Consider the following 140,380-nt stretch of genomic DNA (forward strand, 5'->3'; position numbering starts at 1 on the left):
TTTTGATATGCAACTAGTCATCATACTCTTACCACATAAAATTTACTTACAACTATAATCCCATAAAATGAGCCTCATTTCTTACTATTTTCTGTATACAAAGTATACTATATATATTTAAAAGATTTTATTTCAGAGTGCATGGGGTAGGGTGAGGGAGGGGCAGAGGAACGAGGAGACTCCCGGATGAGCAAGGAGGCCAACAGGGAGCTCTGGATCCTGAGATCATGACCTGAGCCAAAGTTAGGCTCTTAACCCTTTGAGCCACCCAGGCACCCATTGGATTATTTTTTTAAGTAATCTCTACACCCGATGTGGGGCTCCAACTCAGGACCCCGAGATCAAGAGTAGCAGCTCCACCCAGTTGGCCAGGTGCCCCTGTACACATACTTTTAGAGAGTTTTAGGTATGGGGTTGCCTGGTAGAAAAACGCCACATTTTAACAATGGTGAAATTTGGGAAACCTGAATTGAAATGCTCCTTAACTGGAAAGTTGACATTCAACTACATTCCTTTTTATCTTTCTCATGCCACTAAGATTTAATTGTACAGTCATCTACTGATAGGATGCTTTTAACTAGTCAGAATTTGCTTTCCCGAAAAGACAAGACAAAACAAAACACACACACACACACCCCCAGAATGTGGTAGATTTTGTCATGACCAAGTGCCCAAGTTCTCATTGTTATTCAAAAGCTTCATCAAGAGTCAAAAAGACAACACACACACACACACACACACACCCGCCTCAATCTGTGATTCGTAGTTTCGAGCTGTGTGCTAGAATGGCCAGCAGCTGCTAACTACCGGGGCTGGCGTCTGCGTCCGTCCAGGTATTCGGGTGAATGGCCAGGTACCGTTCTCAGTGCCCGGTGTGCACAGCGGCCGACAAGACCGGGAAAGAAGTGAGCAGCTCAACTGTCAAAACTGGGGTGACGGGGGCAGAAACGGCCTTTAATTTGCTTCCTCGTTCGCTGGCTAACGGCGAGGAACCGGTTCTTTGCGGACGGTGGCTGATGGACCTCAACCGCAGATCAACCTTCCCAGAGCCCGCAGCCCCGACCTGCACGCGCGAGAGCCAGGAGGGCGCACCTCAGGTCTCGCGAGAGCCGGGGTGGCCCCTCGGCGACGCCGTAGGCGGGGCCAGCGGGCGCGTTCCTCTGGGCGGGCGGTTTGGGGGCTTACTCGGACCGGCCGAGGGCGCGGGGCTCCGGGGTTCGGGGCTCGCCCCCCGCTCCGGGCAGGCGCGCCTATGGCGTTTGTAAGGTGACGCTGCGCTCACCGACTTTCTCCGGGGGCGGAGGAAGCACCCATGAACCCTTCGGCGACCTTCCTCGTCGGGCGCCAGGTGAGCGGCCGCCGCCGGCTCAGCGTCTCCGCTGGAGCGTCGGGGTGCGAGTGGACCGCGAGCCTCGCGGGGCGGGGAGCACTCTGGCCGAACCGGGGTGGGTTTTAAGGAACGGTTTCTGCTTAAAATGTAAAGCGATACACAGTACGAAGAGGAGAAACGGAGCGTCGCATCTGGTCCCTTACCTTAGTAAGAACGACATCCGGCCCAGGCGCCGAGACGGGCGGCGAGTAACTAGGTGCTCACTTTTTAACGACGCTTGGGCGTTTGGAGAGCGGCTTTTCTGTGCGCTGCCTCGCTTCCTGCCCTTAATTTCCTTCACGGTAACATGCGAGGGGGACGAGCATTCTCGCAACTCCGTTTTACCAGAAAGTGTTGAAAGCGAGCTTTGCATTTATGAGTGTACGAAGAAAAGTGAGCTTTGCATTCATCAGTACGGTGAAATGAGCTTTTTTTTTTTTTTTTTGGCATGTTTGGCGAATTGCCTGTTTTCCTATCCTACAGTATGTGCTCCTGGCCGGCGCGCTCATTACTGCATCCGCAGGCACTTGGCGCTCCGCAAATAACTTGTTCAGTGAATCAGTGAATTAACGAATGGTTTACCAAAGACTTAGAATTTAAATCTTGTGATTTGGAATCACTTGATCCAAATTTTAGTTTAGTTACTGGTAACTAACTGTAATTCATTCGTCATTATTTATTTACAAACCTTATTTTTCAGAAAGCAGTAATGATACAAATGGGCCTCTCGTGAAGTTTTAACTACGATTTTTAAGATAGAATTCTTTTTTTTTTTTAAAGATTTTATTTATTTATTTGAGAGAGAGAGAATGAGAGAGAGCGAGTACATGAGAGGGGGGAGGGTCAGAGGGAGAAGCAGACTCCCTGCCGAGCAGGGAGCCCGATGCGGGACTCGATCCCGGGACTCCAGGATCATGACCTGAGCCGAAGGCAGTCGCTTAACCAACTGAGCCACCCAGGCGCCCCAAGATAGAATTCTTGAAGTAACACTTTCAGTTCTTTTATTTCACGGGTGGGGGCAGTACCATATTTCAAAATGTGCTTCATAATCAATAATAGCCAATGTTTGGAAAAACTATATCCCTTTCACGTGTTTAAGTTGGTATCTTAAAATTTTTCCTTAAAAGAAAAATAACGATAGCTAATGTTTGTTGAGTGCTTACCCTGTGCCAAGTCATGTGGAATGCTTTACACAGTTTATCTTGCTTAATCCACACAACTAAGAAGTTAAAGTGTTGTTATTACCATGTTACAGGTGAGGAAACCAAGGCTTAGAGAGGTTAAGTAATTTGTGCAATGTTAGAGAGCCACTAAAGTGATTAATTCTGGATTCACATTTAGGCCAGACCAACTTCACGATCTAGTCTTTAAAATGATATACGCATAAAGGGAATTACTGTAGATAATTTTATTAGGTATGAAATGGCATCATGGTGATATAAAAAATGTTCATTTTTAGAGATGCATGCCAAAATATGTAAGAGTTTTTTAAAAACAAAAAGAGAAAGGAAAATTGAAATATGTGGCAGAATCTTGATAATGGTAGAACTTAGGTACTGAACATAAGAGTTTATTGTACAATTCCCTTATCTTCTGTGTATGTTTGAAAATTTTCCTTTATAAACAGGTGTGTTGAGTTTGGACCAATCTGGTAGATTGAGTATATGTGCTAGATGTTATGAGAATTCTTTACATTCAAACAGTAATTACTTCATGTTTTCCTTTACTTGATTGAACCAGAATTGCTGGGGCAAAGTGTGGGGTAATATTGTTGACTGATACAAGGAATGGATTGACAGCAAAGACAAAAATGCCAGAATGAGTTTATTTGTGATTAGCCAATGAAGGTTTTACAAACGGTCCCACTTTTATTTAAGAGTGGCATGTGTGGTATGACAGAAAATTATAGAGGCAGAGTGCACAGTAGGCATGAACTCGTTTTAAATATACATAATTTTGATGCCATGTTATAAGCAGTGAATAAAAAATAATTTAACTGGGGGCGCCTGGGTGGCTCAGTCGGTTAGGCGTCTGCCTTCGGCTCAGGTCATGATCCCAGGGTCCTGGGATCGAGCCCCGCGTCGGGCTCCCTGCTCGGTGGGAAGCTTGCTTCTCCCTCTCCCGCTCCCCCTGCTTGTGTTCCCTCTCTCTCTGTGTCTCTCTCTGTCAAATAAATAAAATCTTTAAAAAAAAAAAATAAATAATTTAACTGTCTTGAATTGGCAGCAAAAGAAGATACAATTATTTGGGGAAAAAATGCTTCAGCTGATTTATGTTATTGATTAGTTCTATTGTGATGTAAAACCACTTTCTCTGTCTAGAACATCGGGTCAGAAGTTGAGATTTCCACTATCGAGAAACAACGGAAAGAGCTGCAGCTGCTTATTGGAGAATTAAAAGATCGCGATAAAGAGCTCAATGATATGGTTGCAGTACATCAGAGACAACTTCTTTCATGGGAAGAGGATCGGCAGAAAGTATTGACTTTGGAAGAACGTTGCAGCAAATTAGAGGGTCAGAAATACATTAGCAGTATCTGTTATATATCTCTATGTGCCAGCATATTCAAAGGGCTCATGGGTTAGACACAAATATATTTATTTTAGAATAAATATTTTTATTTGAGAGAGAGAGCGGGCACGCACATGTGAGCGGGGAGAGGGGCAGAGGGAGAGGGAGAGAATCCCCAAGCAGACTCCCTGCTGAGCATGGAGCGCAATGCAGAGCTCAGTCCCAGGAACCCAGGATCACGACCTGAACTTAAAACAAGAGTCAGATGCTCAACCAACCGCCACCCAGGCACCCGAAACACAAATGTATTTAAATATTAAATATATTAGGGGAAAAAAGCGGGGCGCACGGGAAAGATAAGAGATAAAATATCTCAACACAATCCCTGCTGCCCTGGAGTTTAGTTTAATTGAAGATAGGAGGCCTTTATGAGCACTCAAAATTGAACAAACACAATGTGAGTTGAAGTTGGGCAGACAGTTTAAATGTAGAGAGGGTGCTGGAGAGAACTCCAGTTAACCTGAAGTGTCCCGAGTGAATCTGAATGAAATTAGTTTTGAGCTAGAATATGAATAGAAATGCCATAGGACTAGCCATTTCTGTTGAACTGACTCAAAGATTTTAAATTTTTGGTATTGAACTTGATCTTAAGTATCTAAAACAGTCATCGTTTAAAAATATAGCAGTCTCAAAAATGGCTTGCAAAAATTTTTCTTGTACCATATTTTAATTCTGTCATCCCTTTAGTGCTGCTCTAAGGTCTGAATGTTCTAGTGACACTACATCAATGCCAGACTGTATTAGAAGGGAAAACACTAGATCTGTTTAATAGATAACTCCTTTTTTTATCTTCTGTTACCCAAAGGATTCTTAAACATGACAAACTAAATATGCATAATTTTCCATTTCTTTGATGATCATTTGATTTTACTCTGACCATACCCAGCCACACACATACACGCATCATGTTTGATTTGATTGCACATTAGATGTAATATAATATCTTGCACAAATGTGTTAAAGATGAAGATGACATTGCATATAGTCAACAGTATCTGGTTTTAAAATAAGAAACTTGAGGGGCGCCTGGGTGGCTCAGTCGGTTAAGCATCTAACGATTTCAGCTCAGGCTTGATCTCAGGGTCATGAGTTCAAGCCCTGTGTTGGAGCTCCAAGCCCAGCGTGGAGCCTACTTAGAAAAAAAGATTCTCATTCTCATTAGTAACTAGGGAAATGCAAATTAAAACCGTGATGAGATACCGTTTACACTTATCAGACCAGCAAAAATGATCAGGTATTGGTAAAGATATCAGGTATATATAAAGGTAGCAGGTATTTTGGAGCCAAGGGAAGACTCATTCACTGCTGGTGGGAGTGTCAGTTGGTACAACTACTTGGAAAATCATTTGACAGTATCTAGTAAAGTTAAAGATACACATAGCTCATGGCCCCACATTTCCACTTCTGGGAATATACCCATGGGTCAGAGTACAAGTGAATGACCTAAGGATCTTATTAATATGTAGATTATGATACAATAGGTCTGGGGCCTGAGTCTGCATTTCTAACAAATTACCAGGTGATGTCAATGCTGCTGGCTCAAGGACCCCATTTGAGTAGAAAGGCTCTACAAAAACTCTTGCAAAATTACACCAAGATACACATTTAAGAATATTCAGAGCAACATTGTTCATAATAGCTGTAAAGTGGAAACAACTGAAGTGGCTACCAATAGTAGTAAATACATTTTGGTGTAATCATGTAATGGGATATTATGTAGCAACAACAGTGCACAAACACCAGTCACATACAACAATGTGGATAAATCTCAGGATCATTTTAGGTGGAAAAAAGTGAAGGGAAGAACTCATAGAGTATAATCCCAATTATATACGGTTCAAATCAAACTGTTTTAGGGATGTGGTCATAGGTGGTAACACTATAATTAAAAAGCAGGCAAATGGTTAAGATCAGGACAGTGGTTGGGAAGGTGGGAATTGGGAGACATCGTGTTTAGGAAGTGACATCCGTGGGGCTTCTGGGTTGCTGACTATTCTGTTTCTATACTATTCAGTATCGTGGATTCCATAACACATTCTTTAAAAAGAATTATCCTTTAAAAAATTATTTAGCACACTTAACCTTTTTTTTTTTTTTTAAAGATTTTATTTATTTATTTGACAGAGAGAGAGAGACAGCGAGAGAGGGAACACAAGCAGGGGGAGTGGGAGAGGGAGAAGCAGGCTTCCCGCGGAGCAGGGAGCCCGATGCGGGGCTTGATCCCAGGACCCTGGGATCGTGACCTGAGCCTAAGGCAGACGCTTAACGACTGAGCCACCCAGGCACCCCATAGCACACTTAACCTTTTAATTGTGTGTTTGAAATGCATTTTAAGCTTCAGATCTGATCAAAGGGTGGTTATTGATGAAATTTCCCTCAGGTGAACTACATAAAAGAACTGAAATAATCAGGTCACTCACAAAGAAGGTAAAAACCCTTGAATCTAATCAGATTGAATGCCAAACGGTTCTTCAGAAGACTCAGCTACAGCTTCAGGAAATGGCTCAGAAGGCAACCCATTCCTCCCTTCTCTCTGAAGACCTTGAGGTTGGTTTTATTTTGTGATAAGATTCTCTAGCCCAAATTCTGTTTCAGGTATTGAGAAATTAGATTTAAATGTTTCCATTAAAATGTATGTGTGTGTATGAAAGTCGATCTGTCCATCTGCCACCATAGTTTTGTGTTCATTTTATGGCTTTGGTTGGCTGCACAGTGCTGAGTTGTCTGGGAGATAAACCTCATTACCACCTTTTCTGACTGTCAGCCCATTTGGTCTGGGAGCATCTGTCGCTTTATCAACAATGGGTTATTTTAGAAAGTCTCAAAGTCTGAGATGAATAGCATCAAATTTTGGTAGCTTCACGTGATGCTTTCTAAATGTGCCTTATCTGATATGATAAACAGTATCCACATCATGTTAGTGGCACATGGGGAATAAAATTTGTAGGACTGATTTTTCACTTTTCAGTTCTAACTGGTCATCAGATATTTTTTGAACTCATGTTTTATGAGAGGCACAGAGAGCTATTATTTTTGTTATAGCCTTTGTATTATGCTTGTTTCATAATGATAATGCCTTTTTTATTCTTTCAGGTTATTATTCTAGACAGTTTCTAGCTATAAAATAAGTAAAAACTATTCTATTGATATGTTGAATTAAAAAATGAAAATGTAGGGGGTGCTTGGCTGACTCAGTCAGTGAGGCATGTGACGTTTGTCCTTGGGGTCATGAGTTCAAGCCCCACATAGGGCATAGAGCTTACTTTAAAAAAAAAGAAAAGGAAATGTATGAGAGAGAATGAGCAAGATCTCTGGTGTCTTTTCTTACAAGGATTCTAATCCCATCATGAGGGCCCCACTCATGACCTCTTTTACACCTAATTATCTCTCAAAGGAGCATCTCCCAAGTAATACCATATTGGAGGTTAGGGCTTCAACATATGCGTTTTGGGGGGATGCAATTCAGTTCATAGCAGGAAGTTTTTTTTTTATTAATAAACTTTATTTCTTAGAGCAGTTTTATGTTCACAGCAAAACAGAGTAGAATGCATAAATTTCTCCTATACCCCCTGCCTCCACCAGCAAATGCAGTCTCCCCTACTGTGGACATTCTGTACCCCGGTAGTACATTTGTTATAATCAGTGAATCTGTTAACACATCATTGTCACCCAAAGTCATAGTTTACATTGGGGTTCACGATTGGTGTTATATATTTTGTGGGTTTTGACAGATGTGTAATGACACGTATCCACCATTGTAGTATTGTACAGAATAGTTTCACTGCCCTAAAAATCCTGTGTTCCATCCCTGTCTCTCCTAACCTTTGGAACCACTGACCTTTTTACCATCTCCATAGTTGTGTCTTTTCCAGAATGTCCTATAGGTGGAATCGTATAGTATGTACCTTTTTCAGATTGGCTTCTTTCACTTCGTAGCATGTATTTAAATTTCTTTCATGGAGATACTATTTAAAAAGCCTCATTATTCTTTTTTCCCAACCAATAAATATATCATGTAGTTCTGGGGTTAAAAAAAAAACCCCAAAAACCTGATAAATGGGAATACCCCAATATGAAGTGAAGGTCTTTCAACGTAGAGTAAAAATTATACACACACACACACACACACACACACACATACACACACACATATATATGCGCATAGAAGTTCACTAATGCTACTTTATTTCAGCAAAGGAAGTCTCTTACTAATCCAATTTTCATTCATTTATTTTCTTTTTTGCCAACCTAGAATTATACATAAGAGAGATTGGGAAATAGACATTTATAAGCATAACCAATATGATTCAGGAGGGCAAACATAAGCATTGAGAGGATGCTAGAGGTAATGGAGAGAAAGATTTGTATTTTTTTTTTTTTTTTTTTGATGACTGCTTACTTGGCTCACTTTGTTACTAAATTAAAGTTAAAGAGAAAACAAAACAGAATGAGCACAGACTGCGGCTAATGCTAGTAATGAAAACTTTTAAATGACTCACTTAGTATTTTATGTGTTGTTCCCTTGTAGGCTAGAAATGAAAATCTCAGCAACACATTAGTGGAACTTTCTGCCCAGGTAGGACAATTACAAGCTCGAGAACAGGCTCTCACTACAATGATAAAGCTAAAGGTAATTCAAAATAATAATACCTTCATTGCCAGGGCACTTTGTACTTTACAAAGTATGGTCACATACATTATCTTACTTAAGTCCCATTGCAAATGAGATGGTAGAGCTACCAACGTTGCTGTCTCTTTTAAAATTCTCATTTTAGGGGGGGCCCCTGGGTGGCTCAATCGGTTGGGCATCTACCTTTGGCTCAAGTCATGATCCCAGGGTCTTAGGATCGGGTCCCACATCAGGCTGTCTGCTCAGCGGCAAGCCCGCTTCTCCCTCTGTGATCTTTCTCACTTTCACTCACTCTCAAATAAATAGAATCTTTAAAAAAATAAAATAGGGGCGCCTGGGTGGCTCAGTTAAGTGTCTGCCTTCGGCTCAGGTCATGATCTCAGGGTCCTGGGATTGGGCCCCGCCTCTGTCTCCCTGCTCAGCGGAGAGCCTGCTTCTCCCTCTCCCTCTGCTGCTCCCCCTGCTTGTGCTCTTTCTTTCTCTTTCTTTCTCTCTCTGTCAAATAAGTAAATAAAATCTTTTAAAAAAGTAAAATTCTCATTTTAGGGGCACCTGGCTGGCTTAGTGGAGCATGTGACTCTTGATCTTGGGGTTTGGGTTCCAGCCCCACACTGAGTGTAGAGATTACTTAAAAAGAAAAAAAAAACCTTTTTTTTTTTTTTTGTTTTTGTTAAAGATTTTTATTTATTTAACAGAGAGAGACACAGCAAGAGAGGGAACACAAGCAGGCTCCCTGCCGAGCAAGGAGCTGGATGCAGGGCTCGATCCCAGGACCCTGGGATCATGACCTGAGCCAAAGGCAGACGCTTAACGACTGAGCCACCCAGGCGCCCTCCAAAAAAATTTTTAAAATCTTTAAAAAAAAAAGGGGGGGGGGGCGCCTGGGTGGCTCAGTCAGTTGAGTGTCTGACTCTTGATTTTGGCTCAGGTCATGATTTCATGGGTTGTGGGTTTGAGCCCCACATCAGGCTCCAGGCTAAGTGGGGAGTCTGCTTGAAGAATCTCTCCCTCTGCCCCTTCCCCTACTTGCGCATGCATGCACGCGCTTTCTTTCTCAAATAAATAAAATAAGATTCATTTTAGAAATGTTGGAAACAAGTTTAAAATGATGTCCCCAAGACATTGAGAGAGGAGACAGGACTCCACTTTTGGTCTCTGTCTCTGAGGCTCATTCCATGGTTTAGCATGTCTGGATTAACTTGTTTTCTTCCAAGGTATCCAGTGTTAGTTCTTACAGAGTCGTTGATGATCAGATTGCTTGTTAATGTTCTTTGTTTTTCTTTTTTAATGGAGAGAAAAACTGTTAGCGATCCAGCAGTTGCTAGAGCCGCTACCATGTCATGATAGTGATTGATTGACAGTCTCTTCTGCTATAACATGTGTTTGGCAGCTGGTGAATAGGGAATGATTTAGGCATAATGGGACTCTCATGCTAGTTCATATGTGCTTTCTCCCTGCATTTTAAAGTGGTTACAGGCAAGCTTTCTTAAAATTGAAGAGAAAATATTAAAGTCTACGGAATTGTCTTTAGTCAATAGTGACCAATTTAGTGGCTTTAACAACTACTCTGGTTTCCGTTGTGGCAAACTCCTGGTGAGGCTGTGAGTGCTAATGAAGATGCTGGAAAAGAATGATTGACTGGTGTGTCAGCCCTGGCTTTTGCTGAACTGTTTGCATACTTAAATGGGCCTGTTGTTTTTTGCTACCAGTCTAATCATGAAGTTCCATTGATCTGCCAACCCCATTTTTCCCATAAAATCTTCCTGGTGTGAGATGTGCAGACCATGAGCATCTTCAGGAATGCATATATGGTGCTATAGCAGAAACACTTGTCCTTAAGCAGGAGGAAAACCTGCTACTAATAACTATTATATATTATAGCTATTATAATAATAGTTATTCCATGTGAGTGGGGGAGGGAGGAAATTTTACTTAATATATATATTTTTTTTTAAAGATTTTATTTATGTATTTGACACAGGGAGAGACAGCGAGAGAGGGAACACAAGCAGGGGGAGTGGGAGAGGGAGAAGCAGGCTTCCCGAAGAGCAGGGAGCCTGATGCGGGGCTTGATCCCAGGACTCTGGGATCATGACCTGCGCTGAAGGCAGACACTTAACGACTGAGCCACCCAGGCGCCCCTGATTAGTTGAAACTTAAAAATCTTACAGAACAGTCTTCAAATTTGGTTCTTAGGACAAAGATATTATTGAGGCCGTCAATCACATTGCAGACTGCTCAGGAAAATTTAAACTGTTAGAGCATGCCTTGCGTGACGCGAAGATGGTGGAGACTTGTATTGTGAAAGAAAAGCAAGATTACAAGCAGAAATTGAAGACACTTAAAATTGAAGTCAGTAAACTGAAAGGTAAGGAAGAGACATCAATTCAAGCATTTCACCTTGGGCACATACTTCTTCATTTGGGTTCACTTCATCTTGTGATTAAGCGGTCTGTTGCTGGCCTTAGATCCTACCATGAAATGTTCATTTCATTTGTACAGAATTATGCTACAGTATTCGTGTTATAAGGTAAATAACAGACTTGGAGGAAACTGTATAATGCGTTATATTTTTAAAATAAACTGCCTTTGCTGTAGCGGTTAGTTATTGTTAATTTATGCTTCATAACAACCAGCAACAACATCTTGGTGGTATGCACCCAGAAGCATCTGATAAGCTCAGGTATCAGCCCAACGGGGATTGACTTATCCTGGTTGGGCCCAGCTGAGCTGCTCCTCTGGGTCAATTCTGCTTCCCATATCTCACTTCTCACCAGTAAGCTGGCCTGGGCACTTTTCCCCACGGTGAAGGCAGAAACTTTTTTTTTTTTTTTTTAATTTTTAAAAAAGATTTTGGTTATTTATTTGAGAGAGGGAGCACCCATAAGTAGACAAAGCGGCAGAGGGAGAGGGAGAAGCAGACTCCTCACTGAGCAGGGAGCCCGATGCGGGGCTTGATCCCAGGACTCTGGGATCATGACCTGAGCCGAGGCAGATGCTTAACGACTGAGCCACCCAGGCATCCCCAAAGGCAGAAACGTAAGAGAAGAAGCACGGGCACCTGGCTGGCTCAGTTGGGAGAGCATGCAACTCTTGATCTCAGGGTCGTGAGTTGGAGCCCAAAGTTGTGTGTGGAGCTTACTTAAAATAGATAGATAGAGGGCGCCTGGGTGGCTCAGTTGGTTAAGCGACTGCCTTCGGCTCAGGTCGTGATCCTGGAGTCCCGGGATCGAGTCCCGCATCAGGCTCCCTGCTCAGCGGGGAGTCTGCTTCTCCCTCCGACCCTCCCCCCTCTCATGTACTCGCTCTCTCTCATTCTCTCTCTCTCAAATAAATAAATAAAATCTTTAAAAAAAAAAAAAATAGATAGATAGATGAAAAATAGAAGAAGCAGAAACATGCAAGGACCCGACACACCCTCCCTCTGTTGGCTAAAGCATCATGTGGCTGAGCCCAAAGTCAGGCAGTGGAGAAATATCTGTCCCTCTGGGAGGAATGCAGGAAGGGATGAGGGATTTGCCACTAACAACACAATCTGCCAGGGTAGCTTTCGGTGCATGTTTTATTTTTGAAAATTCCTTTTGCGTTCTCCTTTTCTATTTTTGTTCTCAGAGTAACTCAATGATTCATTTCCTTCTGAGTAATGTTACTTAAAGTTTTATAAAGAAGGGGAGGCGAGGTATACCAAATAGGTTAGTCCTATTTATGTGAATGTGGAGGTAGGTGGTGGAGTAAGAGCTTACATTTGCCTACAGAGGGCATGGAGGTAGGCCCACTTTTCTCTGGCCTTTCCCCTCCCTGGCGCAGAGTCAGTGGTCATCGTGTTAGACACAGACAGACTCCCACTGCGCAGCAAGCAACCTTAGAATGACAAAGCCATGTTTTGGTGGAAGTTACTCTCACCTCTGTCCATAGTGGGGTGCCTCATTGTTAGAAGGTGGAGGAGGGGACAGTAGAGTACCCTCCAGACTGAGAAGGCACTCTGAGACTGAAAAGCAAAGCAAGTCACTTCATACCATTTACATGGAGTTTTATTCAGGGTAACTTACTGATGGGGGGATCAGGTAGACCACGATCTTGGTGCTACATACCTACTCTCCACAAATTCACCCAGACCTTAATCCACAGCTTTATAGAACAGGGGGCTTTCTGGTGAGGTCAAAGGGTGGTCATCTAAAGTGGTGCCATGTGTGCACTAGAGGGAAGATCAGAATAAGCCTTCCCGAATTCCATTCAGGGCACACATTAACCTCCAAAGGCCCTGGAGCACGTAGGCGCGAGGGAGGTCATTGCACGGACATGAACAGGATGGAGTCAGGATTTTCAACACTCCTACACCCTGTGTGAGTGAGTTGCTGTTGAAATTGTGAAAGTTTATTGTGGTCAATTTAAAAGACTCAGCCTTCTAAAATCTTATGATGCCCTGACTTGTGGCAAATCATGCGCTTTGTCTACGTTTATAGCTTCAGCTAAAACCGTAATCACACTGTACACCCCTTGACAGCAGAGACAGACTCTGTCATCTCTTTAAAGGACAACAAGGTGATGGACAGGGGAATCAACTCAGTTTGGGTGGACTGGGAAGGTGACTTTGAGGAGAACATTTGAGCAGAAGCTTGGACGGTGGGAAGAACTAGCCATGTGAAGATCTGGGCCCAGAGCCTTCCAGGCAGAAGGAACAGCAAATGCACAAGCCCTGGGTGGGTTTTGAGGCTGGGACATGTTCAAGGAACAGAACAAAAGAGGGGGGAGAGTGATAGGCCAAACCAGGCCATTCAGGGCTTAGGGTAGTGATTTGGATTTCATCCTAAGGGAGTTAGGAGGGCTTTTAGGAGAAGAGTGACATGAGCAGATCTTTTACTTTTTTTTTTTTTTTTTTAAGATTTTATTTATCTGAGAGAGAGAGCACAAGCAGGGGGAGCAGGCAGAGGGAGAAGCAGACTCCCCACTGAGCAAAGAGCCCGATGCGGGACTCAATCCCAAGACCCTGGGATCCTGACCTGAGCTGAAGGCAGACGCTTAACCGACTGAGCCACCCAGGCACCCCACAGATTTTTTACTTTTTTTTTTTTAAAGATTTTATTTATTTATCTGACAGAGAGAGAGACAGGAGAGAGGGAACACAAGTAGAGGGAGTGGGAGAGGGAGAAGCAGGCTTCCCGCTGAGCAGGGAGCCCGATGCGGGGCTCGATCCCAGGACCCTGGGATCATGACCTGAGCCGAAGGCAGCCACTTAACTGACTGAGCCACCCAGGCGCCCCCAGATTTTTTACTTTTAAAAGATTGCCCTGGTGTGCCTGGCTGGCTGAGTCAGAAGAGCATGTGACTCTTGATCTTGGGGTTGTGAGTTTGAGCCCCACTTCTTCTTCTTCAAAAAAAAAATGCCCTTATTGCTCTCTGGGCAATAGGCTGTAGCAGGAGAGGCATGGTTTGAGTAGAGAGACCAGTCAGGAATAGGGAAGCCTGAGAAGGTCATTGCCAGGGATGCAGCGATTTTAGATATATGTTGGCTGCAGCTCCGACGGGACTTCACATTAATTGGAAAGGGTGCCGAGGGCATGAGAGGTACTCACAGTGTATATTCTTCTAGCAAATAGTATTTATTCAAGGACTTTTGTTTTCTTCTATTTGTGAAGAGGATCTAAATGAAAAGACAACAGAAAATAATGAACAACGAGAAGAGATCATTCGTCTCAAGCAAGAGAAAAGTTGCCTGCATGATGAATTGGTTTTTACTGGTAAAAACAGATAATTAATTTAAGTGATTGAATAGTTCTTTGTAGCCTAAACTTTCTGTGGTACAACTATGACAGATTAAAGGAATTACACCTCTCTCAAAATAGTAACTTTTTAAATACACTTGGACCAGGAGGGACCAGGCAGGGAATATTAAAGTTGTCATCATGCCTCCCAGTTAACCCTGTTTCCTCTTCTATAAAATGAGGAGATACAATTGAAGAAGGAAGGATGTTTATACTTTTGCAAATACTAGGTAAAAATTAGGAATTCAGCAATTTTCCATTTTTGCAAATAGATCACTTGTGATTACAGTTGGAAAAATGCACATGTGTTTTGTTATATCAGCATGAACCTGAAGTGATAATGTTAAGGATGAATTTTTCATAATTAAAAATAGCAAATTTATCAGTAGTTTGCCTTAGGCCCCCCTCCAGATAAACATAAAAAATTCCATCTCCCCAGCCACATTCTCCCACACCGTCCCCTATACACCCCACTAGTTTCCACTAGTTCAGACCTCTCCCTCTCTGTTCCTGGTTGAGAATCACTGATGTATAGATCTTATCTCTGTCCCTGCCAGCCAAATTTTATTAGGCTTTGTATTTAGTATGAGGAAAATCATAGACTTGGAGGTGAAGTTCCAAACAGAATTAAATAAATTGACATTTTTGGGGTCTAGTTATATATACCCTCAATTCCCTTTCTTCTAGGAGGAGAATACATTTCTATAAGCTAAAGGGCAAAATGCATTAATATTTTTTCACATAAAATGGAATTCTTAATTTTCATGTCATATGATAAGGATGGGGAAAATACAGTTTTCTACCATTAGAGGTCACTATTTCTGTTATTTCTAGGATTGCTCTCTCAAAGTTAATCTATTAATAAAAATACATATGTAAATATATATAAAAATATATATGTATATTTGAAGCTTTACAGTTGATTTACAAACAATCTTTGGATCATCTTTTGTGTGCCAGGAACTCTGCTAGTTGCTAAGAAACTCCTAGGCCCACAGAAAATCCATTTATTTTTAGGCTTGGGACGCCTGGGTGGCTCAGTCGGTTAAGCGTCTGCCTTCAACTCAGGTCATGATCCCAGGGTTCTGGGATCGAGCTCTGCATCAGGTTCCCTGCTCTGCAGGGAGCCTGCTTCTCCCTCTCCCTGTCGCTCCTCCTTTTTGTGGTCACGCTCTCTGTCTTTCTCTCAAATAAATCTTAAAAAAAAAAATCCATTCTGTGAAATATTTTTTTTGTCATTTCCTAAGCTGATTTCCTTTTTTTTTTTTTTAAGATTTATTTATTTGAGAGAGAGTGAGCACACGAGTCAGGGGAGGGGCAGAGGGAGAGAATCTTCAAGCACACTCCCTGTTGGGATCGGAGCCCCACGAGGGGCTCAGTCCCACAACCCATGAGATAATGACCCAAGCTGAAACCAAGAGTTGAACACTGAGCCACCCAGGCACCCCCTAAGCTTATTTCTTAAACACCTTTTCTACTCATACCACTGTCTCAAAACAGTTTTTGTATGTTTAAATTATAAAAGTGAATTAAGCCTAAAAATAATTTTAAAAGGCTTAACATGATAATATGCTGCCAGGTGCTCTGGCTAAAAATGTACATATTTTATTTGAAGCTGGAAGATGTCTTAAAATTACACTTTTATGTTAAGTTCAGAACTTTTTCCCTCTCATTGAAGATGAAGTTCTTCACATAAGCTTAGAGACATGTTTCATTTGTTTGTACATACTGCTTATAAGAAGTTTGCAATTAAAGTGAGGATACCAGTTCACATTTCTGGGGTCCTGACGGTCCTGTAAATGAGGCCTCATGGGATTGAGTGATTGCCTCAGTTCTCCCAGGCCGTAAAAGGCAGAGCCTTGGCCAGACTGTGGCAGCTGCAGACTTCCAGGCCCCTTTCCCCTGTGCTGTCTTGTTTAGGCTCCTTGCTCAGGCAGTGATCAGCGGAGTCCAATACCTCTTTGTTTTCTGTGACCACTTTGTGAAAATAGGTGGACCCACTCCACTTGGGTCTCTCAGCTAAACCCAGCCATGTAGAAAAGTATCTCATCTAGGAAAACATATTTCCAGTGGAGTTGCTTCCTATGCAATAATAGATTATTCTAAAGTCAGGGATTAAGGCAAAATTCAGATATATTTAAAATTACCCTTGAGGGGTGCCTGCCTGGCTCTGTGGGTGGAGTGTATGATTCTTGATCTCGGGGTCATGAGTTTGAGCCCCACGTGGGGTGTAGAGATTACTTAAAAATAAAATCTTTAAAAAATAAACAAATTATCCTTGAACTCCAAATAAAGTAGTTGGCTTTTGTTTAGGGGCCATACTGAATTCAAAACAAGTATCTCTACACACTAGGATTTGCACCCAGCATGTCACAGTGCTGTTAATACGAGAAGGGGTTGGAAGTGAGATCAAGAAAGAGTCACAGATGCCTTGTGGGCATTGCTTCTACTGTTAAAGTAGCTGTGATTCCTTTTATTTTTTTTTCTTTGTGCTTATGATCGAATTCATAAGCTAGATGCAATTCTGCATAAATAATGCAAATCCATTACATTTATATGCTTTCATTATGGTATTGACTCATGTAATGCAAAGAAATAAATTCAAAATTGAGGGGGGCGCCTGGGTGGCTCAGTCGGTTAAACGGCTGCCTTCGGCTCAGGTCATGATCCCAGGGTCCTGGGATCGAGCCCCGCATCAGGCTCCTTGCTCAGTGGAGAGCCTGCTTCTCCCTCTCCCTCTGCCTGCCTCTCTGCCTACTTGTGCTCTCTATCTCTCTGTCAAATAAATAAATAAAAAATCTTTAAAAAAAAAAAATTTGAATAGAAAAGACGTAGTAGTTTAAACCTGGCCACTGTGCTTGTCTTCACATTTTCGATTTTGTGCACAAGGATTACCTTTGAAAGCGAGGTGATACTACAGACCCGCATTTGAAGGGCTGAGCATGAACCATGTTGGGGAGGAGAGAGGGTGCTGTGCGTAGACCCCTGTCACTCTTTCCTCTCCTTGGTCCCCTGACCACGGACAAACACTGCAGAACAGCGGTCCAGTGGAGTTGCAGTCTATAGTAAAGTGCATGCCTTTGTCCTTAAGTGTTTTTTTTTTTTTTTAGATTATTTATTTATTTATTTATTTATTTGAGAGAGAGAATGAGATAGAGAGCATGAGAGGAGGGAGGTTCAGAGAGAGAAGCAGACTCCCTGCCGAGCAGGGAGCCCGATGCGGGACTCGATCCTGGAACTCCAGGATCATGACCTGAGCCGAAGGCAGTCGCTTAACCAACTGAGCCACCCAGGCACCCTGTCCTTAAGTGTTTTATGCGATGTCCATATGTGAAGTGATAATAAAAATTTTTATCCTTTTTCATCCATGAGGAAAATGACCTGTAAAAAAAGTGTTTTATGAAAGAACCATAGATACAAATTTTTATTTAGATTGCATCAGATTTACTTAAAATTGATTCATGTAGAGGGTTATTTTATACATTTAGCATGAACTTGTTATAAAGATACTGATGTTTTTCTTTTTCTTTTTTTTTTAAAGACTATTTATCTATTTATTTATTTGGCAGAGACAGAGATAGCGAAAGCAGGAGCACAAGCAGCGGGAGTGGGAGAGGGAGAGCAGGCTTCCCGCCGAGGCGGGAGCCCGATGTGGGACTCGATCCCAGGACCCTGGGATCATGACCTGAGCTGAAGGCAGACGCTTAACGACTGAGCCACCCAGGCTCCTGATACTGATGTTTTTCTTAAGCATTTATTGTTGATTTCTCACTTCTGTGTGAATCACTTTATTTCTCCTAAAGAATAATATTAATGTTTTTTTTCTGATATTAGCCCTTGTACAGCACTTTATTTTATTTATTTTTTTTTTTGAAGATTTTATTCATATATTTGACAGAGAGAGACGCAGCGAGAGGGGGGTGGGGAGTGGGAGAGGGAGAAGCAGGCTTCCTGCCAAGCAGGGAGCACAATGTGGGGCTCAATCCCAGGACCCCAGGACCATGACCTGAGCTGAAGGCAGAAGCTTAACGACTGAGCCACCCAGGCGTCCCTGTACAGCACTTTAGATTCTTTCCCTCCTCTGGGTTCTCATTTACCAAGTTCTTTTTTTTTTTTTTTTAAGATTTTATTTATTTATTTGACAGAGAGAGACACAGCGAGAGCAGGAACACAAGCAGGGGGAGTGGGAGAGGGAGAAGCAGGCTTCCCCCGGAGCAGGGAGCCCGACGCGGGGCTTGATCCCAGGACACTGGGATCATGACCTGAGCCGAAGGCAGACGCTTAACAACTGAGCAACCCTGGTGCCCCTCATTTACCAAGTTCTGAAACTGTTTTTAGAATATGGCTTTCTTGTGCCCTAACTCTAGTTAGTGGCGTGTCCATGTTTCAGCAAAGTGTTGATGGTCTTTGTAAAATAATGAAGATTAAAAAAAAAAAAATTATCTCTTTGCTGTCTTTTTGCACTGAGAAAAATTGAGTATATAACTATGTGTATTCAAGAGAATTCGGAATCTTAATTACCTATCAGGTGAAGAGTTTTCAAGAAGTAGAAGATCTTTTTTTTTTTTTTTAAAGATTTTATGTATTTATTTGAGAGAGCATGAGAGGGGGGAGGGTCGGAGGGAGAAGCAGACTCCCCACTGAGCGGGGAGCCCGATGTGGGACTCGATCCTTGGACTCCAGGATCACGACCTGAGTTGAAGGCAGTTGCTTAACCAGCTGAGCCACCCAGGCACCCAAGAAGTAGAAAATCTTTAAAGGAATGCTGGGCAAGTTTATCTGCTATGCGGGCACTTCATAAACACAAGTATCTTTGGTCTTTGGTCAGTGACAATATATAGGAAGGGCCTGATTGTGAGATTGTATCAGACTCACTTGCATACTGGTAAAAATCATGATTCATTTTTTTATACCTTGTAATGTTAATTTTTTTTTCTGTTGATAGAGGTAATATGTTGTTTGGGTTTTTACAATGCAAATGCATTCATAAGTTACTCATGTAATGTGAAAAAAATTTAAAAAGTAATATGTATTTTGTCATGCCCCCCGCCTTAAAAACAGAGAGGAAAACAATTGTCATTAATCCTCCCATCCAAAAAAGCTTTTTTAAATACTTATGTGTATTTGCTCTCAGACTTTTCCTGTGTGTTTGTGTATACAAACATACAGTGTGATTTGATCATACAGTTGATACAATTCTGAATCCTTTTTTGACTCACCATTAATTATATTGTGAAAATTTTCAGATTTGGTGAACGATCTAGTCCGAATCACAGATTAAAGCTCTTCCCAGCCATGCATTTTGCAAATTTTAAGTTCAGGAACAAGGGGAAAACAAGTTACTGGAACACTAAATTTTTGGAAATGAAAAGGTTTGTGTTGATATGGCTGATGAAAAATATTTTAATAATATTTGTTCTTAAATAGCAGAGAGAGAAAAAAGGAAAGATGAGTTACTTGATATTGCAAAGTCAAAGCAAGAACGTACAAATGCAGAACTGCATAATCTGAGACAGGTATGTCCCCAGTTATACTGTTCTTACTATTTGGGAAGCATTTATAAACAAACATCAAATGTGGAAAAGTGTGTGTCTGTCGATTTTTGTTTATGGTGCTTTTGGAATCCTAACTACATTAAAGGTATGTCATATTTAGCAGAGCTGATAGGATCTTGCTTATGGTAATGAAAGGTTTGGAAACTAGTTATACTAACAAATCTGAGTGCTAACATAGGAAAAATAAAAGCAAACATATTTAGCATATTTCTCTATCACTGATCTGTTTTAGCATTGGAATGTTGGCTCATTATAGTTTTGTTGTCACATCTTATTGATTTATCAATATCTACGGCAGATTTATGTAAAACAACAGAGTGATCTGCAGTTTCTTAATTTTAATGTGGAAAATTCTCAGGAATTAATACAGATATATGACTCAAAGATGGAGGAATCAAAGGTTCTGGAGTCCAGGTAATCTTAGCAAGATGCTATTAGTATGATCTTGTATTTTATTTTATCATTCAGTCTATTTATGAAGTACTTACTATGGGCCGGTATCTACTATCATTTCCTATATGGTAGGGAGTCAATAAATATGAGCTAGTAATTGTTGTTATAATCCTGGGTTGTAATGAGACCTGATCTTAGAATTTTAGGCCTGATCCTGATTTAGCCACTTGGTAAAAGAAATTCATTAGCCTTATTTGTGTGTCTGTTGTGTATAAGACTTTGAGCTCAAGTAGAAACCAGAGGTGAGTCATTTACTCTTTCATGCGGACTCAGAGTTTAGTGTTTAGCACTCACTGGGCTGGGAATGGGGAAATAAAGATACATAGGATATGGTAGTTGCCTAAAAGAAAAAAACACGAACGAATGGTATAAATAACTGTAGTAGTTGTTCAGCTAGCTGAGGGTGATCTCTGCTTTTAGCTGGATTTTCCTTGTTAATAGAAGGAGACACCTTTTCGTACCTATAATCAGTGTGTGAACTAAATTGGTTTTGTAAAGTTAAAATATAAATATATGAGGTGTGGTTTAATTTAATAGGCATATAACTGTCCCACAGTTAAATTTAGTCTACTTTTCCACACAGAAGTGTGACAAGGAGTCATGAATGGGAACAGGAATTAGGGAAGTTCCTGGCCACCAGGTGTGACCGTGCGGCTCCTTGGCCTGGCAGTTAGTAGTTGCAGGAACCGTTGGAAGGAGCAGCTCTTGCTACACACAGAGTGACTGCTGTGCCGGCTTTGCTTTTCTTTCCAGGCCTTCTGCTGGGGGTGTTACACTCTTGCTTTGTGCCCTGGCTGCTGCCACTGCTGGTTCACACCACACCGGCCCGGAGTGCTCTCACAGGCCAAAGCCCCTACCGTATTGGCTATTCCCTTCTCTGTACTTGGTTGCCCCTGGGAGACACTTGGGCTAGATGAGTGAGGCTGTTCTTTAAGAGTGTGGAATGGCCTGTGCTCTTCCAGGAGGTGGGGGTTGAGTTTTCTGAGGGCTCCGAACTCTCCATGTCCAAATACCTGAAGACAGTTTATGAAAAGGTTTATCATGTTTGTATATATTTTCATTTTATGCACACCTGTCATTCTTACTTTAGACCAGCTTTCAGTATGTCGCCATATAAATATCCAGCAGATAACTGGGATGGCCGTGAATGCTGTATCTTCCCACTGTGTCTCTGTTCCTTGAGTCTCTGTCCCCTTTCAGTCCTGGCTTTACCTCTGTTTACTGTGAAACTAACAGAATTAGGAAGAGGAAATAACAGATCAATCAAGTATTTACAGAACACTTAATGTTTGGGAAAGGCTATCCTAAAGTGCCAGGAGGATTAAAAATGCCTCTACATATTAAGAAACTTAGGAGTCTATTGAAAGACAGGATATGTGCATGAGAGTGAGTGAACAATATAGTTATAATAGGAAGTTCGCTGCCTGATTAAGTAGATCATACACACAGTAAAACGAGGACTGCGGTATTGGCAGTAAGCACGGTGGGAGTTGAGGATGGGAAGGGGAAAGTGAGCATGTGGGCTTGCTGGTCAGAGAGACTTCGTTAAAGTTGGGCTGAAATCAGGCTCTGAAGAAAGAATACACATTCTCCCTTATGTTTTCATTTCAGACAGATGGGTCTTAATAGGATTTAGCTCAACGAATAAGCTTTAGGTGAAATATCTAAAGTGACAGTATCAAGTGTATCTTATAACTTCTGTTTTTTGTAATGCCACCACAGCAGAGACATGTGTTTGTCAGACCTTGAGAATCACCGCCCAAAAGTCGATATTAAGAGGGAGAAAAATCAGAAGTCATTGGTTAAAGATCCAAAATTTGAGACCACGTTGATTCAGCAAAATCGGTCAGACAGGAGCCCTTGTGATCTGTGCAAAGAGAAGAAACGACAGGGTAATACTTCATTTGGGGAAAAAGGTGTAATTGCTATCTCATCTCTGTTTACAAAAGACGTACTGGAGAAGCAAAAGTCTTGGTCTCTGGGAGGAAAAATGCAGATCGAATCAGAAAACAAAAGTACATTGTGCAAGATCCATGCAAAGTCACCAAAAGGTAATGGGATCGGGATTCAGAATGAAGAGAAACAACTCTCTGAAACATCCACCTCGTTATCTGATGAGAAACAGTGGCATGATGTCAATGTGTACCTGGGCCTGGCCAGCTGTTCTGGTTCCAGACAACCAGAAAAGCTGGATGTTGAAAGTCAGGATGACATAGAAAGGTCTGGAGTCTCCTGTTGCCATAAAAATGAAACCTGTCTTGGGGAGAGTGACATGTATGAATCCAAGTGCTGCCACCCGAGTAACTTCATCATTGAAGCACCAGGCCACATGTCTGACATGGAGTGGATGAGCATTTTCAAGCCTTCTAAAGTGCAAAGAATTGTTCGCCATAAATCTGTGTGTACTTGTTCAGAAAGTGCCGGTGGAAGGAAATACAACTCCGCCACGAGGTTAGTAACATTTCGTACTGGGCGACACCGATGCTGGGAAATGGAAGGGGCTGCAGTAGCCTCCGCGTGCTTGCTGCTCCGTGGAGAGCAGTGTTTGCGAACACAAGTCGTGTCTGAGGCAGACCCGGTACTCTCTTTATCAGCACGTAGGCTGTTGAGTTTTCGATTGTGCGGAGACCATATTAGATTCCAGTGAAGAGTTTGTACCTAGGACAGCTTCTGAGGCAAAGGTTTTGTTTGAAAACAAAGCCAGTTGTCATGAGTTGGGCAAATAAGTTTTTTTAAAAAAACTAACAGTGGGGTCACTTTACAGAGTAGAATGCTGCTCTGGGGCATTCCTCACCCCTGGATCCAGTGTGAATTGATAAGCTGTCTATGCAGAGATCACACTCCCTAGACCCCTGATAAGAATTTTGCTGGCCACCTCCCCACCCCAATGGCATATTTACATATCCAACTGCTTCTGCCTTTCTGTTCACTTTACATTTCCCAAACTTTCTTTCCTTTTTTTTTTTTTTTTAAGATTTTATTTATTTATCTGACAGCACAAGCAGGGGGAATGGGAGAGGGAGAATCAGGCTCCCCGCTGAGCATGGAGCCGGATGTGGGGCTTGATCCCAGGACCCTGGGACCATGATTTGAGCCGAAGGCAGATGCCTAACTGATTGAGCCACCCAGGCGCCCCCCCCAAACTTTCTTATTTTTTAAAATCATGCAAGAAAAAAAATTTTTTTACGTAACAAGCTGGTAAAAGTTAATAGTTTTTTTAAGAGGAGAAAATGGATTAGTTATTAGCATATGCTGCATTATTCAGTCTCGTCTTATTGTTAGAATTGCTAACTCTTGTGGTTGAGGGGCGCTATAATAATATTTGCTATTTTTAAATAAAAGCTAGCCCTTGGATCTTAAATTACAGAAAGGACAAAGTTGCTATATTGAGAGCCTTATTTTAATCATCACACTGACTTTCCTAGGACTTATGATAAAAATTTCTTTCTGGTATTTTCATTATTTGGATTTTTCTTTGGCCCTTTGAGGAGCCTGAGTCATTTAAAAATCATACAGATAGTTATTCTGTCAGTTCTGAACTTTAAAAAAAATGGTTGTCCCACTAAATGTTATCTATTCATATTAAAGATTTTCTTTAAACAATTGCAAGTATCGGGGCGCCTGGGTGGCTCAGTCGTTAAGCGTCTGCCTTCGGCTCAGGTCACGATCCCAGGGTCCTGGGATCGAGGCCCGTGTCGGGCTCCCTGCTCCGCGGGAAGCCTGCTTCTCCCTCTCCCACTCCCCCTGCTTGTGTTTCCTCTCTCGCTGTCTCTCTCTCTCTCTGTCAATTAAATAAATAAAATCTTAAAAAAAAATAATTGCAAGTATCAATAGGGCACAGCTGCACATTGTTCACTAATGAACAAACAACACACATATATTAAGGGAAAACTTTATGTTAGTTTTAAGAGCATATTGGACCTATCTTAAATTTAACATAGGAGGGCGCCTGGGTGGCTCAGTTGGTTAAGCGACTGCCTTCAGCTCAGGTCATGATCCTGGAGTCCCAGGATCGAGTCCCGCATCGGGCTCCCTGCTCGGCAGGGAGCCTGCTTCTGCCTCTGACCCTCCCCCCTCTCATGTGCTCTCTGTCTCTCTCATTCTCTCTCTCAAATAAATAAAATCTTTAAAAAAAAAAAAAAATTTAACATAGGAAAGAAATTCAAATTTAAATTTGGAGTTTTGGGTGCCTGGGTGGCTCAGATGGTTAAGCGTCTGCCTTCAGCTCAGGTCACGATCCCGGGGTCCTGGGATCAAGTCCCGCATCGGGCTCCCTGCTAGGCGGGGAGCCTGCTTCTCCCTCTGCCTCTGCCTCTGCCTCTCTCTCTCTCTCTGACTCTCATGAATAAATAAATAAAAAAAACATTAAAATAAATAAATAAATAAATAAATAAATAAATTTGGAGTTTTGTTTCAAGACCCTTTTGACCTCCCTGGCTTGAAATAACCCAAACGACCTGTGCTGTGGGCAGAGGTGCATGCCGAGACGGCACATGCCAAACACGTGATTAAACAGAAAAGATAATTATGTTTTCCTAGTTTTCCTTAGATTATAAGAACTTACTGTGTACCTGCTCTATTATCAGACCACCATTCCGTATGGCAAATAGGGCTCTAGCTGTAGAGGGAGAAGCCGCGGCAGCCTGTTCTCCTTCAGGTGCGGGGAACGTGGGAGGAGGAGGCTCCAGTGCCTCTGGTCTGTTCCAGAACAGCTTTTGCAGTTCACTCCGCTCTGAGCCCACACTTTAAGAACATACCAGACGCGTGGCTGCATGTGTCTCTTCTCTAATACTGAGGACTTACAAAAGAATTAATAGCTGACAATGCTGTTCTACTTTCACAAAAGGACTTTTAAAAACCATTAACAAAAATCAACTTCAGAAACCAAAAACCCAAAATTTTCACAAGTTTTTTCCTCCCTTTTGGATGATCCCGTCCCTTGAACCTTCTTTTTTTGTTTTCTTGTTTTTGGAAGGGGGAGGGAAATTCTCTGTTCTGTTGTTAACCCTTGCACTAAGAAATTTTGATTTAATTCTTACTGCAGAGTATATGCATTAATTTATAATATTCCACTCAAGTATTCCATTCAAATCTATAATGTTCTACTCAAACTTGAGCTTCTTCATTAAAAAGAAAAACAACTTTTTTGGGGGGGGGGTCCTGTTGAGATACTTTTAAGTATAAGACTATGGGTGATAATATGTTTGATACTGTTTTAATAAAGTTGTCTGTTTCTGTTTGGTTTTATTATTTATAGTGAGCTAATTGCCATCCAGCATTCCCACTGTTTGGGTTCTTCAAAATCTGCCACAAGAGAGGATGAGAAATTAATAGAGACAGAGCCCTCTTCTGATACAAAGAACTCACCTAAGATTTTGTTATTAAACAAAGAGGCACCATTATCCACTGACAAGGTTTGTGTTTTGCTTAGAAATACCCAGTTTATTCAAGCAAAACTTCTCCCCAACATACTTTTAATTCTTCTGTAGTACTGCTTTTAGTGAGCTTAATTTTGGTCATTCTTCAGTTTTTTTATTTTAATTACGTCATTTAACCGAAGTCAGAATTTCCTTAAAATATTCTCCTATAGGTTAAGTCTAGTTAAAATGTCCCTCAGGCCCTCCAGGTGATTGGTAGATATATATATACATACATGTATATATATATTGAAGGCTATAACTAGCAGTGTGCACCTACATTCAGATTTAACATGTTTACATTTGCCATATTTGCTTTATTTTTCTTGTTGGAGAAATAAAATGTTACAGATAAAGTGTGAGTCCCATGCACCATTCTCCCCATGCCCCAGCCCCCCCACCAGTTAATCACTATCCTGAAGTTGCATTCATGCTTGTTCTTACACTTTTACCTATGTAAAAATATATATTTAAGCACTACATAATGTTGTTTTATGTTTAAAATGTACATAAATGGGGGCGCCTGGGTGGCTCAGTCAGTTAAGCACCCCAGTCTTGATTTTGGCTCACGTCGTGATCTCAGGGTCCTGGGATTGAGCCCCACACTCAGCGGGGGAGTCTGAGATTCTTTCCTTCTGCCCCTCCCCCTGCTCTTGCACACTCACATGTGCTCTCTCTCTTAAATAAATCTAAAAAAAATAATAATAAGGGCGCCTGGGTGGCTCAGTTGGTTAGGCGTCTGCTGTTGGCTCAGGTCATGATCTCGGGGTCCTGGGATCAAGTCCCACATTGTCAGGCTCCCTGCTCAGCGGGGAGCCTGCTTCTCCCTCTCTCTCTGCTGCTCCCCCTACTTGTGCTCTCTTGCTCTCTCTGTCGAATAAATAAAATATTTAAAAATAAAATAAAATGTACATCAGTGGTAAAACACTGTCTTTATCCTTTTGCAATATGATTTTTTCCAACTTTGTGAATATTTTGTGACATTTATCCATGCCCATACTTGAAGACTTAGTCTCTTCATTTTGATTTTTGATTGATGTGTAGTCCATTGATTTGAATACACTCCTCCTGATGGTCAGTGAGGTTGTTACTACATTGTCACTATTATGGATGAGCCAGTCAGTATCTTCACCATAAATGGGATCTTCATTGCAGCTCTTTCACAGAGAAAATAAGTTCAAGTGAACTTAATTACTTTTGGTGTTATTTGGGGGGAAGATAATGGGCTTTGAAATTGATCTGAGTTCAGATCTTTGTTTTGCTTTGTCTTAGCTCAATGACCTGAGTAAAATTATTTACTTTCTTTGAGCCTCAGTTTCTTATGTGCAAAGATGCAATAATAACATTACAGTTGCTTGGTCTAAATGTGATACTACGGGGCCTAGCCCCTAACGGGTATCTGATGAGTGTTAGTTCTCTTTGTTAAAAATCGACTCTACCAAGTGTTGACTAGAATCTGGAGCAACACAGACTTTCACTGGTGGTGGGGAAATTCATTTGGGAAAACACGTCGATAATTTCTTAAAAAGTTAAATATACACCTATCATATGACCCAGCTATTCCACTCCTAGGGAAATGGAAACATGTCCACACAGGGACTTGCATGTGAATATTTAAAGCAGCTTATTCATATTAGCTGGAAAACTGGAAACAACCCAAATACACATCAATAGGTAAAGAGACAAACTGTGGTGTATCCATGCAATGGAGTACTTCTCGAATAAACTCCTTACACATACGTAACATGGGTGAATCTCGAGATAATTACTGCTGAATGAAAGACGCCAGACAGACAAAAGTATGAAAGTGTTTATATAAAATTCCAGAAAATGCAAACTAGTCTCTGGTGAGAGAAAACAGATCAATGTTGCTTGAGAATGAGAGGAGGGACTCAAGAGGAAGGAATTCCAAAGGAGCATAGGTTTTGATGAATAGGATCCCTGTTCATTGTGGGTATGGTTTCAGGTATTAGCTACTATCTTTTTTAGCTTTCATGAGACCTTTTTTTCAATGTTTGTACCTATTTTTCTGAGGCAATATATGACATTGCATGCTTATGTAGTCCATATACACATACATATTTAGGTTTGTGCCTGTGTGTCTGTGTGTATGCACGCGTGCACACGCATATCTTCTAGATCCAGGTCACTAGTGATCATTTTTGTTCCTGGAAAATTAGAATTGACTGGAGCCCAGTGCAGGGCTTGAACTCACAACCCCAAGATCAAGACCTGAGCCTGGATCAAGAATCGGATGCTTAACTGACTGAGTCACCCAGGTGCCCCTAGAATTAACTTTCCCTAAATTTATTTTTTTTAAGATTTTATTTATTTATTAGAGAGAGAGTGAGAGAGAGAAGGAGCTGAGGGAGAGGCAGAGACTCCCTGCTGAGCAGAGAGCCCTGACATGGGGCTCGATCCCAGGACTCCAGGATCATGACCTGAGCCAAAGGCAGACACCTAACCGACTGAGCCACCCAGGCGCCCAGAATTAACTTTCCTTAATGAAAAAATTAGTCTAGGTACTTTTGAGAATTGTTGTCATGCTAAAACTTCAGGTCCCAAAGTTGAAAATTAAACAAGAACAAACTAAGGCACATATCCACGTATTTTAAAAAGCTTACAAGCCTTTAGTGTTAAAGCTACATTTTGCAAGTATTTTGGCTAATACTAATTAGCATGCTAATTATGGCTTTAGAAAGTGGATTTAGGAGAGCTAAACAATGCCTAGGATTCTTTTTTTTTTTTTTTTTAAGATTTTATCTTTAATCTTTACACCAGTGTGGGGCTCGAACTCACAACCCCAAGATCAAGAGTTGCATGCTCTACTTACTGAGGCAGCCAGGCACCCTAGCCTATAATTCTTTTTATCACATAGATGTTACTTAATTCGTTGTAATTTCTGTTGAAATCAAATTATTTAGCCAAGTAGGTACTTTTTAAAATTTTTTTAAGATTTATTTGTTAGCGAGAGATTGTGCACAACTGGGAGAGGAGAGGGAAAGAGAATCTGAAGCGGACTCTGTGCGGAGCGCAGTGCCCGACTTGGGGCTCGATCTCATGACCCTGAGATCAGGACCTGAGCCAAAACCAAGAGTCAGACAGTTAACCAACTGAGCCACCCACGCGCCCCTAGCTAAGTAGGTTCTAAGAAATAAATGGAGTTTGGTTATTCTAGTATTTAATGTCCTGCTTTGATATGTAATATGTAAAGTCAGAGAAATATTAATGGGTAGTTAACATTTGTGTTTATAACATTGTACTTGTAACTATAAACATTTAAAAATGCTTCCTGATTTCTTGAATGCTTACATTGTGTTGTTTTCCCAGGATGACTTTTCGCCCACAAGCAAGCTTCAGCGTTTGCTGGCAGAGTCTCGCCAGATGGTTACAGACCTGGAGCTGAGTACTCTGCTCCCCATCAGCTCTGAGAATCTCAGCAGCAATGCCAGAAACGTATGTGGTTACTTTTCTTTTGACCCCATCTGTGTATCTGAATATTCCACTGAGTACTCATTTGCAAATATCACTGGTCGGGCATCCCTTTCTATTAGAAGGGAAGTTCCTTTATGTCTCTGAGGCAGAGAGGTAGCACACTGGTTTTAAAGATGAGGGAAAAATCACACTCAAATGTCACTGCACCCAAACTTCCTCTTCCTGATTGCCTGGGTTTATGAATATAAATTCTTGGGGATATAAAAAATATACGTTTTACTATAGAAAATTTCAAATACAGAAGTAGAATATTACAGGGCACCTGGGTGGCTCAGTTGGTTGGGCATCTGCTCCCTGTTTGGTGGGGAGCCTGCTTCTCCCTCTCCTCTGCCCCTTCCCCCTGCTTGTGCTCTCTCTCATGCACTCTCTTTCTCTCAAATAAATAAATAAAATCTTAAAAAAATAATAAAGTATCTTTTAAGGGGCACCTGGCTGGCTCAGTCAGAAGAGCATGTAACTCTTTTTTTTTTAATTTTTTTTTTATTTTTTTTTATTCTTATGTTAATCCCCATACATTACATCATTAGTTTTAGATGAAGTGTTCCATGATTCATTGTTTGTGCATAACACCCAGTGCTCCATGCAGAACGTGCCCTCCTCAGTACCCACCACCAGGCTAACCCATCCTCCCACCCCCGTCCCCTGAGCATGTAACTCTTGATCTCGGGTCGAGCCCCACATTGGGTGTAGTAAGATTAGTAAAAAAAAATAATAAACTTGAAAAAATAGTAAAGTCTTAATCACTGACAGGTCCTTCCCCATCTTCCTTCTTACTTCCTCCTTTTTCTTCTCCTTCATTTTTTTTTTTTTAAGATTTTCTATTTATTTGACAGAGAGAGACACAGCGAGAGAGGGAACACAAGCAGGGGGAGTGGGAGAGGGAGAAGAAGCAGGCTTCCCGCTGAGCAGAGAGCTCGATGCGGGGCTCGATCCCAGGGCCTTGGGATCATGACCCGAGCCAAAGGCAGACGCTTAACGACTGAGCCACCCAGGCGCCCCCTCCTTCTTCATTTTTTTAATACCATTAATTTGTGGAAGAAACATTGGGTCATTTGTCCTGTAGCATTTCCCACATTCTGGGTCTTGCTAACTGTCCTCACTGTTACTTAACACATTCCCCTATCCTCCATGATTCCTAGGAACTGGTATTTAGATCTAGTGACTTGATTAGACTTGGGATCAGTTTGGGGTTTTTGTTTGCTTTGGCATCACTCCTTCACTGATGATGCCATCTGCTGCGTATTCCGTCATACCAGGAAGATCCTAATATCTGGTTGTGCTACTTGAGGATGTAAAGCTTGATCGCAAATTCAAGAGTTTGTCAGCCTGAGCTTTTATTATCATAAAGTTCGCTTAATGATTTTAGCATTCTTTGATTATTATTACTCAGATCTATTATTTCTTTATTTAAAAAAATTTTTTTTTTAATTTTTTATTTATTTGAGATAAAGCGAGAACAGGGAGGGGGGCAGAGAGAGAGGGAGAAGCAGGCTCTCCGCTGAGCAGGGAGCCAGATGCAGGGCTCGGTCCCAGGACCCTGAGATCATAACCGGATCTGAAGGCATATGCTTAATTGACTGAGCCACCCAGGTGTCCCTAGATCTATTATTTCATTAGGAATTGCAAAATAGTCATTCTAAATCTGTCATTCCTTCAGGGAGTGTTTTACAAGTTAATTTTAATTCCTTTTTCTGAGCATAGTAACATTTCAATAGCAGTGATGTAAGTTGCTTTGTGGATTTTATAGCCTTAACATAAATAGTGAAAAGAACATTGACCTTGAAATCAGGATACTTGGGCTCCATTTTCCTAATCTGTAAAGTAAGAGCTTGGAACTGATGCTTTAAATTTAAGAGACCAGGTACATTACTTGGGTGTGCTGTGTGCATAAAGATAACTTGAAAGCCATCAAATTAAACTTTTTTGTATCCCTGACTGAAAAACTAAAATAAAAAAGGTCTGTAAGAACACTGAAATACTTCTTTTAAAATCAATTGTTTGTAGCCTTTAATGCATATATACTCATTCTTTAATGAAAACTAGTCCATGGGATACCTGGCTGGCTCAGTTAAGCGTCTGCCTTCAGTTCAGGTCATGATCTCAGGGTCCTGGGATTGAGTCCCGAGTCAGGCTCCCTGCTCAGTGGGGAGTCTGCTTCTCTCTCTGTTCCTCCTCCCAGCTCGAGTTCTCTCTCTCTCAAAGAAAGAAAGAGAGAGAGAAAGAAAGAAAGAAAACTAGTACAGATCACTAGTTCAGTAAGTTTAGATAAACGTATATATGCTCATGTAACCGATATCCCAGTGAAGATATAGAACATTTCCATCACCCCAGAAAGTTTCTCCATGTTCTTTGGACTGGACCACTCCCTTACGCCCACCCCAGGGAACTACCGATCTGATTTTTATCATGAGAGAATACTTTTGCCTGTTCTATAACTTACTGTAAATGCAGTCATACAGTATGTAGTCTTTGTCTGGCTTCTTTCAGTAGAATTATTTTGAGATTCCTCCATGTCGTCGTATATGTTGGTACCTCACTCCTTTTTATTGCTGATTAGTATTCTGTTTTATGAATAGACCACAGTTTGTCTATTCACCTGTTGATGGGACATTTGCGTTGTTTCCAGTTTGGGGCTATTACAAATAAAGTTGCTATGAACATTTTTATATAAGCCTTTTTATTTATTTATTTAAAAGATTTTATTTATTTATTTGAGAGAGAGAATGAGATAGAGCATGAGGGGGGGAGGGTCAGAGGGAGAAGCAGACTCCCCACTGAGCAGGGAGCCCAGTGCGGGACTCGATCCTGGGACTCCAGGATCATGACCTGAGCCGAAGGCAGTCGTTTAACCAACTGAGCCACCCAGGCGCCCTATAAGCCTTTTTTTTTTAAAGATTTTATTTATTTGAGAGAGAGCGAGCAAAAGCGGGGTGGGGGGAGGGGCAGAGGGAGAGGAAGAAGCAGACTCCCCGCAGAGCAGGGAGCTCAGTGTGGGGCTCCATCCCAGGACCCTGAGATCATGACCTGAGCCGAAGGCAGCCGCTTAACTGACTGAGCCACCCTATATAAGCCTTTTTTAAATGGACATGTTTTTATTGCTCTAAGGCAAATACCTAGAAGTAGAATCACTAGTTATAGGACAGTCATATGTTTAACTTTTTAATAAGCCACCATACTGTTTTTCAAGGTGGTTTTACGTCCCTGCCAGCAGTGTGTGCAAGTTCCAGGGTCTCTGCATCCTTGCCAACACTTGGTTTTGTCAGCTTGATTTTAGTTAGCCGTCCTAGTAAATGTGAAGTGGCATCTGGTTCCTGCTTCAGTTGTATTTTCCTGATAACCTGATGATGTGCATCTTTTCACATCCTCATTGGCTCTTCAGGTATCTTCTCTCGTGAGGTGTCTGTTCAAGCCTTCTACCCATTTTAAGTTTGAATTGTTTCCTTTGCTACTGAATTGTAAGAGTTCTTAACATAGTCTGCACACACGGCCTTGTATTTTGTCAGATATATCATGAATATTTTCTCCCAGTTTGTGGTTTACCTTTTTATTTTCTTAAGTGTCTTCTGAAGAGCAGAAAGGTAAAATTTTGATGAAGTCCAGTTTATCAATTTTTTTCAAATGGTGCTCTTTGTATCCTGAGAAATCTGCCCCAAGGGTGTGAATATTTTCTCCTCCTGAAAGTTTTAAATTTCTGTTTAGGTTTATGGTTTATCTCAGTTTAATTTTTTTTTTTTTAAGATTTTATTTATTTATTTGACAGAGAGAGACACAGCGAGAGAGGGAACAAAAGCAGGGGGAGTGGGAGAGGGAGAGGCAGGCTTCCCGCAGAGCAGGGAGCCCCATGCGGGGCTTGATCCCAGGACCCTGGGATCATGACCTGAGCCTAAGGCAGACGCTTAACGACTGAGCCACCCAGGTGCCCCTATCTCAGTTTAATTTTTGCAGGAGGTATGAAGTAAGGCTCAGGTTCATTTTTCTTCACATAGATATCCAGTTCCAGCACCATTTGTTGAAAAGACTGTCCTTTCTCATTGAATTACTTTTGGCAACTTTGTTGAAAATCAGTTGACTGTATGTACAAGGGTCTATTTTTGGACTCTCTGATCAGTTCTATTGATCTGGTTGTTCTCCTTAGACCACATTGTACTGATTATGTAACTCTGTAGAAAGTCTTGAAATCAAGTAGTATACGTGCTCTACTTTGTTCTTTTTTGCAAAATTGCTTTGTCTCTCCTAGATATTTTGCAGGTCCATAGCAGTTTTAGAGCCAACCTGTCAATTTTTATAAAAATACACTCTGATATTCTGATTTCATTGAATTTATAGATAACTTTGGGAAGAATTGACATTTTTTTTTAAGGTTTTATTTATTTATTCAAGAGACAGAGAGCACAAGCAGGGGGAGCGGCAGAGGGAGAGGCAGACTCCCTGCTGAGCAGGGAGCCTGATGCGGGGCTCGATCCCAGGACCCTGGGATCATGACCTGAGCCGAGGATAGACAGTTAACCGACTGAGCCACCCACGCGCTCAAGAATTGACATTTGTGAACAGAGTATATATCTCCATTTATTTAGGTCTTTCTTCATTTCTCTTAACCATATTTTGTAGTTTTCATAGGTGTCTTGTATATCTTTCGTTAATTTTATTCCTATTTTGTTTATTGATGCTATTATACATGATACTTTAAATTTCACTTTCTAATTGTCTGTTGATGGTATGAAGGACTGCAGTTGACTTTTGTAAATTGTTCTTAACTAAATTCACCTATTCTGGTAGGTTTTCTGTAGATTCTTAGGATTTTCTACATAGACAATCATGTCATTTGTAAATAAAGAATTTCTTTTTCTAATCTTTAGGTTATGTCTTTTTCTTACCTTATTGCTCTGACTAAGACCTCCATATCAATGCTGAATAGAAAAGTGAGAGTGGACATTCTTGTCTTGTTGGATGAAATGCTCTCTGGTGGGGGTATTGCTTGCTTGGCTCTCCATCATATTGGTATTTTATTAGATTCAGAGTTCCATGGCACTGTTTCCATGTGACACAGATGATCTGAAACTAGAACATTAACCGTTTTATTTTTTTTTTTTTTGAAGATTTTATTTTTAAGTAATCTCTACACCCAACGTGGGTCTCGAACTTACAACTCCCGAGATCAAGAGTTGCACACTCCACCAACTGAGGCAGCCAGGCGCCCCAAGAACATTAACCATTTTGAATCAACACGCTCATTGCCTTGAGCTTCGATATAGTTTCAAAGATTACCTTTGAATAATGGGCCCCCAAAATAGTGATTTTTGAAAGTATATATACCATGTATGCCATATGAGCTTTTCAAAGTGGAAAAACCCTGATGGACTTTGTGGTGCTTTCTGGGAAGATTTTTTTTTTTCTTGACAAACTCTTTAAAGCATTAGTGAAGCAATTTATTTACTTTGGTGCAGAAAATGTTTTTAAGTATTCATAAGGGTTTTTATTTTAAACAGCTTTATTGAGATATAATGTACATAACATAATGTTCTTCCATGTGAAGTGTACAATCCAGTAGTTTTAGTATATTTACAGAGTTGTGTAACCGTCACCCTAATCCAATTTTAGAACATTTTCATCATCCCAGAAGAAACCCTGTACCTTTTAGCAGTCATTCCCCATTCCCTCTCCCCTAGCCCCTGGCAACTGTTAATCTACTTTTTTTTCCTCTATGGATTTTTTGGGCAGAGATTTTTAATCAGTTTGTTGAATAGAATTTGGGGGATCCATAAACTTTGGGAATAGAAATCACACATAAGCTTATTTTAACTAACCTCTAATTGAAATTTAGCATTTCCTTTAATTATGAATATAGGAAACAAGCCACAGTAGTATGTAAAGCCTGTGACTTTGTCCCTAGTAGAGATCATAGATGGTTTCATATCACATTACAGTTATTGCAGATATCTTGAAATATCCTTTATAACTCAGCACTACCTCAGAATTATGGAATAGTAGACCTGCTGCTAGATCTTATTATTTAATGCTTTAATAAAGAAGAGTACAGAGGCACCTGGGTGGCTCAGTTGGTTAAAGCGTCTGCCTTACGCTTGGGTCATGATCTCAGGGTCCTGGGATCGAGCCCCGTGTCAGGCTCCCTGCTCTGCGGGGAGTCTGCTTCTCCCTCTGCCACTCCCCCAGCTCATGCTCTCTCTCTCTCTGTCTCTCAAATAAATAAATAAAATCTTAAAAAAAAAAAAAAAAGAAGGGTACAGGGGCGTCTGGGTGGCTCAGTCTATTAAGATTCTGTCTGCCTTCGGCTCAGGTCATGATCCCAGGGTCCCGGGATTGAGTCCCACGTCGGCTCCCTGCTCAGCGGGGAGCCTGCTTCTCCCTCTCCTCCTTGCTCATGCTAATCTCTCTCTCAAATAAATAAAATCTTTAAAAAAAAAAAAAAGTGCAAGGGGCACATGGTTAGCTGAGTCGGTGGAGTGCAACTCTTGATCTTGGGGTCATGAGTTCGAGCCCCTCATGGGGTGTAGAGATTACTTAAAACTTAAAAAAGGGTGCATATTATTATATCACAGCCTTGTTTAATATTTTGATAACCACATTACTTCTGTAATACAACTTATGGATTCCTAAATATGTCCACACAGTGCAAAACTGTACAGCTTACAGGAAAAATGGGGTTAGGAGCATAACACTCACTTTGCCAATGATACATTTTTATTAAAAAGGATAGGAATGTAATCAAAATGGTAGGAGTTTTTATACCTGTTGGGTGGTTAAGAAATACATAAATACTGCAATAAATACGGCACTTTATCTGGAAAGAGACCTGAAGTTTGCACGTCGAATTGGGTGTCAGGGAGATGGCAGCTTGTGATTCACTGGGAAGTGGCAGGAAGGTAATCTGCTGGGAAGTTGTAGCAGCAAATGTGGGTGGGTGTGGCTTATAACACACCGGGGAAGCTGGGGGGCCAGCGGATGTTTGAGGGGTGCATGTGGATGTATGTATTCCTGCATGCCGTGGCTCAGTCCAGCTGGGTATAGTTTACCTAGTGTGTCTCGTGGACAAAGTTGCACGTGAATAAATGCAAACTTCACATTATGCCCAAATTGTTCCCTAATATATCGGCTATGTCGGAACATCTTCATATTTTCCAAACAACTGTTATAACAGAACTGACCGTCCTTCAGTATGATCTGCCTGACAGACTCCTACTCATTCTTATGGCCTCAGGCTCTTAACCTCTTCTGTAGGACTTTATGTTAAATTCCTGTCTGAGATAAAATCTAGAGCTCCTTCACTTCTGTCCTCGTGGCCCGGTTATATGTATCTGTGTCTGTGCATGTGTCTCCGTGAACATGCAGGTCATAGTGCATGACAGATTACATGCTTGTCTTCCTCTTCTCTGTGAGCACCTTCAGGAGCCCCTCTTACTCATCTTGGCCTTCCCAGTTGTAGCACACACAGTATCTGCCACGGAGATTGCTCAATAAATACCTAGAATGGACATGATAGGAAAAAAACAGAACAGTAACCTCAGCTGTAGACTGAAAACATGCTAAAACTATTGACGTTGATGAAAAATTGGTTTAAGAGAATTTTTGGGCTAGAAAGACCCAGAAGAGGTACGTAATCTCAACCTTTCATCTTATTGGTAAGGAAAAGTGATTAAATCTCTTACTTAACATCCCATAGCCAGAATCAGATAATCATTTGGAATTCGTTGGAAAAAATATTGGCTTCAGATGTAATAAATTTTCTAGAAGATTATTAACTAATTCTGGAAATGTTGCAAAAACAATTAACAGAAATCTAGAGGTGCCAGGGTGGCTCAGTTGGTTAAGTGTCTGTCTGCCTTCGGCTCAGGTCATGATCCCAGGGTTCTGGGATGGAGCCCTGAGTCAGGCTCCCTGCCCAGTGAGGAGTCTGCTTCTCCCTCTCTCTCTGCCCCTCCCCTGCTCGTGCTTGTACGTTCTCTCTCTCTCTCAAATAAATAAAATCTTTTAAAAAAACAAAGAGGGGAGGCTGGGTGGCTCAGTCGTTAAGCGTCTGTCTTCGGCTCAGGTCATGATCCCAGGGTCCTGGGATCGAGCCCCGCATCGGGCTCCCTGCTCAGCGGGAAGTCTGCTTCTCACTCTCCCACTCCCCCTGCTTGTGTTGCCTCTCTCGCTGTCTCTCTCTCTGTCAAATAAATAAACAAAATCTTTAAAACAACAAAACAAATCTACTTGGCAAAGTACTTTACAACTTGCTTCGTCTGGTCCTGTGAACTGGGTATAGCTAGTTATAGGAGAAAGCAAATAATTGGTTAAAAATCCTTAATTTTTGCAATATGGAAGCAGGATAAGGTTCTGAGCGTCCTGTCTGCTTGACTGTTTTTTGCCATCTGGTGCTGAGAACAAGGGTCTTATTTCAAAGCCTTTTTCTGCAGTGCACTCTTAGACATCGCTGGGGGAGCACAAAGTGATTCAGACCTTCTGCCGGGGAACTTGGTACTGTTGCCTAAAAATTGCGGAACTGACCCTTTGACATACCAGTGTCACTCTGGGAATCTCTCTTACGAGGACACCCAGATGTGTACAAAGGGGCCCGGGTACAAGTTTTTCACTGCAGGACTGCTTTGTAATAGCAAAAGTTCGGAAACCATCCAGGTCTCCAGCAAAAAAGAACTGAGGGAGTCGTGATGGTATGTCTACACGATGGAATATTACAGAGCCATTAACCAGAATAAGGAAGATTTTGGATGTGGAAATACTTCTGGGATGTATTATTAAGTGAATAGAAGCGAGATACTGAAAGGTTTCTGTGGTATTCTTCACATGTACAAAAGGGGATGGGAGTAAGAACATGTTATCTTTATTTTCTGTCAGTGTAGTAACCATTTAAAAAGAGCCCCAGTAATTTAAAAAAAGAGAAAAAAGGAAAGAAAGAGTAAAACACTGCACAGCTGACCACGTCACCTTCCCCCACAGCAGGCTTCCTACTTACTTGAGGGGTGGGAATGGGGAGAGATTCAGCTGGAATCTGAATTTGGACTTTTGACAAGTACATGGGATAGGACATCCTCATTGCTTTTTTGAGACTGTTGGTGTTGTCTTCCAGGGTTCTTAACTTTTTTTTATCGCAGGCTGATAAACCCTGTAGGTCCCTTTTAGAGTAATATTTGTTTGTTTTGATATGTATTCTTTTTTTTAATTCAAGTTAGTTAACATATAATGTAGTGTTGGTTTCAGGACTAGAATTTAGTGATTCATCACTTACATATATCATCCAGTGCTCATCCCAGCAAGTGCCCTCCTTAATGCCCATCACCCATTTAGCCCATCCCCCTACCCTCCTCCCCTCCAGCAACCGTCAGTTCTCTATAGTTAGCAGTCTCTTATGGTTTGTCTCCCTCTCTGTTTTTATCTTATTTTAATTTTCCTGCCCTTACCCTATGTTCATCTGTTTTGTTTCTTAAATTCCACATATGAGTGAAACCGTATGGTATTTGTCTTTCTCTGACTTAGTTCGCTTAGCATAATACACTCTAGTTCCATCTATATTGTTGCAGATGGCAAGATTTCATTCTTTTTGATGGCTGAGTAATATTCCATCGTACATATATACACCACATCTTCTTTATCTGTTCATCAGTCAATGGACATTTGGGCTCTTTCCATAATTTGGCTATTGTTGATAGTGCTGCTATAAACATGGGTTGCATGAACTCTTTCGAATCAGCATTTTTGTATCCTTTGGATAAATACCTACTAATGCAATTGCTGGGTTGTAGGGTAGCTCTATTTTTCACTTTTTGAGGAATCTCCATACTGTTTTCCAGAGCAGCTACATCAGTTTGCATTCCCACCAACAGTGCAAAAGGCTCCGCTTTCTTCACATCCTCACCAACACCTGTTGTTTCCTGACTTGTTAATTTTAGCCATTCTGACAGGGGTGAGGTGCTATCTCATCATGGTTTTGATTTGTATTTCCCTGATGATGAGTGATGCTGAGCATTTTTCCATGTGTCAGCCATTTGTATGTCTTCTTTGGAGAAATGTGTGTTTATGTGTTCTGCCCATTTCTTAACTGGATTATTTATTTTGGGGATGTTGATTTTGTTGAGTTCTTTATAGATTCTGGATACTAGCCCTTTATCCACTAGGTCATTTGCAAATATCTTCTCCCATTAGAATAATGTTTCTAAATGAATAAAATAAAATACATCGGGTTATAAAATACATAAGAAGGCTGTTTGAGCAGAGGGGAAGCAGCATGAGTGAAAGCCCAGAGAATAACCCTAGCCTAGCTCAAATGCAGGCCCCACGGGGAAGAGGAAGAGGCTGAGGAGGTGGGTTTACCCTGCAAGCTGAAGTTCACCACCTGCGTCTACCCGTGTCTTTCCAGGTATCATTCTCCTCTTTCCTTTTTTTTTCTTCTTCTTTTTAAAAAATATCTCCTGAAACAACTAACAATGCTAATCAGCCCTTAGTAGGGACTTTATTAACAGTGGCACTTACAGTTGTTCATTCCTATTGATGACCACTGTCTTCATTAAGGGTTCACGACATAGTCCATATTAAGGCTGACAAAGAGCCAGTTATATTTGGGCATTAGCTGATTGCCGTAGTTGAAGAGATGACATACGTGGTAAAGCAAACAGAGCCTTCCTACTAGGCAGTTAGACCCAAAAGGGCCCCACACACGAATAGGAAATCAGTACCTCTTTGCTGGATGGATGGTAGTTGTATGAAATTACTTCTTTGTATTTCATTAATTCCTTAAGGTGTTTTAAAGGCACTTCTGCTATATTTGTGTATTGTCTTAAGTATTGTCCAGTTTTTCTCTCCTGGGTACTAATTTTGAAGTTGTTTTGTAGAACTTAGAAGTCTCAGAAGAGTCAGCTTAGAAAACTGCCTTTCTTAGTAATTGAAGAAAACAAAAGTCAGCTTCACTGTTCATTGTGGTCATAGGTAAGTCACCTTTGTGTGTATCTCCCCTTCTATCTCCCTTGATATTTAATAAGTAACTTGGGAACATTGATAATGTAGAGTCAAGGCCATGCATTTGTTTGACCTGTAATCCTTTCTCTTATTTGACCTATTTATACATACCTTCTAAATTTAATCAGTAAAATGTCAATTATTTGAGAAATGCAGATCAAAAAGTTCTTGATCTCAATGCCTAGAATTTTAAACACAAGGAAGTAAATACAGATAGCTTGCTTTTTTTTGTTGTTTAATATTTTATTTATTTATTTGACAGAGAGAGAGAGCATGCTGGAGAGATCACAGGCATGGGGAGCAGCAGAGGGAGAGGGAGAAACAGGCTTCCCACCGAGCAGGGAGCCTGATGTGGGGCTTGATTCCAGGACCCTGAGATCATGACCTGAGCCGAAGGCAGACACTTAACTGACTGAGCCACCCAGGCACCCCTACAGACAGCTTTCAAAATCAGAATCTAAATTAACATTTCAGGGGCGCCTGGGTGGCTCAGTTGGTTAAGCGTTGACTCTTGATTTCGGCTCAGGTCATGATCTCAGGGTTGTGAGATCGAGCCCTAGGTCGGGCACTGCGCTGGGCATGGAGCCTAATTAGGATTCTCTCTCTCCCTCTCCCTGCCCCTCCCTCCCACCTCTGTCTCTCTTAAAATTAACATTTCAGCATTTCATTTGGCTGGAAAGAAGTCTTTTCATGGGGTTTTAAGTATATAAAAAGGCTCATTGACTGGGGCACCTGGCTGGCTCAGTCCATGGAGCATGTGACTCTTGGTCTCAGGGTTGTGAGTTCAAGCCCCACGTTGGGTGTAAGCATTACTTAACTATAAAATCTTTAAAAAAAAAAAAAAGGTTCAGAGGCGCCTGGGTGGCTCAGTCGTTAAGCGTCTGCCTTCGGCCCAGGTCATGATCCCGGGGTCCTGGGATCGAGCCCCGCATCGGGCTCCCTGCTCCGCGGGAAGCCTGCTTCTCCCTCTCCCGCTCCCCCCGCTTGTGTTCCCTCTCTCGCTGTGTCTCTCTCTGTCAAATAAATAAAAAATCTTTAAAAAAAAAAAAAAAAAAAAAAAAAAAAGGTTCATTGATGTAGTAAGCACTTTCTTGATTTTTGTTTCCTTCTATCAAACCTGCATTTCAAATGCAAAGTTTCTTCAGAATCCAGTTTGGTAAGTTAAAAAGTATAATCATTTCAGATGCTTTCACTGTAAGCAGAGAGCATCTCAAGAACACTGTGAAAGCAGTAAGTGTAGGTAGCCCTCTTCCTCTCTCCTGTTCTTTCTCTCTCTTTGCTGAGAAGTTTTCATATTTATGGTATTTTGCATGACCTTATGTAGATAAAAATCAGGATGTATAGTTAATTTTTTAGAGGCTGGGAACTTAGAGAGCACACCACCCAATGCTCTCTTTGCCTTGGTTTTATTAATTCTGTGTTTCCTTCCTGCAGAAGCTGATTTCTCATCTTTGGAAGGCAGGAGGCAGACATCAATACCTAATACTTAACCTTGAAAACAAAAAGGGGATTGTAATCCTTTGTAAGCAACATTTAATACCAAAGGGAAGCAGAAACTGAAAGTTAATTTTTCAACATCTATATTTTGTTTGTTTTCAAGCTGACCATTTTCATGTTGAAGAAATTTTTTTTTAATGTGTAAGAAATTAGACCTTACTGTGTATTATCTATATACAAACTCGGAATTATGCTCAGAGAGAAAAGGACTTCTCTGTAAAGATGCAGACTACAGTTAAATACTAGAGAAGCTCTTTAAAAGTGTGGACATCCAATAGAGAATCCCTGCATGTAAAATGCTGTTTTTAACTATCTGATTGTTTAAAAACCTGTGCATACATTTAAATTATAACCAACAGCTTCTCAAGAGTCAGCTGCAGATATATGAGAAGTAGTAGTCTCTTCTTTGTGGCTTTAGCCCTGAACTTTGCTGTGTAAAATAGACATAAAATGATATGATACAAAATATTTTTAACCGGAAAGTATCTCCTCAGTTAACTGACAATTGAGGTCCTTCTGTCCCAAAGCTGAACAGAGCCCCATCTCATCTGGGTCTGTAGTAAGTCCCATCTACTTACACAAACAAAAGCTTGCTGGAAGATCAAGTTTTATATGCATTTTTTTATCATTAAAAACCAGAACACTTCCCTTTTAACTTGTAATTTAATTTTTTAAAGAATATACTATGTGCATATCTGTCCCTTCTAAGAGAATTGATCAGCTTCATTCAATAAAAAATATTTTTAATAATAAAGAAAAAAATAATTTTCTTGGGTTTCTTTTTATTATACAGGAGCAAAATAAGGAAGGTTAGTCCCTTGAAACCGAACCTGGCAAGTTAATTTCCTCGGGAATGGGAATGTATTTTTTTTAAGCATTGCAGATACCAAGGTTCTGTTGTGCTGTATAAATGCCCCTTTGTTGAAAGGTTTCAGTACTACTTCAGAGATGATTTTCCTGAGAGTGGAGGAGCCACCCCATTTAGCCTTTTTAATTAGGGTGCTGAAAAGAGAAATTGGGTGAGGTTTGGCTGTGTTCCTTATAAATGCTTGCTTTCTCCCTCAGGCACGGCTGGTTTGTGTAGAGGAAGTCTGGGAAAGGTACAGTTGATTCTGAGCTGTTGGAAACCTAAAATGTCCCTGGAGAGGCTCATTTCCAGTCTGAGAAACAAAATACGAAAATTTCTCCTCTTTATGCTAGGTTCGTGGCTACATGTCAGCTCGCCCAGTGAAAAGAGAAGGAGAACATTGATGAGATGCTAAGAAGTAGGAAAATTTCAGGGAACTAAAGAATGAAAAAAGTCAAAAATTATTTTGTGGCTAAATGTATTTGAGCTCATAGGATTACCGTATCTACAGTACCCATCTTACCCCACCACGTTATTGTGAATTATAGCACATATAACTAAAAAATGGGGACTCTTAATATTATTACCAACTTATGCATCTCAGCCTAAGTTATTTAAATACGTGAGCAGTTTCTGTTACGGAGAGTCAGCCCTCGGTCTGTTTGAAAGAGTTGCGAGATAAAACTGAACATTTATATTTTGTCATCAGCATTCTTCCATCTTGAGAGGAATAGTACTGTAATTCGCCTGCCAGAAATTATCTCAGCCATCAGAAGAGACTAGGGTAATTTTAGAATTTGTGGACAGATCTTCTAAAGTGAAATAGAAATACCCCCAAAGGAAGAAATTCTGAATCGAGATAATACGTAAACACTAATAACAGTTTTACCTAAAAAGTTATAGTAGAAAAGCGTGGTATCGAGAGGCTCAGTGGGGTGAGGTTGGTTTAGACGAAGAAACCAGACACATTAATCAGGACCACAATAGACAAGGTAGGTTAAAAACCAGAGTGGTGTTATATGCAAACAATCATGGAACACTACATCAAAAAAAATAAATAAATAAAAATAAATGAATAAATAGGGAAACAACAACAACAAAAAAAAACCCAGAGTGGTCTTTGAGAGGAGTTTATCAAATGAGGAGGGCACATTAATCAGTCCTATAACAAAGGATGATTTCTGGGTTCTCAGCCAAATGCATATTAGGACATCTAACAAAAAAAATAATTTGAGCACACGGTAAATACTGCTTTGCTGGCCACTGGAGACACAAGAGTGAGCAAAGCAGACTGAATCCTTGTTTACAGTGAAGGAGACAGACCTTAGTTAAATAATCACAAATAGTTCATGAAAAACTGGTAAGTGCTATGAAATAAAGCTTGGAGCTACTGTGACAACATACATCAGGGGCATAGGTCAAAGGCGGAGGCTTCAGGGAAGGCTTCCCTGAACTAAGAGCTGAAAGATAAGTAGATGCTAACCAGCAAACAGGAAGAGGAAGAGCATTGCTCACAATGGTAACAGCATACGCAAAGGCCCTGAGGTGGAAAGGAGCATGATGCATTTTCAGACCTGATGGACTAGGATGGCGCAAGATGAAGCTGGACTGAGAGGTTGGGGCCAGATCATACACACGTGTCAGTGAGGCAGTGTGGGGATTGCAGCCCCATCATTTCAGTAAGCCCAATGATGTAAACCCTACTGTTTGTCTTTCTTGGGTTTTCCTTGAAATGAGGTCTTCGTAACCCAAATCCTTTGCCTTTGTAGTAGCCTGCAGGAAGCATGAAAACAGCCCTGGAGATACACCAAAATGGCACCCTAATTCTGATGACATGGAGAATCTCAGCCGACCAGTGACAGAGCCAGTACTTAGAACCAGGTCTCCTGCCCGAAGATGCTACCAGAGATGAACCTCGACAAATTCAGAGTGGGGAAGCTCATGCCCTTGTGACCCACGCTGCTCGTTTTATAAAACTAAGCCATACGTTGAAGTATACCAAATTATGGGGCATTATTTGCTCACTTTCTCAACCCTGCATTTCACACACATTTACTGAACATTGCTAATGTGCCAGGCATTCTGCTAAGCACTGAGGTTAGAAAATGAAGTCAGATGATGTGGTCCTTGCCCTCCACGGGCTCAAAAGCTTACATACAAGCAGATGCATTATAATTCATTAGAGATATTTTAGTGCTCTCTGGACCCCAGTAACCAACTATTATTAAAAAGAACGGTAGGTGGTTGCTAATGTTAAGTCACTGTGGCAGATGTTCTCGACCCAGAGGGGTCGTTGCCTGGTTTGAAAGAAGATGCTGTGTTAAGTATGAAGTTCACAGGATAACTTGCTTTTGTTCGATGTGGAAAAAGGAGTCTGAGAAACAGCTGGTCTGGAGCCAGCAAGCCCCTTTACTGTGGTCTTTATTTGACCACAGCTGTTGACTGGGGTGCTGGGGATTAAAAATGAAATAGTACACGTGAAGGATTTAGCTCAGTGCCTGGCAAATAGTAATCAATAAATATTAGTCATTGTTTTTCAGGTAAAGAGACCTTTCAGGGATTGGAAATTAGATAAAACATGGTTAATTTCTTTTTGGTGGAGTCGGAAGAGAGCCTTGTCAAATACAGCTTTTCAAGTATCCAGTGTCAGTTTGGGAGCGGGCAGAGATTAATGCATGAAGTTACAGAAAGGGAGACCACCGTCAGGGGTATGTAGGCATCACTCTCCCTCTTCAAGGGGAGTCTTTAGTACCTGTATTGGGTGATTTCACACCTATATTCTGAGAGGAAAACTGAGGACAGCAGAAACAAAATAACCATTTGATAGCATACACGGGAGAACTGTGAGATATATACATACATATATATATATATATATTTTTTTTTTTTACTTCAGTCTTGTGATGGATAATTTAAAAAGCAAACCAACAATAACGTTTTTTAAAGACTCCCACGACCTCCTGTGGCGTCTCTTCCATGCACTTTGATGGTCCAGCGCTATGTTGTGTTCAGATCTGTCCGCAGTGTCCCGGCCCTACCTGTCGTCCTCCCCTTGCAGTTCCTCGGCTCTGGCAAGGTGTCCGCGTACGGAGCCTGCAGCCTCCGAAGATTCATCCCACAGCTCCGCGTTGATGACAGCTGCTGTTACGTTGGAGATGCACAAAGCGGACGGCTTACTTGTATGCATTTTCACACATAAATTAAGACTAAAAAAGGAAAAAAAATGTCTAGTTGTGATTTCATTGGTCAGATTCATTGAGGCCAAGTTTTCTCCAGTTAGCCAGATCCTGCTCTGGTGTAGACAGGACTTAGTGAGTCCGGGTGGAGGATGTGGGCAAAGGGCCTCGGCCCAGGGGGGTAGGCGGAGGTGTGGAGGGGCTGGGGCCCTTAGCCAGGGCTCCGCCCAGCGAGGGGCGGTCCCGGGGGCGGGGCGAGCGAGGGGGAGGCCCGCGCCCCCCGCGCGCAGGGGCAGGGACCGGAGCAGGGGCGGGAGCAGGGGCGGGGCGGCCGGGCGCCCTGCGGCGGCCTCGCCGTGCCTAGGCTGGGGCGGGCGTCCGTGACGCTCAGTCGCGCCGGGCCGGGCTGGGAGCGCGGGCGGCGGCGGCGGCGGCGGCGGCGGCGGCAGGATGAACAGCATCAAGAGCGTGCCGGCGCGGGTGCTGAGCCGCAGGCCGGGCCACAGCCTGGAGGCCGAGCGCGAGCAGTTCGACAAGACCCAGGCGAGCGGCGGGGCCTCGGGCGGGCGGGGGGCGCCCTCTCCCCGGTCCCCTAGCACGTGCCCCCCGGGGCCTGGCCGGTGCGCGCCTCTGCAGCTCCCGGGCTCGGGCCGCCCCCGGCCACCTTGTGCCGGGGCCTCCGCCCCCCCGAGCCGCCCCGCGCACAGGTGAACCGGAAGCGCGCGCCGGCGACGGGGCCGAGAGAGGCCGCCGGGGGACTGAGGTGGCGGGGTCCCGGGGCCTGGGGGGGAAGCAAGTGGCTTGGGAGCGAGGTGGCGGGCGACCCGGGTGGAGGGGGCCGAGGTGGCCGGGGGGCGACCGGCTGCGGGGCGGGGGAGGATGCGGCGGTGAGCCAGGTGGGGTCAGGTGTGCCCGGGCCTAGGTGCGCCTCCCGGCGGGGTCTGCCTGCATTTCTCTGCCCTGGCCGTGCCGCCCCTCCCCGGCTCCGGCAGACCGGCTCCTGCCACCTTCTGCCAGGCCGTGTGAAAATGCTCCCACCTCAGGGAAGCAGAGCGTTTCCTTGGAGGAAACTCCCAGTTTCCTCTTCGCCTGAGCTGTTTTCCAGGGCCGCACAATATCTTATTATATGCTGGGCGAGAAGTTTCACGTATGTAGCCAGACTTGTTTGCCTGAGCGCTGGCCCACATACAAATAGGTTCACACCCCCTTATTAAATACGGGCGCCTGACAGACAGAAACTTCCTAGGGCTCCCTTCCTGCGCGTCCCTCGCGCCTATCCTGGGAAAGGTTATTTTCAAAATTCAGCAATGGCGCGGGTGTGCATTGGTACATGTGTTCCTGCTGAGAACACAGAACGCTGTCGCTGCTGGGCTTCTGGTTTTCTGTTCCTTTTTATTTTACAAATAGTGAGGTGTTCTTATGCCTGGGGGAGGAGAGAGCACGCTTGTTTATTTGCCAGAGTAAGTCAACCGAGACTGAAAGAGCAGAACAATTTTGCTTTACAAATAAAGGAAGCTGAAAGGACCCCTCCTGCCCCTGTCTGAAGCCCTATGGTGACATTTGTGGCTGGTTGCTGTACCAAGTTCCTTCCCACCTGTCCCTGCCCATAGCAGTGACTTCCGCAGTTGCTTTCAAATCGAGTTATCTACACACCACCGTCTACAACAGCTTTCATTTTGAAATAAGGAAAACTCAAGGGGACCTTCTAACCTTTGTGCTTACGGTTAGCAGTGAAAACGATAATGAAATTTTGGGATACCAAGGCTTTATGAAAGCCAAGGCGTGGAACCAACCCACCTGAAAATTATTAATTTATCCTTGTGATCCTTCTCATCTGGGCTATTTTCAGCCCGGATAGCCCATCATCAAAACAAATGTAGCATTTAATTTAAAGGCATTAATACATAATTAATTGTGGCAGGAGTTTGTGCAAGGGTGGAGAGGAAAATTTATCTGGCAGAGGGAATCTGGGTGTTGTCAGAAGCTTTATTCACTGATTTTTAAGATTTTTTCCCCCTATGCTTTTGAGGAGGTATAAAAAGGTCTGTCACAGAGATGAAATCCAGTTTGACTAATCTTACTCTTTAAGTTATTATAAATCAAGGGCAACCTTCTTTAATGTGAAAAAAAGAATCTCTGATCTAGATCCATACATTTTAGTGGTCGGTTTTGTAAACAAGCAGGTTTTTTGGTTTGTTTTTTCTAGTTGGGTTTTTCTTAGGGGCTGAGAGGGTTACTTAATAATGAATAACTTTGTAATGGGTGAATCTCATAGGATTTACCCTTCCCTGACCCTTTTTTTTTTTTTCTGGATAGATGGAGTTTGGGTTCAGTGTCTGGGTTTGCTGGTCTTCAGAGTGACTTATTGAGGGATGGAGGATAAAGATTTTGTGCATCTTTAATATTTAATTAGCTCGCTTCCAGAAATATCTAGTGAGCTGCCAGCGAGGCCCCACTGGTGGAAAGGAGCCCGAGAGCTGAGGTTGCTACTTACAGGTCTCCTTGTGGACAGAAAATAGCACGTCCAATTCACGGACCCACCTTCCCTTCGGAATACACTGCTTCTGTCTTCGTGTTGATCCCGGTGCCCTGTGTTGCGGGGGAGCACTTTGGCTTGCTTAGAACTTGTCATTGGCATCCGCCAGCCTCGCCTTTCTCCTTGGCTCCTGGATCTGGAGCAGGAAAAATGCTTCCAACATTAGCTTTCTTGGCAGGCCACACCCCGTTTTGCAAAGGTCCATTCCCTACCCGAGCCGGGAGTGTTCAGGGAGACCAGTCACGCTTCCTTTGTGTAGCCAGTCCTTGTGACTGTTGCGTGGTGTGAGTGTGTGTACAATCCCAGAGGGAGCGTCTGGAAAGTTGGTCCACTCTTCCCCACAACTTGAGCCTTTTTGGTGATAAAAGCCCTTTTCAAAATGACGATGACACAGTAGTATTGACTTTTCGTTGTTGTAACATTCTGAATACGGAATACCGTAGAATACAGCATATCTGCATTTTGAACCCGAAACTGGCCATGCTGTGAAAAAAGATGGTGCATCATGGGAAGCACTTACAGGCAGGTGGACCTGAGTGCTGGAGTCTGTGCCCCTGGGCAAGTTGCTTAACTCCTGAATCTGTTTCCTCACCTGTAAAAACAGATTAATTCCACCTGGTCCCTATGGCCGCTTTGAGGTATAGAGAAACACTGTGTGACAGGCTGGCCCTCAAAGATGGCCACATCCTAATTCCTGGAACCTGGGAAGACTTTATCGTAGTACTTGGTAAGAAAATGCCTATCAGCTGACCTTAAAATGGGCTGATTCTCCTGGGTTTGCCAGGTGGGCCCGTGTATTACCAGGGCCTTTAAATGTGGGCGAGGGATGGAGGAGAGGAGGTCCGAGGGGTGGTCTGCAAGGAGGAACTGGTTGTTGCTGGCTTTGAGGTGGAAAGAGGGGCCCCTCGCCAGGGAAGGTGGGCATCCTGTAGGCGTTGGAGAAGGCAAGGAATGGAGTTGTCCGTAGAGCTTCTAGAAAGAAGGGCACCACCGCTCACACCTCGTTACTAGCTCCAGAAGACCCGTCCTGGACTTCTGACCTCTGGAACTGTAAGACGATCAAAATGTGTGTTGTTTGAAGGCGCTCAGTTTGGGGTGTGTTGTAGCACTCATGGGCTGCTAGTATACACAGAATGCAAAACGCACGATCCGGTGCTCTGCAGATAGCCAACTGCCACTCCCCCTTCCTTCCCCACCCCGCAAAAAGCTTTACCATTTGAGAACTATTCCAGAACTTCCACTAGAGAGGAGATCCATCTTTGAGGCATATTATGGATGAGGACTCAGCAGATAGGAGTCTTGGAAATGCTAAATGTCAGACTTGCATTCTCCTTATCTAGGAGTGTTTGTGCTTCTCTGGCTCGGTTTCCTCTGCAAGATCTAGAAATCGAGCCCACAAGCTTCTTTTCAGATCAGGACGGAGAGGGGCCACCCTGTTCAGTGAGCCAAGCCCAGTGGGTGGGCGTTAAATGGAGAGGCGAGACTACCCAGGTGTTAGGGGTTTTCCATTGGGGAGGACACCGTGCAGGGGTGAGAAGGGCACAGCAGGTAGAAAACAGTTCATAAGTCCAGTTTTCCAGGTCAGTGACCCATCCCCTCAGCACCCTTCCGGGGAATCGAAATCTTGTAAAGAGTAACATTTTTTTGACATTCAGGACTTGTCAGTTTTGGCTCATGTTAGAGCAATACTGTCCAGTAGAAACGGGATACACGTCTCACGTGTAATTTTAGATTTCCTTGTAGCCACATGGCAAAGTAAACAGGTGGAATTCATCTTAATCGTGTATTTTATTGAACCCAGTGTATCCCAAATGTAACTATTTCAATATGTAATCACTGTAAAAATTATGAATGGGATCTTTTACATTCTCTTCCTATTTTTCGATATCTATTGTGTGTTTGACAAAGTGCATCTGTTTGGGCTCACATGCTTCAGGTGCTCAGGAGCCCCACTGGGGAGTGTCTTTCAAATGTCAGTGTGAAGGTGCTGGAGATGAGGAGTGATTCGGCCTGGATAAGCCCCGGGCGTTGGTTGGTTGGTTGGTTGGTTGGTTGGTTTTGTTGTTTAAGTCCCCTAGCCAAGAATTCTTTAGAGTCTCCTTGAAGGCAGCCCACAGCACAAACATGTGTTTGGGACCTTGAGTTTGGGTTTGAGAGCCATTCCCGAGTATGCAGTATTCCTTCCGACTCCCGTATTTGACATGCTGGTCCTTTTGCCCTTACTTCCTGTCCCACCTGCGCCCATCACCCCCTCTGTGGGGTCTCCTCTGACCGGACTTACACATGCCCACCTTTGTGTCTTCATTGTTCCTTATAAACGCTGTGGTGTTCTAACACTCCCAAGTCACCAACTCTTTTCTGGGCGTCATACAAATGTTCACCAAAAAAATTTCCCCTAGCCTCCGAGTTTGGGAAGAGATCGAAACCATGTGGTGGGCAGCCAGAGCTCACCCACCCCCCGTCCCCCCATGGCCGTGGGGTGGGCTGTGAGGTCCCCGCGTGCAGGCACGGTGCCTGGCACTGGTACAGACCGGTTGGAGAACAGAGGTGAGCCAAGCCTTCCTGCAAAGGAGAAACCAGGCTCACAGCCGCCCTAGGATGCTGCCCCCGCCCAGAGCTGCCCGTGAGCTGCTCCCTTGCCCAGGTCAGCTGGGGTGGGTCCTGGGTGGTGAGCTGCGCCCTTTCCACCGTGGCCACTGCCGTTTCCCACCAAGGCGCCGGATGCCCTCCATTTGGTGATGCCCAGGCAGCCAGAATCCCCCGGATTCTCCCTCTGCTCTCTGGGTGTCAGGTGACCTGTCGGTCCAGGTTGGGGTGGGATGGGGCTGCTCGTCCTTCCCTTCCCATTGTCGGTGTACATTTGCCCCCGTGACACATTCCTGAGGACCGTTTATTGCATGGCTGGTCTGGTGCTCTGGGCTGTGCCGCCGGAAGGTAAAGACCACTCTTGTCTTCTCCAGGAGTTTCCGTGTGCATGAAGGAGATGCGAGAGGGGTAAGGGGGACAGGGGTGCTCTGGCAGCACAGGTCAGAGCCAGACTCCTCTGCAGATCGTGCGCACGTCACCGAGGGGCTGTGAGGATTTGCGGGGCCGCCTGGTACAGAGGAAACACAGGGTGCTAGTGGTTCGTTGTGTACAGAAAAGCAGGTTGGACTGAAAGAAATCGAAATTGTGTCCCTGTTGGATTCTGTCCGTGTCCCTAGTTTGGCTGTTTGGAAGAGAAGCAGATCTGCAGCACGGGACGGGGGGGAAGGAAAGTGGGGGACAACCCCTTCCTGCCCTGGAAGCACTCCCCCTTCTCGGAGACTGCAGGCCCCTGCTTCCAGGGATGCCCCTGCTTCCAGGGATGCCCCCACCCAGGTTGGGGGAAGGCAGCAGGTTACACACCCCCTCCCCTCCCCTCCCCTCCCCCCAGCGTCCCAGCCAGCCCCAGGCTGGGCCCATTTGTGAATGAAACCCAACTGGGCGCTCGTTTGCTTCTCCCCACAGCTCTCAGTGGAAACTCTGGAGTCCAGGCCTGTTTGGCTGAGGCTCAGGGAAACCCAGTCTGCTAACCTGAGACACTGGGCCTGAAGAGTAGGGCTGCCTTTGCCAGCCGGGCTGCGCTGTTGGCCATGCCCTTCCCCTTCACTTGATTTCCAGGTGGACTCAGGTATCACCTCGTTTGTGAAGCCATCCACCCCTTACCCCCTGCCCAAGCCTTGCTCCACTTCCCTAGTTCTCATGACATTGACACTGTGTCCCTGGGTCCCTGTACGTGGCAGTCGGTCCAGCAGAAGTGGGCAGCTGTAAGCTTGCACATGGGAGAAAGGCTTGCATTGCTTCCCCCTCTGAGCCCCGGAGTCCTACTCACTGAACCCCAAGATCCTCAGGCGGGATCTTGTTGGCTCCTCTTATGTCCTAGCCCCTTGGAGCACATGGCTCGGGGGACACACTCACTGCGTGGATGCCTTGGGGCCAGCGGGTCTCCCTTCTTTGACACGGCCACCTGACGAGGCCTAGGAGACCCCCCCCCCCCCCCCACCAGCCCCCGCCAGCACCCACTGCAGGGAAGACTGAGCCAGTGGAGAGAAGTTCAGTCCAGGCAGGATTTTTTTTTTTCCCCCTCTTGTTGAAATAAACACAGTTCTCGAACTGCAATAGTCCGCCTGCCTCGGGGGGTGACTCAGCCCCCTGGCTTGTGGGACAGACAGGTCTGTGGAGTGATATCACCAGGGCCCGAGGAACAAAACCACCCGGGCTGGCTCCCTGTCTGTTCAGAAGCAGCTTGTGGAGGCGGGACTCTGAGCTGCGTCATCTTCCTCTTCAAGTGTCCCCTGCAGAGCCCTGGGGAGAAGTGGCCTTGGGTCAGGCTGCTCCGTGTTAGCTGCATCCCGGTGAGAGGGAGGATCCTTCCCTGGCGCTCTCCTGCCTGGCTGCTGGAGGGGTGTAGGCGTGGACGTGACCCTCCAGTTTGCATAAACAGCATGATGGTGGGGCCCAGACTGAGTGGGGACTGGGGCATATGCATGGGGAGGGATCGGGGTAGGACCAGCACTGCTCCACCAACTTGCCATCTGCCGAATGACCAAGCTGCAGGGCACCTCCCTGCTTTGCATGTGACCGCATCCCAGCACCTCCTAAGCTACAGAAATCCTGTGTTTGCTTTCAGCAGTGCTTATGAGATGGCAAACGCTTTTGAATGAGGTGTCTCTGTCCTTCACACATCACTTTGGAAACACTAAAGCAGAATTACCCACCTCTCTGCCCAGTCCCTGTGCTTCGGCTCTTTGAAGGACATTTTTGTCCCCGTTGAGTGCCTCTATTAAGTGTGATAACAGGACAAGAAGGCTTAAGTCTGATTCATTTCAGGATTGATTTTCAGAATAGAAAATGTTTTATAGCTGCTTTTACTACGTAACTAGTGGCTAAATTATTAGCTGGAAAAAAAGACACTCACTGCCTTGAATTTAACTAGAACATATATGTGAAAGAGCTTTTGTTCATTCAAGTGTTCACTCTGACTCATCCAATAAAGATTTATTGACTGCCAGGCACGGGTTTGGGGATTGGAGATTCAGCAGGGAGCAGAAGACTCACAGGGTCCCTTGTACCGTGGACATCTGTTTGGGGGTCAGAGGTAGAAGCTGAGAATAAGTGGTAAACAAGATGGTTTCAGATCATAAACATCCTGGGAGATGTAAACAGAGGATGCTCTCCTCCAAGGAGGGTGGCTGGGGAAGACCCTCCGGGAAGGAGCATTTCAGTTCAGAGCTTGGTCATGGGAGATGCGCCAGGGCCTGGAGGTGGGACCTGACTTGCCCTATGAGGAAGAAAAGGGAGGAATGTGTGGCTGGAACCAAGCGAGGTGTTTTGGACGCGCTGCATGCATGTTTGCATTCTAGAGGGACCAGGGGTTTTTCATTCCTGCTTCCCACATGAGGAAGCCCTTGCCTGGAAAGGGGAAGTTTCCGAAGCGAAGGCTCCCCAGTGATCGGGGATGAGGTGACTGGTGTCTGCAGGCTGGGGAGCTGTAGCATCCCTGATGGGACAGGTGAGAAGACCTGTCTTTGTCCCCAGGCGCAGGGGCTCCTGGCAGAGGGGTCTTTTTGAATATCTGGTCTCCCAGAGGACAGCCGGGGCTGTATCATCTCCAGCCGCTTAGCTCCTTGCCAAGGGCTGTGGGTTTCCAGAACAGTGAACGGATATTGGTGAGCATTGGGCCAAGGAGCAGTGGCTCCATGAGATGCCCACACTCTTGCTCTATCCTCATGCCCATGCCTCCCCCACTGCCCTCCCTGTGTGGCTCTTCCCAAACTTCCCAGGGCCCCCCTTGCCCTCTGTGAAGGCCCACAGCCAGTGGGACAGGGACTGTGTTGCCATGGGCAGCTACTGACTGCAGCTTCTAGGCTCGGTCATCCGGCTTCGCTGACCAGGTCTGCGCCCCGAGGCCCTGCTTCTGGAGTCTACACCAGGCACCCAGACTCTCGGGTACCACCTGCTGTGGCTCCAACCTGGGCCTGGCCGCCTCACGGGTCTCCTCTTTCCTGCATCAGCACCTGCTGGGAGGCCTCCTGGTGTGCGTCCCTGCTAGTCCCTCATCTGGGGACGGGTGCTATTGGGGGCCCTGTCCGGCCTGGGCCTTGGATGGTCCCCTCGGGCTTCGCTTGTCCTGGCTGCAGGACAGAAGCTGCCCTGGGAGGGAGCCAGGGTAAGCGAGATGAAGGTCCGAGCCCAGAGTCGGATGCCCTTGGTTGCGGGAATGGGGAGCCGCGGGCCGCCCCGATGCTGTTATTACCCAAGGTCTGAACAGATCCCTGATCCAGAATGTGCTTCCCGACTTGGAGTGGGGCCAGGTCCTCCCTGAGTGGTAGCGGCCCCGGGGGCGCTGGGTTCCCGTGGCGGGGCAGAGAAGGAGGTCTGTTGATGCACTGCTGCCTTGGCCCAGCCTCCCTCCTCCGGGACCCAGTGACGGCTGAGAGGACGGTGTCCAGAGCCGTGCAGCCTGGGCCCGGTCCTGCAGCTTCCCTGTCCTTGTCGGCGGAGGAGGATTGAGTCAATATGCAAAGCACTTAGACCAGTGCCTGGCAGGGAGCAGGCACTTGGTCAACATTTCATCATTATGACCTTGGGCAAGTGATTACTTTCCGTGAGCCTCGATTTCCTCATCTGCCTCCTCCTAGGGAGACCGGAGATTCAGTGAGCTAATACTAGTCAAGTGCTTAGCACGCTGCTTGACCCATGGCTGAACTTGATAAAAATCCTTTTACGATCAGGTTATGGAGCCTAGTTTGCCGTTGTTGGGGTGTGAAGCTTCCCGGTGCCGCCGAGTCCGATGGCGTCGCTGGAGCCTGCTGGAGCCTTCCCATCCCTTGGGCCTGGCCAGCCCCAGTGCTGTACCCACCTCTGCCCTCCAGAGGGTCGGGCCGCTCCCCACCCAGGCCCCGGGGGGAACAAAGTGCAGACTCTCGGAGGCCGGCGAGGTGGCTGCCCAGGGCCTGGGGTGTGGCTTTTCCCAACACAGAAGGGGCAGCAGTGGCCTGAAAGCCCACGAAACTGTTGACTGTCTCACACTTGCCGGTCTAGGAAACCCGTCTCTGCAGACTGTCCAGCTCCCACCAAAGTCCCCCTGGGCATTTCTGGGGTCTCCCAGCTGCCCTGGCACTCCCCATTATTCTTGTCCTGCCGTCCTGCAGTGGGGGGAGCCGCCCCCTGGCCCCCCTTCCCAACCCCTGGAAGGTCCAGTGGGAGCTGCCTCCCCTCTTCCCTGGGAGTCCGATAAGCAGACGAGTCCCAGACTGGTCGCCACCTGTCCTTCCTCCCACCCAGGACCTTCTCTCAGCTCTGGGTTTTCCACCCACACACTGAGGCCCCTCCTCAATCCATTCCACGCAGGGCTGCTTCTCTCCATGGCGACTGATTCAATGGGCTGTTGTCAGAGCTGCTGGGGTAGTTCTGGCCTGGGGGGCTGTCCCAGGGCCGAAAGAAGCCTTTTTTCAGTCCAGCAGGCTGGAAATCACCCTCGTGATGGTGCTGGGCCCCCCTCTGCCTGCCCCTTATCCTTCAGCCCCCTCCCCGCCGAGCCACCTGTCGACCTGTTCTGAGGGCCCCGTGCTATGTGGACGGAATCCGTGTTGCTCATCATCGGAGCTGCCTCGAGGCTAAACTCTAGATGCCGAGCTCTGCACAGTCACCCAGCGTAGGTTCATTCCAGCACCACGGAGCAGAACCCCGACGCTCTCCCCACCCCTGCAGCTCACTCAGGACGGGCTAGGGCGTCCCCGGGGCCTGACATCCCCTCCTGGGACGAGGCTTGGCTGCTGTGCTGGTAGGAAAAGCAAGGCCCTGTGAAGTGTGCACAGACTCCCTCTGTGTGAGCACTGTGCCTCCTTATGAGGCTTCCCGACCCGCACATCTGCTGTCCTGCACACAACGGGGCCGTGTTCCCGCCCCGGGAGGGACCCTGTTCCTGCAGCCAGCACAGGGAGCAGGCAGCCGGGGGTGGGGGGGTGGGGAGCCTGATGCGCAGACCCTGCCGTGGACCCAAGTCACCACCTCTCACTGGGGCCCCGGGGCCCTCCCTCCATGTGCCAGGCACCATTTAGGGGCTGGGGTGACAGCAGCGACCAGAGCCACAAAAGCACTTCCCTCACAGGGTTGACATTTGGGGTAGGATGGATCAGAACAGGCAAACCTTGGGGTCAGGGGGTGCCATCGCCGAGTCCACGGAGAAGTGTTCATCAGGGGGGACTGCACTAGGGTGGCAGCAGGAAGGGGACCGGGAAGCAGAGACCCAGAAGGGGTGGTGGGGAAGGGTCCGGTGCCCAGCAGTGAGCAGGTGCTCCATCTACCTTTGGACCAGTGATGAAGTAGAGGCCATGCTTAGTGACCTGCAGGGAAGGCTGGGGTGGGGGGGGGGGATGGCCTCCCCCAGGCGCCCCACCTTCAGCTCAACCCTGGCTGCTTGCACCGCTCCCTGCTCAGAGGAAAAGGCGCCTTCCCCACCACTCCCCTCCCTTGCTGGGCCCTAGCCCCCCATTCCTTTAGGGCGTGTCTGTTCTGTGCAGCGGCAGACCCCCTCCCGGAGGCCGAGCAGTTAGTACCGAAGCCCCTCGCTGGGGTCCGCTGCAGGACTCGCTGCAGGACTCTGCCTGCCGGTCGCATCTCTGCAGCCACAGCCGTCTCCTGGGCCTGTTCTGCACGTGTAGCTTGGGCCCTGCTCTTGCCCAGAATCTTCCGGATCAGGCTGGGCCAAGTGGCAGTCGTCAGAAGAGCCGGCTCAGGTGTCAGGGCAGCTGGGGGATGGAGTTACACACCACCAGAGACAGGACACACCTGGCGTGTGAGCGGGCAGCTCAGAGGGGGGAGGCATGGCCCCCTCTGCCTGCCCCCTCCCAGCTCTGTGCCTGCAGCGGGGGGAGGTGCCTGGGGCGCTGACTGCAGCAGAGTCTGCTGGACCGGGCTTGGCCCTTAGGAGCTGCACGGACAGGATACCTAACCTCTCTGTACCTTGGTTTTCTCATCCGGAAGGCGGGCTCGTGGCCACTTTCTAGGGCTGTGGCTGGGGGCATGTTGCCTGTGCCTGGCACGGGGTAACCACCCAGGAAATGGCAGTTGGCGATCGTCACTGTCCCCACCACTGTTGTGGACGGAGCTCTGCCCAGGCGGGGCGTGGTTATTACGTGGGGCGGGGACAAGTAGGGTCTGGGCTCGGCCACTCTCCCCGCGGCTGCTCAGTGATGCTTCTTGAACAGAGGCGGGCGCTGAGGCCTCAGGGAGGCTGTGCTGGCAGAGGGTCGGCAAACAGTTGGCCGAGGGAGCCTCCCGGGTCTGGCTCGCTGAGGCTTTGGGAATAAGAGAAGCCAGAGCCTGTCTGGGTTTGTCTCTGGACTGTGGGGTGTGACGCCAGGAGAGTGGCCCCCGCGGGGCCCGCTGTGGGGTCTGCTGCAGCCCCCAGCACTCCTATATCCCCATGGTGGGGCCGCTGTGGGCTGTGGGGGGGGGAGCATTCTGAAGCTGCATGTCTGCCCAGAGAGGACTGCCTTCACTCCCGTGGGGTTGCTTTTTTTTAATTGACAGTGGAAGTCTCCCAGCCTTGCCAAGTAACCCCAAAGTCCGTTCATAGTAGACCTGTTCATGAGTGAAATCGCCTCCTTGCCAGGCTGGGCAGTTACCGTGAATAGATGCCAGAGGCGGAGGGCACGATGGCCTTCACGCTAAGAGGAAAGCAAGCACCAGGGCTGCCCCTTGGGGCTCCCTCTGCCCTGTCCCCTTCCCATTCTTGCCTGAGTCAGGCCACCGTACAAGTGTGTCCTGTTGACCAGGCGCTGATCTGCAGGCTCAGGTCCTGGGCTGCAGGGTAGGAGTGCATGGTACCCCCAGCCCTTGCTCCGCCCATTACAGGCCCTAGCACAGCCTGGGGTGGGGGGCAAGCTGGCGTGGGCCCCGGTGAAGGACCCGTGGGAGACGGGAGTATCGGCTGGGCTGGGGTCGTGTCTGCATTGGCCGGGACCTGCCCGTCCCTCCCACCAGCAGCATGGGCAGCTCCCCTCCATCCACACACGCTGATGTCCCAGCTCCGCACCAGGCAGGTGCACCGAGGCTTGTCTGCTTGCCCACAGGTGGAGAAATAAAACTCATCCTCATGTTAGCCCAGGGCCGGCTCGTTCCTGGGTGAGTAGGGCCAGAGGTGGCAGTAAGGGCTGGGGACCTTTGGTGAGGGGGCAGCCCCATCCAGGAAGCTGGGGACTGCAGAGCATTGAGCTGACGGGAAGAGACCAGATCCTGGCAGGCGGAGGTGGGTGAGGACCTCTGCCACCAGTGAGTTGGCTGCTTGCTCAGGGCCCAGGTGGCAGCAGTGAGCATGGTAGGTGGACCCCCCCCTGCTTCCCGCCACCCCCAGTCGGGCCACCATCGCCCTCTGCTTCAGGGAGGGTGGGCATTGAGTCCTCACCCAGGAGGGAGGTGGCCTGCTTGGCAGACAGGCCGCAGGACCTGGGTATGCCCTGGTTCTCCATGGGGTGACACATGTCTTCATGGAGTGTCATGAGGGCTCAGGAGAGATGGGATGGAGGCTACACTGGGGCCAGGGTGGGGGACTCACCTCCCGGGGTGAGCTAAACACATGCAGGTGTCCCACCAGAGGTGGCCTCCTGCAGCCGCCAGCCAGCTTCTGTCCTTCCTTCCCAGCCCCCTGAAGGCTCCCAGTGGCTTTTTGGCATCAGCTATTGGCTCAGTTTGGGCTGCACATATCAAGTGAAAGAAAAGTCTTCAGGGGCACCTGGGTGACTCAGTTGGTTAAGCGTCTGCCTTTGGCTCAGGTCATGATCCCAGGGTCCTGGGATTGAGTCCCATGTCGGGCTCCCTGCTTGGCGGGGAGCCTGCTTCTCCCTGTCCCTCTGCACCTTCCCCCCACTCATGCTCTCTCTCAAATAAATTAATTAAAAAAAAAAATCTTCATTGCTCTGGTTCGCTAAGGTTGCAAAAATAGCTGTTTCCTCTGTATCTTTACACCTGCCTTTGACTGGCAGGAAGAATCTGTCCTGTGTGCCTTCTGGGGAAGTCCGCCTGGTGGGTCTCTGAACTCTGCCTCCTCTTTTCCCTCCCAGGCCATCAGCATCAGCAAAGCTATCAACACCCAGGAGGCCCCCGTGAAGGAGAAGCATGCCCGGCGTATCCTTCCTTGCCTCCAGGTGGCCCTTGTCCCTCTGGGTGGGGGCGGGGAGTGGGGGAAGAGTGTGAGGAGGACGTGGGTCTGCCCTGCGTGGTCTCTGACCATGGACTTGGTGGGAAGTGAATTGGAGGGCAGGGGGCGCTGCAGGTGGCCGGCCACCAGAGCTTTGTCAAGTCTGCCCTTACGGAGACAGAGGCCTAAGGAGGCGTCCTTGCTCTGCTCCTTTCAGATTCTAGATCCCATCTGGGGAACACCATTTATCATCTCAGGCTGTTGGGCCTGGTTAAATTCCTGAGGCTTGACCTTGCTCATTTTCTTGACCTTGGCAGAAAACCATAGCTTTTGGCGAACTCTGGCAGACATGGAGGGAGAGGGATGTTGGGAGAAGGTGCTGGGTGGCCTTGGGTGAGGGGCCAGCCTTCCCGCTGCATCCCTGAGCTGCACTCGCCGAGCCCCCCAGCCTTCCCCCTGCATCCCTGAGCTGCACTCACCGAGCCCCCTAGCCTTCCCCTTGCATCACTGAGCTGCACTCGCTGAGCCCCCCCAGCCTTCCTCACACTTGAGTCTCTGCCTCCTGCACTTGACCTTGACCCTGGTAGGCATCATTCTGGGCACTCACCATGAGAAGGGCGCCTTCACCTTCTGGTCCTACGCCATTGGTCTGCCACTTCCCAGTAGCTCCATCCTCAGCTGGAAGTTCTGCCACGTCCTGCACAAGGTGCTCCGAGACGGACACCCGAATGTGAGTAGCTGCTGTCCGCTGGTACTGGGTGGGGCAGGCCTCCTGGGCCCTCCGTCCACTGCTGCCTGAGCAGGCCGGCACCCCAGGGAGGCAGAGCAGGGTCCCTTCGAAATGAGAGATGGTCCCCACTTCTGCCTGTCCCTCCCCGCCCTTGGCAGGCCAGCTAGCATGGGGGCGGGGGGTGGCGGGGGGCGTCCCTGTGTCGGGGCCCTGCCCGGGCAGGGCTGGCTTCATCCTCCTCCTCGTCTACCTCGTGCCGCAGGTGCTGCATGACTGCCAACGCCATCGGAGCAACATCCGGGAGATAGGGGATCTTTGGGTAGGTGCGGGGAGCGAGCACGGGCCGAGCACCTTGCCCGGGCGCCGTCCAGAAAGTCCCGCCTCGGTCCTGCTCGGGGTTCCGTCCCCCCGCACGCGGGGCCGAGCGAATGGGTGCCCCCCGCAGGTGGGCTTTTCCCTCCTTTCCCTTGGAGCAGAAGTTACGGTGCTCCCGGGGGGGCAGTGGGGGCAGATGAGCACCATGAGGGAAATGTCGGCCTTGCTTTTAAGGCCTCGGGGAGCTTCACGTGAGTAGTGGCCCTCCGGCTCCAGACACTCACCAGCCCTGCAGTCCCCAGGGGTTGGGAACCGTGGCAACGCCCGAGTCTGGGTGTGTGACTGGCGGTTACAGCCCGTGTGAGGTGCAGACTCCTTGCCCCCCGCCAAAGACTGGCTGCTTTAGAATCTCAGGATTGGAAACTGGGTTCAAAGAGCTCCCCAGAAGATTCTTCTCCACAGTGAAGTTTGAAAGTCCCAAGAGCTTGCATGCTAAGATCCACTGCAAGACCCTCAGGGAACTGGGGTGCTGGGGGGAGGCCCTCAGGCCGCATTTGTCCTCTGGGAGTACTGCTGGGGCCTCGTGGGCTGGGCGGACTGGGCGGGCTGGGCGGACTGACCAGAGGGAGGCCCGGGCGGGGCGGGGCGCGAAGGGCCGTGTCCCACCATGTCCCTCGAGGTAAAGAAAACGGTGCCCGTGCTGCCGTTTGCACACGGCCCAGCTGGTGTGACCGCAGGGGCCACGGTGTGGGGAGGTGACCGGGAGGCAGCTGGGAGGATGTGTACATGCCCCCGGCAGAATGTGTCTCCCTGGCTGCCAGCAGCATTTTAATGAAGTGTCCCAGCTCAGAGCTGGCCTGCTGCCCTGGACAGAGAGCCCTCTTCTCAACAAGAGTTTCTTTGGCAAGAAGGACTAGGAGTAAGATTTTTAAAAATTAAACAAAGAGCTGGAGACCAAGAGGAGGGTTGGCGGAGGTCCTTCGGCAGGCCGAGCGGTATTCGTGCGTGCACGTCCGTCCGTCCGTCCATGTGGCGGGGGAAGGAAGGACACTCAGCTGGCCACCTGCACCTTCCCGCCTCCACATGCTCTCTTGCCCCAGAGCGTGGCCAGGCCCTGTAGGGTTTTGGGTGCATTCTGGGGGCGGCAGGCCCTCACTCTGGGCTCCCTCCGCAGGGACATTTGCATGACCGCTACGGGCAGCTGGTGAACGTTTACACCAAACTCTTGCTGACCAAAATCTCCTTCCACCTCAAGGTAGCTTCCTCGGTAGTTGTGGGGCTGGAGGGAGGGGCCCTGGGCTTTCATCTCTGAGATGTTCTGGGAAGCAGGGCGGTGGGGTCCCCCATGTCCCGATCTTGACCTGAGGGGAAACATGGGGTGCCCAGGGCACTTTGAGAGCCTGCGCACCTTGGGGCATTTCCCGCCGATGCTGGAGGTGGTCTCCGCCTTGCCCTTGGCTCTGGGCAGTCTCCTGCCCTGGCTGGACATCCCCTCTTCCCTTCCTGGTCTCCCTGGTCACCCGCAGCCCCCCTCAGCCAGTGCCCAGGGCAGATGGGGACTTCTCCAGCCTTGTCTCCTGTCCTCGGAAGCCAGAACCAGCTCTGGGCTGGGGCCAGCATGGGCCTCAGCTGAGTTGGGGTGTCCTCATTGTAGCACCCCCAGTTTCCCGCGGGCCTGGAGGTGACAGACGAGGTGCTAGAGAAGACCGCTGGGACCGACGTCAACAACATGTGAGTCCCACGCATGTGGGTGCTCATTGGTGGGTGGCTGGGGCTAGGGGTCCAGTTCCTGAGGGAGCTGAGGCTGAATCAAAGGCCTGGGGTTTATTTGGAATTGGGCATCTTGGGCTGAAGGATGGCTGCCCTCTGCAGAGGTGTGTGGATGAGCTCCTCCCTCTTCCCACCTGGGGGGGGTCTCATGGGGCGAGTCCCCCGCCCCTCTGCTCAGCCCCCCATCTTCCCCTTCATAGCTTCCAGCTCACTGTGGAGATGTTTGACTACATGGACTGTGAGCTGAGGCTTTCTGAATCAGGTAAGCCAACCGAGGAGGAGGCCCGGCCTGCCCGAGTCCAGTGTGATCCCTTAGGGCCCACAGCCAGATGACCAGTTAGCCCCACCAGCTAACTGCACCCCGGGGTGTCCACACCCCCTCCCGCCAGGAGTGGGTAACGGGGCCCCCAGGAGTCCCCAGGACGTGGGGAGAGGTGGTCACTGCCCCTGCAGCTGTCAGGCCCCGGGGGTATGTCCAGGGCCCAGTGTCGCCTCAGGTTCCTGAGCCGGGCACCCCTGGGCATCTGCAGAGCCCATCCAGGAGAGAGCTGGTTTGGGTCATCTTGCCTGTTTCCTGCCGTTAAAAGGCCTGTGAGTCATGTCGGACTTCCTGGCCCAGGGACCCAGCCGCTGCTGGACAGGAAATCTCAGGGGGCTACAGAGGTGATTGTTCTGGGCGGCAGCTTCAGGACGGCCTGTTGGGTGACTCAAGGCTCTTTGTAGGAGAATGAGTAGCAAATGCCTTTTTAAGGGAAAATCGGGACTTAGAGCGGGGTCTGGACTCAGAGCTGCACCCAGGGGAGCCCAGGTCCCGCTGGGGAGCGTGGCTGCCAGCCGGTGAGCGGCAGAGGTGGGCCGTGCCTCTCACGGCCGTCCCCGACGGAAGGTAGAGAAAACCTCGAGGCAGGCACCCGCCCCTGGGGACACTGACGTCTTGATGAAGCAGCAAGAAGGGGTGCCCTAATGTCCACAGGCCGGCCTCTCCCTGGGGAGAGGGTGCCAGGGTGTTCCCCGCCATGCTGTTTTAACTGGAAACCGTCCCCAATGCCCCTCAGTGGAGAAAGGGATGGCTTTGCCTTGTATAAAACCCGAAATAGCATTTTATGTGTGTTTCAGTTTTTACGGGAACACGTACTTGATGTGACACGTTAAGGTTTAGAAAGGTGAAGGACTGTCCTTCGCTGGTTCTTCCTCCTCAGCCCCGCCCCATCCCTGCCGCCCTAGGCCAGGTGAGCATAGGACCCCAGGGCTTGGGGCCCGGCATCCTGGAACAGTGTCCTGGCCTCTGTGTCGTGTGTGGTCTGCCCTCTGCCCTGACGAAGAGGCTAATCGCAGTGGGGGCAGCCTCGTGTTTGTCCCTTTCCCTCCCGCTCGGCCGATGTGATGAAAGGCTTGACTGTCTGGGACAGGGGAGGTTGACCCCGGGTGCAAGTGAGGTTTTGGGGTCACTTGGGGTTTGCAGAACGGAGTCCTGAGCTGGCTGCCATGTGGCTGACCCCTCTCTCCACGGCCGTACGATGAGGCACTTGGCTGCACAGCCTTGAGCCTCCTCCTTTCCCTGAGCTTTAGGGTGAGCTTGAGGCCCATGGGTACAGGACCGTCTGAGCCCCCCTGTCCCCCGATCCCCTGGGCTCGGGCGCGCTGTGTGGACGCTGTCGGGGAAATGCTGGCCACGCCGAGCTGTGTTCTATTTGCCCGACCCTGCTGTGGCCCTAGTTTGGGGGGGTGCTCTGGGGCTCCGTCTGGGGCAGCCACAGCACCAGGGCTCCTATCCTAGCAGTGGAGAGCGTGTTGGGGTCCAAGGACCCGGGGCAGAGGCGTCTGCCCGGCTGGGACTGGCACGGCAGGGACCGGGCCGCCGCCCCCCGGGGTGGTTCTCACGATGCCCCGAGGTGACGGTGTGGGGCCCGCACTCCGCCACCATTCCCACCATGTGTGTCCCCGAGGCTGCGCGGCTCCCCACGCGCACGCTCCTCCCTGCACCTCTGTTGGCAGTTTTCCGGCAGCTCAACACGGCCATTGCTGTGTCCCAGATGTCCTCGGGCCAGTGCCGCCTGGCGCCCCTCATCCAGGTCGTCCAGGACTGCAGCCACCTCTACCACTATTCCGTGAAGCTCATGTTCAAGCTGCACGCCTGTAAGCCCCCCGGGTCCCCCGCTGGAGCCCCCCGCCCCCCAGGGTTCAGCCAGAACCACAGAGGGCTGTGTTCGGGCGGCTTCTGTCACTAGATGTCTGCCACACCACAGGTGAAAACCGAGACGTGTTAGAAATACTTAACTAATTTTTTCTTTTAAAGATTTTATTTATTTGACAGAGACACAGCGAGAGAGGGAACACAAGCAGGGGGCGTGGGAGAGGGAGAAGCAGGCTTCCCTCGGAGCGGGGAGCCCGATGCGGGGCTCGATCCCAGGACCCTGGGATCATGACCCGAGCTGAAGGCGGACGCCTAACGACAGCCACCCAGGCGCCCCAATACTTACTATTAAATGTAGCAGTAACACATTCATTACCCATGGACATAACAGCGTAGTTGTGACGGAAAACTGCTGTTTTCCAGCACGAAGATTTAGCGAGGAGAGGGGCGTAGGTTTCTGTGTTGGTGCTTCCCCCAAAAGCCCGGCCTCGGAGGGGGCAGCGGGTGTCTGCGTTCAGCCGCTGGGGCGCCTTACATGCCCTTCGGGCTGGCGCGACAGCGTGTCCCCCTCCTCCCCTTCGTGTTCACAAGGGGATTGGCCCTGGTGTGGACCCTCTGAGGAGGTCTTGGTCCCCACATCCCACTCTGGGAACCCCTGGCCGAGGGGGTTGGGAGCTGTTGGAATGCTCTCCGCCCGGGCTCGAGTCCAGAAGCGACTTCGCAGCGCACCTGCGGGCAAACCCAGGTTAGGTTTGCCATGGTCAAGTCACGCGCCCCTTCCGTCTCAAAATTGAGAGCTGAACCCCCACTGGGGCCTCCCCTCACTCCCCTCACTCCCCTCACTCCCCTCATTCTCCTCTATGACGGTTTCTAGAAGGTGGCGGAACAGGGTGGGCACGGGAGCAGGGGTCAGAGAGGAAGTCCCGTCAAACGTCCTTCCCTCAGGTCTTCCAGCTGACACCCTGCAAGGCCACAGGGACCGGTTCCACGAGCAGTTTCACAGGTACGGCCCGGTCAGGGAGGAGGCTCTGGGACCTCGTGAGCCGGGGCTGCCTGGCTGGGCCTGGCTCCCCCGTGACCTCCCGTCCTCTGCTCCCGCAGCCTCAGAAACTTCTTCCGCAGAGCCTCGGACATGCTCTACTTCAAGCGGCTCATCCAGATCCCCCGGCTGCCCGAGGTACCCATCGTCCCCCTGGGCTGCAGCCTTGTTCCCTCTCTGGGCGCTCGGAGGACCCCGGGTACCTGGCGGGGGGGCCCCACTGGCTCGGGGGATGACTGAGGGGGGCTTCCTCCAGGAGCAGCTCCCGCACATTGCTCACTGCCCCCCCCAAACCCCCCACCCCCCGACCCCAGGGACCTCCCAACTTCTTGCGGGCCTCGGCACTGGCTGAACACATCAAGCCGGTGGTGGTGATCCCCGAGGAGGCCCCTGAGGATGAGGAGCCGGAGAATCTCATCGAGATCAGCACGGGGCCCCCGGCTGGGGAGCCAGCGGTGAGGTCCCCCTCTTCCCATCGGGTGTAGGGCAACTGGGCGTCCCTCTGCCCCTGGCCTGGAGGCCGCGGGGGTGGGGGGTGGCAGTGGGTCACTGTGTCTGTGTGGCAGGTGGTGGCTGACCTCTTCGAGCAGACGTTTGGACCCCCCAATGGCTCCTTGAAGGATGATAGGTGAGGGCCTGGGCGCTGCCCGCGGTGGGGGCCAAGCTGTGGTCAGCAGGGAACTTGAAGGCCGTCTGTCCCCAGGGACGTGCAGATCGAGACCCTGAAGAGAGAGGTGGAGACACTCCGCGCGGAGCTGGAGAAGATCAGGCTGGAGGTGAGGGCGCGGGCCCGGCTGTGTGGTGCACCCCCTTCCCCCCAGGCGGGCAGCGCCCCCACGACGCCGTCCCTCTGCTGCGCAGGCCCAGCGCTACGTGTCGCAGCTGAAGGGCCAGGTGAATGCGCTGGAGGCGGAGCTGGAGGAGCAGCGCAAGCAGAAGCAGAAGGCGCTGGTGGACAACGAGCAGCTCCGGCACGAGCTGGCCCAGCTGCAGGCCGCCCAGCGGGAAGGCGAGCGCAACCAGGGCCTGCGCGAGGAGGCTGAGAGTGCGGGAGCGGCGCCGGGCGGGGGCGGCGGCCGGGGGGGCGGGGGCGGCGGCGGGGACCACCGCGTCTCCTGTCCCCTGCAGAGAAGGCCAGCGCCGTCGAGGCGCGCTACCACAAGCTCAAGGAGAAGCACAGCGAGCTCATCGGCACACACGCCGAGCTGCTCCGGAAGGTAGGGGGGGCGCGGGCAGGGCTGGTCACGGGCAGTGCTGCGTGCGGCCCCCAGCGGTGCTGGAGCGGGCGTCTGTCTGTCCCCTGCCCGCGCAGAACGCGGACACGGCCAAGCAGCTGACGGTGACGCAGCAGAGCCAGGAGGAGGTGGCGCGGGTGAAGGAGCAGCTGGTCTTCCAGATGGAGCAAGTGAAACGGGAGGCGGAGGTGAAGGTGCGTCCCGTGCGCGCCCAGGCCCCGCCCCCTGCGCCCTACCCCCTCCCCCGTCCCCCGTGACACGCTGCCCTGTCGCAGCTGGAGGAGCAGAGTGACCTGCTGGAGAAGCTCAGGAAGGAGCTGGAGGCCAAGGCCGGAGAGCTGGCGCGCGCGCAGGAGGCGCTGGCCCGCACCGAGCAGGTACGGGGGGTGTTGGCGGGGCCGCCTCGCGGGAGCCAGCGGGACGGGGTTAGGGCCCTCCTCCCCCCCGTGAACGGGGCCCTGCCCCGATGCCACTGGCTTGGCTCCGAGGGGCCCTTGGCAGTGGGGGGGGGGTGCAGCTCTGACCCACGCCCGGGGGGACGCAGGACGTTCTCCATGCACGGGGGGAGTGAGGAGGAGAACGGGGCCCTCGGGCGTTGTCCGCGCATGTGGGTGGGGAACCGGGGTGGGGGGAGCCCCGCTCATGGGCCGGGGCTTCGCAGAGCGGGTCGGAGCTGAGCTCGAGACTGGACACGCTGAGTGCAGAGAAGGCGGCGCTGAGCAGTGCGGTGCAGCGGCGGGACGCGGACCTGCTGGCGGCCCAGGGCCTCGTGCGCGAGAAGGAGGCGGCGCTGAGCTGCGAGCGGCAGCGCAGCTCCCAGGAGAGGGCCGAGCTGCGGGGGCAGCTAGCCGGCAAGGTGACGCCGGGCTGGGGCCCCTCACGTGGCACTGCCGGCGAGGGCGCGGGCCGGTGTCCACACGGTTGTGCGTCCGCCCCATACTCCCAGAACATTTTGACCGCTCCGAAAGGAAACTCTGCACCCCCTGAGCCGTTAGTCCCCACCCGCCTGCAACGGCCGCGGCCCCCGGGCTGCTCCCCCCGCTCTGTCTCTGGAATGACCCATTCCAGACACGCACACGGATAGGCGCGTCCGTGCGTCGGGGCACACTAATATCCCACCACGGGGACAGACCGCAGCCTGTCCGTCCGTCCGTGCGTATTTGGCTTGTTTTTACTTTCTGGCTGTTGGTGATGCCGCCAGGAACGTGTGCGGGTTTCCCTGTCCCTGCATCCCTGACAGGGCGTGCTGCTCTCTGCAGTTTTTTATTTTTGCCCCCCCCCCCCCCAGCGGGTGGTTTTGCCTTGCCTTTCCCTAAGGGTTAACGATATTGAATATCTTGTGTGCTTGTTGCCTTTTGTGTATCTTGGGAGAAAGGTTTGTTCCGATCCTTTGCCTGCTCTTTAACTGGGGTGTCTGTCGCTGAGCCGTCCGCCCCGCTCCCCGGAGGAGCGGCCCCAGCCCTGGGGTGGAGCGGCGGCCCTCCTCATCCTCTGTCCGCGGTGCGGGTCCCAGCGGGCGCCCACCTTGGGGCAGGACTTCTAAGCTGCCTCTCCCCTCTCGCACCAGGAGTCTCAGGAACAGGAGCTCCGGCAGAGGCTTCTGGACCAGCAGTTTGAGGTGCTGCGGGGCACAGCCGCCGAGGCCGAGCGCATCCTGCAGGACGCCGTGGCCAAGCTCGACGACCCCCTGCACCTGCGCTGCACCAGCTCCCCAGGTGGGGGCCGCAGCGCGGGCACTTGGGTTGTCTGGGCCTTTCCTTTCCTCCTCGCCTGGTAGGGTGCTCAGCCCACCCTGAGAGACCCCGCGGCAGGGCGATGGGGTCCCAAGCAGGCTCCGCCCCTCACCACTTCTCCCCTGCTTGCAGACTACCTGGTGAGCAGGGCCCAGGCCGCCCTGGACGCCGTGAGCGCCCTGGAGAAGGGCCATGCCCAGTACCTGGTCTCCGGGTCAGGTAAGCGTGGCGGCAGGCTGGCCATGGCTGCCCCTGCCACTGGGGAGGCCGTGCCCCCCACCACACCCACCAGGAGCCCAGTCCTGCCCGCTCTGTGGGCCTGGGGTCACTCAGATGTGGCTGCCATCCAGCCACTTGACCTTGGCCGCTGCGAGCCTGCTTCTTGTCATCCATAAACGGGGGCCCTGGTGCTCACTGGGCTTTGGGGCAGAAGACCCGAGCAGCCCGCTGTAGGCCCTGGTCCTTGCTCTGCGGCAGTGGCGTTAGGGTTTTGTTGCTCCTTCCTACAGATGCCTCCGCGCTGGTGGCAGCCCTGACCCAGTTCTCCTACCTGGCTGCAGACACCATTGTCAACGGCGGTGCCACCTCCCATCTGGCCCCTACCGACCCTGCGGACCGTAAGTGGGCCCCAGGTTTGACTCACCCACGGCGCCCACAGTGGACCCCCCAGAAGGTCGGGGCCTGCACACGGGTCCTGGCGCCAGACTCACGGCGGGGCCGCTTCCAGGGCTCCCCAGCGCCAGCCCCCTGACGGACCTCTCCCCCCAGGCCTGGTCGACACCTGCAGGGAGTGTGGGGCTCGCGCTCTGGAGCTCATGGGGCAGCTGCAAGAACAGCAGACTCTGCACCAGGCCCAGCCCAGCCTGGTGCGGATCCCCCTGCAGGGCATCCTGCAGCTGGGCCAGGTGAGGGACGCAGCCATGGCACGGAGCGTGGGCTGGGGTCTGGAAGGGTGATGACACCGGGCTGAGGCTTGGGTCCTCAATTTCCCTGCACCTCCCTTTAGTTTGGGCTGAATGGGGCCTCGTGTGCAGAGCCGGCAGCTGGAGGACACAGGGCGGGGACGGCGTGCCCCCCCCCCCAAGTGCTGCTGCCCCAGCCTCTCCCAGACTCCTGGGGGGAGTCCGCCCATCTCCCCTGTGCCCTCTGCCCCAGGAGCTGAAGCCCAAGAGCCTGGATGTGCGTCAGGAGGAGCTTGGGGCCATGGTGGACAAGGAGATGGCGGCCACATCTGCAGCCATCGAAGATGCTGTGCGGAGGATCGAGGTGACGCTTGGGGTGCAGGGGCTCTTTCAGGTCCTGCAGGAGCCCTTGGGGCTGAGCTGGGCTGAATGCAGGCTCCGCCCACCTCTGCACCCCTTGCTCCTGCGCAGGGGTTAGGCGGCCTCTCCAGCTCACAGCTGGGGGGGGGGGAGGTGGCCCTGGCTTTTCTGCCTTGGCCGCACCCTGCCCCCCTCCAGCCTCTTCCCCTCCCTGGCTCAGTGGCTGTTTGTGGGGGGGGCTGGTCCAGCTCTGCACCCCCCTTTCTCCCACACTGCTCTCCTCCCAGCCTGCTCACAGCTCTGTCACTGGTGTAGGACATGATGAACCAGGCCCGCCATGCCAGCTCTGGGGTGAAGCTGGAGGTGAATGAAAGGTGAGCCCCGCTCATGGCCCCCCTAGCCCCCCCGAGTCCAGGGTGTGCTGTCCTGCCTGCTTAGCTCTCCAGCAGGGCCTGGAAACAGTAGGCACCCCCTCCCGGCCCCCCCCCACTGAGCACCCCAGGCCCGGTAGTAGTCGTTCACCAGAGGGCAGACTCCCTGGGGCCACAGTGAAGATTCTTCTCTCTCCCCCACCATCTGCTCCCCTCAGGATCCTCAATTCCTGCACAGATCTGATGAAGGTGAGTGGCTGGGACCCTAGGCTGGACCGTGCACCTGGGAAGGCCAGCCCAAGAGTGACCTGTGTTCTGGTCTTGGCAGGCCATCCGGCTCTTGGTGACAACATCTACCAGCCTACAGAAGGAAATCGTGGAGAGCGGCAGGGTGAGTGGGGCCACCCACTGGTCTGACCGGGCGTCCCAGGCTGGGCCACACCGCTGGGCCACACTGCTGGGCCAGCGAGGGCCGGGCTCCTGAGAGGCGTGTGACCTCCGAGCCCTCTTCATCCCAGACCACAACCCCCTTGGCTTCGGTGGATCTCAGGGCCTCTCTGGGCAAGAGCTACCTGCTTTGTGCAGTGATGAGCGCCCCTCCCCCCCGAATGCACACAACGTGCCCAGGATTCACACCTGCATCCCCCTAGCCCCTGGATGTCCCCTCGTGGCGGACATGAAGGCAGAGGGACCCCATGGGGAGCCCTTGCCACCTGTGACATCACTGACTGGTCCCCCCTGCCTTCCTGTTGCCACTAGGGGGCAGCCACGCAGCAGGAGTTCTATGCCAAGAATTCTAGGTGGACTGAAGGCCTCATCTCCGCCTCCAAGGCCGTGGGCTGGGGAGCCACGCAGCTGGTGTATGTCGCCCCAGGTGGGGGGCAGCAGGGCGTGTGGTGCTCAGCGTCTGGGGAGGGAGCGTGGGGTGGCCCGGGGTCCACGGGGTTGGAGACCCAGGCCCTGCCCGGCTCTGTCCGCAGGGAGTCGGCGGACAGGGTGGTGCTGCACACGGGCAAGTACGAGGAGCTCATCGTCTGCTCCCATGAGATCGCAGCCAGCACGGCCCAGCTCGTGGCAGCCTCCAAGGTGAGGCTCGGTGCGTGGCGGCCTCTCGCCGCAGCCTCAACTCTGGGCCGTGGCCGATAGGTCCCCGTGCGGCGGGAAGCCCCCGTGCGGGGGGGAGCTGAGCCTGACCCGCCCCGCACTGCCCCAGGTGAAGGCGGACAAGCGCAGCCCCCACCTGAGCCGGCTCCAAGAGTGCTCCCGCAGCGTCAACGAGATGGCCGCCAACGTGGTGGCCTCCACCAAGTCCGGCCAGGAGCAGATCGAAGAACGAGGTGAGTGTGGGCCCTGCTAGCAGCTGGGGTGGGGGCAGGCACACGGACGCTCACCCCCCCGCCCCCACCCTGCTCTGGCCACAGACACCATGGACTTCTCGGGCCTGTCCCTCATCAAGCTGAAGAAGGAGGAGATGGAGACCCAGGTGAGCACCAGCTCCTCTTCGAGGGCCAAGCTCTGGGCGGGTGGGCGGCCCAGGTCATAAGGCCATCCTGAGTGGCATGCGGGGCTGCAGGTCCGTGTCCTGGAGCTGGAGAAGACGCTGGAGGCCGAGCGCGTGCGGCTGGGGATGCTGCGGAAGCAACACTACATGCTGGCTGGGGCCGTGGGGACGCCCGGTGTGGAGGATCTTGGCCGACCACGCGCTGCCGCCCACAGCGGGGCCTCCAAGAAGCCGCCTCTGGCCCAGAAGCCCAGTGTGGCCCCCCGGCAGGACCACCAGGTGCCAGGCGTCAGTGCTGGGGCCGGAGGGGTCCTGGGGGTGCTGTCCCTGTCTCTGCACCCCAGTGTGCAGGGCATAGGGCCTTGGGAAAGTCAGGAACCTCTGACTGGCAGCAACGGGGAGGATGGTGGGCAACGGGAGGAGGGAGGCTGGGAGGCTAGCTCCAGGGAAGGATGCAGGGGACCAAGTAGGGTGTCTGGGGGCCTGGCCATGTCCCCTGAGCCCCTCCCCTTTGCCTCCTGCAGCTTGACAAAAAGGATGGCGTCTACCCAGCTCAATTCGTCAACTACTAGGCTCCTGGAGCGTCTGCTGGGGAGGCTAGTGAGCAGGCCTGGGCCTTGTGTGGCTGCCCCGACTTGGCTCAGGAGCCTCCAAGGGGTGCAGCCCCCAGCCCCACGGCCAGGGTCGGTGTCCCAGAGGCCCCCAGCTCTGGCTGAACCCAAAGGATCAGGGATCGGGGCGGTTCTCCTGGACATGAGTCTATCTGCAACGGGCACTTGGTGAGAGCAGCCAGAACGTAGCAGGCCTGACCCACAGGCCTTCAGGAAATACATGGAACATTTGTAATCTGAGTTAGAGCTTTCCTTCATGAGTTTGGATTCACCCTGGGAAGCAGGGCCCCTGGAGAGGGTGTTTGGGCAGGACCTTCCTGCCTTTTGAACTCAAGGTCTGAAAAACCAGTCCTTGCTGGCTGCCAGGGTCATAGGCAAGATGTCACCTAGTTGTAGCCTTCTTGGGGCACGGATTCCATGGAGACGGGCCCGGGCTGGTCTCAGGCCAAGCAGACCGCTCTAGAGCGGGCCAGGGTACTGCCCGGGCTCCTTGGGCCTCCCTCTGAGGCCTCGGTGAGGGGAGCACAGAGGATGTGTCCTTAGTCTGGGGGCAGCGGCCCGAGCCCCCAGCTGGTGGGCACAGGTGCTGGCCTGCTGTCCTTCCCAGAGTCTCTCTCTGCTCCCATCTGGGGCGACCCTCCTATTTCCTGGTTTTCATGCCCCTGCTCACTGTTCCTGCCCTGGAGGCCCTGCTGTGCGTTTCCCATCGCCCACCCCCTCTCCACCCCACCCTCCCCTCACTCGGTCCGGCCTGCCCTCCCAAAGCCCTCCCCAGCTCCGCCACCAAAAGCCCGGGAACTAGGACGCCTGCCTGCCCTCCACCAGGCCCAGGGCACCTTGTGCCCCCCCAGGGAGGGGGCCACCCGGCAGCCCCACTCCCCCCTTGGCCTGCCTGGCCCCATCTGGAGGCTTTGCAAGAACCTGTGTTCCTGGAGCCCCCAGCCCGACGCCAGGGAGGCGTTGGGAGGAAAGGAGCAGCAGCTTGGGCCCCGTGAACTTCCCCATCCCACGATGGTCCGGTCCCAACCCCGGTCTGGAGAGGAGTAAAAGGACCCGCTCTTCTGCTTTGCCCTTAGTAGTACCTTGTTGGAAGAGTCAGATTGGCAATAAAATGCACTTGGACTGTTGCCAGAGGGGCCGCGCCTGGGCTGTTCATTTCTCCGGGGCCGGGACGTGCGACACGGGGTAGGGGACCACTTAGCTTCTGCAGGGGACGGAGCGCGTGGAACCACAGAAGAGCTGGCTAGAGCTGCTTCTGCCGAGAAGTGCCCTGGCCTGTGTCCTGGGAGCTTTGGGACTTGAGGCCCTGGGACGGACGCCGGTGTGGTGAGTCATGGCTCAGAGCTTCCCACCCTGGCCCCCGCACTCTGCCCAAGCCCCCAGGGTTCCTGTCCCCGCTCCCCCAGCCCGCTCAAACCACACTGCTTTGGGAAGGGGAGGAGTGACCACGGAGTCCTCGCAGTTAAGAATGGCCCCTGGTGGGGCTCAGTGGTGGTGACCCGGACCCCGGCGCGGCCACACCCAGCCTCCCTCCACTGAACCTGACCGGCCTCTGACTGCAGGCCCCCACCTTCCCCGGGGGTGCAGACGGTGCCCGGCCAGGCGGGCTTGCCTTGCGTGCTCCCCTCCCCTGCAGGTCACCGGCATTTGTGGAAACAGACACGCGGCCTCAGACGAGAGTCCCACTCCCTGAGCCCGGCTTTCCCAAAGGGTGAAACGGGCCCCTGCCTCACTCGCTCCAGGCTGGTTGGGAAGTGTGGGTGGGGTTGTCAAATGGAACCGGTGTCTGGTTCTCATTTGTAAGGGAAAACGGCTGCAGAAAAGACGTTAAAAGCAGATGCTCGGCTCCACCAAATACAAACCAGTGAAAACTGCCCTGCACGGACTACAGCCGATCCAGAGCAATGTTAGCCCGACGGACGTTAAGTCGTCCACGAGCAAACCTTTAACCGGGAGCCTCGGGGTCTGAGCTCTGCGCGCCCACCCCCCACCGCGCCTCCCTGACCTGCTCCCAAGCACAGGGGCTTGGAGGGAGGCGAGGATCGGACAAGGCTGGGCTGCTGATACGCCACCAAAAGCACAGCCCCGTCTACCAGGCACCCCCAAGGGAGGCTACAGATTTGGCCGGAAGCTTCCCAAGCAGCCCCTGGGGAAAGAGCAACCATCAGACACAAAATCTCAAAAAAGCAAATGGGTTTCTCGGGAGAAGCCTGCCTCTTCCTCCCAGGACCACCCCAGCCGTGTCCCTAGCACGTCCGCCCTGTGCGGGGACGGGCACCACTGGCAGCCCAGCTGGAGGCTGCAACAGGGAGGCTCACGCGGGCCTGGTCTCGGCGCTCCTGTTCTGGCCAACGCAGTGAGGAAAGTCCCTCCTGGGGTGCAGCCCTGGCAGGTCCCTCTCCCAGCACCCAACTCCACCTGGGACCGTTAGGCGGGGAGGGGGTTGTCTCGGCTCCAGAACAAAAGGTCAGCCACCCTGTTCTGTCATTACTCGAAACAGACAAGGGCCTGCGTTTCCCTCAGCAGTGCAGTCCATGCTGGTGCCCCGGAGGACAGAGCCAGAGAGACTGAACCCAGAGGCCGGGGAGTGGGGGGGGGGGGGGGGGCCGGGGGGCAGCTGCAACCCTGGGGACACGCTCTCCCACCTTTCTGCCCTTTACTCCTGGCCAGGAGAATCTGGGAAGCAGCACAAAAGGCGCAATCAGTGCCAGGGGCCCCGGTCAAGGCAGACACCTCAGCCATCTTGGGTGGCTTCTCAACTGCGACAGACACAAATCCGCTTCCCTCTTGGAACTCTGATCACTGAGCATCTAGAACCAAACACGCCATGAACATCCCCAGGTACAGAAATGACAGGACCGTCGTTAATTCTCTGTTTATTAAAAAGGGTCCTCCAGCTTTACAGCCCCGGCTCAGGCATGGCCCTGGAGAGAGACGAGGCCAGCCTGGCAGCCCCTTCCCCACATCCACACTGAGCTCACGCCGTTTGGCTACACCCTGCACAGGTTGTGGGCATCCCCCGACCTCGGGGTGGGTGGTGGAGGGATGGCGGGAGCACCAAGCTCAAGCGTCCCAGAACTGAGTGGCAGGGCAGTTAACCGTCCCCCCCCAGCGCTACAAACCGTGATGGTACAGGGGTGTTCACGCCCAGGGCAGCTGAAGACAAAGCTTCCGGCCAAATGGTGGCCTCGGCCCTGGCCTGCTGGGACCAACCCCCTGCGTGCTGTCTCAACTGTCACCTGGGCCGCCGGTGCGACCCTAAAGGGCCAGGAAGAGCCGGGGGTGTGGCCAGTGCGTCCGAGTTCGTTGGCACCCTCTGAGGATCCTCGTGCTGGCTGGCTCCAGCCCCAGCTGAGATGCTGCTCGAGTCCCTCGTCCCCCTCCTGCCTGGAGGCCCCAGCAGAAGAGAAGACTGGCCACAAGGATCTTGGTCCACGGGGGGCGGGGGACAGACTGCTTCCGCTGGTAACACAACGAACAAGCCCCTCTGGGAACATAAAGCCGCTTACAGGAGCTACCCCTCCGCCTGCCCAGCCTGGGGGCCTGCAGGGGAGCCGGGGCCGGCCCCTCCCTGGCACCAGGGGAAACTAAGGCACAGCACAGGCACCCACAGGTGTGGCCATACACTGCTTGTAAAAAAGGAAATGGCATTCACTTCCGTACTTCAATCTGCTCAAAACAATATTTGCATTTTTATAAAGTTTCCCTGAATGGTCTTGTGTCCAAAAAGTTTCCTTTGCCAATATAAAATAGGAAAATTACGTAATAAAAATATTGGGGGGGGGGCGCGTATTTCTTTGTAGAAACCGTCAGGGGCTGGCCCGCGGCGGGAGAGAAGAGGAGTGGAGGGCATTGCTGCGCAAGGCCCAGCTCAGACCCACCTCCTCCGGCTTGGCTGTAACTCACCCAGCCTCTGGACCTGGCCCGTGACCAAACGCTGCACGGGGCTTTGAAGCATCCAGGTTTGGGGGGAAGGGGGACTGGCAACCCCCGGCCCCAGATTCAGTAAGCACCTTCCAGGCCAGCCCACCTGACCCACCCTGACCAGGGACTGTGGCGCACAGCGGGCGAGGCCGCACGGCCTGGACTTTTGCAAACAAAGCAGAAATGGAGCATGCTCATTAAATAAAGTTGCCACGGGAGGACCACAATTCTAAGTGGGGAGGGAGGGATGCTTTTCCCCCAGACTTAGGAGTCCATCAACATTACAAGACTTAAAAAATCATACCGAAAACCAACCAATGCGACCATGGGGATGCCAGGCTGAGGCCTTGCACACACAACCTCCTGGGTACAAAACCAGGGGCCTATGGCTACTTACCGCTGACCTACAGTTCTAAAATCAAATGGACGTGCTGGCCCAGGGCACCGGCCCCCTGGTCCTCGCAGCCTGTGTGTGCAGAGCCCCGGCCGGCAGGTGCAGGCTCCCAGGAAGGACGGGGGAGGCTCACTGGAGGATGAAGCCTGGCTGGTGTGGAGGCAGCCGGGGCGGGGGTCTCTGGGGGAGAGCGGGCGGGTACGGAGACGTGAACTGCGCGGCGAATCCTTGCTGGGGGGGCAGGCCCACGCGGGGGGGCAGGGGAGGGCACTGTGACCCTGGGTACGGGAGGGCCTGTCCTGAGCCCATGGCGGTGGTAAATGGCGTGGCCAAGCGTCCTGCAGGCACCGGGGGCGGTGGCGGGGGGATGCGCCGAGGTAGCATGGAGGGAGGCCCGCTGGCCTCCGAGGTAGGGTAGGGCAGGGGGGCAGCGGGCGCCGGCTCGGGCACCCTGGGCAGCAGTGGGGCCGGCACAGAAGCCTGTGGAAGTCTCTGCCCCTTCAGCACCAGCTCCTGGAGCTTCTCGATCTTAACTCTTCGAGTGTGGGCCAGTTTCCGCTGGCTCTGATAGACCTCGATGAAGGAGTCCAGAGGAAGCTCTCCATCAAGAAACTTCTCTGCCATGTTCTGAAAGCAGCAGGAGAAAGCTGGTTACAGGGACAGGTCAGCCCTTAGGGAAGGAAGCTCCCTTCACCACCCAGTGAGAGACGACACCCAGCTTCCTTCCGTCCCCCGCTCCCCACTGCAGACCCTGGCTGACCTCAGAGCAGCCCCCCGGCAGAGAGAAGGGGAAAGAGGTAGCTGGCCCTGACCGCCCGCCACACCCCCACAAGCTGCACGAGGCAGCAGGCCTGAGGGGGAGCCAGCCCTCGAGGAAGCGGGCCTCTCGGCAGCCCTGAGCCGCTGAGCTTCGAGGCCCAGAGGAAACCACCCGACCCACTTCCCACCAGCCCGAGTCCGTTTCCTTCCTTCCACCGTACAGAGTCCGTAGGACAGAGACAGGCTCGTGCCCCACCAGGGAGCCACCCAAGCCCAGGGCTGAACTCGACCACCCGGCCTAACTTGGCAACGTGCCGCCCACCCCAGCTTGCTACAACTGTGCAACTTTTGACCCGGACTCAGGGCCTTATTGCTTAGTGCGGCCCAAACCTCAAGCGCTCAGCGAGCTGCATCTCAAAGGCTCTGCCCCGCCCGCGGATTCAGAGCCGAGGGTGCGTCGGCCGCCGAAGCCCTGGGACCGGCGTGGACTCGCAGTACAGTGCGCACCGCTCGCTGGAGCACCAGACCCACTACAGCCTCCTGGCCGCGGAGGAACTGGCCCACTGGCTCCCAAAGTGGCCCAGACCCTGGCATCTGTGCCCTGGGGCACCGCACCCACGCCAGCTGGCTTTACCTCGGTGTCTTCCTCAATCTTGGCCCCTTCTGCCTGCAGGAGCGCCAGCAGGGTCTCCAAGGAAGCGCTGCTAGACTGCTTGTCTGGAAGAAGCAAGGGGCATGATGAGAGAAGGGGGCATCCGGGCCCCAGCCCCTCAGAACAACATGCTCCCCCAGGCTCCGTGCCATCCTCCTTTCAAAGAAGAGCGCACCTTAACTGGAAAGGTAACAGCTTTCTAGGGAGCTGAAAGTCAAGGCCTTAAAATCCAAGAGAGGAAGGAGCACAAAGGACAAAACGGGACAAACTCGGGGCCACACCATGCGTCCCACACCCCATGTCACCGTTGGCCCTACAGAGGGCTGTCACCCAACACATGACATAACATGAACCACCCCATGCAGATTTCCTTTATATAACTTACATCAAGTAGATGTCATTTAAGCCTAGGACCTCAATTTTTACGTGTGTATAAACCCCAACCACCACCACCCAGATCAGGATACAGAACATTCGCAAAGGCTCGCCAGGCCCGCTCCCAGGGACTGGCCCCGAGGCGGCCCCGATGCCCAAGTCCTGCCTGGCTGAGAACTTCATGGGAGCGCATCACCCAGGGCGTGCTCTGTGCTGCCTCCTTCCAGCCCACACCGTGGATCTGAGATCCCGGTTTCCTTCAATGTCCACTGTGTAGAGACCAGAACTCACGGACCCAGCCTTCTGTACACGGACCTTTAGGTGGTTTCCAAACTCCGCCATTACAAACAAAGCTACGTGAACATTCTTGGGCCTGTCCATGGACAGCCACGAGCGTCCATCTCTGCCAGGGGCACACCCAGGGGCGGACTGGCTGACTCACAGAGTCAGCACAGGTTTCCTTCAGGTAGGTTTTGCCAAACAACTTTTCCCAAGCTGATTTTTACCAATTTACATTACAAGGTACGTCCTCCCAGCAGGAAAGAGCTCCTCAGGCTGGGCCTGCCTTCCTGAGCTTTTACTGCAGTGACGCAGACGCTGAGGGAGTCCTGGTATCAGACCTCACTGAAGGGCGGGGCTTCTGACCTTTTCTTCACCGGAGCCCCCTCGAAAGCCACGCAGAGCACTCAGGACTCCATACTCCGTTCCTACAGCTCTTCATAATGACCATAAATCTAAGTGTGACGTTAAGATGAAATGTCCCCATGAGGACTATTTCTCAGCACTAACTCTGAGGGCCTAACGCACAGGAGGAGACATTTGTTAAATACCATGATTCAGAAAATTACCTTTTTTCTAGGTTGTCTGGAGAAGGTGAAATTTTGTTTAAAAAGTGGCTAAGTCTCTTTTCTAAATAGGTGGAATGACTCTGTGTATAAACTTTTTCTTTGTGGCCTTAACCAGTGTCTCAATCTGAAATTTTTCCATAATACTACTTCTCTCCTGGTAGCCCAACAGCTTGAAAATGTGTCCTTCCCTCAACTCTTTATTCTGGAAGGATCACCCTGGAAAAGTTACCTAATTTGGTCTTCTTTATCTGATAAGCTTCAAAGAGAACCTGGAGTTCCTGGTATTTTTGGGTCAAACGTGCTTTCAGGGCATCCAGTTGGGGCTGGTACAGAAGATTTCCTTCTGCCAGGCTCCGGTTGCTGGCAAGTGTCATTTCTTTGTTGAGCTGAACATTCTGCGTCTGTAAGGAACACAGGATGATGAGAACCAGCGAGTGTTAGTTCGCAGACCAGTACCCCGAGGTTCCTGAGCCCCACCCCCGGGAGCCCCAGCATCTGCTTCCGTCGTCGTTGGGCTGGTCCCCAGCTGAGACCATATGCAGGCCACTCCCGGCCCAGACTCCAGCCCCTCTGGGTTTGTAGTTTGGACATAGCTCCCTGTTCTTAAAGAGCAAAGCCACTTCCTTTCCAACGATTTGCAGCCGGGCTTTGTCTTGTGACTTGTCAAGGCTCTTCGCTTCGCTAGCCGCGCTGTGGCTGGGATCCCTTATTCCTCCACTGTGCTTGCGGGTCCAACAGCTGTAAAGATTTAGGGCTAGATTTGTTCAAAACCAGTTTCTGCTGCTCCACAGGAAGTTAAAGAATCACTTTTAACAGCAGAGAACCAGCTGGCATGGTGTCAATTCAGGCTCAATCATCAGGCTTAGAGATCAAACACAAAAGCCTGACACCCCCTGGGAATGAATTCCGTTTACAGTGACCCTGCTCGCTCTCCCACGCCCACCTCCTGCTCCTCCTCTGACTGAGGGCAAGGCGGGGGTCCTCCCAGCTTCAGACCCAAAGCTGGGGCCAGGGGGCTGATCTGCCCGCCAGGCATTATTTGGGAGGGAGAAGGCCCGGCGCCCAGGACCACAAGAGGGGGAAATGTTAGGGTCTGAAAACAAGGCAAAGAATTCCTAATAAAACTTAGCAAAACTATGTTTAAAGAAAACCCCAAATACATGGGACACCATCCGTACTGGCTAGTGACAGGACTCCGCCACCATGGCCTGCCCGCAGCAACCTCACTGTGTGGACCTGAAATTTCACAGTGCACGGTCCTGCCCCGTTGTGCTGTTTTCTCGCAGCTTTCCTGAGACCCAATGCCAGTTATCTCATTTTCCCCTTGATATTTGCTGCCACACCACCCAGGCTTTTTTTTTTTTTTTAAAGATTTATTTATTTGACAGAGAGACACAGCGAGAGAGGGAACACAAGCAGGGGGAGTGGGAGAGGGAGAAGCAGGCTTCCCGCGGAGCAGGGAGCCCGACGCGGGGCTCGATCCCAGGACCCGGGGATCATGACCTGAGCCGAAGACAGACGCTTAACAGCTGAGCCACCCAGGCGCCCCCCACCCAGGCTATTTTCGCCATGACTTCCTTCCTCTTGAGAGTCTGGGTGCAGATTTCCTGCTGTGCTGCCTCTACTTCTGGCCAAGCCCACCCAGGGTGCCAGCCCAGTCCCCAGCGCATCCGGCACCCAGGCACCCACTCACACGCGCGCCCTAGTGACGTGAGAGAACACGGCAGCAGCTCCGGCCCCGGGGCGGTGGCGGGGGAGGGGGGGGTGGGCTCCCTGCAGCAGCCACGTGGTCTGTACCTTCCACACCCAGGAGCTGGGCCCAGGGCCCTAAAGATTAGGCTTGCCTTAAAATGGAATTTAAATTAAGAATTTAAATTAAGATAGAAAATTGAGCCTCTAGCTCAACACTACAAAATTAGAGCAGCAAAAATACTCTCTCCTCTCTTGCTGCTTTTAGCCAGCAGGGAGAATTTGGGGCCCTCGTGTAAACGGGGTTCCTGGCAGCGCAGAGTTCCGGAAGAGCCCCCCCGCCCTGTGTGCTGTATCCCGAGCTCCTGCACAAGAGGCTTTCCTTCTACTGTTAAGCCATTTGAAAGAACAAACAAACAAACCTTTGTATAGTCCACTCAGGAGCACAGCTCAGCAATTTCTTTTAAAACGAAACATGCAACTACCATGCGACCCAGAAATCGTGCTCCTGGGCCTTCACCTCAGGGGAAATGAAAACTTCTGTTCCCACCAAACCCCATACGCGAATGTTTGACACAGCTTTATTTGCAACAGCCAAAACCCCGAAGCCACGCAGCCGTCCTCATCTGTGGACGGCTGACCCAAGTGCACCGCATCCACGCCACGGAACACTGCTCAGTCTAAAAAAGAACAAAGTCTGACACACGTGGCAACTTGGACGAGACTCCAGGGAATTATGCTGAGTGAAAAAAGCCAGCCCAAGGGTCACACACTCAAGGATCCAGTGTATACACTTTTGAAATGACGATCACAGAAATGGAGACAGGTGAGTGGTTGGGGAAGGGCCTCAGGAAGGAGGCTCACGGGGACTGGATACTCCGCTCTCCCCTATCCCGACCAGGGTCAACGCCACGGCTGTGAGAGTGGGGCAGAATTCCACAAGGGGTTCCCAAGGTGGGGGAGGGAGTGACACACAGGATCGCTCTTGTTTCTTACAACCGCTTGTGAATCTACAACTACCTCAAAATTTAAAGTTTAATTATAAATCAAGAAACTGCTGAAGAGTTTCTCTACAACCCCCCTCCCCCGCACGCCGGTCTCATCTGACGGCTGAGAAGGGGCAGGTGTTCAAGGCCACAGTCAGGCACCCCGGCTCCCTGCACTCCAGCATTCTGACTCAATCTTAAGTCTTTGTTCAATACACATTTCCTGGGCAACTCTTATCTGCCAGGCCCTGAGTTAGACCCAGAGCACTGACAGGAAGAGGAGCACTTCTACGGTCACATAAACTCAGTCATCATAAATGGAACAGACCTTAGCACGCCCTCATCGCTGGGTCCCCACCTGCCCGCCGCGGGAACTTCCAAGAGCACCCCCAGCCTTTTCATGCACTGCCTCTGGAGCTCAGGTCTGCTCTTCCCACAGGCTCCTTCTCACAGTGGGGCCCCAGCACCCATGTCTTCGCAGCCACCGGCTGCAATCTGCGAGTGGGAAGTCTGTCTCCCTGCTCACAGTCTTCCCCACTGGAATACTAACATCAGCAGGATCTTGGTGTGCCAAGCACCTAGCAGGGATCACTCAGGAAGGATCTGCTGACTGAAGCAGAGATCCTTCCCCACCCCCCAAAAGCCAGTCACTTGAGGCCAGGTCCAGCAAATAAGATGGATCACATAATGTAGAAGGGGGGAAAAGCTGTGTAGGTCAAGCAACAAATGCCCCAAATCCTTTATGCAGAGCAGACAGGCTCCCTTGATAAAGTCTTTTGAGACCAAGTCAGGGGGGTGGGGGGTCTCACACTGGGGCTAAGGCTAATTCTGGAAGAAGGATTTCCATCTTCAGTGGAGGCACGGCTGTGAGCAAAGATCCCCGTAGGGACCATGGAAAGGACATGGACAAGGACATGGTGCCTAACTCTAGCATGCCGTTAAAGGACTGCTCTTCAGCAGTGCTCGCCACGGTGGCCGGTCTTGGAGTGACCTGAGGGGAAGGGGTGCCGGTTTGCTAGACCCACCCTGCGTCAGCCAAACCCTCCAGGAGGCCCAGGCACGGGTCCAGCCTAGCACCACTGCTCTGGTTTCCGTATAAAACACATCTACAAAGAAATTTTATTCTCGCGGGCTCTAAGTCAGGTCGAAATCACGTCTCCTGCAGGTAGAAAGTCCTAGAAGAGACCAGCACAAAGCAGCACAGGCTCTTTGCACAGGATACATAAAGGCCGGTTCAAGCCGCCCACCAGCAAGGGCCAAATAAAACCAACGGACGGCCATCAAAAGCTGTAATCTTTTTATATCCTTTGGGTATTCAGATGTTTTTATGTTAGTAAATATTGGTAAGTTCTAAGTGGCCACCCACAACACCACCCACAGCACGCTCCAGGGGACAAGGCCAGGACAGCGTGCTGAGTGGGGAGCAGCTCCTCAAGCATCTGATAAAGCCATTCCGACACTCTGACGCGCCTCAGAACACACCTGGGATGCTGCACTAGACACAGAAAAACTTTCCTCCGTAATATTCCTTTCCCTTGCTCCAGTGAGAAACGGGGAGGAAAGAGCCAGTCTTGCTCCGTCACTTGCAAAGCAAAGGCGAGCTGGCTGGAACGGGCCCAGGGCCCTCCCCCTGGGGACGGCGCACACACGCTCAGCAAGGTCCAAGTGGCAGCCACTGTGGGTGACACACGGCCCAGCTCTCCACCGCCCGTGAGACCGACCCCAGGCTCAGCGTCTGTGACTGGATCCGTGCCATGACCCTGAGGATGCTTGCAGGGGTCACCGCGGTTTAGGAGCCACGTCACAGGGCCAACAGATACCTGACACTGAAAACCGTGCTGCCGACCTCTGGATGGTTCTCATGAGCCTTTTTCTTAACCATAGAGAAATCCTGTCAGGAAACAGCCTCACTGTGGTAAGGAAACATTTTTTAAACACATACTCCACTTCAGTTTCCTTTTCTGTTCATAATCAGAGAAAAACGAGATGCAGGATTGTAGCATGTGGAATAGCACCGAATTTCTCCAGTCCTTTCTGCCCCCTCCCTCCATGAGCGGTAACGATGTTCACTCGGAGTTAACAACAGCAACCTCTGATCCTTTTTTTGTTTTTTTCCTTCTAAACTTTCCTCCTTCTCCTTGTACATGGTGCTTCAAGTATTTTTTTTTTAAGATTTTATTTGACAGAGAGACAGCGAAAGAGGGAACGCAAGCAGCAGGAGTGGGAGAGGGAGAAGCAGGCTTCCCGCGGAGCAGGGAGCCCGATGTGGGGCTCGATCCCAGGACCCTGGGATCATGACCTGAGCCGAAGGCAGACGCTTAACGACTGAGCCACCCAGGCGCCCCAAGAGTATTATTTTTTAATACAACCTGTTAGTATTAGAACCAGAAGAGCAGAGGCTCTAGCAAAATAAGCTGTTTCAAAAAAGGGTGACGTAGGTGAAGGAGATTAGGAGGTACAAACTTCCAGTTATAAAGTAAGTCATGGAGATGGAAAGCCCAGCATAGGGAACACAGTAATATTGTCACAACGTGGGAGGGTGACAGATGGGGACCACACTTATTGTGGTGGCCACTGAATCATCTACACACGAAGTTACAGGTCAACTATGCTTCAATAATAAATAAAAATAAGGCACCTGGGTGGCTCAGTTGGTTAAGCGACTGCCTTCGGCTCAGGTCATGATTCTGGAGTCCCGGGATGGAGTCCCGCATGGGGCTCGCTGCTCAGCGGGGGGGGGGGGGGGGGGTCTGCTTCTCCCTCTGACCCTCCCCCTTCTCATGCTCTCTCATTCTCTCTCTCAAATAAAATCTTAAAATTAAATAAAAAATAAATAAAAATAAAGGACCATCGACCACATACACACATGCACACACATGAAAAAGAAAAAGAAAACGAGGTATTTTGGACACGCTTGTCGAGGCAGAAACGTGAAGACCCCCCTCGCTCTCACGCTGCTCGCGTTAACACCGAAGGTCTCCCAGCACGCTCGTGCGACACGCTACCCCACGTGCAGGCCATTCGGGCTGGGGAAGTGCAGTCCAAAATAAAGTTGGTGTGGAAGAAGCCAGATATAAACGCCCTGTGGGTGACGCGCGCAATGGTCGCGGCCGAGAGGCGCAGGGACAGCAGCGGCCCGCGCCCTGCCAGCCGTGCGGGGTCGGAGGCTTGAGCTCGCCGTGCAGGTTTTCCGCACCAGACCGTCCCGCAGCGTACAGCGGTCTGGAAGTGAGATGTAAGAGGAGACGCGGGGTGATGACCGCGACTGCTCTGAAGCAAGACTCCCCATCACGGCAGAGAAACCGGCGATGCGGGATACACAGACACCCCTCGGACGGCAGCCGGCACACACAACCCCTGTCCCCCTCCTCCCCCCGCAGCAGGGTCAGCCCCCTCCTGCCAGGACAGCAGGGCAGAATGACGAGCGACGGCGCGATGGCGCGACGGGGCTGTATTCCCGAAACGCACAGACTGCAGGACCTCGCGTACAGCTCGTAACAGCCACAACAAGATACTCCAACACAGTGGGGGGCTGGTTCTTCCCTTCGTTCATTCATTCATTCATTCAAGAAATACTAAAAAAGCACCTGTCACCAGGTTCTGGGGAGCCAAGAACCAGAACAGTCTGTCCTCACGACCCCAAGTGTAGGCAGGCCCTGTGAGCATCCTGCTGCCCAACTCCAGGGGACGCCAGACCCTTCTCACGGCAGCTCTCAACAGACTCATTTGCTCTTCAAATAAATGAAATGGCTCCAAAGAGAAAAAGAACAACAAAAATCCATAAAGATATGAACTTAAACACTTAAGTTACTGGTGTGAAAACTACACTCCCGTCAGCACCCTACATGTTTCAACAGCATCTGCTAACATTTATTGAGCACTTACTGCATGCCTGGCATTGTGCCACCTTCTCTTCATGCATTCAATCCTCTCAGCAAAGGGGAGACAGATTTGCCCCCATTTTACCCAGGAAAGAAATACAGTCTCAGGGAGGTTTAAGAGACCAGCAGAGTCTGGAGTGCCCGTGAGTGACTAGAGTCCTGAGGTTAAGGGTCAGGATATTCTGTCTCCCAAGTGCGTTTTCTACATGACTGTGCCCTGCATGACGCCATACCATCTACCATCCACTGCACAGAACTGATCGACTCTCATGGGGCGCCTGGGTGGCTCAGCTGTTAAGCGTCTGCCTTCAGCTCAGGTCATGGTCCCAGGGTCCTGGGATCAAGCCCCGCATTGGGCTCCCTGCTCCGCGGGAAGCCTGTTTCTCCCTCTCCCATCCCCCCTGCTTGTGTTCCCTCTCTCACTGTCTCTCTGTCAAATAAATAAATAATCTTAAAAAAAAAAAAAAAAAACTGATCGACTGTCACTTCTGTTTCAAGTTCCAGGATTCACTCATCTCAATTTCTGTTTTTATCTTTCATTTACCTTTTTCTTGAGGATATTTTCAAACACGAAGGGAAAGTAGAGAGAGGAGCATAACGAATCTGTGTACCTTGTCCACGGTTTGACAATTGTGATATTCGCCCATCCTGCTTCATTGAGATATGCCCCACTTTTTAAGAATTTTTTTTATTTATTTGACAGAGAGTCACAGCGAGAGAGGGAACACAAGCAGGGGGAGTGGGAGAGGGAGAAGCAGGCTTCCCGCCGAGCAGGGAGCCCGACGCGGGACTCGATCCCAGAACCCTGGGGTCATGACCTGAGCCGAAGGCAGACGCTTAACCAACTGAGCCACCCAGGTGCCCCCCCCCAAACACTTTTCTCAAGTATTTTAAAGTAAATTTCAAGCATCCTATCGTTTCACCCTTTAAAAACTTTAGTATGTATCTTTAATAGGCAAGAACTTTACAACTATAATGCCATAATCACACTAAAATTAACAACAACCCTCTAATTTCAACTTCGGCATGTGTTGGCTTCGATTCCCTCTTGTAATGAGCTTCTGCCTCATCTGGTTGACCATCTGAAATCGTTTATATAGGAAAAGCAGGATGACTGTTTATTTCCAACACAACCTCCCCCCCAGTCTTAAACCAACTTTTAGAAGACTGAGTTAATGATCAAGCAACCTCTGATAATGACTAATAAGCTTTTTTGGGGGGCATCATTAAGTAATGGATTTCTATTTTTTATAGGTTTCAATTAACTGCAGTTAGTAACCTTCCTGATGCTCAAATTGCCCACGGCTGGTGGGAGACACTTCAAGCTGGGTCCCCAGGGGTTGGACAGCTTTCCCGCTCTCTAGTAGAACAAGGTGTCCCAGACCCATGTGTACATTTGCTGCCCCCGATCTGCACCAGCCCTTCTCGAATACTGGCTCCTTTTGGTGGGAAATTTTTTTATTTTTCTATTTTCCTCTCTAGATAAAATTAAATTGAAAGCTATCCATAATATAAAGATGAGGCATAAATTAAATCTTAGCTTTTGTACTTCCCTACCAGTAGAAAACGTTAGGTTGCATTACTCTAAATACACCAAGCTTATGGATCAGGTGACCAAAAGGTTGGCATGCGTTCAGCCAGGTTAATCTCTCCTTTTATTGTACTACACTTGATCTAGCTCACCAATTAATCTTAGGGTAAATATCACCAAGATCACATGCAATTTGAGTGTGGGCTTTCCTGTTAAAGCTTAGGTTATTAGAAAGCCCAAATTCATCTTCCATTCAGTGAAGACCTTGCCAGTGACAAACTCCCCCTCTCCAGTCTTCCAACTGAATTCAGGCTTTCAGTGGAGCCTGTAATCCAAGCCCACAATATCCCGGAGGTGTGCCGCAAACGTGGCTTAATTCAATCCAAAAGTGAAAGAACTAGGGGCACCTGGGTGGCTCAGTTGCTAAGCATCGGCCTTCGCCTCAGGTCATGGTCCCAGGGTCCTGGGATCGAGCCCCCCATCGGGCTCCCTGCTCCGCGGGAAGCCTGCTTCTCCCTCTCCCACTCCCCCTGCTTGTGTTCCCTCTCTCGCTGTGTCTCTCTCTGTCAAATCAATCAATCTTAAAAAAAAAAAAAAGTGAAAAAACTTAACAGTTACAGAGTTGGACTGTTAAACATGTTAACAAAAATTAAAGATCTGAAAACTCAAAAATACAGTGAAAGAACTGTAGAACATTATGAAACTGTCCTAAAATACAACCACCTGGTGGGTTGTGTGAAACCATCTCCAAGGCTACAGCCTACTCGGGAGAGAAAATTTACCGGCTGCTTAGCTAATGTTCCACCAAAACAACCCACTCAACAGAGCGAACATATTAGATTAATAAAGACTGCTATTTTTGATTGGAGAGGTCAAAATCCTTGTTGAGATGAAACTTGCTGCCCTCAAAGTAGCAGGCAAGGGGACGGAGACTGGAATGATCCCTTCCATATGGAGCTGGCTCGCATCTTAAAAATTAGTATGTTATTCACTTTACGCGCAACTAACCGTAGAAATGCAAAAAGCTAGGTCTGAAAATAAATGGCCTAGTCCCAGAGAAGAATTAGCTTTCTAGTTCTGGCAGGTTCAACACACCAGGGTGCTTTTGTTTTCCTAGAAGACTTACTTCCTAACATTCACAGGGGTGGGTGATCGCCCTACTTCCTGGACTTATATGGATAATGATGTCAATAAGAAAGAAATATAATAATAGGTGTGACTGGTTCTGATAACTTGTCACATGCTAGAAAATGTTACTTTCCTAGTATCACTGACCTTATAATTCCTGAGTACTCTGGGGGGAGGGAGGACAGAAGGCAGGACAGGAACACCAAACTGATCACCATGTTACCTGCCTTTGTCCCTGTCTCCTAAAGGCAAGGGGCTTGTCACACTCTGACCTACCAAATCATCGTTGGCAGGTGAGCCAGGGAAGGCATCAAGAAGCCCTCAGTCCATATTATCAGAACCAATTAGCTGCTGGTCAGCTGGGCAGTTTCGTTAAAGCCGTAAATCGCTAAACACACAAAATTTTGAAGATATACATCTGTCCATTTCTTCATTCAAGGCAAAGGTCTTTTCCAAGAGAAAGGTTCCACTAGCTCGAGTTCCAGAAGTTCTTTTTCATCCAGACCACATCCTTTGATGTGGAGGGTTTAAGACTAGATGTGTGAGGTGAGTGCAGAATCCTGGAATTCCGTTCTCCCGCAGCCTGGTCCATACCTAATTCACTAGCAAGTTTGTTTCTAGGGCACCACCTTCTATTAACTCTTCAAAGCACTCAGCTCCAATTTCTCTCCTTGTCTTTTCACTCATGGCTCACCAGCTGCCACAGTACTTAGCGAAATAATTACTGTAAGAAAACCAGAATGGACAAGTTCTCAACTCTAAGTATACAACTGCAGTGTGGGAGCAGAAATATCCAGATACCTGATCATGATCATGGGGAGGGGGGGCATTAACCACTATATCTGATGGTGGGAAATGCCAATTACTGGAACACTCTGGTTAAGTGGAGGGCGGTCAATTAATAGCTCCTACTGTAATTTTAAATCCAGATTACTTCTCCCTTCCCCAAAAGAAAGCCTATGGAAGACAGAACTTCTAAATTCTGCCTTTTTTTTTTTTTTTAAAGATTTTATTTGACAGAGAAAGACAGAGAGAGAGCACAAGCAGGGGGAGTGACATGCAGAGGGAGAGGGAGAAGCAGGCTCCCCGCTGAGCAGGGAGCCCGATGTGTGGGCCCAGGACCCTGGGATCATGACCAGGGCAGAGCCAAAGACAGACGCTTAACCAACTGAGCCACCCAGGCATCCTATAAATTCTGCTTTTCTTATTAGCAGTTTCTGGCCAGGACAAACCACCAAAGCAATCATTTGTTTAGTAAGAGCTGAAGGGTTTTTGCCTTTTCTCTATTTCCTTTTAACCACAATTTACAAGAAATGAATGTATAAGAATTTTCTGGGACAGTCTTTACACAAGTGCAAATACAAAAATGCCTAACCAGGTGGATCCTGGCTTACGTGTATTAAGACTACAATCTTTTGACAATTTTGCTTTTACACTTAAAATACATTATGATATAAATTTTCCAACACCTGAGTCAAGAATTCAGTTTAGTGGATAAAATTTACTCTCACATGACTGAAATTATTCATCTTCTATTCAGTATGAGAAAATGCTATTCTAATTGTGGGATTTCTTTAGTCCAGGGGTAGAGAAAGGGATTAGTCAAAGAAGAATCAGTTACCCATTCTACTTAAATTTAAAAAAAAAAAAAAGAAATTTATTTGACAGAGAGGGACACAGAGAAGAGGGAACACAAGCAGGGGGACTGGGAGAGGGAGAAGCAGGCTTCCTGCCGAGCAGGGAGCCCGACACAGGGCTCGATCCCAGGACCCTGGGATCATTACCTGAGCCGAAGGCAGACGCTGAAGGACTGAGCCACCCTGGCACCCCTCTACTTAAATTTCATAACAAAAAATACCTACAATTTTATTTGATGTAGGGAATTTGATGTTCTAACTAAAAAACTGCCTACTTAAGACTTAAAATACCAATTTTTAAAAAAATGATTAACAGATTTATGTTCAAAGATGTTAACCACAACATAATGATAGCAAAAAAAAAAAAGCACCTAAATATCCAAAAAGGGAATGATTACATAAATTAGGACATATCCACATGATCAAGTATCATGCAGCCATTAAACTGCACGGGGCACCTGGGTGGCTCAGTCAGTGGAGCGTCTAACTTTGGCTCTGGCCATGATCTCAGGGTCCTGGGATCGCATGCATGCGCACGCTCTCTCTCTCTCTCTCTCAAATAAAATCTTTAAAAAAAAAAAAAAAAAAAAACCCAAAACACTGTCCTATTATAATATTCTGATAAAAAAATAAGAAAATGACCAGAGTATAACTTTAGGTTAAAACACACACACACAGCAAACAAAAAACTCTCCATACAGAATGATCCCAGTGGGGGAAAAACAAGAAAAAAAAAAAAAGCAATATAAAATGTTAACAGTATTCCTTTTCTCTCTGGGTGGTGGTATTACATGTGATTATGTTTTTCTTCTTTATAATTTTCTATATTTTTAAATTTTTCTATAATAAAAAATTTTTTAAAGATTTGATCAATTGGAATCAGAAATTTGAAATACTATATATACTCAAAACAAAATACCATATACTGCCTGCGTTCTTCAACAGAGTATGTGAAAGGAGACCAGCCACTGAGGACACAGAGGGGCGCCATGAATATCAAGTAACTACGGGACCGTGTGTGAAACAGCTGACCCACGGGCGCTGGAAGCAGATGGCACATTATCCCCTAAATAAGCACTTGCCAAAGCATGCCCCAGGGAAGCGGTCCCATGAGTTCCATGATCAAGTAAGTTTGGGAAACGCAGCAACGTCTGCCCCTCCAGAGCTTCACCACACACCCTGGTAGTAAGTACCAAACAAAGCAAAGCAAAACCTTTTAACACTGGTTTCCCAAATTTATTTACCATGGAACTCCTTTTCATGTAACCACCACTGACATGCACAGAGTTAGCGCCCCAAGGACGGCTAAGGGAAATGCTACCCTGAAGCAAACAGCCCCAGCACCTTATTAAACCGGCCACAGGGGCGCCTGGGTGGCTCAGTTGGTTGAGCGACTGCCTTCGGCTCGGGTCATGATCCTGGAGTCCCGGGATCGGGTCCCGCATCGGGCTCCCTGCTCAGCGGGGAGTCTGCTTCTCCCTCTGACCCTCCCCCCTCTCATGCTCTCTGTCTCTCGCTCTCTCTCTCTCAAATAAATAAATAAAATCTTTAAAAAAAAAAAAAAAACCGGCCACAGCCTCCATCTACCGGGCACTCAGTCCTGCCACAGCCCGAGCTCAGCAGCTTACAAACATCTTCATGGTTGATCCTCCTGACGCCTCATAAGGCCCCTGTTCTAATGCACCCGTTTTAAAGACGAGGGAACGGACATTTAGGGCGGTTAACGGTGCCCAGGGTTTCCTAGCAACCCAAATGCCATCTTTAACCACTACGCTTAAGAACCGACCTTACGTTTTTTGTGAGGCTTTTTATAAACTTTTGCCTCCTCTTTATCATTTATTTCCAGATGGTGTGAGTGGCTCTGTTAGTTTTTCCCTGTACCCTTCAAAAATCTGCCTCTGACAGACAAGCCATACGACCGAGTGTGTTCCTATCTGAACTGGGGGCAAAACAAGACTCCCAGGCCTGCGAGGAGCCTGGTGTGAGCCCTCGAGTCAGTGATTGTGGGCTGCCCCGAAGGTCTTTGTTATCAACCATCTTTCGGCCTTCCAGCTGATCTCCCTGCTTTCTGGCCTTATCCCCTCAAATCCACCCCCACCAGCGGGGCTGCCCAAACCGTCCATTTAAGTCACAACTGTGACCGCAGCACTCCCGTGGCTCCCTCTGCCAAGAGGATCAAGCCATCTGGTCTCGCCTGCCTCTCTGGCCTCTTTCCGTCCCTCCAGCAAGGCTGAATATTCCCGTTGTGCACCCCTCTCTAGGTTTTTCCTCTGTTCTGGCTGTCCACCCCCACGCCTGGAAGGCCTTCTCCCTCATTACCTGGTTAACTCTTCCTTTGAGTCACAGCTCATGAGTCCGCTCTCCTCCAGGAGACATTCTCTGCGGATCTCCCCCAGCCCCACAAAGGCCTGTCGGGTCCCCTCCCGCTAGTGTCCCCATCACTACTGTTTCACACATCCAATATTTGAGAAGACGGACTTCTGTACACCTGCGAAATCCCAAAAGAGGAAAGCGAAGTGACTTCGTGGCTTCCCAGCCCCAAGGTGCTCCATAAAGGCTGAGTAATGAATCAACTGGCTCGGCCTCAGCTGTGTTCACACTGACGAAAGCTGCTGTCCGATGGCAAACATTAGTCAGCGCTTACTCGGTCCCTCTGCCAACCCAGGGACCGGGCACCAGACAGGAACAGACCCTCGAGGTGCCGCTCATGGGGCTTGAACTCACAACCCTGAAACCAAGCATCGCGTGCCCTACCGACTGGGCCAAACAGGCGCCCCAACACAAAGCCTAGTTTATGACGGAGCGCTGGCGGTCCCATGTAATCTCCTGACTACCGCACTGAGAGTGACAAACAGAACGGCCGTGGGGGCGCAGGTGGCGGTCAGCATACCGGTTGTTGAACCTCATGATCATGTGGCTGACGGGGAGCTGCGGCCACTGCTCAGCGTCATGGGAGAGGGTGGGACCGCAGATCGTGAGCCCGCGGCAAGACAAATTCAAAATTCCAAGTACGCTACCTACGGAATGCACACCGCCTTCACACCCTCGTCAAGTCCAACAGTCGTTAGGTTGAACCAGCCTAAGTCAGGGTCGTCTACAAACAACAAAGTTGGCTTAGCTCAAGAGCACATCAGTTCTGCATGACAGATGAGGTTCAAACAGTTCAGGTTCCTCTTTCGGCTAGTCTGATACGGTCGGGACAAACCCTACAACAGGATGTTGGCTTGTCTATAACACACCAGACTCCTTTCTCCCTGTGCTTCTCCCAGCCTGCTGGTTACTCCTGCTGGCCTTTCAAACTTCTAGATTCTTCCGGAAGGAAGTGGGCCCCGAAATCTGTGTCTCGGCTGACTGTTCCCAAGCTCTAGAGCCGTATTTCCAACTGCTGCCTGAGGTGCCACACAACGGTCCTCCCTGCCCCGCGCTCTCGGGCTGCAGTCTCAGGGAGCCTCCCCCCGCCCCCCTTACTCATTTCCACCTGCAGCCAGTTAGCGCCACTCACCCAGCAGCACCTACATGCCAAGGCCACAAAGACACACAGGACAAAATGGAGCCCCTGGACTAGCCAGGGACACAAGGAAGTAAAGGTGACTTACAAAACGTGTGACAAGTGCCACGGAAGAGGTATACAAAGGAGTGAAGAGACCACGTGTCTGTGACTGAGGAGGTGGGGGAGCACGTGGAAGGCAAAGCTGGTGAGGTTGGCGTCCCCTCTCCCAGAACCCCAGCTCAAACCCTGGTTTCTTCTTACCACTGCACTTCCACCCTGGCCTTTCCTGAACCTTCCCGCACTCACCCAGCCCATACTCTGCTGCCAAGTTAACCTCCTAAAGTGTACTTCTGATCATAGTGCTCTTCTGCTCCAAAAAGTCGTGGAAACTCACTGCTACCAAATTACCCGCCTTCCACTCACTCGCTGGCACTCTGCCCGCTCTGGCCTTCGGTCATTTCCCTACTCACGGGCAGATCTGATCTGGCAAAGGAGATGGCAACTCACCACTCATAAAGCCTGTCCCGTGCTTCCCTGCTCTGGGCCTGTGCTCTTGCTGTCCCTTCCTCCTGATTCCCCATGTTTCTCTCTCAAAACCCTACTTAGAGAAATAAATATCTAATTCAAGACCGTGGCTGGGGGTGGAGTAGGGTGTCATGCTCAGGATGGAGCACAAAGAGGGCTTTTCACTGGGTAGGCAGTGTTTACTTCCTAAGCTGGTTGGCAGGTGCACAGATACTCCTCACATTATTCTAGACCCTCTCAGAGGTATTATTGTATTTGATCATTTATTTTCTTAAATCTTACCCACCTACCAAAGTCTATCTCTTGCACTAGGAATCTAACTACTCTAGCCAGAGAACCTCTTCATCAGACCTTCAATATCATTTACAATTCACATGTGGCTCTTCTTAGTCTCTCTTTTTAAAAAATTGTGATAAAATATAAACTATACCATTTTAGCCACTTTCAAGTGCCACTTTTAAATACATTTACACTGTTGGACTGGGCAGCCACCACCACCATCCATCCTCATCACGTTCATCTTTCCAAACTGAAACTCCCTACCTCCTATTCTCTCTTGCACTGTAAATGTCTGCGTACTTGGTTTCTTCCCCAATCATAACACGGGGATTATGCCCTATTCATGTTTCCATCCTTAAAATGCCTCGTACGCAGTTAGTGCCCCACAGCTGTGGAACTGAAGTGGAATCTTCTTGAAATAGCAGGAAGGATATGTAGCCTTTTTCGTTTTAGCAATAACAGCTGATAACAATTTCCTGAGTGCTCACTGTGCTAGGTGCCATACTAAGCATCTTAATGCACTCATTTAATCCACCCAACCAACCCGATGAAGTAGGTACCGTTGTCATCCCCTTTATTTGCAATGAGGAAACTCCACTCGGGAAGACAATACTTGCCAAAGGTCGGTTCTGCACTACACCACTCCCACTGCACTTTTAATCTATGCGAAAGAAGTAGAGAGCAATTCCATAAGCGGTCGGATTTCACCCAAGCCAGCCAGTCTAACAATTCTGAAAATCTCCTAAGCAAGCACGGAGGCTGGCCTCTACGGAAGCCCCCCCGGTGCCAAGTACTGCCTTCATCTGCTACTGCACTGGGCCTCACAAAACCTGCACGGTTACCACCCTCACTTCACGGTGGAGGAACCGAAGCACAGAGAGGTTAAGTAACTGAAATGAGGATGCACGACTCTCAGCTAGGCGCTTTCCATGAAATCTTTTTTTTTTTTTGGTAAGCTCCACCCCCAACGTGGGGCTTGAACTCACGACCCGAGATCAAAAGTCATATGCTTCACCGACTGAGCCAGCCAGGCGCCCCTTTCCACAAAAACTTTTTTAAGATTTATTTCAGAAAGAGAGGGTGTGCACAAGTGGGGGGGAGGGGCAGAGGGAGAAGAAGGCTCCCCGCTGAACAGGGAGTCCTGGTGGGGGGTGTCGATCTCAGGACCCTGGGACCATGACCTGAGCCGAAGGCAGACACTTAACCGACTGAGCCACCCAGGCGCCCCTCCTCAAAATCTTAATGCCTCCTTTAAAAAAAAAAAAAAAATTGAATTTCAGAAAATATTCCCAGACACAGTAATTTTTTACTCAAGAGTTAAAATAATAAGTCCATGGAAGAGAAGACTCAAACATAAAAGTTGAAGCCTTTGTATACACAATGCCTGCACAACGAGAACAGAAACAAACTCAGTAGCAGACACTCCAAGAGTTTAAATCCTAACTTCCAAAAACCAGTCCCACCAGAGCTCAGTGCCATGTTGAGGAAACAGTCCCTGGGTTTAAAGCAAGGTCAGGACATTTCAATGAGCCGTTATGATTCATGCAGTAGCCCTGCAGCCCCACACAAATCACACCAGAACACGCCTTAGGGAAACAGCTTCTCCCAGACCAGACTCTTTCCACAGAACGATCTGTTTCTCAGACCCTCAGCGTTTTTGCATGTGGGCATTTTCACTTGCCAAAGGAACACAGGTCCTGAATTTGAACCTTAGTGAGGTGGAATTATTAGTTAATATCAACCAACCAATCAACATTTCCTCAGAAAGCGCACTGGGAGACATGACCCAAGAGGTGCGGGTTAGCTGCCTAATCCCCTAAGCGACAGTTCCTTTTAAGGGAGTGCCCTGTAAGTCCAACGGGGTTAATGTGGACGAAGAGAGAAAGGCACATTCCATTGCCATGTAAAAATAACTTTAAATAAAATGTGTGCATATGAAACGACAGCCCACAGGAAAGGAAAGAGCAAAGATCACTGGGGATGGTACTACATTTAGGGAACTGCATAATGGACAGGAGGAACAGGAAAAGATAAACACACAGGCACTGAAAATGAGACCGTCTATAGCTTCAACATGATTTTAATGTCTTGAGCTGCGCTAAAGCTCACACACCACAATTAAAACAATGTAAGTATAATGCACAGCTGTATCCAAACCTAACAGCGAATGCCTTCAAAACCTAGCCACGCTTTCTGCCACAAAACATCCCCTCAAGGCTTGAAGAAGTCTTACTCTACAATTTAAAACACTTCCTTCTGCCAATTAAAGAAAAAAAAAAGCCTTTGGTTCAGATTAAGAGATTCTATGCTGGAAAAGGCCTGTTGCATTTACGGTCTCATCCTAGACCTGAGACAATTAATCGTTTTGACCATAAAAAGGTAAGATGTTTCTTAAGCTAATGGCAAGTAAAAATTTACTTAATATTCTTGAAATAAGATTCTATTAACTTGTCAGGATGACCTGCTATTAATGGCTGTCAGTACCTTTCTAAAAAACAATGAATTAGCTGGTTATTAGTAACTGCAATTAGTCTTGATTGAGCACTAACTATATGCTGTGTTAACATGCACTATCTCACATAATCCCCACATCGACTCTATTCTATCAGCCTTCAACAGATGCTCAGAGAGGTGGATTAACTTGCCTGAAATCACACAGCTGGCAAGTGGCCAAGTCCAGCCTGGAGTATTTGATTCCAAAGTCTCTAAGTTCCCTTTTGGTCAAGAGAGGACAGTTTACAGAGTATTTTCTTCTGTGTCTCACAACCACCCCGAAATAAGCCAATAAACCAATGCATGACATTAACAGCTGAGTCAAAGTACCATGGCCAAAATTTTAGTTATTCATGTTATACCCATTCCCACAGAAACATGCCACATGTGACCAGGGGAACAGGATTTGCTAAGTGTGACTGTAGCTAGGTGAGCTGCTTGGCTAAAGTATTTTGGTCTTCTAGATCAGTTTCCTTGTTTTAAAAGCACTACACCCTGAAGAACAAACTACTGCTGAGTAAGTTAACTTGAATTATGTGGTCTAATCAAGGGCAGTCGGTGAGTCCTCAGTATTTGTATAGGATACTCTGGTAAGACGGTCACCTTTACAAAAAAAAGCAACCAACAAAGTTCTGCTAGATTAATTTGCCTTTCCTTTTATGTAATAATCTCCAGTTTCTTGGGTAGAGGAAACAAGTCATGCTGTCCCTAACAGCCTCGGAGTCAGGAGAATTACTTGACACTTTCTACAATCTTCCCTCCACTAAAAGGCAGTTTATTTCTATTAAGGTAGAATATAAACAATCTAACTACACCAATATAAATACAGTATTCCGTTCTTACTGAAACAGAATGGTCACACAGCAAAATAACTTGTAGGTGGTATTACACATTAGAAAAATATACCTGTCATTTTATTATTAAACTAGAAAGATGCCTGCTGACATACAACAAAAGGTCTCCCAGCAACTAAAAAGCAGAAAAACTAAGCAAAGATTTTCTTTCTTTTTTTTTTTTTTTTTTTTAAAGATTTTATTTATTTATTTCACAGAGAGAGACACAGCGAGAGAGGGAACACAAGCAGGGGGAGTGGGAGAGGGAGAAGGAGAAGCAGGCTCCCCGCAGAGCAGGGAGCCCGATGCGGGACTCGATCCCAGGACCCTGGGATCACGACCCGAGCTGAAGGCAGTCGCTCAACCAACTGAGCCACCCAGGCGCCCAAAGATTTTCTTTCTTTAGAGACGTGAAACTCTTTCAGTCAAGAAAGATGGATTTTGTCACTTACCATTCTCTAAAATGGAAAGTGCCACATGGAGACCATAAATGAGGGAAACTGCATCTCGGAGCAACGTTCTATGTGCCAAGTTACAAAGCCCGTGAATACAAGGGGTGTATTAATGGAGAGACTGATACCATCTTACTACAGTGGCCTCTCTGTAGCTCAGGACAATAATCTGTTGAGGGTTTTCCAGTCATTTTGAATGTGCAACCTCCATACAAGCCCCCTTTCAAGGAAGCTTGGCTCAGTGCTGAACAATCCCTCTTCGGAAAGAAAGCCAAAAGCCCCCACTCAGGCTTCTGGGTGAGAGGCTCAGCCATGTAGGCGTGGGAAGGCGCAGACTTGGGAGACAAAGAAGTAGGAGTGGTAAATTGGCTGCGGAGAGCTAGGATCAGCCTGGGTCCACCTGCCTGGAGGAGACCCAGACCCGCAGGATGGGACATTCAGAGAAACAGTCCAAAAAGGCTGGAAAAAGGAGAGACCTACACAGTGCAAATCCAAATCTGGAGAGCAAACCATGCCACAAAAGATCCAGTGACATAACCAGAAAGAGGGTGGCCATATCCTTCCAGAGGCTGGGCAGGACCTCAACTATCAAAGAGGTGGGGATTGGCTGTTAGCCCCCCAACCCCTGGTTTATCTTCTCCCCAAAAAAAAAAAAAAAAAAATAGCTCCAGGAACTCTCACTGGCCCCAGCAGGGTAGGACACCGGGGCAAAGCCACCATACTAGATTCCCATATTCCCTGCTTTCACAGATGGGCAACTTTATGGAGAAAGGGATTCCTGCTCCCACCACCAGACCAAGGAGAACCACCTGGGATGGCTCTGCTAGGGCCACTTCCAAATGAACAGCAGACCCCACAGGGCCCCTCCAACACTCTTGGGGACTCTTAGATACACGGACCCCTCAAATCTTAATCTGGCTAAATCCGTGGCCTCGTGCCTCCCACAACCTCAGAGACGCTGCCCAATCCTCAAGTCCTCTCAGGCTGAGGCTCAGCTACAAAGCCTCAGCCCCCACAAACCCATCCTGGAAATGGCAATCCTAAGACTCCTACCCAGCTAATCCACTCAGCCCCTGAAAACCTATTCGCAGACCCCAATCCCTGCCTCAGTCCGCCTGTACCTCTCAACCCTCTCCTCAAGCCCCTCAACCCCTGCCCAGACCTAGCCCTCGGCCCCCTCCGTCCGGTCTCAGTCACCCCTAGTCCTCCACCACAGTCCCCTCTACCCTCTCCAACCCAGTCTCATCCCAATTCCCTCCTCGTCCCACCAGACTCAGCCCCAGCCCCCCGAGTCCCCAAATGCCCGTTCCAGGCTCTCTAATCCCGGCTTCATCCCCAGCCTCCGCGCCTCAAAGCCTCGCCTCGAACCCGATCACCCCTCGAGCCCCGTCTCAGGGCGCTTTCCCCCCCACTCAGCTCCAGCTCCGTCCCCTCACCCCGACCCCGACCCCGTCTCAAGCCCTCCCATTCCTCGACGCAGTCCTCAACCCCACTGGAGGCACCGAGATCGCCCCCGCCTCCGCCTCCGGCCACCTCCAGCCCGCCGCGGGCCCCCGACCCCGCACGCCCCTCCTCGAGGCCCCGCCGCCGCCGCGCGCCCCCGCCCGGCTCACCTCCTCCATCTTCTGCACCATCTCCGTCAGCTGCCCCTCGTCCTCCAGCAGCTCGTTGAGCTGCACCAGCGACAGCCCAGCAAACCGGACTTCGCTCCCGGCGCCCGCCATCCCCGCGTCTCAGCCGCCACCGCCGCTCCGGCAGCCAGTCTCCGCCGACCGGAAGCGCCGCCCTCAAGGCCCGCCCCCCCGCGGGGGGGGGCACGTGACGCCATCTCTGGAGCATGACGTCATCACCGCGCAGGCGGGCGGACGGGACGTAGGAGGCTGGGCCCGGGGCGAGACGTGAAGCGGGGCTGACCCGGGGAAGGTTGGGAGCTTCTAGAGGGAAAGAAAGGAGGTGCGAATGGATTTGTAAGGCAGCGAGAAGCAGTAATGAGGTCACCGCGGCACAGGAGAAGGCGTTGTGATGACATAGAGCCTTTTTCCTCAAGGAAAAGAAAGGTCTGGATCCAAAAAGCTGGCAGTGGGAAAGAAGTTACTGCAGCCTAAGCCCTGCCTGAGCTGGGGAATCTCAAAAAAGGGCATTTTTATGGGGAAGCAACTTTAGAGGCCTTCGGTTCCTCGGAACTGTGGAGCTGCAAAGTCACTCGTTGAACAAATATGGGTGAACAGTTCTGAACAAAACAAGAAGGATCCCTGCCTAGTGGAGCCAACAGACTGACAAGGGAAGCAAACGAGAAACAAGTAAAAGGGCTATAAATTGGGAGACTGTAAAAAAAGGACGTAGATGCTGAAATAAGAGACTAGAGAAGAACCTTAGAGATAGTAAAAGATGGCACACTCAGAAGGGGAGAGAGCTAAGGAGATCTAAAGGAGGAGAAAGGAGGAACCAGCCACCATTCCTGTAGGAAGTCCAATGTGTCAAGACAAGCATGTGCAAAGGCCCGATCCGGACTAGCTTAGTACACTCAGGGAAGGAGTCCTCAGAAAAGCAGTAGGGCCAGGGGATCATGAGCAGAGAGACCCGTTCATGTGACCCCTTTGCACCAACTTTGGGGAAGACATCTAGGCATCCAGGTGGGCCAAGCTGTGCTCTTTCAGAAACACAATTTGGGGTACAATTGTTCAGTCTTCTCAGCTATCTAGAAGTCTCGAGATTCAGGAGCCTGTGAACGCTTTATCCTCCTTTGGAATCTGTGACCATTCTAGTTGGAAGAAACCTAAGGGCTGAGGTTAACTACTACGGCCTCTTAATCTTACACATAAAGAAACTGAGGCCCTGGGAGGAGAAAATTTTTGGTTTTTCCCAAAATCCAGTGATTGGCAGGCCTCCTGGCTCCCAGTCTGGCATTCACGAGGCTGGCATCATACCACATGGACCTCACGCATAACTCAGTACTGAACACAGTTGAGGCATTCAGTAAAAGCTTATTGACTGACTGATGAGCTTTGTGTATGATGATGCTTCTGCTCTAACATCTGTAGAGCATAAGGCCTGAGTTGTCCACCCATACATTAGACTGGGCTGCACTGACCCTGTTCTCACGCTCCTTCCAGCCCCTCCTGAGGAAGGCACACACTTGTAGAAAAGTTAGAAGTATTTCATATTATCTGCAAGCAAAAGGTTTTATTGAGCTCAAAAGGAGCACTCGGTAGTTTTCTTCTTTTGAACTTGTTATACTTGGTCTCAAAACGTGGCCTTGAGGAGGAAAGTCCACAGCAAAGAGGAAGGGAATGTCAAAAGTCAAGTTAGGTTCAGGGTGCTAACTCTGTTTTTTCTCTCTCCAGGAAAAGAGTAGACCTGTCAAGTTGGGAATAATTGCCGTATTTCCAGGAAATTCTCACCCATGAGCCTTAAGATGTTATCCAGAAATTTCTCACAGTCCTCACAGAAGGAGAGAATAAGGTTAGGGGTCAGAGCACTCCAGAATATAGAGGGATGAAGTGACTCAGTCAAGAACACATATCGGGAACACACCCACTTCTGAATGTCACTTTTGTCTATAGTGACCACTAAAATGCTCAGCTCAAACATTCACATCTCAGCCTTGCTTTTTTTTTTTTTTTTTTTAAGATTTTAGAGCACGCACCTGCAGGTGGAGAGGGATGGGGGAGGGGCCGAGGGAGAGAATCTTAAGCAGGCTCCTTGCCCCGCACAGAACCTGTCATGGGGGCTCAATCTCCCAACCCTGAGATCATGACCTGAGCCAAAATCGAGTCGAACCCTTAACCGACTGAGCCCCCCAGGCGCCCCTCACCTGGTTCTCTTATAACTCTTCTCAAACCTGTTTTCTGCCACAGACCTAGTCAAAGACAGTTTCCTTTGCCAAAGAGGGCAGACCATACAAACATCTTGTTTTCTGCTGCTGTAAAAACTTCTCATCACTCTTAAAAGCGACCGGAAGGAGAAAAGGAACGTCAGAAAATCCTTACATTGAAAGAAAAAAAAAAAATCCTTACATCGGTGCCAAACCTGTCAAGTTACTGTGTGGGTCGACTTGCACATTTTCCTCCTTTAGGCAGACTGATATTTGGATTTCTCTACACACCTACGTCTGCCTGTAATGTTTGTGGGTTAACTAAGATTTTGTTCTGGCAAACCACGAGCGACGTATGCATGTGCCAGGGCTGCTGTCTCAATGGGAGCATTGTTACCGCCAGAGAAATGAATCTCCTGTTTCACAACATCAGGAATCATTTAGAAAGCATAAAGTAACCTTCACATAGTTGAACCTTAAAATCAGCTAGCCTTGAGTTCAGAATTCTTGCTCTTCAACACAAGTTAGTAGAAGTATACATATTTTCGGTTGGAAGAGCTGGGAGAAAATGTGTTGACCTGATGACAGGGTATCCATAGCATATGCTATACAGCTATGTGTGGGCAGGGGAGGAATTATTCCCCAAGGCAACAGGTAAAGCTGTCACGCTCCTCACAGCCTGACGTCACCATCCTCTACTAAGTGCCCAACATGACCTAAGCAAGAGTCAACAAGAAAAAAAAAAAATCATCTTAGACACAAGCCCTGCTTTGGGGAGAGAAGATAAAAATAACTTTAAAAATACTATATATCTTTATACTGTTGATATTTTTGTGTGTTATAAAGGTGGAGGGTGAAAAGAGGTTGGTTATTTTGATTTGAGGTTTGGCTCTTTTGGTTTTTTATTTTCCCCCCTCTTATTTTTTGCTCCAATGTGGAGTTTAATAAACTATTTCAGGCACACACAAAGAGAAAGGGAGAGCAAGAGAGAACGAAAATATAACATTCATAATGACCAGGTTAAGGAATAGATATCACAGACACAATTGAAACCCCTATGTATCCTTTCTCCTCAATCCCATTTCTCTATTCCCTTCTCCAGAGGGTAGCTACTAGCCTATTTTACCTTATATGTATAGATTCATGAATTTAATAAAAATATTTATATACAGGTACTTTTTTAGGATTTTATTTGACAGAGAGAGACACAGCGAGAGAGGGAACACAAGCAGGGGGAGTGGGAGAGGGAGAAGCAGGCTTCCCACTGAGCAGGGAGCCTGATGCAGGGCTCGATCCCAGGACCCTGGGATCATGACCTGAGCCGAAGGCAGACGCTTAACGACTGAGCCACCCAGGCGACCCTACAGGTATTTTCTGCTACTCGTTTTTTATAGTCAACGTTAACTTTGAGATGGATCCTTGCTCGATCATATAGTTTGAAACTTTTTTTTCCCCCCACACCGTATGGCATCCCATTATATACATTTATGACAATTTAGGAAATTCTTCTGTGGTTGGGGGGGCGGGTCATAGGTATTTACATCTTCAATTTTATTGGATATTGCCAGATTGTTCTCCAAAGTGGTTGTTCCGAGTTTTTTTTTTAATTGTGATTAAATACACGTAATGTAAAATTTATCATTCTCACCATAGTTGAGTGTAGATTTTGGTGGCATTAAGTACATTCCCATTGTGCAACTATCACCACTATTCATCTCCAGAACTGAAAACTCTGAACTCCTTAAGCAATAACCCATCTCCCTCTAGCCCCTGGTAATCACTGTACTTCTTTCTAGCTCTATGAACTTGACTATGCTAGGTACCTCCGGTATGTTCATTCGTACAATATTGGCCTTCTTGGGACTGGCTTATTTCACTCAGCTGAAGGTCTTCAAGGTTCACCCATGTCCTAGCAGGTCTCAGAATTGTATTCCTTTTAAAAGCTGAATATTCCATTGTATGTACATACCATATTGTTAATCCATTCATCAGTTGATGGATTGGGCTTTCCACATTTTGGCGGTTGTGAACAATGTTGCCATGAACACTGATGTACAGATAGCTGTTTAAGTCCTTGCTTTAGTTCTTTTGCGTATATATTCAGAAGTGAAGTTGCTGGACTATATAGTATTTTTAATTTGAGGAACTGCCAGGCTGCTTTTGGTGATTGCACAATTTTAGATTGTCAGCGGCCATGCAAAAGGATTTCTTTTTCTTCATATCCACATCAGACTGGTTTTCTGGTTTTTGTTTTTTGTTTTTTTGGTAATAGCCATCCTGGGTTGGGTTGTCATTGCTGTTAACTAGGGTTTCTTGTGTCAAAAGAATGGGCATCGTTTCATTTCTTATTCAGTACAGTTCAGTTGCAAGAGGTCTGAAAAGTTCCGAAACCCGTAAGGATTATCTGTAGAGAGAATTTATCTTTCTTTATTCCTACAACCCAGGAAGATAGTTTGGGATGCACAGAAAATTGAAGGTTTCTGTATGAAAAGTATGGGACTAATTGTTCCTGCAACAAAGGTCTTCTTAGATGAAGACCCAGAATATGAAAGCAAAGAAAGGAATGGGAAGCAGCTGGCTAGAACATCAGAAGGCACCTATGGCAGCCACCCTCTGATACGCAGGCTCTTGAGTAGCCCTTTCTTGGATCACACAGGGTTGGTCTGCGGGATGTACACAACGGCAAAAGTGATGGCATTCCCCTCACTCTCCAAGAGGGGATTTCTAGGTTTCTCTCTCCTCCTCACATGACCAGCTCTGGGGGAAGCTGGCTGGCCGATCATGCAGACGTTTAAGCAGCCAACGCAGAAGGGCACCTGAAGTGAGCCATCCCCAGTCAAGCCCCAGGCGACCGCAGTCCCCGCCAACAGCTTGACTGCAATCTCCTGACGGTTCCCAAGCCAGAACCATTCAGCTAAGCTGCTCCCCTATTCCTGACACCCAAAAACTATGGGAGATAATACAGGTTTGTTCAACTAAGTTCGGGTGTAGTTTGTCACACGGCAACAGATAACACAGCATCTATACCGTGGTCATAGGAGGGAAGGATGGATAAGTGACATTATAACTTCAATGGGGCACCTGGGCGGCTCAGTCTGTTGGGCGTCTGCCTTTGACTCAGGTCATGATCCCAGGGTCCTGGGATCGAGTCCTGCATCAGGCTCCCTGCTCAACAGGGACCTGCTTCATCCCTCTCCATGCTTGTGCGCGCTCTCAATCTCTTCCCCCGCCGCCCCCCCCCGTCAAATAAATAAAATCTTAAACAACTAGGGGTGCCTGGGTGGCTCAGTCGTTAAGCGTCTGCCTTCGGCTCAGGTCATGATCCCAGGGTCCTGTGATCGAGCCCCGCGTCGGGCTCCCTGCTCCGTGGGAAGCCTGCTTCTCCCTCTCCCACTCCCCCTGCTTGTGTTCCCTCTCGCTGTGTCTCTCTCTCTCAAATAAATAAAAATCTTTAAAAAAAAAAAAATCTTAAACAACTAAAAAGGATCATTTAAATGACCAAGGGATGGTCAAGTAAATCATGGTAAATCTGATTCAGGTATATTTTCCAGTCATTAATAAGATCATGAAGCAATATGGAAAATCCAGTATGAATTCATACTGAGGTACAAAAGCAAAATATAAGTGTGTGTCTGTGCTCAGATTATACCCATGAACAAGTCAGGTTTGTCTAGGAACATAGAAAGTCTTTTTAAGTTGTTGGACCTGGAGAACCTAATTCAAAACAAAACAAAAAGAAAGGTTTACAACAGAGAAGCGTCCTGATAGTTAACATGTTTGCTTTGCTTTTTGCAGCTCACCAAAAACATTTGAAATAAAGTGCAAAACAAAAACGAGGTAATACGGGTAAGAAGAGGTAATTTTTACCTCCTCTGTTGCTCAGCCAACCCCACTTCACAGGGAAGATCATCTGTAGGAGTAACTTCTGCTTCTCGGAAGAGCAATTCACAGGTCGTCCCTGGAGAGGACCCCAAAAGTTTTCAAATGCTGGAATTTTGTTTTCCTCACCAAAATGTCCTTTCGAAAACGATCCTTCAATATTTGGGCCTGTTTTGCCTTGACGCTGCCGTTTAGCGACAGAGGCCGTAAACAGCCTGTTCTGTGCTTGCATACATTGCAGTAAGCCCTACTACCTCGAGAATATCAGGTTCGTGCATCAAGAAATTCAGCTCTAGGGCGCCTGGGTGGCTCAGTTGGTTAAGCGACTGCCTTCGGCTCAGGTCATGATCCTGGAGTCCCGGGATTGAGTCCCGCATCGGGCTCTCTGCTTGGCAGGGAGTCTGCTTCTCCCTCTGACCACCCCCCCTGTCATGTGCTCTCTCTCTCTCATTCTCTCTGTCTCAAATAAATAAATAAAATCTTTAAAAAAAAATTGTTAAAAAAAAAGAAATTCAGCTCTAAATTTCACGTGCAGCCCTGACAAGATTTGAAAAACTCAACACACGGGAAGTGGGTAGGACACTTGAGTTGCTTTACACTTAAGTAGAACTAGAGAGACAGGATTTCCAGGCACTGGGCTTGCAAACTCTCTAGGGAGAAACTGAAACTCTTTCAAGGTGGAAACTTTATAGGGTTTGGGGTTTTGTTTTTAATCATAAAAGTAATTTGCATCTTTCATTTCTTAGCTGGATGACGGATTTAATATTCTCTATCCCTTTGGGCCAGTCTAGAATATTTTTTAAGCATACAAATTAACATTCAAATACTTAAATATTTGTTTATTGTAAAAGCTGTCCAAACATTAAAGAGGTAAACTGCAGGGACGCCTGGGTGGCTCAGTTGGTTAAGCGACTGCCTTCGGCTCAGGTCATGATCCTGGAGTCCCAGGATCGAGTCCCGCATCGGGCTCCCTGCTCAGCAGGGAGTCTGCTTCTCCCTCTGACCCTCCTCCCCTCATGCTCTGTCTCATTCTAATAAAATCTTAAAAAGAAAACTGCAATGTTAAAGACAACAAATCAACTACAAGTAGTTGTGTTTCTCCCCCTAGAATTCTTCTAAGTCTAGAAAAACAGGCACATACGTAACTTTTCATTTAGCATAAGTGGGGTCTCACTACTTGGCAACTGGCAGGTCAGTCATTTTAGCCAGACCACAATCTCAAACTGCTATAGGGTATTCCAAAGTGCCCACTTTGGGCATTTAGGTTCCTTCTTGTCCCCATAGTACGATCTAATGAGCACCTGTGTGTACATGTCTTTGTGTACCTCTGTGAGCATATACATAGGACAATCTCCTAGAAATTGAATTGAACCACTTAATTTAATAGATTTTAAAAATATTTAAGACTTTGAGAGAGAGCGAGAGAGCGCGAGAGCGCGCGCGCCTGGGGGAGAGAACATGAGCTGTGGGGAGGGACAGAGGGAGAGGGAGAAGCAGTCTCTCTGAGCAAGGAGCCTGATGTGGGACTCGATCCCAGGACCCTGGGATCATGACCAGAGCTGAAGGCAGATGCTTAACCAACTGAGCCACCCAGGAGCCCTTAGATTTTGTTTTTTAGAATGGTTTTACATTTACAGAAAAATTGAGTAGTTCAGAAAGTTCCCATATACCCCCTCACCCAGTTTCCCCTGTTAACATTTTACATTAATATGGTACAGATGCCCCAGTTAATGAACCCATATTAATACATTAGTTAGTAATAAAGTCCATATTCTTAGATTTCCTTGGTTTTTCCCTTAATGTCCCCTTTCTGCCCTGGGAATCCCTCCAGGACACCGAATTATGTTTACTCCAGGTCTCCTCAGGCTTCTCTCAGCTGTGGCAACTGCTCAGGCTTTCCCTGTTTTTGAGGACCTGGGCAGTTCTGAGGGGTACTGGTGGGTGATCCCCTACTGGGATTTGTCTGAGGTTTTCCTCAGGATTAGACTGTGATTATGGGTTTTGGGGAGGAAGACACAGAGGCCACATGCCATTGTCATCATGTCATGAGTATCCACCAAACTGGATTGAGCCCATTGATGTTAACCTTGATCACCTGCTGAGATTCTCAGCTGTGAAGGGACTTCCCCCCCCACCCCCCAGCACCGCCCCCAATCCCACCCCAGGCTTTCCATACTGTGCCCTTTGGAAGGAAGTCACTCAGCACAGCCCACACCTGAAGAGTGGGGAATCATGTTCCCTTCACTTTGTAATTTTTAAGTCATATGAGGGGCACCTGGGTGGCTCAGTCAGTTAAGCGTCTGCCTTCAGCTCAGGTCATGATCCCAGGGTCTTGGGATCGAGCCCTGCATCGGGCTCTTCGCCTGCTTCTCCTGCCCGCTGCTACTCCTACTTGTGTTCTCTGACAAATAAATCTTAAAAAAAAGAGGGCGGGTCAGGGTGGGCGGGGGCGCTGCACAGAGGGAGAGGGAGAGAGAATCTCAAGCAGAGGCCATACTCGGCACAGAGCCCCACACGAGGCTCGATCTCACGACCCTGAGATCATGACCTGAGCCGAAATCAACAGTCCGATGTTTAACCCACTGAGCTACCCAGGCGCCTCCAAAGGTTTTGCAATGCATATTCAAGCAGCTTTGCTCATCTCCACCCTGCCACCAACTCCCCCCTCCTTTTTTAAGGGGAATTATATTCAACTTCCATGGAATTTGTCATTTTGAAATCATGTCACTAAAGATGAATAGATACGACTCCTTAACATGATCTGACCCTTGGGTAATTCCAAAAGCGCGTGAAGCTCTCTCAAGAGACGCTGCCCAAGTTCACATTGCCTCCTTAGTACTGAAATAATTGGAGTCGTTTTGTTCTTTTAATCTATGCATTTTTTAAGTGAAGATTCTTCTCAGCAGAAGGTGTTAATTCAGACACTAAATCGGGACTGTTCTGAGCACTGTGAAATTTTGCAGGTCTAATCTTAGGCAGAAGAATGTGTGAAGACATGAGTTTATTTCATGAACACCTTTAGTTCCCCAGGCGGCTGTGACATGCTAATCGCCTCACGACACCCCCCACTTCAGGCACCTCTTAACTCCTCCGGGGTTCCAGAAGCCCACCGAATTCACTCTTGAGAGGGGCTGCCTCACCTGACCTGCCCCAGATCTGCTCCCTCCTCCTGTGTCCCTTGTCTCTTATTTACATACTGCACGAGTAATATATGAACCCAGCCATGTATAGTTTCCCACGCCTCTTTAACAAACCGCTACCAACTCAACACAGATTTATTCTCTTACAGTTCTGAAGCTCAGCAACCGAAGTCAAGAAGTCCCAAAGCCAAGGTGTTGACAGAACAGATTCCTTCCGGAGGCTGGGAGGAGAGAAGCTGCTTCCTTGCTTCTCTCGCAGCTTCTAGAGGCCACCTGCATTCCTTGGCTGGTGGCTCCCTTTGTCCTTCAAAGTGCATGGCAGGAAACTGCTTCTGCTCTCGCGTCTCCTCCTTGACTCCGACCCTCCTGCCTTCCCCCCCCCCCTTATAAGCACCTGTGGTTATATGGGCCACCTGGATAGCCCACCCATGATCTCTAGCTGAATCACACCTGCCAAGCCCCTTTTGCCACCGAAGGCAACACTGACAGGTGCTGAGGATTAGGATGCGGATTTACTGGGGGAGAAGGGGATGGGGGGATGGTATTCAGCCTGCCATGCCATCCTCCTTTAAGAACAAATAAATCAGAACCTAAGACCCCCTTTGACGCCTAGCTCTATTCTCCAGACTTTCCCTCAGGAGTGACCACTATTAACTCTACGGGGTGCATTTTTCCAGACCATTTTTATGCTTTAACGTATGTACATATGAATGCATAGCATATTTATTTAGTATTGGTTTTGGTGGAGTTTTTATAAACAAAAAAAACCCCCCAAACCTAAAGGGCATCATATTATGTGACATGCTTCTTTTTCTGTTCTAAGGAGCCACCTCTATTAATACATATAGAATAAGTTCAGCTACCACTTTTTTTTTTTTAAGATTTTATTTATTTATTTGAGAGAGAGAATGAGACAGAAAGAGCATGAGAGGGTCAGAGGGAGAAGCAGACTCCCCGTCGAGCAGGGAGCCCGATGCGGGACTCGATCCTGAGACTCCAGGATCATGACCTGAGCCGAAGGCAGTCGCTTAACCAACTGAGCCACCCAGGCGCCCCCAGCTACCACTTTTTAAAAATATTTGTGTATCATGCAAACTATACATAAGATAAAATTTACCATCTTAACCATTTTTAAATCTGCCGCTTAGTGCCATTAAGTACCTTCCTATTCTTGTACAACCATCACTATTATCTGTCTCCAGAACATTTTTTTTAAGGGGGGGGAAGGGAAGAGAGAGAAAATCCCAAGCAGACTCCCAGCTGAGCTCAGAGCACAACACAGGGCTCGATTTCACGACCTTGAGATCATGACCTGAGCCGAAATCAAGAGTCAGATGTTTAACCGACTGAGCCACCCAGGCGCCCCCCGACCCCGAACATTTTTGAACCGAGACTGTCCCTGTTTACCACCAACTCCCTGTCCCCCTCCTCCACCCCCTGGTGACTTCGATTCCACTTTCTGAATTTGCCTGTTGTAGGTGTTTCATGTAAATGAAATACAATACTTGTGTTTTGTATCTAGCTTCCTCAACTTTGCATAGTTTCTCAGAGTTCCTCCACGCCGGACTGTGTTGTCTGTACTCCATTTGGCAACCCCACACATCTTCCATTTGTGCTCTATCGACCTGTCCTTGTTTGCCTTCTCTTTTGTAAACTGACTGAAACCTTTTCCACCTGCATTTGGTCTGTCCTTGCCAATGAACCGATCCAATTTCCCAGGATCGGGAAAGTCAGACGGTGGTCCCCTACAGAGTCCAGTGGCCTGCTTTGGACATGAAAATTTGATTCATGGTGGCAGGTACTGATGTCCATTTTCAACGAGAAGGAACAGCCTCTTCTGGCCCACCAGAGAAACTGGGTTCTGGCAATTAAAAAGGCGAGCAGATCGCTTTGCTTCTTGGACCTCAGTTTTCCCTTCTGGAAAATGAGGCCGATTCCTGTCTCAGCTCTTTCACCACAAAAACAAGCCATTGTAATAGTTCTAGAAAGGCGTGCATGGGGCCAATGATGCCGCATTGACCAATCAGCCCCCTGGCAGCCTAGGGCAGGTGGTGTGCAATTCCCCGGATGCCTGGTGGGGGCTCAGCCGAGAGAATGACAATGACACAAACCTGTTCTCATCCTTTACCCACCCCTCCCCCCTTACTCAGCTGGAGGGCTACTCGGATTGTTTTTCTGGGTTCAGAAATCTTTCCCTTTGTTCCAAGAGAAAAAGATGGCTAAGCAGGTTTAGATGTTCCTTTTCCCTGAGGGGAAAGGTTTGGAGAATCTCTGGGGTTGCAAGCTGGGCTTGTCTCAGCTCAGTAGCTGGGCAACATTCCTCTCCCTGCCCGTCTAGTTTAAACCGCACAGATAACTAGGGAGGCGAGGCAAGACCACAAAGGCTGAACAGTGGGTGAAGGACATCTGGCAGGAGGCTGACAGACTTTCAATCACGTGGATTGGCTCCCACTGTGTGCAAAGTTTTGGGGAAGAATGCGGGGGCTTTCCAACCACAGCAGCTCACGCTGGAAGGGGGAGGGGGGCAGAACAGGCTCACCAGGGAATCTTTCATTCCTATTGAAAGACGCTGAATGGGGCGCCTGGGTGGCTCAGTCGTTAAGCATCTACCTTCGGCTCAGGTCATGATTCCAGGGTCTGGGATCGAGCCCTGCATTGGGCTCTCTGCTCTGTGGAAAGCCTGCTTCTTCTCCCTCTCCCACTCCCCCTGCTTGTGTTCCCTTTCTCGCTGTCTCTCTCTCTGTCAAATAAATTAATAGAATCTTTAAAAAAGAAAAAAAAAAGACGTTGAATCATTCATTCAACAAATATTTGGCCTCTTCAAATCTGTAGGTTGAGATGTTTTCATCCATTCTGGATAATTCCCAGCCATTATCTCTTAAAAAGCGCCCTCCACCCAACCTCTCTTGCCTCTGTCTGAAACTCCAAACAAATGCATAACAACAACATCTCCCAGAATCTTCACATTCTCATTTTCTCTCTCTGGTATTATCTTTTTTGTCTCTGTGTGTGGCATTCTGAATAATTTCTTCTGATACCTCGTTAATCCTTCTGCTGTGTCCCATCTTCTGTCAAATACAGTTGAGTTTATTATTTTTTAATATCTCTAGTTCTGTCTTGTTCTTTATCAAATCTGCTATGCCACTTTTTACAGCCTTCCATTCCTTGTAAACCCCTTCAAGCTTGGTGATTATTTCTTTACATGGGGTAAGCATAACTGCTTTCGAATCTGTCTTGGGAAAATTCCAGTATCTGAGGTCTATGTGCTGCCCTCTTCCTTCTCTTGGTTCTCGCTCCCGGCGCCTTGTTTCCTTGTGGGCCAGGTTTTCTTCAACTGTATGTGGGGCATTACCCTTCGGAAATTATTTGCAGGGATTCAGAGACGCCTAGAATGAATGAGCCGTGCTCTGAAGAAGAGTTGTCTTTGCTTCTGCCAGCCTCCCAGGGCACCACCTGGCAGGACCACCTCAGATCAGCGCCCAGCTGAGGTGTGTCTGTGGGTGAGCTGTGACAACTCCTCAGGAATTTTCTCTTCTTGTTCCTTTCTCTTCTTCTGGGTTGCTCAGCATCCAGACAAGCTTCTTGACCATACCCTAGGGTCTGGGGTCAGTGATGTCTGTCGGTGGTGTCTGGATAAATGTTTAGCAATCAGGGAGAAAAAAAGACGTGCTGCCCTTTGCGTGCATGGGTTGGCATATGCCCTTGCAAAAGAAAGCCTTTGATGAGCCCTTATGGGACTCAGGGTTTCCCCCAGAATTTGCCTGGATCCCCCAGGGGAGGTGACATTTGAGCAGCAGAAACCTGAATGAGGAGGAGCCAACCAGGAGGGGACTGGGAGGAAGGGGATGCAGAGGGAAGAGCCTCACACAAGCCCAGTGGTGGGGACAGATTTGCATTTTTTTTTAAGAGTTTATTTATTTATTTGATAGAGAGAGACACAGCGAGAGAGGGAACACAAGCAGGGGGAGTGGGAGAGGGAGAAACAGGCTTCCCGCCGAGCAGGGAGCCCGATGTGGGGCTCGATCCCAGGACCCTGGGATCATGACCTGAGCCGAAGGCAGACGCTTAACGACTGAGCCACCCAGGCGCCCCCAGATTTACAGTTTTAATGATCTCGATGACTCCCACTCCTTAGGTGTGGGCTGTTCCTAATGATTTCCTTCCAAAGAGCACAGTATGGGGGCACCTGCCTGGCTCAGCTGGTAGAGAGTGTGACTCTTGATCGTGGGGTTGTGGATTTGAACCCCATGTTGGGTGTAGAGATTACTTAAAAATAAAATCTTAAAAACAAACAAACAAACAACAAAGAGCACAGTATGGAAAAGGGGGGGAAGGGTCCCTTCACAGCGCAGAAACCTGACAGATACTAGCTCCCCAGGGGATTGATGAAAGTCAATGTCAAGAGTGAGCAATCATGTTTGGTGGATACTCGTGATGTGATGTGCTGACAATGGCATGTGGCCCCTGTGTCTTCCTCTCCAAACCCATAATCACAGTCTGATCACGAGAAAAACATCACACAAGGGTGCCTGGGTGGCTCAGTCGGTTAAGCGACTGCCTTCGGCTCAGGTCATGATCCTGGAGTCCCGGGATCGAGTCCCGCATCGGGCTCCCTGCTCGGCGGGGAGTCTGCTTCTCTCTCTGAACCTCCCTCCTCTCATGCTCTGTATCTCTTTCTCTCTCTCAAATAAATAAATAAATTAATTAATCTTTAAAAAAAAAAAAAGAAAAACATCACACAAATCCTGATAGAGGACTACCTGCAAAGTCCACGACCAGGGCTCCTGAAAACTGTCCTCATCACCAAACACAGGGAAAGACTGAGAAATTGTCACAACCCTGAGGAGCTTCAGGAGATGCGAGGACTATGTAGAACATGGTGTCCTGGACAGGATCCGGGCCAGAAGAAAAACGTTAGGGGGCAAAGGAAGGAAATCTAAATAAACTATGGACTTTAGTTAATAATAACACATCAATATTGGTTAATTGGGGCAAATGGATTGTACTAACATAAGCTATTAATAATGGGAACCTGGTGAGCGAGTTATAGGAACTCTGTACTATTGCAATTTTTCTGTAACTCTAAAACGGTTCTAAAAAACAAAGTCTGGGCGCCTGGGTGGCTTAGTTGGTTGGGCGGCTGCCTTCGGCTCAGGTCATGATCCTGGAGTCCCTGGATCGAGTCCCGCATCGGGCTCCCTGCTCGGCGGGGAGCCTGCTTCTGCCTCTGACCCTCCCCCCTCTCATGTGCTCTCTCTCTCTCTCTCATTCTCTCTGTCTCAAATAAATAAATAAAATCTTTAAAAAAAAAAAAAAAAAAAAAAAAACAAAGTCTGCTAATAAAAAGGTTAGGTCTGGCTGGTGACTGTGGAGAATGGGTTATACGTTGGTGGGAGAGGGAAAAAGAGAATCCAACTCAAGGGATCTGACCCCCTGACAGTGTGGCAGGCCTCACCAAGAGGTGAACTGTAGGGGACAGAGAAAGGGAGGAGTCGGGTATGATGCCCAGATATTTGAACTTGAGCACCTGGTGGACGGTGTCATTAACTAAGATGGAGTTGACTATGAGAAAAGTAGGTTTGGGAGGAAAGCCTGGGGCTGCATTTCTGCCACGATGAGTCCAAGGGGCCTGTGGGACATCAGAGAGGTGAGATCGAGTAGGCAGGGAGATTGTAGGAGTTTGTCCTGTGGTGAAGGTCCGAGCACCTACTTATGAGCAAGGAGCACACCTACTAGGTGGGGGATCCAGGTGTGAAAAGGCTTTAAGAAACTTCTAGTATGTTCGAAGAGCAAGCAACATGCCAGGGAAACTTTGACAGGTCAAATCAATGAGAACGGAGGAGACCAGCTGGGGTAGTGGGGAATCAGGGAGATGCCAACAGGCCAAAGGGCACAGCAGATGTCAGCCATCTTCCTGCTCTGGGAAAGCCTGTCCTTGACTGGAGCCAGCACACATCAGTCCGGCTTCCAGCCAGTCTCCCCTTTGGAAAAAGCCTTCTCTTTCTGTAGGCTGATATCCAGAATCGCCAGATAATTGAGGGTCAGAGGTCAGGGAACTCATGTCTGGCAGCTGACCAGACCTGTCAACTGAAGGGCTTACATAACTTCCAAGAGTCATTGTTGGGGGGGGGTGGTCACGGAGTCTCTAATTGCCTCTGGGCATGTGCTGTATTGCTCTGGGGCTAGGAAAGGTGAAGGGCCTCTATTGTGTATCTACGCCAGGGCCCTAGCTGATGCCGTTTTTGTTGTTGTTGTTGTTGTCGTATATAGAGCAGAAAATTTTTTTTTTTAATTTTTATTTAAATTCAATTAACATATAATGTATTACTGGTTTCAGAGGTAGAGGTCAGTGATTCATCAGTCTTATATAATACCCAGTGCTCATTACATAATGTGCCTTCCTTAATGTCAATCACCCAGTGACCCCGTCCCCCACCTTCTTCCCCTCCAGCAACCCTCAGTTTGTTTCTTATGCTTAAGAGTCTCTTACAGTTTGTCTCCCTCTCTGATTTCGTCTTGTTTTATTTTTTCCCCTCTTCCCCTATGATCCTCTGTTTTGTTTCTTAAATTCCACATATCAGCGAGATCATACGATAATTGTCTTTCTCCAATTGGCTTATTTCACTTAGCATAACACCCTCTGGTTCCATCAGAAAATTCTTTGAAGTGTTTTTCTGAAAGCGCTTGCAACTCACACAGCCCCAGGCCCCTTCGGTTATAAGTAACAGCAGGATGTCCTGAGTGAGGGTCCCTCTCCAAGGCTACAGAGGGGGCTGAGCCCAGGCCTGGCTGCCTCGGGTGGGGAGTGGGGTATCTGCTGCCTCTCTTGGGCCCCGTCCAGTCCAGCACATTTTCCACACCCTGATCAAAACCCTCCAACACTCTCCACTCTTGGCAGAGTAGGTCAGCCACCTTCCAGAAGCCGCTGGATCCAGCCCTGTCCCTCCTTCCTCTCTTACCTTCTCCATGCGTCCCTGTCACTGCCCATTTCCTGCTCCAAAATTCCCGGCTTCTTCCTGCCTTGTGATCTTTAAACTTGCCATTCCTGGGGCGCCTGGGTGGCTCAGTTGGTTAAGCAACTGCCTTCGGCTCAGGTCATGATCCTGGAGTCTCAGGATCGAGTCCCGCATCGGGCTTCCTGCTCAGCAGGGAGTCTGCTTCTCCTTCTGACCCTCCCCCCTCTCATGTGCTCTCTCTTTCTCCTTCTCTCTCTCAAATAAATAAATAAAATCTTAAAAAAAAAAAATTGTTTAAACTTGCCATTCCTTTGCCCAGATCAATCTTTTTCCACCCACCTTTTTTTGGGGGGGGGTGAAATTCACATAACATGCAATTAACCATGTTCAGGTGTGCAAATGCATTGGTATTAGCCTATTCACAGTGCTATGCAAACTCTAGGTCTCTGAGGCTTCAAAACTTTCTCAACAACTGATAAAGACAGCTCATGCCCATTAAAGCAGTCACTCCCCATTCCCCCCCCCCTCCATGCCCTGGTAACCTCTAACGGGCTGTCTGACATTGATTTGCCTATTCTGAGTATGTCATACAAAGGGAGTCATACACTATTCGCTTTTGTGACTGGCTGCTTTCTAAGGCTCATCCACGTGGTAGCAGGTGTCGGAACCTTGTTCTCTTTTTACGGTTGGATCATATCCACTGTATGCATACACCACCGTTTGTTTATCCTTTGTTACTTTATGCACAATCCGGCTGTCTCCGCCTTTTGGCTTTTGTGAATAGAGCGGTTACGAACACTTATGTACAAGTTTCTGCGTGGCCATATCTCCATTTCTTGTGGGTCTCTACCTAGGAGTGGAATTTCTGGGTCCTAGGGTTACTCCATGTTCAGGGTTCTGAGGACCCACCCGATTGTTGTTGGCTCTTTCTTTCCCCCAGGTACCTGCGGCTGGCGCCTTGCTTCACTCAGCTCAGATGTCACCTCCTCCGATGACCCCAACTCTAACAGCACCCTCCCCCAAATCACTCTTTTGTCTTTCCACCATTTGGGGTTCATGCTTCATTAGAACGTAGGCGACCTCTTATGTTCCGTGGTGACCCACACGTAACACTGGTTAGTTCCTGGTTCACGGTCGGCCCTCAATACGTAATAATCATTGCTGAATGACTGATCTCAGGTTGTCAAAGTTAAGGAGCGGCAACAACGCGAGGCTTGTCTTCGTCATCTGAGGTTGCTGCTGGGACCGCCCAGGAGTGACTAGCTATTTAAATGGACTACTTCCTCCTGCCCCGAGAAAGCAAATACTGGTTATGCTCTGTTTCTTCATTCTTCCCTGTTTGTGACTCGGCACAGACATCTTTTCAGCGATTCCCAGTCCTTGGGCCAGAATAGGTAACTCTTAATGACTTATTGCAAAAGTTAAAAAAAAAAAGCCACGAAGATGGAAAAGAATTTGGGTGGGGAATTGGTTAGATGAATAAGGCTGTGATCAGCCTGGTATGCTGGTTAAGGGCTCCAGCTTGGGGTTCAGGTGTTCAGGGTGACTGGGTCAGGTCCCAGCTTTGTCACATAGCTCTGTGAATTTTTGCAGCTTACTTAATCTCATTACTCTTATTTGGAAAAACATGGTTTATAGTACTAGCTCCCTCACAGGCTTGTTGTGAGGAGCCGAAGGATGAATATTACACAAAATGCTTAGTGTGACATTAGTGTGTTGAAACGTTTTATACCAGAATAGTAGCTAGCGTCTGTCCTCATCTGCCTGTCTCTGTCCTCCTATCTGCAGGCTGGCCATTCAGATGAAAGGAGATAATAAAGGTGTTTTGTTTTGTTTTTTAAAGATTTTATTTACTTATTTGAGAGAGAGAGAGAACGCATAAGAGAGAGATTACGAATTGGGGGGGGCGGGCAGAGGGAGAGGCAGACTTCCCCGCTGAGCCTGGCTTGATCCCAGGACCCTGAGATCATGACCTGAGCCACCCAGGCGCCCCAATAAATGTGTTTTTAAAAAGTAAAAGGAGGGGGGCACCTGGGTGGCTCAGTCGTTAAGCGTCTGCCTTCGGCTCAGGTCATGATCCCAGGGTCCTGGGATCAAGCCCCGCATCGGGCTCCCTGCTCCGCGGGAAGCCTGTTTCTCCCTTTCCCACTCCCCCTGCTTGTGTTCTCTGTCAAATAAATAAATGAAATCTTAAAAAAAAAAAAAAGTAAAAGGAGGGGTGCCTGGCTGGCTCAGTCAGAAGAGCATGTGACTCTCAATCTTGGGATCCTGAGATGGAGCCTCATGCTGGGCATAGAGATTACTTAAATAAATTAAAAAAATTAAAATTAAAAGTTAAAGGAAAATTGTGAATGTACTTAAGGCCTCTGGGTGGCAAAATTTAAAATGGTCGATTTTATGTTATATGTATTTTACCACAATAAAAAAAGGCAAACATTAAACAAATCAACAACCTCTTTCTGACCCACCCCGCCCAACACCCCCAAAAAAGTGAAAGAACTTTTCTGTATTATTATTTGAAATATAATAGCTCTCCTACCTGGGACCAGAAATTGCTGACCTCGGCTGTAATGGGTGTTTGGGTGCTGCTCTGTGGAATTCCACAGTCCCTGCGCTGTGGAATTTTCTAGAATCTCGGGCCCTGGAGAAGTGCAGGATTGGAGTGGAGATTCTCAGAGAGGGAGGAGGATGAAGATGCCCACCGTGGCCTCTCAGGTCCAAAAGAGATGTCTAGACGGGCTAGCTCGCTGTTGAGCTTTCAACAACTTCTGTTTTTAGTAAACAGAAATCACAACAGCGGCCTTCCATCTTGTTCCAGGAAGTGTGGGTGGGACTCCTCAGTGCTTAGCACGCAAGGGTTGGTTTACTTTGTTTTGAGTGTCCCGTTCCCCCATCCCTGGGGAAAATTTTAATATTCAGAAGCATACATGAGGGCGCCTCGCTGGCTCAGTTCGGGCAATGTGCTACTCTTGATCCCGGGGTTGTGGGCTCCAGCCCCAAGTTGGGTGTAGAGATTTCTTAAAAATAAAATCTTAAAAAAAAAAAAGAAAGAAAAGAAAAGAAATGTACATGAAACAAACACACATGTGCCCAACCCTCAGAACCGAACATTGTTAACATTTTATTCTATTTGCTTTGAATTTACTTTTATTTTTTTTTAAGATTTTATTTATTTATTTGACACAGAGAGACACAGTGAGAGAGGGAACACAAGCAGGAGGAATGGGAGCGGGAGGAGCAGGCTTCCCGCAGAGCAGGGAGCCCAATGCGGGGCTCGATCCTAGGACCCTGGGATCATGACCTGAGCCGAAGGCAGACGCCCAACGACTGAGCCACCCAGGCGCCCCACAAATTTACTTTTATTCTTAATGAAATTGTATATGTTTTGCCCCTCTATCTAATCACGAGACAAACTCCAACACCAATGAAGTGTATAGCTTCTCAGCCTACTTTTATTTACTTATGTATTTATTTTTAAGGTTTTATGTAAGTAATTTCTACACCCAACATGGGGCTGGAACTCACAACCCTGAGATCAACTGAGGCAGCCAGGCATCCCTCAGCCTATTTTTAAACTTTACACACATGGGGAAGGGGGAGGGGGGATGGGCGAAATAGGTGTTGGGGATTAAGGAGCACACGTGTCGTGAGGAGCACCTGGTGATGTGTGTTGAATCACTATATTGTACACCTGAAACTAATATAACACTGGAATAAAACTAATTGGAATTAAAATAAAAACAGAATAAACTTTACACACATATTTATACATGCAAGAAATATAGCTGTTACTGTTTTCTGTGTATTAATTAACATAAATAAATTAACTCTACCCTAATAGGTTATTCTGCAGTGTGCTTTTTGGCTCATTTTTATGTTTTTGAGATCTATCCAAGTTAACATGCATAGATCTAATTTATGCCTTTTCCTCTCACAAAATATTCCACCATATGTCCTACCGCACACTTTTTAAAACCAAATTAAAGACAGGGAAGTTGTTTCTAGTATTTGCAAATGCAAACCAGGCTGCTACAAACATCCCTGGGCGGATTGCTCCAGAGCAGTGTTTTTCGAGTGGGAGATGGGGTAACTGGGTGATGGGCAGTAAGGAGGGCACGTGACGTAATGAACACTGGGTGTTGTATAAGTCTGATGAATCACTGACCTCTACCACTGAAACTAATAATACACTGTATGTTAATTAATTGAATTTAATTTTTTTCATGTATTTTGACAGAGAGAGACACAGCAAGAGAGGGAACACAAGCAGGGGGAGTGGGAGAGGGAGAAGCAGACTCCCCGCTGAACAGGGAGCCCCATGTGGGGCTCGATCCCAGGACCCTGGCATCATGACCTGAGCCGAAGGCAGACGCTTAACGACTGAGCCACCCAGGCGCCCCAATTGAATTTAAATTTTAAAAAAACTTCAAAAAAAAAATCTCAAAGCAGTGTTTTTCAAATTGCCTGAGGCATTAATGGGTCGCAAAATCTATTTTTTTCTTAAATGACACAGGTCAGAATAGTTTGTAATAAGTACTTTTTTTTTTTTAAAGATTTATTTATTTATTTGACAGAGAGAAAGAACACATTACAAGCAGGGGGAGCGGCAGGCAAAGGGAGAGGGAACAGGGAGCCCGGTGCGGGGCTCCATCCCAGGATCCCGAGATCATGACCTGAGCCAAAGGCAGACACTTTACTGACTGAGCCACCCACGCGCCCCCAAAAACAAGGCTTAAAAGATATTCCTCCCCCAGCAATTCCACCCAAGAGAATTAAAAATGGATGTCCACAGGAAAATGTACACGAATGTTCACGGCAGCTCTGTTCACAACAGCCAAAGGTGGAAACAATCCACGTATTCATCGACAGATGAGTGGATAAACAAGAGATGGTCCTGCCATATGCAATCAAATAACTATTCCACCATAATAAAGAATAAGGTGCTGATACATGTTCCAACATGGATGAACCCTGAAAACATGATGCTGAGTGAAAGAGGCCAGACTCAAAAGGCCACATAGTGTATGATCCCATGTCTATGAAGTGCCCAGAACAGGCAAATCCATAGAGACGGAAAGCAGATTAGTGGTTGCCAGGGGCTGGGGGGAGGGGAAATGGGGACTGACGGCTTAATGGGTACGGGTTTCCTTTCCAGAGTGACGAGAATGTTCTGGAATTAGATCGTGATAATAGTTTCACAACATGGTGAACTCAGTAAAAGCCACTGAATTCTACGCTTTAAAAAAATGGTGTCAGTGGTGAATTTTATGTTCTGTGAATTTTACCTCAATTAAAAAAAAATTTTTAAAGCCACTCCTCTCAGGCACATGAAGGGCAGGATTGTGGGTTGTACAGTTTGCTCATCTCAACTTTTTTTTACCACACGTGGGAAATCGCTCTCCAAAGTTGTTGTCCCCATCTGCACTCTTGAGACAGTGAGTGAGAACTTCTATCTCCCCACACCCACACCAACACTTGGCACCGAAGAGAAAAATAATCGAGGGGTGCCTGGGTGGCTCAGTCGGTGAAGCGTCTGCCTTCGAGTCAGGTCATGATCTTGGGGTCTTGGGATCGAGCCCCATGTTGTGTCTGGCTCCCTGCTCATGGGAAGTCTGCTTCTCCCTCTCCCTCTGCCCCTCCATTCACCCCCCATTTCCCCCCCGCCCCCACTCATGATTTCTCTCTGTCCCTCAAATAAATAAATAAAATCTTTATTTTTTTAGGTTTTTTAAAATTATTATTATTTTAAAGCAAGCCCTACGTCATGGGGCTTGAACTCAGGACCCTGAGATCAAGATGTACCTGCTCTGCGGACTGAGCCAGCCAGGACGCCCTATAAATAAAATCTTAAAAAAAAAAAAGGAGGACAGGTGGATTTCTGAGCCCATGAGCTATGGGAGCTTCCTGAGGTAGGGGAGGTCTCAATCAGACTTGGGGAAAACAGATTTGGGAGCTTGAGGGGAAGATGGGGTCCGAGCCCTGGCATAGCCATTGGGCAACGGACAGAACATACTGTCGAGGGACCGTCATTCCTACTATCCAGGTGGGGCTGCTTGCCCTCAAAGAGCCCACCTTCAGCGTCCTCTCCAGCTCTGCAGCTGATGAACAGCATCTTAAGGTGCTGGGTTTCTGTCTCTGGAGCTGTCAGCTGTGACCGTGACCACAAATCAGATTAACAGCCTCCTCCCAACATGTACACTCTGGATCAGAGTCTGCTGAGACCAGCCATTTGGAAAAACCCATCTGCTGCCTAATGCACTCATTCAGCTTCAGGGACCAGCTTGGAAGAGAGAGGAGGCAGCACGAGGGGAAGGATGACCTACAGCAGGGGCTTGACAGGTGAGAAATGCTCAGGTTAAAAAAAATTTTTAAAAAAAGCCCCCCCCCTCCAGATGTCAAAGATGCAGCTGTGGAGATTGGCTTCCCCAGAACCCTGCCTCCAGCTGGGACAACTACCCAAGACAAGCTACAGAATTTGCAGGGCCCGGTGCAAAATGAAAATGCAGGGCCCCTTGTTCAAAAATTTCAACGTAGGTTGCAAGTGTGTGTGAAGACAGCCCTGCCTCTGTCCTCCTCCCGTCCTTGGGTCCTTACACCAGGATTAAGGATTAAGCCTGCTCTGGGTCCCCACAGCCCCTGTGCCCATCTCCGCTCAGTCTCATCCTTACTTATTTCCTTGTCTGTCTCCCCAGCGGATGGTGCTTCCCCGAAGGCTTGGTTTTCCCTGATTACCTCACACAAGATCTGAGACGGAAGAGGACAGCCCTATTTGCTCAATTAATCACAAAGGAGAAAAAGTTTACTTTAAAAATCATGGCTCTCCACTTCAGGCCCACCAGGATGACTGTAATTTAAAATTATAAATAAATAAAAACAGAAAATAACAAGCATTTGGTGAGGATGTGCAGAAATCGAAACCCTAATACTTTAGAATGTAAAATGGGGCAGCCACTATGGAGACAGTTTGGTGGCTCCTCAAAATGCGAGACAGGGAGTGCCCGTATGACTCCGCATTCTGGTCCTAGGTGTCTACCCAAGAGACAGGAAAACTTAGATCCGCACAAAGACATGAATGTTCTCGGCAGCACTATTCATAACAGCCGAAAGGGGGAAACAACCCAAGTGTCCATCAAGGGATGAAGGGATGAACAAAATGTGGTCCATCCACACGATGGAGAACGATTCAGCCTTGAAGAAGGAAGCGCGGACACCTGCTACACCCCGGGTGAGCCTTGCAAACATGATGCCGAGTGAGAGGAGCCAGACACAAAAGGCCACATAGTGCATGGTTCCAATGATAGGAGATGTCCGGAGGAGGCGAATCTACGGAGACAGATAGCGGACTGGTGGGTGCCGGGGGCTGGGGAGGGGGCAATGGGGAGGGGCTGTTAATGAGATGGGTTTTTTGGAGGGAAAGGATGAAAATGTTCTGGAACTAGAAGATGCTGATTGTTGTCCCACACTGGGGATGTACTAAATGTCATTAATGGTAAATTTTATGTTATGTGTATTTTATTACAGTAAAAACCCCCAAAAATCTTTAAATGCAATATGGTGCCCTGAATTGGATCCTTGAACAACAACAACAACAAAACCGCATTATTGGAGAATAGGTGAAATAGAAAAAAAGCTTGGAGTTTCATGGACAGTGAGAGACAAGTGTGGTTTTCTTGGTTATGATAAGTGCACCACAATCCCATGAGATAGGAACAGGAGGGAACCTGGCTGAGGGACTCTTTCTGTTCACTGCAACTTTTCTGTTATACTAAAATTATCCTGGGGCACCTGGGTGGCTCAGTCGGTTAAGCATCTGCCTTCGGCTCAGGTCATGATCCCAGGGTCCTGGGATCGAGCCCTGCATCGGGCTCCCTGCTCTGCGGGGAGTCTGCTTCTCCCTCTGCTGCTCCCCCTGCTTGTGTTCCCTCTGACAAATGAATAAATAATCTTCAAAAAAATAAAAATAAAAAATCATATCTGCCTTCTAAAAAGCAGCTAGCTTGGTCTCTGGAAGGTTCTTTTGTCTGCGTAGGGTCTGCTTTTGGGTTCAGGTTTGCCAACTGGGGAGCTGTAGCTGCCACTGGTGTGGAAAAGTGGGGAGAATCTGAGAGCCCAGCCTGGGGTTGTTGCGGGGGGTGGGGGGTGAGGCAAAGAGACAGGCAGCGGGGAGGGGGTGAGAGAGGAGCCTGGGCTGGAATGGGGCTGGGCTGCAGCCCGTCCCCCCTCCACCCTGCAAGAGGGGAAACTCCCTGATGGGGAAGCTCCAAGGACTTTGGAGGAAAAGGACGTTCAGCATAGAGGTCGCAAACTGGTGACCCACAGGCTGTAGACTGCCTCCAGATGTGTTTATTGGCCCTGGGTTTTGTAAAACTAATTTGAGCCAATCTATAAAAAGCCGTCAATCTCACATTAAAACTGGAATTTCCAGCTTCTCTGAAAATCTCTGCAGATCTGCTAACTCAAGGCCACCCTCCTGCATGGCCTCAAGGGGCTGCAGCCCAGTCCCAGCCACCTCTGCTAACAGGTCTGAGGTCTTGGTTGCCATTCATTCTCAGGCTTGCACCGTGTTCTCTTTTTAATGGAACAGAAAGATTTCTCTGCAAAAATGGAAAAGCAGAAAAGAAACCAAGAGCGTTGTCTGACTTTTCTTACACCTGGCTGATTGCACACACTTCTGATCCCTACCTGGTTCTTGGAGGAACTTCTGTTTGAGAACTCAAGTCCAACATTCGATCTGTAGTCTTCGCTGCAAGGCCAATAGAGTGTCCCCAGCCCGTGGCCTTGGAGCTCCACTCCCAGGTGTCCTGTGGTCGGGGTCACACACACACACACACACACACACACACACACACACACACACACTTCCTGGGTGTGAATCCCAGCTCTACCCCTTACTAGCTGGTGGTCTTGAACCAGCAGCTTAACCTCCCTGGGACTCCGTTTCCTCAAGCCCCTGAGGTGAAGCAGGAGACTCAGCTGGTCGCAGCGTGGGTCAGCTTATTTGGCAGGAAAATGGGTACGTGGCTGACACTGAGCTGACGTATGCCGTGTGGCTGTACCCGCAGTTACGGTACTGAAATATTTCTCCACTGGCTGGTAAATAGCCACTGTCCCTCGGCCCCCTCCCGGGACCCCAGACTTCCTCAGCCCAGCAAGTAAGAATAACCGCCACAGAGGTCTTCCTGGGTCCAGCCTCCCCCCTCCCTTCTGATGGAGCTATGAGGTAAGACTTCCTGGCTCCGGGGGGTGGAGTGGGCGTGGGGTGCCCGGTCCCTGATGGAAGAGCAGGTGGCATTTGCTGGATCTCGGCTGTCCCAGGAGGCACAGAAGTCCCCCAGATTTCAAGAAGACAGGCCTCCATGACCCTGCACAAGCCCCATGGAGACAGACAGACCTGAATAATTCGTCGGGGCTGGAGATCGTGGGGACATGAAGAGCGCAGAAGGGGGGCTCCCAGACCCTGGGGCGGGGAGGCCCTATACCACCCCAAATCTCTCAGGCTAGGTCTGGTGGAAAAACCTAACCAGGTGATGGGGCCCAGGGCCCAGGAAGAGGTCAGAGGTCAGGGGTCAGAGGTAGTACACTTTATTGACGGGGTTCTTCCAACATCTTGCAATGCCCCTCCCACCCCACCCCCCTGCAAAGCCAGGGCCTGAGCTTTGCCGCCGTCCTGTCCACCAGACAGGGAAGAGAATGTGTCTCTCAAACATCCAACATCTGAAGGGCTTCTGGGCCTCCGAAGAGCAGAGCGGCAGGGGTGGATGTGGGGAGGGGGGGGCTGCCGGCTGGAGGGGGGGTGATGGGAGCAGGGGATGAAGGCGGGCCTGAGGGGCTCAAGCTGGGTGCAGGGCTGGGGACACCCTGAGGCTCTGCCAGGCCTGGCCAGCCCCTCACTCCCCCAGTTAAGGTTAGTAGTGGTTCACAGTGAGACTGGCTTAGATTTGGCAGGGCGGCAGGGACCACGGGCAGACGGGCGCTTTCCACTCTCCCTGCCGACCCTTGGCCTGACTCACGAAGCTGGGAAGAGAGAGGAAGTCCCCTCCTCTGTGTCCCCCTTCTGGGACAGGAAAGCCCCTTCTCTCGAGGGGCAAAGGGTAGAGGCCTAGTTCTCCCCTGGCATCCCCTAGGCTATTAGGAAGGATCGTTTACTCCTGGCTCAGAAGTTTCTAGAGCATCTCAGTGACCTTGCCCATCATTACTCCCAATTAAAAAAAAAAAAGTTTTTGAAATCTGGGAGTTGACTGGGGCCCATCGAACCAAGCAGTAAAAAACCTGGTAAGATCTTGGTTTAAAAAGGTAGCTCTACATTCTCTTGGAAGCCTTGGGAGGCCAGCTGGAGAGACCCGTGGGGTCTCCACTGCCCGACTGGAGGCGGCGGCTCGTGGCAGCGGGGAAGGGGGGCGGGGGGCTGGTGGTGGCCCGGAGGACGGGGCGGGAAGCAGGGGCACGATGCAGGAAGCAGCGACACGCGGGACATGGCAGGTTGCCCTCCAGCGCTGTGGGCCTGGGCTCAGAGGGCAGTGGGTGTGGGGGGGACCCCCATGGGTACATCTGCCAGGCGGGCGCCGGGGCCTCGGCCCCACCGTGAGAGGCTGGGCCCGCGGTCAGGCCTTGTGACCGCCACCGCCCGGTGGCTCCTTGTGGCCGGCTGAGTAGTCCGAGGCGGGCTCGAGCCCCAGCATCTGCCGCTGCACCAGCTTGGCGTAGAGGCCGCCCTGGGCCAGAAGCTGCTGGTGCGTGCCCTGCTGCACCACGCGGCCCTTGTCCAGCACCACGATGAGGTGCGCCCGCTCCACCGTGCTCAGGCGGTGCGCGATGATGAGCACTGTGTGCTTCTGCAGGTTGCCGTGGATGGCCTGCTGGATCTGGGGAGACACGAGGGGGCGGCTCGTGCGGGCGCTGCCCCCAGCCACCCACAACCGCGCCTGGGCCTGGCTCGGCTCCCACACCCACCACATCACAGCGATGCCTTCACCTCTCCGAGCCTCAGTTCCTCATTCAGGGCTCGCACACGGCAGGCTTCCTGGGGCTTCATTCACAGGGGACGGAGCTCAGGGCCCGGGACGGGGGAGGTGCGTGGCGAGTGACAGGTGAACCCCAACCCCCTAACCTGGTCACCTCTGCTCTTCCTGCTCCTTCCGCTCGCGAACTGCCTTGCCTCATGGTCTCACCGTCAGCCCCAAAGCTCAAGCCGGCGAGGCCACAGCCCTCAATTCCTCATCCTTCGCTCATTGTCCAAATCCAACTCATGCGCGAATCCTGCAGGTGCATCTCTGCCCAGTTCATCTAGTTCTTTCCATTCTCCTACCACTACCCCTGTTACTTCTCATCCGAATGCCTGCAACCTGCCCGCCCCACCCCCTCCCACTGCCGGCGTGGATTTAACACTTCCATCAGTTCTTGTTGAATTCCTGCTTTGAGCCCCCCAACAGCTTCGTGTCCCAAACAAGAATAAAATCCAGACTCCACCTGACATTCTGCACTTGTCATAGACAAGAGTGCACAACACAAAGAGTGACCCCTAATGTAAACCAGGGACTTCAGTTAGTGCATTAAAACTGGCTCATCAATTGTAACAGATGCACCACGGCAAGATGTTAATAACAAGAGAAACTGTGGGGTGAAAGGGAGATATATGGGAACTCTCTGCACTTTTTGCTCAATTTTCTTTAAACCTGAAACTTTTCTTCAAAAAAAAAAAAAAATTCCAAACTCTATAACTAGGGCGTGAGGAGGCTGTGTCTATGACTCTGTCCTCATCTTACCTTGTCAGACTCCCACCAGCCTCACACGCTGACCTTTGGGCTTGTCTGTGAATTTGCTCTGGGCCTTTGCACCTGCTGCCCTCTCCTCCTTGGATGCTCAGCTGGCTCCTCTCCTCTTGGGTCTCAGCTCAAATGGCACCTGAAGACCCCGCTTCCATCGGGGAGACGGGCACACTCCAGCAGGGCTCCAGCAGTGTAAGGCCGTGTCTCGGAGATGACCCAGCCCCCCTAAATGCTCAGCGCTGCCAGGAGAATTGACTGTTCTAGCCAACACTTGACGGTAGGCCCCTGACCTCCCTTTCTTAGAGCATTTAATAAAAAGGGCTTATAATTGTAAATCCTTTTTCTGTCCCTTCGATATATATATATATATGTGAATCTCCTACAAGTCAAGAGCGTCTTTCTCAAGGACCTGAAGGCCATTTTTGAAATATAATCATCAGGGAGGGCAGGCCTGGGTCTCAAGGCTCTACGGGAGGACAGAATTCCGGCCCACGGCTGGCAGCCAGCAGACACCGCTCCTAATCACATCCACACTGACCAACCACCGGCTTTCCCGTGAGCCCACTCCCTATGCCTTCATTCTCCTTTAACGCCTGTCACCACTGTCCCCTCTGCACAAAGCAGAAGGCAGTCCCGCTCTTTCCCCTACTGTCACTCGCTACTGAATAAAATCTGTTTTTCCAGCGTCAGTGTCTGGCTGTGTTTCTCTCTGACAGGGGTGATCTGTCTCAATCTCTCTCTCAAATGACGGTTTCATTTTCTACGTGCCGTAGGCCACAGGTTGAACTCAGGCTTGTCTCCTTGTTTGTGACGTGTCTCCCCCTGGACTGGAAATGCTGCAGGGTCAGGCCTTTGTCTGGTCAGCCCGCACTGCAGCCTGGTGGCCGGGACGAGCTCAGTGAATACCTGTGTAGTCAATGATTCGACCCACGGAGGGGCCAAGGTAGCTAGTCAGTGACAAATACACCATTGGACGCTCTTTACCTTGGAAAGGGGGCTCAGGGAGCAGACAACCCTGACTCCCATGATGAGCTGAGGGCAGGGCCTCGACTCCAAACCCACATCACATGGTTTCAGCTCTGCCAAGAGCCGGCTGGCTAGACCTTCCGCCCTGGGTCCCCTCTCCCCTGGCTCCCCGCCTTCAGCCCTGAACACCGCAGTCTGGAAGCTGATGGCCTGGGAGAGCCCCCATGATGTCTCCAAGCCCTTCCTGGCACCTGCCCCGTACTCTGGTGTCACCCCACCAGCCCGCAACTCACCAGGTACTCGCTCTCTGCGTCCAGAGCGCTGGTGGCTTCGTCCAAGATGAGGACGGGTGGGTTCCGCACCAGAGCCCGAGCCATGGCCACCCGCTGCTTCTGGCCGCCCGACAGCTGGGCACCCTTCTCCCCAGTCTCTGCACGACAAAGGGGCCGGGGCAAGAGAGTGGAGGGTGAGGCTGGGGCAGCCTTAGGGTAGAGAGAGAAGACCCCCTCCTCTTCCTTTCCCTGTTGCTGCAGGAGCTATGCTCTCTAGGAAAAGGTGTGGTTCAAAGGGCCACTGGCTGGGACAACCAACAGCTCCCAAACTCATAAAAGGATGCTCTCCTTCCCTGTTCATGCAAATCAATAACTACATTCAATTGGTACTAAGATACCACTTTTTACCTATTCATTTGGCAAAAATCCCAATGTCTGATAATACACCGTCCTGGCGTGGCTGTGGGGAGACAGGCGCTCCCCGACCTTCCGGGGGCAAGCACATGGGGCGGTGATCCCTCCGGCTGCAGGGCACCTACCTCTGTGTCTATCATTTTGTGCTGTGCAAGTCTATGGGTCACAAGTGCACAACCCTAGCACCAGCATCCCCACCTCTGTGACTTGTCCCCACAACTGACCTTCCGACCTACATTGGCAAAGGCATGTGTCGTGCACGACTCACATTACTAATACTGCAACTCAAAACAAGAGATCTACTCAAGCGTCCATCAGCAGGAAACTGAATGAATGACTTAAACAAATGATCATAAAGCCCGTTACCCTGGAATACTATGCAACTGTTTAAGAAAAGGATCAAGGGAGCTCTTTAAGTGACAATGTGGAATGGTCACTAAGATACTGTGTTAGGTTAAAAAAAATAAAAAAGCTAGGTGCAGAATAGAAGGTGCTGTTTTTTTTCTGTAAAAGGTCAGGAGGAAATAAAAATATACATTCCTATTTGCATGAAGAAGCTCCCAAAGGACATGTAAGAAGCTAACAAAAGAAGTTTTGGTGGGCCAGGAGGAAACAGGGGTAGAGAAAGGGATGGAGTAAAACCCCTCATTGTATATCATTTCACATGTATTTTTAGTTTTGAACCATGCGAACAGCCCCTTCACAAGAGTTAAAATTTTAAAGTCTGTTAAATATAACAAAATATATAACATAAATCAGTATATTGTTAAATTTATTATATTATTGAGTTATTAATATAAAATTAAGCAACTATAATTAACCTGATATATATATATATATATATATATATAATTTAAGAATAATAATGTTTTGGGGTGCCTGGGTGGCTCAGTCAGTTAAGCGACCAACTCTTGATTTTGGCTCAAGTCACCATCTCAGGGTCGTGGGATCGAGCCCCTTGTTGGCCTCTGCACTGGGCTTGCTGGGTGGAACCTGCTTAAGATTCTCTCTCTCTCTGGGGCGCCTGGGTGGCTCAGTCGGTTAAGCGTCTGCCTTCAGCTCAGATCATGATCCCAGGGTCCTGGGATCGAGCCCCGCATCGGGCTCCCTGCTCAGCGGGGAGCCTGTTTCTTCCTCTCCCTCTGCCCCTCTCCCCTACGCTCGTGCCTTCTCTCTCTAAAAAAAAATAACAGATAATAATAATGTTTTAAAACTAAATAGAGGTGTTTGGTTACCTAGTACTGTAAAGGTACTAAATGTCAAGTGAGTTTCACCTGAAATAGTAAAGAGCGGCTGGCAGAGAGTTATGCTTCTCTCGGAGGGTCCCATCCCCGAGGGCGGACCTTCGGGCGGGGTGGAGGTGCCGCTCCCGGGCCGTGTACCTGTGTTGTAGCCGTCCTGGAGCTCCATGATGAAGCCGTGGGCGTTCGCCTTCTGTGCGGCCTCCACTACCATCTCGAAGGGCACGGTGGGCAGGCCGTAGGAGATGTTGTCTGTGATGGAGCGGGCAAAGAGCACCGGCTCCTGGCTCACCAGGGAGATCTGTGTGGGAGACAGGATGGGGCATGAGAGGCCGGGCACGCATCCGTCCAGCTGTCACCGGGAACCTCGCCAGCCCCAGGCCCGCCTGACGCCAGGGGTCTTGGGTCTGAAATCTGAGCAGGGCCTGCGCTGGGCTGCTATAACGTCAGCTGCCTCTCTCCTTCAAAAACAACAGAGTCCACTTTCTGCACAAGCCCTCAGCTTCCCCTGACCAAAAATCTGGGGCCAGCTAAGCTGGCCGCTCTGGGCTAAGCCAAGTTCCCTGACCTTGAAGAGAGCTTGCTGTCTGCCCCTGTCCTGGGGCGGCAGCGGGAGCGGGGCGGGGGCGGGGAGAGAGAGAAAGAGAATGTAGAATGTGAGTCAGTCTGTCCACACCAGAAGACAAGAGGCCACAGCAGCCCCCAGGCCATAAGGGCCTCCCTGGTGTCCCCTCCCTCCAGAGAGAATAACTTACTTTTTAAAAAAGATTTTATTCATTTATTTGACAAAGAGACAGAGCAAGAGAGGGAACACAAGCAGGGGGAGTGGGAGAGGGAGAAGCAGGCTTCCCGCTGAGCGGGGAGCCCGATGCGGGGCTCGATCCCAGGACCCTGGGATCATGGCCTGAGCCGAAGGCAGACGCTTAATGACTGAGCCACCCAGGCGCCCCCAGAGAGAATAATTTAAAGAAGCTTGTCCCATGATCCCAGTTTTAGGAATGTAGCCTACAAAAATATTATGGAGAATATCACTGCAACATTGTAAATAGAAAAAAAATCAGTTTCATAAATTGGGGCTTGACTAATAATCAGAGTGTATCCACTAAATCAAATATGCACACACGCACACACACACACACACACAAAGACCATGATTCTGTTTTTGTTAAAAAAAACTTATATATGTAGGGGTGCCTGGGTGGCTCAGTCGTTTAAGCGTCTCGCTCTTGATTTTGGCTCAGGTCATGATCTCAGGGTCATAAGATCGAGCCCCGCGTCAGCCTCTGTGCTGGGCGTGGAGCCTGCTTGGGATTCTCTCCCTCTATCTCTCTCTCTTTAAAAAAAACAAAAAAGCAAAAAACTTATATATGTACCTTCACTTATCAATATATTTATATAAAGATAGGAAACAGGTTGGAAAGGATATTTACTAAATTGCTAACACCAGTTAACCTCCATGGAGTGGAATTTAAAAGGTGAGATGGAGGGGAGCTCTCTCGTCGTAATTACAAAATTCTCTGAATATATGGGAATGTGGTTAGATTGTTGCATTTTACTGTTTGGGGCTTATGAAAATTAAAACTTTTAATTTGAACTAAAGAGAAGGTAGTCACAAAAGAGGAAATCCAAGTACTGAACCGTATGTTAAAGTACTTGATATGTTTGGTCATCAGGAAAACGCAGAAGACCTCTGTGAACTACCTCTACGTATGCACTCAGTAGCTGGCAAAAGATCAGCACTGAGAATATTAACTGTCTAAGAATATTACATGTCTGAGCATATTAGCTATTGCAAAGCCTGAATAGCTCTGCCTAAAGGCCATTTCCAGAACTCTGCTGGGCAGCAGCGTTGTCATCACATACCTGGGGTCACTGCTCAGCCATCTATACCTGGTTATATGCAGATGTGTAGGCATATATCACAATGTGTGGCCTCTGCCACCATCTAGAACTTGGCTAGGAGTTCTGGAATCTCTGTGCCAACCCTCAGGCTCTCCTGTAATTTAACGTATGTTGATGATGGAAATGGTGCCTTCTTGATAGTTGGTTTTTCTTGTTATATGTACAACCTGAACAACCATCCAGGGCATCCCTGTTCTTTTTTTTTTTAATATTTTAAAGATTTTATTTATTTATTTGACAGAGAGAGACACAGCGAGAGAGGGAACACAAGCAGGGGGAGTTGGAGAGGGAGAAGCAGGCTTCCCACGGAGCAGGGAGCCGGATGTGGGACTTGATCCCAGGACCCTGGGATCATGACCTGAGCCAAAGGCAGTCGCTTAATGACTGAGCCATCCAGGTGCCCCCCAGGGCATCCCTGTTCTTATGCTAGCACAGGATCAGGTGTTGAGGATCCCTTCCTGAAATGATTACCAAAAACTGTATGGTCATGAATAAGCCTCTTTTGAGTACTAGAGACGACTTAAATGTGGAGCAACTGGAACTCTCACCCACTGCTAGCGGGAATGTAAAGTGGTACGACCACCCTAGTGACAGTAGCTACTAAAGTCCGGCATATATGTCCACTCTGGGAGAACATACGTACCCGTGTGCACCAGAAAACGTGGACAAAATTGTCTATGTCAGTACTGGTAATGGTAAAAACAGGAAACAACCCAAGTCTCCATCAAGAGCAGAATGCATAGATTGTGACATGTTTACACAGTAGATTATCACCCAGCAACGAAAATGAATGAACTACGACCACAGCCTCAACGTGGATGTCTCACAAATAAGGCTGAGTGGAAGAAGCAAGACCCATCTGAACACAAGCTCTGTGATTCCAGCCAGATAAAGTTCAAAACTAGGCAAAGCACAGCTCTGCTGTTCGGGGAGGCACAAAGCGATGGTAAAACTGAGGGAAAGAAAGAGAAGATCATAAAAGTCAGGGAGATGCAGCCTCTGGGGGGAAGAGAAGGGACACACGGGGTGGAGGAGTGCTGGAATGTTCTGTTTCTTGACCTGAGTGCTGGTGTGCAGGTGCAACTCTCTGAGCCTGTTTTTACCTATATCACTTCTCTGCACCTGTGTTATTGCTCGCGAGGGTGAAGGTTGGACAAAGTGCACAGGAGGACAACAGAGGCCCATTCACGTACCACGCGGTGCAGGTACTTGTGGTCATAGGCGCCGATGGGCTTCCCGTCCAGCAGCACGCAGCCCCCCTCCAGGGGGTAGAAGTTCTCCAGGATGTTGACGCAGGAACTCTTCCCACTGCCCGAGGGTCCCACAAGTGCGGTCACCTTTCCTGGGGACAGGCTGAAGGAGACATTCTGCAAGAAACAGGCGGACTCCGTGTGGGGCCACTGGCTCACATGCTCTGGCCTCGGACACTGGCGGGCACCCTTCCCAGCCCACCCATGCTCCCTTGCCATGGTTGGGCACTGCCAGTCCCTGGAATGCTCTCCTTTCTAGGATTTGGCAGGACTTGGATGCTCATTTCCACGGCCTGGGTGCCTCCTCTCCTTGTTCAGGACCCAGCTCCAATGTCCTCTCCTCTGAGAAGCCCTCCCTGACTGTTAACACCACCCCTATGAGCTACCCCTATCACACCACCCTGATTTACTGCCTTCCTAGCACTTAGTATCTGGAATGCTCTGTTAATGATCTGCCTTCCCTGACTCCAGCCAAACTCCATGAGGACAAGGACTCTGTGATCCTGGCTACACTGTGAGGGAAGGGATGATGTGGGCGGGCCTAGGGGACCCCTCTTACCTGTAGGACTTGGGTGTGGGGCCGAGTGCGGTAGGTGAAGGTCACGTTCTCAAAGTCCACCCGGCCCTCCAGGCGGTCAGGGGCCAAGTTCCCATCATGCACCATGGTTGGCTGCCGGTCAATGAACTCAAACACCTTCTCAGCGGCCCCCACTCCCTGCATCAGGCCGCTATAGACGGAGCCCACGGACTGTGGGAGGAGGAGACACAAGTTCTTGGCCCAGTGACACCCCAGTGCTGGGACCCCCACGGGGGCCAGAGAGATGAAGGGGGTGCAGAGAGAGCAGGGACACAGCAACCGTTCTGGGAGGGGTGCAGGACACTGCCGGGGCCCCCCAGTAGTAAAGCAGATAATAACAACACTGACAAAAGGAGCTAATCAGGGGCACCTGGGGGGGCTCAGTCCGTTGAGCGTCTGCCTTCGGCTCGGGTCGTGGTCCCGGGGGCCTGGGATCGAGCCCCGCGTAGGGCTCCCTGCTCAGCGGGAAGCCTGCTTCTCCCTCTCCCACTCCCCCTGCTTGTGTTCCCGCTCTCCCTGTCTCTCTCTCTGTCAAATAATAAATAAAATCTTAAAAAAAAGAAAGGGGGCGCCTGGGTGGCTCAGTCGTTAAGGGTCCTGGGAACTAGCCCCACATCGGGCTCCCTGCCTGGCAGGAAGCCTGCTTTTCTCTCTCCCCCTGCTTGTGTTCCCTCTCTCGCTGTGTCTCTCTCTGTCAAATAAATAAAATCTTTTAAAAAAATAATAAAAATAAAAATAAATTAGGAAGAGTCGGGGCGCCTGGGTGGCTCAGTCGTTAAGCGTCTGCCTTCGGCTCAGGTCATGATCCCAGGGTCCTGGAATCGAGCCCCACGTCAGGCTCCCTGCTCAGCGGGAAGCCTGCTTCTCCCTCTCCCACTCCCCCTGCTTGTGTTCCCTCTCTCGCCGTGTCTCTCTCTGTCAAATAAATAAATAAAATCTTTTAAAAAACCCCAACAACAATACTGAGCCATTCGTGGGAACACATTAGGAGCCCAGCGCCTCGTGGCCAGGACAGCTAAAGCTCACCACCATCCTGCCCGGTGGGTGTTACCACCCCCCAGCGGAGGAAACGGAAGGGCAGGGTAGTTAAACGAACCAGCCAGAATGTGGCAGAACAGGAATTCTGAACGGAATTCCTCTCTCGGCTGCCACAGCATTTTTAAATTTCGGTTTTAAAAACGGCCCTTGGGGCGCCTGGGTGGCTCAGTCGTTAAGCGTCTGCCTTCGGCTCAGGTCATGATCCCGGGGTCCTGTGATTGAACCCCATGTCGGGCTCCCTGCTCAGCGGGAAGCCTGCTTCTCCCTCTCCCACTCCCCCTGCTTGTGTTCCCTCTCTCGCTGTGTCTCTCTCTGTCAAATAAATAAATAAAATCTTAAAAAAAACCCCAAAAAACACGGCCCTTAATTCACGCTATCCATTCTCCTTGGGTAAAAACACATACAACATAAATGTGAGTGATAATGACGACTCATTTTGCTGAGCACTTTGCATATGTTATGGGGTAGGTTCTAGCATTATCTCGTTTTTTGCTGATGAGAAAACTGAGGCACAGAGAGCTCAAGTCTCTTCCCCCAGCTCACACAGCTGGGACGTGGCAGAGCCAGGCCTTGAACCTGGGCACAGCTGACTCCTGAGTTCAGGCCCTTGCATGCTATGACTGAGGGGCCTGGCTGGGGAATCCAGCGCAGCTAGGACTGTTATCATTAATATCAAGACATTATCACTGATGTTAAGATACGAGCACCATGGAGCAGTGCCCCTCACACCTCCTCTCACAGGTGGCCCCAGGAATCCACGTACCGTATACTCCCAGTCCTTCCTCTGTGCATTTACAAGCACATGCACATACATGATAAATAATTTTGAGATTTAAAAACCACACCACCGGAATTAGACTCTTCCCATTGTTTCGTGGCGCATCTCAGGGTCCCTTGCACGCTGGTACCCACAGATCTGCCTCATATCTGTAGCTGCTGCCTAGTTTCTATCGTGCAGATGTCCTGCTTCTGGAACATGGATGGGTCATGTTGGCCCAATCCCTGACCCCGGCACTGGACGACGCTTGGGCTTTACGCCATGTGAAGCAACGCTCCGCTGAGCGCGCACACACCTCTGCCCACTGGAGTGGGTGTCTCTGCGCCCTGGGTTCCCAGAGGCAGAACTGCGGCGTCAAATGACAGGCTGCTGTGGCTCTGGCCGATGCGGCGCGCTAACACCCCCTCCCCCCAGGCACACCCCCAGCTCTATCACTGGAGGACACAGAGGCCCATCGTAGTGCCAGGGAGTTAAGGCCCCCACTCGAAGCATCCTCAAGCAGCGGCGGAGGGCGGCTCGGGCAGGAACACCCCAGCTCCCTGCCTCAAAGTCAGACCCGTCTGGCTTTGAACCCGGTTCCCCTACCAACGTGGTGGGCAAGTCCCTTAACCTCTCTGAGCCTCAGAGAAATGGGAGGTAGCATAGTACTGAGACCCCTCACGGTGCTCTTTGGAGCATTTCCTGTAACATCCTTGTCCCTGTCACTCTGCTCAGTAAATGGAGCTGCGGTGGCCACTTGGTAATATTACTGTCATCGTTGGCATGATGTTCTCTCCCCCACCTACTTAGAAAGAAATACCCCATCCGTCAGACCCCGGAGTATTTCCCCCCTTTACATCCCTCTTCCCCAGCCCTCCAGGTCCCCCAGAACCCCTCCCCAAGCCAGCCCCTCACCTCCATACAGTCTCCCAGGACAAACTCGTAGATAATGAAGGAGATGAGGTTGCCGCTGGTCATCTGTCCCGAGATGACGAGGTGGCCCCCGTAGTAGAGGATACTGACCTGGACTACCAGCAGCGTGAGCTGGGGGCAGAGGGAAGGGCAGGGGGACCTGGGTCACAGGGGCCTTGGCTCAGAGCCTGGTACGCCCCCCATTCCCCGCCCCCCCCCCCAGGCTGCAGGGGGAGGTGCGAGCAGCTGGGGGCTGTGCTCGCCCGGCCACAGACTGAAACTCCAGCCAGGCAGGGATGTCCTCCCAAATGCTGGTGCCCGGCTGTCACTCATGCCCTCCCGCTCCCCGGCCCTGGACTTCTTCCCCGCAAAGGCCCCCAGCTGGAGGGGGCCGTGCGCCTGGCGGAGAACAAGGCTTTCTTTGTGAGGCCCCGGCACACACCCAAAAAGCCCCCAGTGCTCAGCCAGGCCAGGAGGGAGTTGTTAGTCCTCCTCCTCACTGGAAAGAGCATGGCTCGGGGAGGTTCAGTCCACTGGCTAAGGTCACACAGCAAGCCAGGCAGGGCAGGACGATGGGTCTGTTTCCTGTCCCCACCAGGCTCCATGAAGGAGGGGCTGTGTCCAGGGCACCCTGGCCTCCTACCGCCTCTCCCCACCCCAAGCCCCTGGCTGGGTTAGACCTAGATCGATGGTTAGACCACGGTGCCTTTGTGCCAGGGACAAAAGGCACCCACGCAGGTGGGCAGATTGCTGAGAGGCTTGGCTAGCTGAGCTGGGTTTCGGGCCCCTTCTCCTCTCTGGCTGGGTACTTTTGAGGGGTGGCCTGTCCTGTCCCCTGGTCCCCTGGTAGATCACCACTCCTTCTTCCCCCTAAACTCCAAACCCTTCTCACACCTACCCCAGCTATGCCCTGATGTGCCCACCTCCCAGACGTGGCCAACAGACAGCAACAGGCTCCAAGCGCTCCCCATTCTCCAGGAGGGGCTGTGATTCACCCACAGGGAGTGAGCTAGACACTCCAGTGGGGTGTGTGTGGTTGTGACATAGGGCCTGCCAGACAGTGGCCTAGGCTGGGTCCCGCTGGCCTCGGGGTGACTCCCTTCCGGGGCAAGGATGTTTCCCCAGCCACCCCGTGCCCAGGTGAGAGGAAAAGAGGAGGTGCCCATGAGGACATTCACTGGAAGGGTGAATTCTTTTCCAGAAAGATTTCTCCGCGGACAAGCAGAAAGGTGGGACAGAGTAAAGTCAAGTGCAACCAGCCTGACACTGACACGGAGGGACCAAGGCTCGCGTCCTGGTCAAGGAATCCCCCCATCTTTGCGTCCTGCCCCCCGACAGTCAGACCTGCCCGGGCCGGGGGCACATACCCCGCTGCCCCAGACGTAGTACGTGTAGGCTGCGGCCTCCTTCCTGTTCAGCTTATACACCTGCTGCAGCTTCCGCGAGTATACCCCCGCCTCCTCCTCCTCGTTGGCAAAGCTCCGCACCGTCTTCATGGCACTGATGGTCTCCTCGGCTGTGCTGCTGGCCCTTGCCAGGGCATTCTGGACCTCTTTGGAGAGCCTCTGTGGGCAGGAGCGGGGACAAGAAGGAAGAGACCCCAAAACAGACAGTCTCACCATCTAACGGCCCCTCGGCCTCTCCGGGTTTTCTACCCTCAGTTAGCGCCAGCTCTATGCACGGAGTCCAAGGACAAAAGGACAAGACCGAGCTCCCCGTTTTTTCCCATGGCTTTCTAGCTTCATTTGACAGACTCAGAGAATAGACTCTGGGTTCTTGGGGTGAGCTCCTGAGGTTCCAGCTCCTGAGGGATGGGGGACTGATCATGAAGTCATCTCCACTACTTAAAGGTGGTTGGTTATTCACAAACACAGTATTTGGTAATCCTCTCAGAAAAGGAGCCTCAACACCTGATCCTGTGCTGGTATAAGACAGGGATGCCCCGGATGGTTGTTTAGGTTGTACACTATGCAAGAAACACCAAGTATTAAGGGGGTGTCATTTATATTATCAAAATACATTAAATTATGGTAGAGCCTGAGGACTGGCACAGAGATTCCAGAACTCCTAGCCAAGTTCTAGATGGTGGTGGAGGGCTCTGAATCTGGCTGCACTGCGTGTGTATGACTGGGTATAGATGGCTGAGAAGTCGTCCCAAGTGGCGGACCACCAGGCTGCTGCCCACCAGCGTTCTGGAAATGGCCCCTGGGCAGAGCTTTTCAGGCCTTGCAATAGTTAACATGCTCAGATTCTCAAACCATCAAGGAAGGTTGCCAGGGAGGCCAGGCCAGGATCATGCATGGGCGCGTCCCATGACCTTCAAGTCTCGCTGAGGCCATCGGAAGCATGCAGCGTGTTCTGGCAACTCAGGTGGAGCCATTCTGTGTCCTGAGTCATGTCTGACCGTGGGCAGGGTGTGTGTGGCTTGTGGGGATGACTCAGTGGCTGTATTCAACACATTCAGGTACCAGCAGGAGACCTGGAGAGCTTCCTTGAGGCCCCGCCCAACCGATAGGGCCTGAGGTGTGCAGGGGGCTGATAGGGGAAGCTCCAGGGTTTCCTGCCCTGGAAGGGGCTGGCCGGAAGGCAGGAAGGGCGGGGTGGGGAGCAGAGGAAGGGAAATGGCTCCAACTTATGTATTTACTCTTTCTACTCAGGGAGGAAAACAGAGGCCCGTGGCCCAGAATCACGGGGAAGAGGGTCCTCCTGGGTGGTGGGCTCTGCCAGAAGGCACCACAATGGTTGTGGGGAATGGATGCATTTTGGGGCTGGCCTCGGGCCACGGCCACCAAAGGTTCTAAGTGAGCCGGTCTCTCCTGCTCAGGGGGACCCCTGTCCCCTCAGGCCTGGTCACTGGGGAAGGAGCCGCCTGCACCGGTCTAAACCCAGCCTCAGTCACTTACGGCTCAGGAGCACCCACCAAGGTGGGGAGCAGGAGGAGGGTGAGGCTGGGGTCTAGCTCGTCAGGCCAGCCCTCCCAGCAGGGGCAGCGCCCAGGAGTGGCCATAGGGGACCGCAGCCTGCCCACAGCTGCATCGTGGGCGAGGGCCTCGCTCCTGGGGCCTGAGCCACCCCCACATCAACACTCTACAGAAAGAGAGCAAACTCTGCACTCAGTGTAAACCAGAGTTCTTGCAAAGGCCTGACCCTCGTCACCTCCCTGCCCTCATTCCCTCTCACGTCCCCTCACCCCCGCTCTGGCACCACCGGCCTCCCTGAGGCTCCTCAAACACACCGGGCACATTTCCACCTCAAGGCCTGTGCACTGGTTCTGCCTTCCGCTTGGAATGTGCTTCCCAGAGATTTCCACCTCCTGGCTCAACTGTCACCTTCTCAGAAGGACTGATCTAAAGTGGCAGCCACCCGCCATGCTCCCCATCTCTCTCTCTCACTTTATTTTCCTCCTGAGCACTCACCACCTCTCATCATACTCTATACTGGTGCTATTATCACTGTTACCTATCGTCTGCCTCTTCCACT

General features: G+C 49.5%; 4 protein-coding genes across 10 annotated transcripts in view; 2 read left to right on the forward strand and 2 right to left on the reverse strand.

Annotated features, from left to right (window-relative positions):
• The first annotated feature begins 1,173 nt into the window (after positions 1 to 1,173).
• Positions 1,174 to 42,542, forward strand: CCDC62 (coiled-coil domain containing 62). Of its 2 annotated transcripts, none has more exons than XM_021698531.2 (13): positions 1,174 to 1,348; positions 3,691 to 3,883; positions 6,321 to 6,487; positions 8,469 to 8,570; positions 10,767 to 10,938; positions 14,207 to 14,308; positions 19,760 to 19,848; positions 20,186 to 20,301; positions 22,063 to 22,791; positions 25,598 to 25,754; positions 29,088 to 29,213; positions 40,097 to 40,190; positions 41,655 to 42,542. In XM_021698531.2, exons 1-12 carry the CDS (start codon positions 1,313 to 1,315, stop codon positions 40,124 to 40,126), a joined length of 2,019 nt encoding a protein of 672 aa, XP_021554206.1. In that variant the 5' UTR covers positions 1,174 to 1,312; the 3' UTR covers positions 40,127 to 40,190; positions 41,655 to 42,542. The 2 variants fall into 2 exon arrangements, with proteins under 2 accessions (XP_021554206.1, XP_044776881.1); XM_044920946.1 differs by having other exon boundaries at positions 1,313 to 1,348; positions 29,064 to 29,213.
• Positions 42,543 to 46,091: 3,549 nt separating this feature from the next.
• HIP1R (huntingtin interacting protein 1 related) lies at positions 46,092 to 73,268 on the forward strand. 2 transcript variants are annotated; one of them, XM_021698485.2, is made up of 32 exons: positions 46,092 to 46,283; positions 59,364 to 59,427; positions 60,028 to 60,170; positions 60,433 to 60,489; positions 61,660 to 61,740; positions 62,140 to 62,216; positions 62,456 to 62,517; positions 64,251 to 64,391; positions 65,335 to 65,392; positions 65,491 to 65,566; positions 65,743 to 65,883; positions 65,995 to 66,056; positions 66,132 to 66,204; positions 66,290 to 66,473; positions 66,557 to 66,645; positions 66,741 to 66,857; positions 66,939 to 67,040; positions 67,325 to 67,519; positions 68,231 to 68,378; positions 68,529 to 68,615; positions 68,906 to 69,013; positions 69,165 to 69,301; positions 69,552 to 69,662; positions 69,974 to 70,032; positions 70,248 to 70,278; positions 70,358 to 70,420; positions 70,789 to 70,889; positions 71,010 to 71,115; positions 71,243 to 71,366; positions 71,451 to 71,512; positions 71,603 to 71,809; positions 72,055 to 73,268. In XM_021698485.2, the coding sequence occupies exons 1-32, from the start codon at positions 46,191 to 46,193 to the stop codon at positions 72,100 to 72,102; spliced, it is 3,207 nt and encodes a 1,068-aa protein (XP_021554160.2). In that variant the 5' UTR covers positions 46,092 to 46,190; the 3' UTR covers positions 72,103 to 73,268. The 2 variants fall into 2 exon arrangements, with proteins under 2 accessions (XP_021554160.2, XP_021554161.2); XM_021698486.2 differs by lacking the exons at positions 71,451 to 71,512; positions 71,603 to 71,809; positions 72,055 to 73,268 and having other exon boundaries at positions 46,152 to 46,283; positions 70,789 to 70,903; positions 71,243 to 71,324.
• Positions 73,269 to 75,015: 1,747 nt separating this feature from the next.
• On the reverse strand, positions 75,016 to 99,798 carry VPS37B (VPS37B subunit of ESCRT-I). Of its 2 annotated transcripts, XR_002480807.2 has the most exons (5): positions 99,631 to 99,767; positions 79,323 to 79,494; positions 77,853 to 77,935; positions 76,463 to 77,086; positions 75,016 to 75,603 (listed from the first exon to the last, which is right to left on the reverse strand). XR_002480807.2 is itself a non-coding variant. In XM_021698584.2 (4 exons), exons 1-4 carry the CDS (start codon positions 99,739 to 99,741, stop codon positions 76,589 to 76,591), a joined length of 864 nt encoding a protein of 287 aa, XP_021554259.1. In that variant the 5' UTR covers positions 99,742 to 99,798; the 3' UTR covers positions 75,016 to 76,588. The 2 variants fall into 2 exon arrangements, 1 of the variants encoding a protein (XP_021554259.1); XM_021698584.2 differs by having other exon boundaries at positions 75,016 to 77,086; positions 99,631 to 99,798.
• A 26,597-nt stretch (positions 99,799 to 126,395) lies between these two features.
• ABCB9 (ATP binding cassette subfamily B member 9) overlaps positions 126,396 to 140,380 on the reverse strand; it is a 21,429-nt gene continuing 7,444 nt past the window's right edge. Inside the window, exons 5-11 of one of the 4 annotated variants that reach the window (XM_044921079.1) lie at positions 138,268 to 138,465; positions 136,904 to 137,032; positions 134,176 to 134,364; positions 133,560 to 133,733; positions 130,606 to 130,765; positions 128,833 to 128,967; positions 126,396 to 126,679 (exon numbers count right to left, since the gene is read on the reverse strand). In XM_044921079.1, coding sequence (XP_044777014.1) covers positions 126,408 to 126,679; positions 128,833 to 128,967; positions 130,606 to 130,765; positions 133,560 to 133,733; positions 134,176 to 134,364; positions 136,904 to 137,032; positions 138,268 to 138,465 — 1,257 coding nt within the window. In that variant the 3' untranslated portion in view covers positions 126,396 to 126,407. Of the gene's footprint in view, positions 126,680 to 128,830; positions 128,968 to 130,605; positions 130,766 to 133,559; positions 133,734 to 134,175; positions 134,365 to 136,903; positions 137,033 to 138,267; positions 138,466 to 140,380 lie in introns of all 4 variants that reach the window. The other 3 variants (XM_021698613.1, XM_044921080.1, XM_044921081.1) reach the window with 3 other exon arrangements.

The sequence above is a fragment of the Neomonachus schauinslandi genome, chromosome 14 (genome assembly GCF_002201575.2).
Source record: "Neomonachus schauinslandi chromosome 14, ASM220157v2, whole genome shotgun sequence".
NCBI lineage: Eukaryota > Metazoa > Chordata > Mammalia > Carnivora > Phocidae > Neomonachus > Neomonachus schauinslandi.

Coding starts and splice junctions, on each gene's coding strand:
- CCDC62 (XM_044920946.1), top strand. CDS start 1,313: ATGAACCCTTCGGCGACCTTCCTCGTCGGGCGCCAG. Junction 19,849..20,185: donor AACTGCATAATCTGAGACAG/GTATGTCCCCAG, acceptor TATCTACGGCAG/ATTTATGTAAAACAACAGAG. Junction 22,792..25,597: donor AAATACAACTCCGCCACGAG/GTTAGTAACATT, acceptor TATTATTTATAG/TGAGCTAATTGCCATCCAGC.
- HIP1R (XM_021698485.2), top strand. CDS start 46,191: ATGAACAGCATCAAGAGCGTGCCGGCGCGGGTGCTGAGCCGCAGGCCG. Junction 69,663..69,973: donor ATGCTGTGCGGAGGATCGAG/GTGACGCTTGGG, acceptor TCACTGGTGTAG/GACATGATGAACCAGGCCCG. Junction 70,421..70,788: donor AAATCGTGGAGAGCGGCAGG/GTGAGTGGGGCC, acceptor TGTTGCCACTAG/GGGGCAGCCACGCAGCAGGA.
- VPS37B (XM_021698584.2), bottom strand. CDS start 99,741: ATGGCGGGCGCCGGGAGCGAAGTCCGGTTTGCTGGGCTGTCGCTGGTG. Junction 79,495..99,630: donor TGGTGCAGAAGATGGAGGAG/GTGAGCCGGGCG, acceptor TGTTCCTTACAG/ACGCAGAATGTTCAGCTCAA. Junction 77,087..77,852: donor AGATTGAGGAAGACACCGAG/GTAAAGCCAGCT, acceptor TGCTGCTTTCAG/AACATGGCAGAGAAGTTTCT.